This window comes from Typopeltis vanoorti, chromosome 2 (genome assembly GCF_054136105.1).
Source record: "Typopeltis vanoorti isolate ZY-2024b chromosome 2, IOZ_Tvanoo_1.0, whole genome shotgun sequence".
In the NCBI taxonomy this organism is placed as follows: Eukaryota; Metazoa; Arthropoda; class Arachnida; order Uropygi; family Thelyphonidae; genus Typopeltis; species Typopeltis vanoorti.
In genome coordinates, this window is record NC_143550.1 from 153,951,187 (window position 1) to 154,095,365 (window position 144,179).

The following is a 144,179-nucleotide window of genomic DNA, read 5'->3' on the forward strand; positions in this document are numbered from 1 at the left end:
ACCTCAGTTTTGAAGCTTCCTTTTTGTAATGGAACTATTTTGTCATCTTTCTCTGCTCCTTTGGCATTTACTACTGCTGAGACTTAAAATTCATTTAATTTAAATTAAATTAGTGAAATGAGACAGGTGAAATGAGATTTATGAGAAGAACTGCAAAATACACATTATTAGATCAAAAAAGGAATGAAGACATTTTAAAAGAACTAAAAACAAAATCATTAGAAGAAAAACTAAATAATTATAAACAAAAATGGATTGAACATGTAAACCAAATGGCCAACACCTGACATCCTAAACAAATACTAAAATATAAGCCAGTTGGAAAGAGAAGGCAGGGTAGACCTCAAAAAAGGATATTGGATGGATAATGAGACCGGAATAGACCAATATAGTCTATACCCGTAATTAGTGTTATGTTGATGATAAATTAAATCACATGCGATATAGCTGCAGTTTTAGTTACAGTATTGGAATGATTGGTTAGGACTAGAATGCATGATTGGATTGATTGATGGCACATTCTCTAAAATGGTCACCGCAAGTTTATCACGTGTAGGTCTTACTTTAGCAATCTACTTTCAATTCATGGCAAAATGATGAATATGAATATAAGGGAGAGAACCTCACATATGGCAATAATCTTGGACTTTGCAAAGGCATTTGACAGAGTTCTAAATGGTAAGTTGGTATACAAGCTAAGAGAGGAGATGGTAATGGATAAGAAATTAATTAAATTTCTTAATTAATTAAGAAATCAAATAATTGGTCAGGTGAATATGAGATTAGTTTTTTGAATACCAGTGAGTTATACTGATGGAGGAGGTAATGATCTCCCATATCTCCCTCCAAAAAAAAGTAACCAGTGGCATACTGCAGCGTTCTGTTTTTGGGATATAACTGTTCAACTTAATGGTATTTCATGTGCACTTAAATGGAGACAGTGTCAGTTGTTTGCTGATAATATGTTGTTAATATGTTGCTGGTTGAGTGACACTTTTTACAGTGAATCTGTTGACTTTATAGAGGTTCTTATTTATGATTACAAATCAATTCTGGATTGTGATTTGTTATTATAATAATGAAAATAATAACCATAACAAATGAGTAAGTAGCTTCTTATAATGAGAACTTGAACTGAAAATAAACATTTAAATTATCCCACAATGAGTCCTTCGACTCCATGGATGTGTCACGTAATAATAATAATAGTAAATTATTGGACTGTTTTATAATATATTTCCAATTAACACTATTTCTTTATAGTAATTATGATTCATGTAGCTTTTAGATTGTAATTCATTCATTCAAATGAAAAGGTTTGTTAATGCAAAAACATAAAACTAGTTGAGTAATTTTTTTTAATTTTTTATTGTTAATATAACATTTTTATGCATCTCTCCATTCCATAATCTATCTAGCAAGGATTGGATGTTTAGATTGATTTTTTATATCCTTATTCTAAAAGGTAATTCCTAATAGTAATGTGATTCATAATATCCAATAATTTACAAGCATGCTTTTAAGATTACAGTTGAAGTGAATTCAGATAAAAAGGTTTGTACACACAGAAACAATAAACTGGTCAAGTAATTAAAATTTTTTTATTATTATTGTGGTAAAATTTTATGCATCTCTTCTATTCCATTATCTAACATGGCGACATTACAAGGTTTCTGAAATATACAAAACAGCAACGATATAAAAATTTGTTTCAATAACAAAATTATGAACTAGTGGACATTAAAAACGTGTGTCATTATGTATAAAGTAGAGATGGCCAGCCTGCAGGAGAATTATGGCTCTGAGTGCACCACTAAGCTAATTTAGTGAACACAAACTTTAAAAGTTAAAGATTCTAATATTTCCAAAGGATTCAAATAAATTTATTTATGAAATAAAAATTACATATATATGTATAAAGTTGAAACAATATACTTATTAATAATTTTTCTTCCTTTTATTATTATAATCTTAATGTTTTTGTTACTTTAAAAAAGAAAAATAAATTTACTCATTAAAATGAAACTGTGCAGTTATAAATTGGTCCTCTTGAAACAAAAGATTGTCTGAAGTGCAATTTTTGATAGCCATAAAGCCTTCTGGGTAGATTTCTAGGACAAAAGAGGTTGCTCACTGATTTAAAGAGTAGCATTATTCATACTTGAATGGCACTTACGAACATGTAGCTTAAAGCTGTTTTTCCAAAAAAGCACTTTGCCACATGTTTCACATCTAAATCCTGTATTTACATGCATCCAGTTGTAGTGGTCTTGCAAAAGATGTTTGGCCTTGAATCCTTTACCACAGACAGCACAGTAATGATGATTGAACTGTTCATGTACTGAGAAATGCCTTTTAAGGTCCCCACGTAACCGGAAACGACGTCCACAGATATGACAGCCATGTCTTTTAGAATTATCTATAAATAATAAGAATCAGCAATAACATGAACAAATAAATATAGTGCCTATGTATACTTCAACTAAGGTTTGTATAATATGTCAGAAGGATTTTCACAGTAATAACATTACAAAGCAAACTTTCATATTCTAAAATTACAGGTTTTATATATATATATATTATCGATTGTTTGTTATAACTGAAAATCTATTCTAGCTGCCCATGCTTCTTAAATTCTTTTAAAAACTAAATATCATCCTCTCTAGCACTGAGTTTCATTAACTCACTATCACAGAAACCCTACTCTACGATGAGCTCCTTTTCTTCTTCTCTTCTCTCTTCTTTGGCATGGCATGTTACAAAAAGTCTATTCCACTTCCTCTTATATCTGACCAATGTTTATCCTCAATTATATTTTTATTTCTCCAGGTTCTGTGCTTTCTATTTACTGATCTCTGTAATTTTTCAGTCCAGTCACATACTCAATATTCCATGATCTTTATATTTGTCTTGATTTTCATCCTAGTTTTCACTATTTTTTTCACCTTCATGAATCAAGGTGACCAAACTTGTGCAGTAATTCAGATGTGTCTTGTTTCTGTGAAATCACAGAAACTCACTGTTGAATGTCCAATCAAATACGAGTTACCTGACATCAAATCTCCTAAAAACTCGGTCAACCAGGCCGGCCTGGTTGGCTGAGTTGTTAACGTATCTGCTCTCCAGCCAAAAGGCTGTGGGTTCGAATTCTGCCGTGGGAATGGATGTTTGTGATTGCCTGTGAAAATACTAGTGGTGATAGTGACCAGTAGATGGCATTGGTGTAGATGAAGCGGTTCGTTGTAGTTGGTCGATTGGGTGGTGGAGACAGAGAGTTGTAGCATAGGTGCCCTCCCTCGATGAATCCTTGGACTCCTTAGAGGTGTCATATAATAATAATATATAACCTACATGTTATTTGATTTTGATGTATCCATTATAATCAGTTTGCTGATTATTTGAACAATAAGTTTCTATTTAACACAGGAAAAGTATGAAAACTGATATTGTTCTGATGGCCAATATTGCAATTTTATTACTTATTTGATCTTTCCATCCTGATTATTCCAAACAATCAACCACCTCTTCTCAGGACTGAGGGGGTTAGATGTTATGTAATTCACTGTATTGCTGTCTGAACTGTGATTTACTCAGGATTACATACTTCCTACTATTTTTTCTTTTCCTTACTTTTCAAAAATTATTATTCCTAATGCTTTTTTTTTTTTTTACAGTGCTAAACAATTTGTAGAAGTACAAAAAAAAAAGGTATAAAATAGTTCATGGCATTATTATTGTTACCAAATTAGCATATATTCTATACTTAAATTTTATTGTTCTTAAAAGTTTTTTATCTTTCGCAAGTAAACATGTGAATACTGATTATATTTGAAAAATAAATGCTAACAGGATAATAAATTTTTAATTTAATCTTAAATTATGTGGTTTTTCTCATTGTAAGATAATGTAAGTAATCTTTTTACCACATATCATATCACAATTATGTGTTATTTCTGTTTGATTTCATTTCATTACTTCATGATTAAATATGATGTAAGTACATACAGTGGCTGTATAGTATACTTGGAAAAAAAGCAGCGCATTGTGTCCAACTGAAAAAGAGCAACCCAAATTTGATTATCATTGTGAAATGAAATGAAATCTTCATGTGTACTTTTCAGTTAAAGGTAAGTTAGCCAATCTCATACAGAGGTAGCAGGGATTTTTTCCAGGAAAACTGAGGTTTTTCATCTAACATACAGGAAAATCGGCCAGAGAATGCATCATTTATTGACAAAATATATCACTGGATGGGGAAGTAGACAACTGTGTGTAGATGGAGGATGAATGGTGCAGAAAAATGGACTGTGTGGCATTCCTTGATGAGTCCTAAGATTCCTTAGAGTTGCTACGTAATAATATTAATATTGCTAATAATGATAATAACAATATGATGTACTCACATTTAGATGATTAAGTTTGCTGGAAAATTATTTCAGTGCTTGCAGTTGTATTGAGCTAAAGAGGTATACTGTTTTGTTACATTAAGTATATTCAGTAAATTAAAAAAAAAAAAAGAGATCACTGTTACATTAAATGTAACATTTAGAATTGAAGCACATTACATATAACTTGTCTTTCTAGCTAATGTCTGCAGTATCTAGAGGTATACTGCAATAACTTACTTTTCAAAATTTCTTTGACTTGCATTTATTTGACTCTCATGAGTGCTGATCATGTAGTATGTGTGGGTAAGGTAGATGATGTGTTTGTGGAGAGACTGAATACGAGAAGGGAGAAGTACAGATCTGTAAAAATGCAATATTTTGTTTGACTGCAAGTTATCAATAAAAGCAAAAGACACTGATGGAATGAAAATGAGCATAATTGTGGGTGATAAAAAATTGAATAAAAAAAGCAAACGTGATCGTGGGAGAGAGAGAAAATGTGAATGACGGAACAAAAGTGAACAGCGAGACTGTACGAGCAAAAGAAAGCATAATTGCCAGCATAGAAGATTTGAAGAACAGATTGATCAGAAGAGAAAAAAGATGAAGAATGTGTGTAATGGAGTTAAGTAGAGAAAAAGAGTTGATGAATAAACACTGGAAATATAAGATTCCATTATTAAAGGTGTAGTGAATGAAAGATTCCACAAAGGTCTGTTTTTTCAGGAGAGAGAGAGATGAAGATGATTGATACTTTAAATATATGAGAAGGAAATGAACAAAAGAGCTAGTAGTGATTGGGAGAACAAATAATTTGATAGGACAGAAGGAGGATGTGAAGATGGATATCTGGAGATTATTGAGGAGAATGGAAAGATAAAAGCATGGTAAGAAAGGTCATTGTGCTGCCAAGGTATGACAATGAAGAACTGAGATGGCAAGCACAAAACATAATAAATAATATACATATTTAATAAATAATATAATAAATAATATACTTATCGGAAGTGATTATTGTATTGAAACCTTGCAGTCTGTTGACGAATCCTTAGGTGTTAGAACATAGGAGTCAATTATCTGTTGGATTTGATGAGGATTGTAACCATTTAATTCCATTAAAGTTTTGATAATGAGAAGTTCTTGTTTTAAGCTTAAGAGAAAGGAGCACACATTGTGTGCTCTATTAATTAATGACTTGACAACACCAATTTTTTGGGAAGTGTGATGAGCAAACTTTTGATGAATGCATCTGCCAGTAAAGGTATGTGTCCAGTAAACACTGGTTGAAAAAGTACTGGAGGCTGTGTGAGTAAGAAGGATGTCCAAGAATGGTAAACTACCAGCATTTTCTTTTTCCATGGTGAATTGAATGCATGGGTGAGGCTATTGATCTGATGTAAGAAGGTGGTAAGTTCATTTTCAGAATGAGGTCAAACAGCAAAAACATTATTGATGTGACCAAACCAAACAGAGGGTTTGGGACAATGGATGAGAACATGGTATCTTCCAGATGATTAAAAAAATAGTTTGCCGAAGGTGGAGACAGAGGGAAACCCATGGCTGTGCCTTCAATCTGTTTATAGATTTTGTTTCCACAGACATTTTGACATCAGTAGGGAAATCATATAGTAAATTAATAGTATCAGATAACAGAATATTGGTAAATAGAGAAACAACATCAAAACTGACTAATACATCTGACTCTTGTATTTGAATATTCTCAAGAAAATGTGTGGAATTCTTGATGAATGATTTAGATTGTGCAATATGGGCAGTTAATAAATGTGAAAGGAACTTAGCAGTTCTATATGTGAGAGAATCAATATAGTTCAAAATGAATCTTAATGGACAAAACCTTGTTTATAAATTTTTGGTAGACCATATTAATAAAGAGTACTTCCAAAATGAGTGCGTAACTTATATAGAATATTTTGATCCCAGCCAACAATTTCATCAAGCAATCAAGTAGCTTATTTAATTGTTTAATCTATGTTTTTGTAGGGTTATAACTAATTTATTGATAGGTGGAGGTATCCTGTAAAAGGCAGTCTGTCATCCTCTCATTTTTGACCTTATCCATTACCAGTACAGCTTTTCCTTTATCCACTTTTGAAATAGATATATGGTTTCTTTGTTTTATCGAAAGCAATGCAGAGAATTCACAGATAAAAATTACAGAGGTAATTTGTTTTAAAAAGTTCAGCAGCAACTTCAAAGCATAGTTTGTTAGCATCTTCGCTTGAAAGACCAGACAGATTGTATTTGATATTTATGCAAAAAAAATCAAGAATACAGATTGATTTTAGGTATAACAGAAAAATCATGACCTTTAGCTAACACACTAGTCTCATTGTCAGACAACAGATATCCAGAAGTGTTAATAACCCATTTATTAGTAGGAGCGTTGCCAATAAAATTTTGCTTATGATAAAATGATTTAGATTTCCGCATCAGTCTGTATGAATGTCTTTCATAAGAGCAGGTTAATGATTGTTTGAAATACACAGAACGATATCCACACAGAATTCATCATCCAAAGTAGCTGAAATCCTTTTAAAATCTGAAATAGATTGAATATTAGATACTAAATATATATATATATATTTTTTAACTGTTCAAAGTTGGTTCTGTATCCAAAAAAAAAAAAAAAAAAAAACCTGATATAAGTATAAATTGCATGAGCTTCATGTGATCGAATAGTCTCTCTAAATCTAGCAAATGTAGGAATAACTTTCGTATCATGACATTTTTTGAGAAAGGCAATCTGAGCACGAAGCTTAACTTATAAAACTGATAATTTTTTAAATTTGCCTGTTAATTTAATGAATTCTTCCCTGTGAAGGATAATAAGTCTAATCTTTAAAGGAACTTGTGACATAACAGCCTGGTCGAGTGGTTAGCGTATCTGCTCTCCAGCCAAAAGGCTGCGGGTATGGATGTTTGTGATTGTCTGTGAAAATACTAGTGGCAGGCTGGGCAGTAGATGGCGTTGGTGTGAATGATGTGGTTTGCTGCAGTTGGTGAATTGAGTGGAGATGGAGAGTTATAGAGTAGGTGTCCTCCCTCGATGAATCTTTACACTCTTTGGAGATGTGATAGTAATAATAACTATAAAACAACAACAAAAAAAATAAATAAAAATTACACAATAACCACAGTAATAAACTAATGAAAATACAAATATTTCATACCAAAAATAACAGTACATTATCAGTGTGTGGAAACAACAAGCAACAAGCAAATCAAAGAACAGGAATACAAAAATTAAAATTTTTTTTTAAAAAATTTAATATCTGATCACAATACCTATAGCAGATTAGTGCTATTTGTGGGCAAGAGGATAAGAAGAAAGAAGAAATCTGTTCACATTTCGTTTGAAGAGTTGGAGGTTGTATTCTTTGGGGAAAGTAGAATGGGAGAGGCTGTTCCAAAGAACAGAAGTTAATGAAATGAAAGAGAAGTTGGTTAAGTGCGTTTCAAGATAGATTGTAAAAGAGTGTTGTTTAGCAGTGGCTCTTATTCTAATGATTTTGGAAGAAAGTGTAATAGTAGCCATTTCAGCATAGCACTGTCCCTGAAATATCATTAAAAGATATGGGAGCAATATTCCTTGGTTTGGTGGATTTGTATAGAGTTAGCAGCTTCTTGCGTGTGCTAGAAATTAATATTAAAAATACATAATGTTAAAACTATTTTTGATATTTACATAAGAAAAGAATCTCCCAAACTTTTTGGAGAGAGAGACAATCATTCTTATCCAGGTTAAGCAATATAAAAGGGCTTCACACCTTTCTCTGAAAAGGCATTCCTATTTAAAACTGCATCTATGGAGAAGACAAGCTTCATTCTGCAGGATACTATGTTTAGTATCAATACTGTGCTGTGCCAAACCAGACTTTTGAAGTTTCACTTATTCAATGTAGTACTGATGTTCATTAATTCTTTTTTTTTTTTTCCCCACAGAACAGCCTGCCTGCCCAAAGAATGTCAAATTACATTTACAAGGGATCATAAACACCAACAAGGCAAGAGTTTGTATTTTTGTTATTTTATAGTTATGTCACATGTACCTTTAAAGATTAGATTTAATATTTATTATTATGTCATCCACTTACAACTCTATATTTCGTTCAAAACAAAATAGGTGTCAAATACATGAATGAAGAAATTAAGTGAAATAATAAGAAATAAGAGTATGAAAAGAATCTCCAAAATAGACAAAACTGCAAAAGGTTTTTCTGTTTATATGGTTAGCAAGAGAAAGATGTGGATGGAGTTGATGAAGAAGTGACTAAAATTTACTGCAACTATTTAACGATTATTTTGTTAAGATATTTCATACTGAATGAAAATGATTTTGTTCTGAGAGAGCACAGGGTTTCACATGCCCTTGACTTTATTTTATTGACAGTCTGGGAAGGTCCAGATGAAAATAGGGCAAGACTGTAACATCACAGAAGGGAGGAAGGAGAAGGGGAAAGCAAAACAGAGATATTAAATTACTAGTTTGCACCTCTGGAGTAGTAGTTAAGATTTTGGAGAAATTACATGCGAGCAGGGTATAGGTGCATCTGCTACACTGATAGAACTGTGCTCCTAAAGATGGAGGAGCTATGGGAGTGATGGTGAATAGATAGAGGCCTGAAGTTTAGAGGGCATACTGAAAATGTTGAGAATTATACAGTGCATTACTATTCTGATAAAGAGCACACTGACAATTAGAGATGAATTGGGTTATCCCACTTTGCAATCATTAATCAGTGGATTACTGATTACTGTGCACAAATTTGGTGACCTGGTTTGCATTGCCAAATCGAAACTTTAGAACAGGTCTACAGACGACTAAACCCAGCCAATATTGAGACTGTGGAATGTTGGTTATGGTGCAAGGTGGAGGAAACATAAACTGCAGATTTTTACAATTTTATTTATTAATTAATTTTTAATGTCTGACTCACGGGTGCTTAAGGATCAAGCTGTATAACTGAGAGGAGACCTCCACATAGCCTTTAAAGGAATGTGGAGAACTGACCAGGGCTTCTGACCTAATGTCCAATCCTCACCTTCTCGTTCCCTGTGCACCCTGTTGGGTATCTACATGGATACTGAACGAACGAGAATGGGCTGGCAATTTTGGATTTAGCCAACCAAATTGTATTCTTATTGGTTAAACCAAAATACAAAATGATGGTACAACATGACAAAATTTCATACCGGCTGGGGTGTTGCTCGGTTAAACAAGGCCCCATTGTTTTCGCCAGGGAACCAGGGTGAACAGTGAAAAGTCAGCCATTGGAACAAATCTGAAAACACACCCTAACTCAACATCACCAGAGTTAAAGATCGGTACTATCAACATAAGATGCCTGAATGGCAAAGAAATGGAGCTAGCTGAGGAATTAGATAAGTACCAGATTGATACAATAGGGGGTGACTGAAACAAAAAAGACAAAAACTGGTGAGACCTTTCTGAGCAATAAATACAAAATGTTATATTCAGGCAATGACAATCAAGAAAATGGAGTAGCCATAGTATTCAATACTAAATATGAGCAAATATCAGAATGGGGAACAAGACAATGAGACTTATTTGTGCCTATGGTCCCACAGAAGGCTCTATTAAGGTAGAAGTGGAAGAATTTTTTGAGGCTCTCAAAAAAGCTACTGACACAATGAAAAAAGAAAAGTTGGTCCTTGTTGGGGATCTAAACAGCAGCGTAGGAAGTGATTATGAGACATACAAAAATATTTTGGGAAAATCTGGAGAAAAGAGCAAAGCTAATCATAATGGCAAATACCTGTTGGATTTCTGCTCAGGACATGGACTGGTTATTACTAACACCATGTTCCAACATAAAAATGTGCACAAATTCACATGGAGAGAAGAGGCAAGGAATAAGAAAAGTCTCATTGACTATGTTATTGTTAATAGTAATGTTTTCTCCCTGGTGCAGGACACTAGAGTGTACAAAGGATTTGAAATTGGAAGTGATCACTATTTAGTCTTGAGCAATGTAAAATTGAATTTCGTATTGAAAAGAATAACATGTAAGAAAGTTTTAAAGCGAATAAAAGTTGAGCAGTTCTCAAATGTGAGCTGTAGACTAAAATACACTTGTCTGCAAGGATAGAAAAATCTGAACTCCATGGTGGACACAGGAAGTTAAAGAGGCAGTGAAGGAAAAGAAGAAAGCATATCAAAACTTCCTCGCAAATAAGTCAGCTTGTGCTTTTAGAGAATACAGAGAGAAATGTAAGAAAGCTAAACACTGTGTAAAACTAGCTAAACAAAAGTCATGGGAGGACTTTGGCAAGAGCATAGAAAATAAATATCAAGAAGGTGGTAAGATATTCTGGAGGTTGTTGAAGAAGCTTAGAAATGGAGGAAAGAGTGCTGTAAAAGGAGTTAGAGATGATAAAGGTGAACATGAAAACAGGAGAAAAAGATATCCTTGGAGTATGAAGTAATTACTTCGAAAAACTGCTAAATGAAAGTAGTGATAGCACAGTGGTAAAAAACACTCAACAGGCATACAGTCAGGAATACATATCCATACTTGAAGTAGCAAATGCCATCAAAGGGTTGGAATGTGGAAAGGCAGCAGGAGTAGATGATATTTGACCAGAAATGCTTAAGTATGGTGGTATAAAAGTCTTACAGTGGCTGCACTGCATAGTTCAGAAGGCATGGACGGAGGGATGAATTCCTGATGATTGGAGTAGAGCTCTCATGGTACCCATATATAAAAAGGGAAATAAAACTGAATGTGAGAATTATAGAGGTACTTCTCTACTGAGTGTTCCTGGTAAGATTTATGCAAGTATACTTGAGAAACGGTTGAGAAGAATTGTGGAAGAAAAGCTTGGTGAAGAACAAGCTGGATGCAGGTGAAATAGAGGCTGTCAGGATCAGACTTGACGAAAAATAGTCGAGAAATCATGGGAATATAACAAAGATCTGTATTTAAGTTTTGTCGATCTGGAAAAGGCATATGACAAGGTGACAAGAGAGAAGCTATTCAATACGCTACAGTTATATGGTGTCAATGGGACATTATATCAAGCAATACTTAGTCTTTATTTGAGTTGGAAATCAGCAGTTAGGATTGAAGGAAGTACAGGAAGATGGTTTAATATTAAATCTGGTGTGAGACAAGGATGTACATTATCTGCTCTTTTATTCATTATCTATATGGATCATATTATGAAAGGAAGTGGTATTGGACCTGATTTATCAGATTTTATCAAATCTGATAAAATCTCCTCACTAACATAAACATCGTCATCATCATCATCAAATTCCTGCCATGTACCCTCAAGGGGTGTACAGGATATGACAGTACTACATGAAAAATTTACATCATTACTAACTTCCTATCTACAATTTTCCTCCAAATCAGTCTGTTACTGGTCAAGACTCCAACATTATCAGATCTTATATTTCTATCGTCTAAGGCACTTTGTACCGCATCAATCCACCTATATCTTGTTCTTCCTCTGGGTCGTTTTCCTGCCAACCTGGCAGAGAACACTTGTTTTGCTAATCTTTCCTCTCCCATTCTATTTAAGTGACCATACCACCTGAGATTAGCTCTGCTAACGCATTCCTGGATGCTGACACTGTCAAGTTCTTTCCTAATATCCTCATTTTTAATATGATATTGCCATTGATGCCACCTGTTCACGCCTCTAATCTTTCTCAGGACTCTCATATCTGCGGTCTCTAGTCTTTGGTCAAGTGTTTTACTTCTGACCCAGCTCTCAGATCCATAAGTTAAAACTGGTTTGAACACTGTCTTGTATAGCTAATTTAGTGTTCCGACTAATTTCTCTCTTATTCCATATGAATTTATTCAATTGACTTCCCACCATACCAGCTTTGCTGATTCTGTTGTCTATTTCTATATTTAATTTACTATCTTCAGTAAAAATCGTGCCTAAGTAGCTGAAATGTTTTACTTGTTCCACAGGTTCTCCATTCACAACACAGTTGACATTTTCAATGATTCTGCCTATTTTCATTGTCTTTGTCTTTTTATTGCTGACCTTCATACCATATCTATTACAACAGCTATTCAATTTAGTCAGAGAATCTTGCAGACTTGTAGCGGATTTATTTAGAAGTATATCATCATCCACATAAAGCAAAGAGCTGACATTAACATCTCCAATTTTGATATCACGTTTAATACCACTTTCCTTCATAATGTGATCCATATAGATAATGAATAACAGAGGGGAAAATGTACATCCTTGTCTCACACCAGATTTAACATTAAACCATCTTCCTGTACATGCCTAAGTAAATGAAATGTTTTACTTGTTCCACAGGTTCTCCATTCACAACACAGTTGACATTTTCAATGATTCTGCCTATTTTCATTGTCTTTGTCTTTTTATTGCTGATCTTCATACCATATCTATTACAACAGCTATTCAATTTAGTCAGAGAATCTTGCAGACTTGTAGCAGATTTATTTAGAAGTATAACATCATCCACATAAAGCAAAGAGCTGACATTAACATCTCCAATTTTGATATCACGTTTAATACCACTTTCCTTCATAATGTGATCCATATAGATAATGAATAACAGAGGGGATAATGTACATCCTTGTCTCACACCAGATTTAACATTAAACCATCTTCCTGTACTTCCTTCAATTCTAACTGCTGACTTACAACTCAAATAAAGACTAAGTATTGCTTGATATAATGCCCCACTGACACCATATAACTGTAGCGTATTGAATAGCTTCTCTCTTGGCACCTTGTCATATGCCTTTTCCAAATCGACAAAACTTAAATACAGATCTTTGTTATATTCCCATGCTTTCTCGACTATTTGTCGTAAAGTGAAGATCTGATCCTGACAGCCTCTATTTGGCTTGAATCCAGCTTGTTCTTCACCAAGCTTTTCTTCCACAATTCTTCTCAACCGTTTCTCAAGTATACTTGCATAGATTTTGCCAGGAACACTCAGTAGGGAAATACCTCTGTAATTCTCACATTCAGTTTTATTTCCCTTTTTATATATGGGTACTATGAGAGCTCTACTCCAATCATCAAGAATTCGTCCCTCAGTCCAGGCTTTCTGAACTATGCAGTGCAGCCACTGTAAGACTTTTATACCACCATACTTCAGCATTTCTGGTCGAATATCATCTACTCCTGCTGCCTTTCCACATTTCAAGCCTTTGATGGCTTTTTCTACTTCAAGTATGGATATGTATTCCTGACTGCATGCCTGGTCAGTGTTTTTTATCACTGTGCTGTCATCACTGCTTGTTTCATTTAGCAGTTTTTCAAAGTAATTACTCCATACTTCAAGGATATCTTTTTCTCCTGTTTTCATGTCACCTTTATCATCCCTAACTCCTTTTACAGCACTCTTTCCTCCATTCCTTCTTCAACAACCTCCAGAATATTTTGCCACCTTCTTGATATTTATTTTCTATATTCTTGCCAAAGTCCTCCCATGACTTTTGTTTAGCTAGTTTTACACACTGTCTCTGTATAAAAGTTTTACATTTGTCTCTGTATTCTGTAAGAGTAAAAGCTGACTTATTTGCCAGTAACTTTTGATATGCTTTCTTCTTTTTCTTCAATGCCTCTTTAACTTCCTGTGTCCACCAGGGAGTTCTGATTTTTTTATCCTTGCATACAACCTCACCACATGCCTCTCTGGCAGAATCAATCAATGTTTTCTTGAGAGTTTGCCACTGAATCTCCAAGGTTTGATTCCTGTTCTCAAACTCTTTCATTTTCTTTTCAATAATCTTTCTGTATTTTAGTCTACAGTTCACATCTGAGAGCTGCTCAACTTTCATTCGCTTTAAAACTTTCTTACATGTTATTCTTTTCAATATGAAATTCAATTTTATCCTGCTCAAGACTAAATAGTGATCACTTCCAATTTCAAATCCTCTGTACACTCTGGTGTCCTGCACCAGGGAGAAAACATCACTATCAACAATAACATAGTCAATGAGACTTTTCTTATTCCTAGCCTCTTCTCTCCATGTGAATTTGTGCACATTTTTATGTTGGAACATGGTGTTAGTAATAACCAGTCCATGTCCTGAGCAGAAATCCAACAGATATTTGCCATTATTATTAGCTTTGCTCTTTTCTCCAAATTTTCCCAAAATATTTTTGTATGTCTCACAATCATTTCCTACTCTGCTATTTAGATCCCCAACAAGGACCAACTTTTCCTTTTTCATTGTGTCAGTTGCTTTTTCTAAAGTGTCAAAAAATTCCTCCACTTCTACCTTAGTAGAACCTTCTGTGGGACCATAGGCACAAATAAGTCTCATTGTCCAGTTCCCCATTCTCATATTTGCCCACATTTTTCTACTTGAGACTGACTGCCATTCAAGAAGATTAGCCTCATATTTTGTGTTGAATACTATGGCTACTCCTTCTTTTCCTTGATTGTCATTGCCTGAATATAACATTTTGTATTTATTGCTCAGAAAGATCTCACCAGTTTTTGTCTTTTTTGTTTCAGTCACCCCTATTATGTCGATCTGGTACTTATCTAATTCCTCAGCTAGCTCCATTTCTTTGCCATTCAGGCTTCTTACGTTGATAGTACCGATCTTTAACTCTGGTGATGTTGAGTTAGGGTGTGTTTTCAGATTTGTTCCAATGGCTGACTTTTCACTGTTCACCCTGGTTCCCTGGCGAAAACAACGGGGGCCTTGTTTAACCGGGCGACGCCCCAGCCGGCATGAAATTTTGTCATGTTGTGCCATCATTTTTTATTTTGGTTTAACCAATAAGAATACAATTTGGTCGGCTAAATCCCAAATTGCCAGCCCATCCTCGTTCATTCAGTATCAAAGTAGATACCCAACAGGGTGCACTACGAGAAGGTGAGGATTGGACATTAGGTCAGAAGCCCTGGTCGGTTCTCCACATTCCTTTAAAGGCTATGTGGATGTCTCTTCTCAGTTATACAGCTTTGACCCTTAAGCACCCCTACTAACATAAACATCTCTATTATATCACCTCTTTCCTTCCTATCCACCAAACTCTGCAATCCACATTTCTTCATCCTTTCTCCATAGCCAGCATTCCAGTGTCCTGATATTGTTTTAGTCATCTCTGTTACCCTCTCCAATGTTTCTACACCACATTGAAAATCAGATGACCAAATCTGAGCACAATAGTCCAAGTGTGGTTGAGCTTTAAACTTATTCACAGCACATATTGGCAATGCATTCTACTCACTCTCCAGGTAAAAAAATCTAACCCTTGCTCCCCTCATCTTCATATGTTTTAAAGAACTTCCCCCTTGCCTTTGACTTTATATATAATCTCATTTGTAAAATCAGCTCACTAACTTTATCTATCATATCACTTCTTTTCTGCCTATCCACTAAACTCTGTAATTTATATTCACTCAACTTTTCCCCATAATCAACATACTGACATGCTGATATTGCCTTGGTTATATCTTCTCTAGAGTATTCATCACAATGGAAATAAAGTAACGAAATCTGAAGACAATAATCTCGTGTGGTTTGAACTAATGGTTTATACAGGGCAGAACCCGGCCTGGTTGGCCAGGTGGTTAGCATATCCTCTCTCCAGCCAAAAGGCTGCGGGTTCGAATCCCGCCGTGGGCATGGATGTTTGTTTGTGAAAATACTAGTGGTGGTGGCGTTGGTGTAGATGATGAAGGTAGTTGTGGCTGGTGGAGACGGAGAGTTGTAGAGTAGGTGTCCTCCCTTGATGAGTCTTTGGACTCCCTGGAGGTGTTATGTAATTAATAATAATAATAACAAACCCCTCTTCCTCATCCCTACTTGTCAGTATACTCTTTGCTCATGAGCAATGTGCCCTGTAATCTTTGTAGTGCTTGTAATGCGTCCTCTGAACTTAAGGCTCCTACAGATTATTGTTACCAAATCTTGAATCTTATCTACCTCTTGAAGCTCCACCACCAATGTAGTACACAGTCTCAAAAGTATAACACTTTGCACTTATTAACATTAAAGTGTATTCTCACTCATTCACCCAGGCTAAAAATCTACTTACATTTTTCTGAAGGGGGTGTGTGTGTTTTTTTTTTTTTTTTTTTTTTTTTTTTTATGTGACTCCTACTCATTGCAGGTCTATTGTAAAGTAGTTTGGTGGGTTAAGGATTTCTTCCACTTATTTTTATTAAGTTTATATATTTTTTGTATTTTTCTTTCTTTTCTTCCTATACCCACATTAGTGGGGGGAGAAGGTTGTATAGGAAGAAAGGAAAGTAAAATATCACAGACACTGTTACATGTTACATTCCTAAATGATTTCAATAAAATTTATTTTTTGAATGCTTTTACCTATTTCATCTTAAAAAATAAGTGATGTCTTATATCGCTTGTAAAAAAAGTGAGACAGATACCGAGGATGTAGTTAAGCAAATACAGTATATACCAAAGTAACAATTTTAAAAGTTAGTTATTTGGCTGGCTTTATTATTGAGAAAGTAAGCTGAAATTCAGGCAGTACCATAACAGCACTAACATCATAAGAATGAAAACAGCTACTTTACTGATATTATTTTAATAATGTCAGTAAAGTTACTTTATAGTGATCAGGTACTTTTAACATGATAGTGCTGATTCACAAGAGTCTGTGTAAATATAACAATTTTTTGTTGCAGTATTTTGATTCTTAACTGTGATACAGTCCTTTTCCATTTCGTCACTTACCTTCCTCCTTTACTCCTGGCAATGCTTAAACTGAGTTGTGTGGGATCATTTACTCATATATACTTGTGCAGGTACACACCTACATCCACACATAAATACCTCTAGTGAAATAATAAGATTTTTTACAATATTAAGAAGTCAACAAAGTGAACTACAGATGATGAATTATTTGGTTCTGATAATAATGTCTGTCTTATAGTTAAGAAAGAAAGCTGTTATGATATGTAAATTATACTTGTGAAGAAATTACATTCTTGTTTCATCCTTTATCAAATGTGTAAGAAAAACAAAGTTTGTCCATGAAGTATCTTCACAACTAGGCTACTTGTATACAAAGGCTGATGACTTCACATCAATTGCTTTAGTATCCCATAAGGCAGAGCATACTTCCTTTCATTAAGAGAGGGTTACTACTCTCCCTTAATGAAAAGTAACCCTCCCTTAATGCATAATGCTATGTTCTAAGAGTAGGTTACTGCCAGACTTTGATCTTTATTTAGTACAGTTGTGCAAGGGTATCTCTCCAAAAACTCTGAGTGATCTACCAAATCACCACAAAACTTATCAATCCTGACCTTGAATCACTCTAAGGACAGGAAATTCAGCAGTGGTTCTACTCAGTAACAGGTAAAAACCTGCCAAGGAGCAGAACTGCTCCACTCCCTGGATAGAAAGCAAGCTCAAAGACGAACATCAGTGGGAGCCAGACCCCAGGAAGATACGAAGGGTGAATTAATGCAGAAGTCATATATTTCTCATATACAAGTAACAAAAACATGTATCATCATATTATTAAAATACTCTTTACTAATTTTAATTAGTATTTTAATAATAAGGTGATATACATTTTTGCTACTTATGAGAAATATATAATTTCTGGTTAATATGGAAATAGACAACAGAATCAACAAAGCTGGTATGGTAGGAAGTCAACTGAATAAATTTATATGGAATAAGAGAGAAATTAGTCAAAGCACTAAATTAGCTGTATACAAGACAGTGTTCAAGCCAATTTTAACTTATCGATCTGAGAGCTGGGTCAAAAGTAAAACACTTCACCAAAAACTAGAGACTGCAGATATGAGAAAGATTAGGGGAATGAACAGATGGCATCAATGGCAATATCATATTAAAAATGAGGATATTAGGAAAGAACATTATTAGCATCCAGGAATGTGTTAGCAGAACTAATCTCAGGTAGTATGGTCACTTAAACAGAATGGGAGAGGAAAGATTAGCAAAACAAGTGTTTTGCATTATGGGATACTAAGGCAGTTGATGTGGTTTGCTATAAAGCTTTTTAATAATGTACTGTGTCCTTGCTTGGCAACAACCTTTTGATAATTCACTATATGTATATATTTTTATACAAACACTCAAATAATTGTATGTGTTTTTATTATTTTTTTAATCCATCCATAAAGGCTGTTAGTCTCTAGCATATTAATATGAATGCAATGGATGGGCTGAGGATTAAGTAATTGGGAAATCCTGCTCTAGAGACCTAACATGGAAAATTTTCAGCTATTAGAGCCTCCAACAGGTAGTTGTTTCACATTGAAAGATGAAATTCTTTTTCTACCCAAAGACATACAAAGCATGATGGAATTTGAACCCACAGTCTACTGGTTGGAGAGTGGATATTATTAAATGCTCAGTCAACCTGGCTGACAGTTTATCATTAAATAACTGAAATGAATAATTGTTGACACCTAAGCCTTTCTACACAGTAGTATGTTGGATTTTTGTAAATTAAAAATCTCTTGTCTGATTTAAATTTAATATGTATGCTAAAAGTACAGAAATCATTATTGATCATTCAGCGTAATCAGCAGACTGATTCCAGCATAATTGGAATTTCATTTTGGTTAACAGGAAGCACAACAAAACTTGTTTATGCTACTAGTCCTACAATAAAGAATTTTAAGATTTCCAAGAATTTAACACAACAGCACATAGCTGTACTTCTTCATACAATCTACTAAGATTGTATCAAACTAAATCTTCTCTATACAGTAACAAGTTGGATAAAAGTTTCACCATGTTTATAATTATAGAATTATATAATTCTATAATTACAGACAAACCACATGATTTATGGACAAAAATACTATTAATAAGTAGCACATGGCACTGCATGCATATAATGTCTAGTAGTGTTGTGTATTTAAAGGAGTATTAAGTAGTGTGGAGTGGAGTGCCCTCTTTCGATGAGTCCTTCGAGGTATCACATTATAACAATATTAATAATAATTAGTTTCTCAGACTAATAAACACTACTTTTATGATTTCAAACACTAATATCATTAAACAATTTTTGTAAATAGTATCTTTTACTAAGACTATATACAGAGCAGAGAATTATTTGCATTCTATCCTGTGATGTTCAGGGTATACAAAATTACTTTATCCAATGAAAGAAACAAATATATTAAATTGAATAGCATAATAAACATTTTCAAAATTTACTTAGCTTAACAATTTAAAAGATTACATTATTTATGTTTTCCACTGATATACAATGATAAGGTTTGAAATTAATCCATATTATTATGAGAATTTTACCATTTTCATTCCATTAATAATAAACAAACATAAGACTTGTAAACAATTTACTTGCTTTCATATTTAATTTCAATACAGTAATTGCCTTCAATTACATTTATATCTATTTCTAGCAAAGCATTATTCCAATGCTGAACTTTTCAGCTGATGGCGAATTAGCCAGCCTCAAATGCAGATGGAAAATGTTTTCTAAAAACAGACAAACTGAGCTGGAGAACACACATAACTATCTGACAGAATATATTTGCCTCGTAGCATCAGCAGAAGGTGCATTGCTCAAAGATGGCTCTACAGAGCTTCTGAAAAAAAAATTAGATTAATTTTATATTTAATATTATTATATATATTTATGTTAATTTTCAGTTTTACAATAGTTTAACTGGATACACTATGGTTAAAACTATGCTGTCGATTTCATTCTGTTCATTATAACTTATAATATAGTGGTTGCCATGTCATTGTCCAGTTCATTTCATTATCTTTCAATATGCTGCTATCCAAGAATTGCATTTTAGACAATAAAGGATTTGTAGCATACTGTGCTTCATGTCTGTTAAAAATAAAATACAGGAGATAAGGAAGAGAAGTACTGGGGGAGAGGGGAAGTGTTATCTTTCTTTCTGTCTTTAGTGAGAATGAGGGCAATATATTGGAAATTAATAAAACCAGAATTTTATTGAGAGCATAGATGCAAATGGGTTTCATAGAAAGAGAGAGAATGACATAATAATAAAAGAGAGACATATGATTGAGGCTGAGGAGAATGCAGCAAAGGTGTAGATTTGTTGATGGATGGTGTGATACAAGATCAGAATGTAACAACTATGAGATTAATGACAGACAGTTTTGATTGTGTTGATAAATGATGGATGAGAGCAAAGCACTTGGAGAGACAAATGGAAAAAAGAATGGAGGTAGAAGGCATGAGGAGCAAACTGTGTTGGATGAATAGAGAGAGAGAGAGAGATTAGGAGGATTGACAGGAGTTTAGCTGTGAGGAGAACATGAGGGATAGACATGAGAGAAAGAGAGAGAAGAAGCAAAAGCAAGGGAAGGAGTGGAAGTGAATAAGGTTGTGATTTATAGTATTCAAAGATTTGAGGTGTTCAGAACAGAATATCAGAGGAGTGATTACTGCCTGGTGCAATGACAGAGAATATAATTATGGAAACAAAGAAAGATCAAAATGCAGATGAGATAGTAGTGTGAATAGAATAGTGAAAGATGTAGCATCGTGGGATGCAACTGTGACATCATCTTTGTTCTCACTTGATGAGAGTGATCATGAAACCTCAATAAAGGCCAAAATCAGTCTAGGAAGTGACTTGGAGCATAATATGTAGTGTAAAGTATGTATGCTCTGCATATGGCAACTTGATTTGAAATCAAATGCTTCCTATATATATATAAATGTATAATAAATATATTGAACTTTTGACTCCACTGAAAAACTTACTAGAACTATCATATATCTAGAGTAAATAATAATATGGTGATAGACCATTTTTCTACTCCATCATCATTAGGAAATAAGTTGCATATTGAAGAGAACAGTTCAATGTTAGCTGCAGTTTTGATGAGCAGTCCTGGGTCAGTTTTTAGGTGTGGTTCTCTGAATTCCATTCTTGATAATGTGAAAACCGTTGTTCTAATTACAAATATCCCAGAATTTCTTTCTTTACATCCACTGGCTAAGTCAGCAGATGGAAAATAAGACAACCTTCATTAAAACTTCCTCAAGGAAGATCAAGAAGATTGGCACTCTTGACTCTTTTGCCACTATTACAAATCCAACTGGAACCTGAGGTTCCGTTACAAAAGGGAATGAAATTCATCATAGTGTCCAACTGACCATGAGAAGACATTATTGAAGAAGGTAAAAAAATGTATATTAATTCTTCTAATAATGCTGTGTGGTTTCACATGATTGGAGAGAGATTATACAGAACAATAACAATATAATTTTATTTAATGCCATATTTTTAACCAAGATTTTTAGTTATCCTCAGTACTACATTTAAAAATGCAATGACTATAATCTAGTAGACCAAAATAACAATTAAAAACAGGGATGTGTATGTTACAAAAATATGAGGAGAGTAAAATCTATAATATTGTTGGTAGAGTCCAAAAGAAAAAAATCAGTAGAGCAATTCACATACAGAAAAATTAATACCAGTTGCAACTGTGAGGAATATTAATTAGATTAATTCTAAAAAAAAAGGAATAGCTTGCATTCATTGTTATTTAGGTTTTCTTGTTGACTCAGAGCCTCATGGCTTTCTCTATACAATCTTTCTGATAGAAAATGGCTTTATATAAGATTTTAGTCTTTTACAGTGAACATGTATGGGAGAACTGCATAATGAGCAAGACCAGATTGGTCCAACTCCTGATATCTTACATAATTCTGACATTCTTCTAAGTAAATGTTTGTTGGGCATCTCATTAGTCCATAATATGAAAGACCATAAGAGTAAGGAAACTAATAGACTTCTGTGTGGGACAAAGAAAAAAGATGGTCTTTCAGAGATGGCAGATGCTAGCCTGCATATTGGACGAAAGGAGACTTGAAGATTTGCATTATTCAGAAGCCTGAATAGTTTTTTTGATAAACCTTTGACTTAAGAAATGAAAACTCTTAACAGTGTTGTCCTCTTGTGGAAAGCAAGGATGAAGGCTTTGTTTTGTATCTTATTTATGAATTAGAAGTTATAACTATCAGAAAGAAATGTGGATTTAATATGCTGAAGTTCTCTTGTAAATGTGTTTCCATGGAGCATGTATGTATTGATGAACCAGAGTTTTAATAGTACCTCACTTTTTAGGAGGATGGTGATGTAGCAATATATCTTTTTTTTTTGTGTGTTTGATTTTCTTCTTGTAGAATGAAAATGCTGCCATCTGTCTGTCTTTGAATAAATCAAGTCTATTTCTTCTACAGAATTTCACACAAAAATAAAAGACATCCAACTGTTTTAGTTTTAGACATGCTAATAAGCTTTGATATTGTCGCTCTCTTCACTAATATTCCTCACAAGGAGACAATAGAATTGTTAACTCAAAAATTTCCATCTGATATTGTGGAACTATTCAAATTTGCTATCGCATTCGGATACTGCACATGGAAAGACAATTATAAACAAGAGGAAGGAACAGCAATGGACTCTTTCTTATCACTAAACTTAGCCAACCTTTTTCTGGAACACTTAGATGATAGAATTTCTGCCCTTGAACCAAAACCAAAAATATGGTTTCGATATGTTGATGACATCTTTACAATCTGGAGTCACTCTGAACAAGAACTATACTCATTTCTAGATAAGACAACAACCTTTATCCTTGCATCAAATTCACACTAGAAAAAGAATCATTACAAGGTATCTCCTTTCTTGATATGCACATCCAACGAAAACAAGATAGTTCCATCTCCACAAAATCAACTTTTTCAGGTCTTTACATCTACAATTCATCAGCTCATCATAAAATCTCTGTTATCCAGAGCACACACATTTTATTTCTCTGAAGAGTCTTTAATACTTTCCAATTCTTGTTTTAAAGATATAGTCTTATTAAATGGATACAACCCAAAAACCATTAAAAAAAAAAATCATCAGCCACTTCCCTATACATCAAACCAGACTAGCAGAAGCCAGTAGAACTCCTATACTATATATCAAAGGCATTCTGAACGTCTGCCAAAAATTATGAAGAAATACAAACTCACTGCTACCTATAAACCAATCAACCTTCTCCAAAAGACAAACTCTCACCTATGATGTTACCTAGCATATAGGAAGTTCCATGTTCTTGTAAATGCATCACTGAACACAAGACCATCTGATCAAACCGCACAAATCTAGCCTTGTTCAACATGGAGTTGAAAAACCTAACCATAGGATCCAATGGAAAAACACCAAGCTACTACATAGATCCTTATATAAACATAAGTGTTTATATAAAGAAAGTGCTGGAGCCTTACATCACAGACCCAATCTTAACCATAATGACGGTCTCACTATCCCAAAGGTCTGGGTAATTATTATCCTCAACTGTATAAAATAAATTTATGATATATATTTTAATTAATTTCAATTTACAGTTGAATATTTTTGTCGTCAAACATGGTACTGTATGCATAGAGGGATTCCAATGTAAGCATGCCCACTAACTGTCCATTTGAATGTAATTCCTAGCATTATTTGTAATAACTGTACCGATGATGTCTTAAGATACTTAGACGAAATACTTACATTAACATTTAATTTTAATTTTAATGTAATTTCATTAAAATTTAATTACTGTATAAGTGTGAATTTTTAGCTAAGGATTATGGTGTCTCTCTTTTAATTCCAATACTTTGGCCAGGTTTTTCAATATGCAACAGACAATCTGGTCTATAGAATTGGAAGTCTGATAGCAGAATCACCTGTTTTCTTATTGTTTTATGTTCCCAATATTACTCAGTAATGTGATAGTTTTCCTAATTCTTGGAACCTTTCTTTCTTTCTTTTTTTTTTGGGTGTGTAGGGGGGGGAATCCAGTAATTGGAACTGCATACAAGATAATCATTATTATTACCACCCCAAGACCTTATGGAGTCAAAGACTCATCTGGGAGGTCCTTTTATCACATGTTTTAAACACGTGATAAAAGGACTCCCAGATGAGTCTCATCATACTGTGTTTTAAACACATTCAAACTCTTTGCAGAAACCACATTCTCAGGCAAGGCATTCCAATCATTCACAACTCTGCAGGAAAAAAACCTGCCTCTCACTCCTCTACTCGCACCCTCTTTATACAGTTTCCAGGGATGAACTCTGGTTCTCCCCTGATCTACCACTATTATCTGTAAAACTTCTCCACCATTGATCCTATAACAACCCCCTACCAACTTGTAGGTCTCTATCATATCTCCCCTCTTCCTCCTGTCCACCAGACTCTGCAAATTACATCTTCTCAATCTTTCCTCATACTTTACATTCCAGAGGTCAGAAACTACCTTAGTCAGTCTCCTTTGGACCCTTTCCAACATCTCTTCATCCTTCTGAAAACCCAGTGACCAAATCTGGGCACAACAGTCCATGTGTGGCCTAATCAAAGCCTTATACAACGGAACAAGAATCTCCCTACTTCTACATATCAGTGTCCTCCGCATTATTCCCAGAAGCCTTTGTGTTGTCTTCACGATTTTAGATATGTGTCCTCTAAATTTTAGATCCTTATCCACTATTACCCCCAGATCTCTTATTTCCTCCACCTCCAACAATATATCCTCACCAAGCATAAATTCTGCATCCCATCTTTGTTTTCCAAATTTTAAAACCTTACATTTTGCAACATCGAACTGACATCCCCATTTCCATGCCCAATCACTCAATTTATTCAAGTCTTCTTGCAAGGCCACAACATTTTCACTACTCTTTATGGTTCGTCCCAACTTTGCATCATCTGCAACCAACTGAATATCTCCATCCAAATCTTTGCCAATATCATTAATATACAAGTTAAATAGTAATGGCCCTAAAACAGACCCCTGAAGCACTCCACTAGTGACTTTTCTTTTCCTGGATATCGCACCCCCCATACACAACTTGTTGATACTTATCAGATAGCCAGTCTCCAATCCAATGCATTAATCTAATATCCAACCCCATCTGCTCTAGTTTGACTGTGAACTTATCATGAGGTATTCTATCAAAAGCCTTTGCGAAATCCAAGTATATTACTGTGTATAATTTTCCTCTGTCCAAGGAAGCAGTCACTTTATTGTAATAAGTAAGTAGATTACTAAAACATGACCTCCTGTTAGCAAATCCATGCTGTCCATCAAAGATAATACCATTGTTATCAACCCAACTCTGGATCCTAGTTCTCACAAGCTTCTCCAACAACTTAACCACAACACCTGACACACAGATAGGCCTATAGTTTGATGCTCGAGTTCGATCACCTCCTTTATGAAGTGGCACAATCTTGCTCTCCTTCCACTCCTTAGGAACTTGACTGAGTGCAAGACTCATATTAAAAAAATATGTCAAGGCAGGTGTCAACTCCCTGGCACATTCCTTCAGAATACGCGGTGATATATTATCAAGTCCCACAGCCTTATTAACATCTAGTTGTTTACTCAACTCCCCATACACATCTTGCTCACCTACAGTCAGTCTCTCCTCCCCATCATCTACTGCTCTCAATCCCCCCATGAAGTCACATTCTCAAGATTGAAAGATCTTTATGAACTGTTCATTAAGTATCTCCACCACACATTCTGCATCAGCTGTCTTTATACCATAATCATTCTTTCTTTTGCTGGCTACATATCGAAAGAACTCCCTAGGATTCTTTTCGGCTTCATTAACCAACTGCTGTTCATACCTCTCTTTAGCTACCCTCACCAACCAAGTCACCCTCATTGCTTGGTCTTTGTAGACCTCATGGAATTGGTTATTTCCACTTCTCTTATGCTTCCTCCACAATGCCCTTTTCCTCTGTATCGCATGCTTAATCTCTTTATTCATCCATCTCACACCCACCTTATTTAACCTTCTTACCCTTGGAATACATTTAGACATTGCATCTACTAAACAGTTTTTGAAAATCCCCCAAGCTGCATTGATCTCTTTTCCAGCTAACTCCTCATTCCATGCTACACCCGCAAGCTGTCTCCTGAGCTCTTCATAATCACCCCCCCCCTTGTAGTTCCACATATACCCTTTTCTCACAGAGGTCCTCACACTGCTGGCAACCACCCAGGTAATCACCTCATGGTCACTATCACCAATCGGAGGATGGTTTGACACCTCATTTATAATTACATCCTCTGATGAGATGACCAAATCCAAGAACCTCAATCCTCGTGTGTTCTGTTACATACTGTCTGAGGTAGTTATCCCTGAAAAACTCAAGAAACTCATTTTCTTTACTTCCAGTTGCCATCTCATCATTCCAGTCTATATTGCCATAATTAAAATCACCCATAATGATCACCCTTTTCTTATTTACTTGGCTAATTTGATTGTACATTTCATTATCACCACCATCCACATTACCTGGTCTATAACAACATCCCACTTAGTATTTGATTCCATTCACCTCTATCTCGCACCATACTGCTTTAAAACCATGAGGTTTTAAACTGGCACTGTTTCCCTCTTGCGTCTCTACTTTATATGGACATTAACTCTTTCTCTATCATCAATAGCACTCCCCCTCCCTTTTTACCCCCTCTGTCCTCATGAAACACATCATACCCTTCCATCTCTATTCCTGTCACGATGTCATCCTCTTCCAACCATGCCTCATTTATTCCGACAATTTTTGGTTGAACAGACACAATTAGTGGAACCATTTCATCTGCCTTGTTTCTTATACGTCTAACATTTGTATACAAACACAACAGCTCATTTCTGGATCTACAGCTAGTTTCACTGATACCACTCACTCGATGTGATCTCTCCATGCTCAACTTGGGCCATTTCCCTTTCTGCTTCTTCATTTTAAAACCCTTTTCAATTCCAACTGTTTCCTCTTGATCCCTGGTCATCCCATTCCTTTCCTGCCTACACATGCTCACCTCCTCTTGGAGCATCCACCTTTCTCATGCTGTGTACCCCTGTCCACCATGAGCCTCCCCTTTTCCCTGCTCCTCTTGCACACCAATTCTCTCATTTTCTATACTCATACCACTCACTTCCCCATTCATAACCACATCTTCAATCTCTCGTTTTATTCTCCCGCTCTTCCACATCACTTCTCACTTGATCTGATTCATTCTCTCTATTCACTTCTCTACCTTCCAGCAGCAGTCTCTCCAAGCGACTCACACCATAACCACTCAAATGCAGTCCATCACTCCCATACAGCTCACTTCATCCCTCAAACTCATTCCACACATTAACAAACTGTACTCCCATCTCCTCACACATTTCAGCCAGCATATCATTCATAATCCTTGCTCTCCGCCTCATTTCACCACAGTCATACCAAGGCAACGCACTAACTACCCTTCCTGTCACACTATTCTCTTTTATCCTTCTAAGCAGCCTTCTGATATCCATTCTGACACACTCTTTGTCCTCTCTCAAATCATTCGTACCTATTAATACTATTAACTCTTTTGCTTGCTCCAGCCTCATATTCAATGCCTCAATCACTCTACTCATTATACTGCTTGGAAAATATACCTTGTGCATCCTCTCATCCAACACACCTTTAATAATGAAGTCACCATACAATGCCACTCGCTCATCTTTCATTAACTCTTTCATACCATCATTATTTATTTTAATAGTTTTTACCCGAATTTTCTTAATTTCATTCTGCATCCATTTCATTTCTTGCCTCATCCAATCCATTTCAACTTCCGAATCTCACAACACATTCTCTCTATCATTCAATCTTTCTAACTCTCGACCCCCCCCTTCTCACTTCCACTCATTCATTCTTCTTTGTTTCCGTACTTTCGGTCGAACCTGCGTCCAACTTTCGCTATCATTCTTCCCATTTTCACACTCATCCATCTTTCTTTGTTTCTGTACTTTCCGTCCATCATGCGTCGAACTTTCGCTATCATTCATTCATTTTTCGCTATCATTGATTCTTTCGATTTCTGCATCACGCCATTTCTAGTTTCATTCGTTCTCTCAATTTCGTTTCCTTCCGCCACTCTCACCTCACTTTTATTATTATTATTATTATTATTATTGTTCCAGGCAACTCCAAGGAGTCGACATTCTCATCGAGGGAGGTCCTAACATCATGTCAAGAACAACTATTCGACATTCACACAGTATCTATCATACCTTGCCTTGAACTCATTCACGGTCGTAGCACCCACAATAAACTATGGAAGCTTATTCCACTCATTCACTACTCTCCAAGTAAAAAACCTAGCTCTAACACCCTTGTCAACCACGCGCTTGCCCAGCTTCCATTATGGCCCCTAGTCCTCCCACCACCAGTCATATTTTCAAAAATATCTTCTGGATCAATCTTATAGAAACCCTTCAGTAATTTGAATGTCTCAATCATATCACCCCTCCTTCGCCTATCCTCCAATTTCTGCAACCCACAAATCTTCAACCTATTCTCATAAGGTTCATTCCACAGACCTGCTATCATTTTGGTCACTCGTCTCTGGATCCTCTCCACTTCCTCCCCATCACGAAGAAACTCTGGTGCCCATAACTGGGCACAGTAGTCCAGATGGGGTCTTATCAAGGCTCAATGCAGAGGAACAACAACTTGTTTGTCTCTGCATGTTAAAGTATTTTTCAGAAGCCAAGTGATTTGGTGAGCTGTTTTAGTCACTTTTGCAATGTGCCCCCTAAACTTCAATTCTCTATCCACCAACACTCCCAAATCCCTGGCCCCATCAATCTCCTGGAGTATGGTTCCACCAATGCGATATACTGCTGCTATTCTTTTCACCCCAAAGTGCATAACCTTACACTTTGGCACATTAAATTGACATCCATTTTTCCTAGCCCAGTCCTCCAAACTATCCAAATCATCCTGTAAAATTTTGACATCCTGTGCACTCATAATTGCTCTACCCAACTTTGCATCATCAGCAAACAAGTGAACACTTCCTCTCAAATCCTTTCCTATATCATTGATGAACAAATTGAAAAGCAGTGGTCCAAGAACAGAGCCCTGTGGCACTCCACTAGTCACAAGCCGTCTTTTAGACTCCACTCCTGAATAAACCACTCTCTGATATCTCTCCTTCAACCACCCTCATATCCATCTCATAACCCTATATCTATCCCCATCTGCTCCAGTTTACTGATTAGGGTTCTATGTGGTATCATATCAAAAACCTTGGCAAGGTCCAGTAGTATTACTGTAAACCCATTACCCCTATCCAGTTCAGCCGTCACTGTGTTATAAAACTTGAGCAAGTTACTGAGGCATGATCTACTCTTCACAAAACCATGTTGTTCCCCATACAATATCCCATTTTCATCTATCCAATCCTGTATTCTTTTCTTGACTAATTTCTCTAAGACCTTGACAATGATTCCTGATATGCTAATCGGTCGGTAATTTACAACAGTAGTCTTGGAACCACCTTTATGCAGTGGAACTATTTTCCCCTCTTTCCACCCCCTCGGGACTAACCCAGACCAAAGACTCAAATTAAACAAAAATGGTCAAGGGTACTGACAATTCTTTAGCTGCTTCTCGTACAACACGAGCTGGTATACCATCCAATCCCACAGATGTATTGACATTGAGGTTATGCAATAGACTACTCACCTCCACTTCATTCACCACAATTCCCGTATAATCTACTGGTACATTCGTTTCTGCAATGTCACCACCTGGATGATATATTCTTGCAAAGTGCTCACTCAGTAACTCAACTATATCAACTGATTCAGTTACCTCCCTACCATCGGCATTCTTTAAAATCATTCTGCCATGTACATTTTTCCTTTTACTTGCTACATATCTAAAAAACTGTTTAGGATTCTCTTTAGCCTGCATGGCCAATGTTCTTTCGTAATCTTTTTTGCTTTTCTTACCACACTCGTTACCCTTCTGGCCTGCGCTTTATACCGTTCTTGTGCCTGCCGGTCACCTTTCTCCTTAAATTCTCTCCATAGTTGTTTCTTTTTTAGCAGCTCAAGCTTAATGGTGTTATTCATCCATTTAACCCCTAGTTGATTTATTATTCAGACTCTAGGTATACAGTCAGCCATTGCTTCATGCAAACACTTCTTAACTACCTCCCATGCACTATCGACTTCTAGTCCTTGCAGTTGTACATGCCATGGCACTGAACCAATCAAACTCCTAAGCTTGTCATACTTTCCAGCCCGATAATTCCACATGTACCCTGTCTTAATTGAAAATTCTACACCTTTAGCCACCTGCCAAGTCAAGACCCTATGATCACTCTCACTGATCGGTGGCAATGTGGTCATATTTGTTACAGCCAAATCCTCAGATGTAATTACTAGGTCAAGCACTCTCTGCCCCTAGTATTTTCCATTACATGCTGTCGCAGATAGTTATCCCTTAATAACCGCATAAAATCCAATTCCTTCCTCCCACGTGTCCTCTCCTCACTCCAATCAATGCAACCATAGTTGAAATCTCCCATAATAATTACCCTCCTTCCACTCATTTCTTCTATTTGCTTGTGCATACTGTCACCACCATCTTTTCCATCACCTGGTCTATAGAAGCACCCAATTGTATGTTTAGTTCTGCTAGCCATGATCTCACACCAAATGGCCTCAAATGTGCTCTTTTCTCTATCCTGCAATTCAACTTCTATTCTCCTTGGCTGCAGCTCATAGCTATCATCAACAATACTCCTCTCCCCCATTTTATTCTCCCTGTCATTCCTGAACCCACTATACCCATCACATTCAATCCCACTAGCTATATCATCTACAGTCAGCCATGTTTCACTAATACCAATAACCTGTGGTCTGGAAGTGCCAACCATGGCCAAAAACTCTTCCTTCTTGTTCCTAATACTCCTAGCATTAGTGTACATGAATTTAAGACCCCCATTAGCCCCAACCCTACCTTGATGTCTTATATTAACTATCCTACTCTGATTTGTTGTCCTTATTTGCTCGGGCATATTATATTCATTCTTACATTAAACTGCCTCCCTAAGGACTGTATATCTACTCCCCCCCCCTTAATAAATCTAGTTTCCCTGAATTTGCACATCCACCACATTCAGCAACACTTTCTCAAGTCTTCTTACACCGTAACCATTCGAATGCAAGCCATCCATCTTATATAGATCCTTTCGCCCATCGAACTCGCTCCACATGTCCACAAATTCCACACCACTCGTCATACATAACCCATGCATAAAGTTATTCGCAATTATGGCCCTCCTTTTAAACATTTCACTGTCATACCGTGCCAAAAGACTAATCATTCTAACTCTCTCGCTCTTTTCTTTTGCTACCTCAAACAATTCATTCAGGTCTTCTATCATTTCCATTTTGTCTCCTTTCAAATCATTCGTACCTGCCACAACAATCATTTCTTTCACCTTTTCCTTTTGCTCTCTAATAGACTCAGTTTCATCCTTTATGGTCGCACCAGGTTGGTACGATTTTGTCAAATCCTCTACTATCACACCTCGTACTAACGAGTCTCCATACAGCACTCTATCCTTCATTTTGTTCATGTTCACACTCATACGTCTATTTTTCCTGTCATACTTTTTATTATTGGCTGGTTCATTCAGTCGACTTTTGCTCATACGCTCTAGCTGCTGTTTTGCCCTTTGTATCGCACCATTCAACAACGTGATCTCACTCTCACTTTCGTCCCTTTTAACATCCGTTACGGTTTTCAAATCGCTCTTTTTCTTTTTTACTGATTTTTTAACATTTTTTCACCTCTCTTTCTCACCATCCTTTTCTTTCAAACATGTACTTATTTTCCCCGCGATAATTTCGCTACTAACACTTTTTGTCATCAATTTCATATTTGCATTCATCAATTCCTCGTTCAGGTCACACCCTCCTTCCATCCTCACCAAATATCCACAAATCATTTATGTAATCGAAAGAATACATATAACAGACCTCACACTTAACGAAACAACTGAAATCTAAATTAAAGTCATGGAATGACAATGCTGCCGCCATTTTTTGCAGGTTACTAAGTCTAATAATAACGATTTCGTAATTAAGTTTTCGCAAATAAAAAAATCCCCCACACTAATAAAACCGGTCGCTCTCAACATTTACAGCCTCTCTTACTCAAACAATTACGCATATATATTTAATTATTTTCCTAGAAAACTTATCCCAATCAGGAGCTCTTCTTATACATGTCACTCACGAGCACCCTATCATTATAAAGCAAGATCTGGTAGATAACTGGAAGATTCAGCATCCTTGTTTTGATATATCTTTTAACAACCACATAGCACAACTAGTGCTGCATGGACATGGTTGTGGTGAGGCATATCAAAGCAACACAACTGTTTCTATATTTCAAGCCATCTAGAGCCATACATGGAAGCTGACCAAAAAACAGAAAGCTAAATTAAAAAGTTTTCAAACCAAATGCCTGTATAAAATATTAAAAATATTTTCGCCCTATGTGTAACAAATGATGACTTATATAAACTGACTGTGCCAAAAAAAAGCATCACTGATGAAATAAAAAAAATGGAGTGGAAATGGACTGGACACATACTTGGAATGGACAGCAGAGTAATTCCTAAAGTGACTCTGACATGGATCCTAGAAGGAAAACAGAAAGGCCTAAACTGACTTTGCAGAGAATGACAGAAAAGGAAAGAATGGTTATTAATGGATATAATGGTTAGTTCCATTATTATTGGGTTGAGTATATTGATATATTGAGTTGTAAGTCAGCAGTTAAAATTGAAGTACAGGAAGATGGTTTAATGTTAAATCTGGTATGAGACAAGGATGTACATTATCCCCTCTGTTATTCATTATCTATATGGATCAGATTATGAAGGAAAGTGGTATTAAACATGATATCAAAATTGGAGATGTTAATGTCAGCTCTTTGCTTTATACGGATGAAGTAAATCATTTGATCAAAGACTAGAGACCGCAGATATGAGAGTCCTGAGAAAGATTAGAGGCATGAACAGATGGCATCGATGGCAATATCATATTAAAAACGTGTATATTAGGAAACAACTTGACATTGTCAGCATCCAGTAATGTGTTAGCAGAGCTAATCTCAGGTGGTATGGTCACTTAAACAGAATGGGCAAAGAAATATTAGATTAGCAAAACAAGTGTTCTCTGCCAGGTTGGCAACAAAACGACCCAGAGGAAGACCAAGATATAGGTGGATTGATACGGTACAAAGTGCCGTAGACGATAAAAATATAAGATCTGATAATGTTGGAGTCTTGACAAGTAACAGACTGATTTGGAGGAAAATTGTAGATAGGAAGTTAGTAATGGTGTAATTTTTTTTTTCTCATGTAGTACTATCATATCCTGTACACCCCTTGAGGGTACATGGCAGGAATTTGATGATGATGGTTATTTCCAGAAAATTCATAACAGAACCTAAGTTGGTAATTAGGAAAATAAAGTAATAACATAAAGTAAGGTAGGTTTAGCTACTGTATTGTAGATTCTTATTCAGTTACTTGAAGATATAGAGACTCCTACATAACTTTCAGTCTTTTCAGTGATGAGATACAGCTGGTATGCGATAAGTGGAGAAGTACTAGTTATTATTGGACTCCACATGCCACTTTTATGAACTACACCAAGGTTCCAAACCTATGGATAAGACCATACAGATAACAACAGAAAATTATGGATCTATCAAAAGCTGGAGTAGTATTACTAATCAATGAAATAGCATTTCAAATGCTATTCTATCTATCCTCTTCGTGCGCTATGGCACATGATCTCTTCCAATTACCCCTCTCTCTTTTGCAATTAATTCTGCCTCTCTCCAGCTATTGCATCCAACCATTTTTCTATCTTTTTTTCCCTCATTTTCTTTGCTAAGTTAGTTTGGACCTTTTTCTTTTCCTCCCATTATCCATGTCAAAGCTACTCTTGGAATTTCTCCTCTGTCCATTCTCAGTACATGTGTCAATCTACATCTAAATCTTTTTATTTCATTGGTAATACGTTTCTTTTTGCTTTGTCTATTTATATAGCTTATCATTTGTTACATGTCATATTTTTAATTTAAAATACATGTCACATTTAAATTATTTTTAATATTTTATTCAAATACTATTATTGAAAATTATTAAATTTGTCATCCTACTTCTTGAATATCCATAGTATCAGTATCACTATTACTGAACATCAATATTTTAGTTTCATTATGATATTTGGATGATTTCCACATGTTATTTATCTTCCAAAAAGCAATATTTGCTTTTGTCAATTTCTGGATTTTATCTTTGTCAGTTTTTCCACTTTTCAGTTCCCAGGTATATAAAATTCTTAATTTCTTCTTAATTGAACAACAAATCTTAATATTTGTTCTTCAATTTAAGAGGAGCTTTTGTTTTATTTAAGTTCAACTTTCTTAGGTGACTTTTTTTTTATTATGAAACATCTCCATAGAGCAAGGAATTATGGAGATGTCATGTAATAATAATACTCACTCATCATTGGAGGTAATCTACACTACACAACCCACCATCTATACTACTTAATTTCTTCTTCTTCTTCTTCCTTTCCAGGCTTATAGGCCAAGTGGCTTGTTCTGGACTCAGCTCCTTTTTAAGGGTATTCCTCTGCATCGGGTATCTTTTGGGTGGTAATTTAGAATAAGTTTAGGTCTTCTGCTTCTATTCATTCTTGTATGTTTCTTTCCATTTTTCTCTATAGCAAATAACTTTTCATTTAGGGAGTTTGTAATTCCAAGTTTATTTCTGATTTTGCTGCTTTTCATTTTATCCATTATTGTGACTCCTTCAGTTTTATGCAAAAATTTCATTTCAAATGATTCAATTCTTCTTTCATCTGATTTTTTTTTATTGTCCATATCTCACTGCTGTAAAGTAAGGTAGGTTTAGCTATTGTATTGTAGATTCTTATTCATGCGTGTTTTTTGTACATGATTGGGTTTAAAAATTTTATTTATAATGCCTATTACTTTTAAAAAGTTTGTTGCTTCATTTTCATATGACATTGCACATCCTAAATATTTGAATGTATTTACTTGCTCTATTATTTTGTTATTTAATACTATTTTGCTTCTTATTGGATTAGTATCTTTGAAGACCATGGCTTTTGTTTTGTCTGTTGATATTTCCATGCCATATGTTTTTATCAGATTATTTAGACTGCATAATGATTTTTGTACTTCATCTTCATTGTTTCCAAGGATTATTTGGTCATCAGCAAAAAGTAGAGTAGCTAATCTATTGTTAAGGTTTATCTTTAATCCGCCTTCATTAGTTACCTTCCATTCTTTTATCTATGTATATATTAAATAAAACCAGTGAGTGAGTGAGAGAGAGAGAGGGCAATCCTGATGTACTCCTCTATTTATTGGTTTCCTGCTTGATGTTAAATTATTGTACTTCACAGATATTTTATTATCTTGATATATATTAAAAAAGCTCTAAAGAGTTGGTTTGGTATTTCACATATTCTTCCAGGGTTTCCCATAGTTTTTCTCTAATAATTTTATCAAATGCTTTGGTGTAATCTATAAAAGATATACTGTACGTGTTTCTATGTTCATTTCTCTGTGTTTTTTGATTAGTGATTTTAACATAAATGCAGAGTCTTGAAATGTAGCAATTCACAAAGGATTTGAAACAGGAAAAATTGTTCCACTTCACAGAAGTGGGACAGAGATATGACTGTAGCTGCAGATTATAGGCCAATCTGTGTGTGTGTGTGTGTTAAGGTGTTAGAGAGGCTGGTGAGGACTAGGATTCAAAATTAGGTTGATAATAGCAGTATTCTCTATGGTGCTCAGCATGGGTTTGTTAGGGGAGATCATGTTTCAGCAAGTTACTTATGTATTACAAAAGGCAATGAATTCACTGTATAAGGGAAATGCATATAATGTGGTTTACTTGGAATTTTTCAAAGGCCTGCCTTTTCTGAATCCCTTTTGTTCTTCTATTAATTTTGGGTCTACTATACTTTTAAGTTTACAACAGGTACCAAGTAAGTTGATGTCAAGATTGCTTATTGCTTTTGTCCAATCTTATTTCCACTTAATTTTATCATGCTTATACAATGCTTGTAAATCAGTGTTTAGATGATATTAAAGCTGTGTCATCTGCATAGTCAGTATTTTCAACTGTGATGTGAAATTCCATTTTATTCTTTCTTTATACAACCTTTTGTAAAAAGAGAGAATAAAATCACAATCCAGTCCATGACTACGTTAAATGGTCAAATATTACATAACCCTGTCACACTGTTCATTATCTGAAACTATTCTAATGATTGCTATGTAACAGAGCTTTTACTTTTTTTTTTTTCATTTCTTTCATGTTTCATTTATTATTTTCACATATCTGTAAGGAATATCATAGTTTCTAATAATTATTCATGTCTATTGATGATGTCAAAAGCTCTTGCAACAGGGCAAGTCCAAGGATTTGAAAGTGAAAAAAATTATTTCAATTCACAAAGGCATGGGGGGGGGGAATAAGACTGAGGCTACAAATTATAAGCTGCTTCTCAACTTTGTTCTCTTCTTCTTTAAAGTAAAAATGTGATCTACAGTACTTAGATGAACTTGCTTTAGTCTTAATATCTTTTTTGTTTCATTTTTAATTATATTTTTCAAAATTAAAAATAAAATTTCAGTGACTGACAGGAGGAAAATCCTCCTCCAATTTTTGCATTTAATAAGATTGGGTTTCTTTAGAATTATGGTTATCTCTGCTTCCTTCTTCCACAGTTTGGGTATTTTTTGCTCTTCAGCACTGTATTCAAGATTGCTTGCAATTTATCAGCAACAATTTCCGTAATTCTTTTAAGCATTTCTCTTACTATCCTACCACAATCATATCCTATTCAGTTGGCAGCAAGCTCTTTTTTTTACTCTCTTATTGTATTTTCTTTTTTTTATTCCTTTTCACTTCATGCAATCTTCCAGAAAAAGGGCATCTCTTCTGCCATACTGTTCTCACATAATATCTCTTAACATCTTTTGCTGACTGTTTAACTAACTTATCTCTAATTTTTCTAACAAATTTCTTTAATCTTTTGAGACTTAGTATTGTTAAATTTAAATGCTGTTTTAATTTTATGGTTTTGATCTGTGAGTTTTTAGGTCTTGTTTCATACCATTACTTGTTCTTCTTTCCTTTTTAGTATACCTAAATAGTCTTGCCAAACTGTTGGCACATGTATTTACCACGAGTCTTGAAATGTAGCAATTCACAAAGGATTTGAAACGGGAAAAATTGTTCCACTTCACAGAAGTGGGACAGAGATATGACTGTAGCTGCAGATTATAGGCCAATCTGTGTGTGTGTTAAGGTGTTAGAGAGGCTGGTGAGGACTAGGATTCAAAATTAGGTTGATAATAGCAGTATTCTCTATGGTGCTCAGCATGGGTTTGTTAGGGGAGATCATGTTTCAGCAAGTTACTTATGTATTACAAAAGGCAATGAATTCACTGTATAAGGGAAATGCATATAATGTGGTTTACTTGGAATTTTTCAAAGGCCTTTGATAGACTGCCACACATCAAGCTGAATTGAAATGGTTAGCATTGGCTGTTCAGATAAGTACCACTCTCCCTACACAACCTGCAGGTTGTGTAGGGAGAGTGGTATCCCAAAAGAGGAAAGTCACTAGTGTTGCACAGGTCTATTTTGGGAACGTTATTATTTAACTTTTATGTTAATGATATTGGAGATAGTTTTAACTGGAGACATGAAGCTGTGACCTTGTGGGAAGCTCTCAATAGACTATGTGAGTGGAGCTTGCAGTTTGATGTTGCAAGGTTAAAAATCTTGAAATTTAGTAGGCATGGTTTTGATACACAGTATACAATTAATGAGGTGGAAGAGATGAAATCTGGGAGTGCTGGTAGACAGAGACCTAAAGTTGAGGAGTCACACTGCTAAATGGCAATAGTTAGGATCTTAACATGCAGAAGCAAAGAGGTTATGGTTCCCCTCTATAAGGTGATCAGGCTGCATATGAACTACTCCGTGGAGATTTGGTTGCCCTTTTTTCAAGGGAATGAGGTTATATTAGAGAGAGAATCTAAAGAAGGTTCACTAAGTCAGTCAGGTTTATGGAATGTGGGATATTAACATTAACAACACCAAACTATTTTATAAAAAGATGTTTTATTAATTTGTTTATATTTTGCTGAATTTCAAATCAGTATCAGACAAAAGATCTAAAGTCCTATTTTGGTGTTCTCTTATGTTTTAAATGCTGATTTGAAATCCAGCGAAATATAAGCAAGTTAATAAAACATGGTTTTATGAAATAGTTTGTTTGGTGTTGTTAATAGCGTTAAAAATAAGTCATGAATAACTGTCAGCACCTAAGTTTATCTGTTAGACTCATGTCAGTTACATCTTCAGAAGCTAAATGAAAAACTGTGAGAGTTCACTACTTAGAACATAAAATGGTAAACTGAAGATACATTTCTCAGCCTTTAAAATCTGAATATTGATCTTTTTAATGGAAAATTTCAGTAAGTATTAATCTGGAAATGAAACAGTAAGGATAAATGTTATAAACAGATTACATAAAAAGTACAACTCCAGTAATGAAAATTCTGATGCAGTTGCAAGAAAAAAAATAATCACAAAAAGTCCCATAAAAATTAATATTTTATGGGGCTTTTTGCGATTATATATTTTAGGCATATATTATTTGGTATAGGAAAGTTAAGAGTTCTAAGAGTGGATGCTGTGATGGGGAGAATGAGAAGCCATCTCTGAAAGTTGTATAAAGATGTAGTGAAGAAGGGTGTGAGGAATAGAATTTTTATGTGGAGAGTTGTTGGTGAGTGGGATGCACTGTGAATGCAGGGAGCATAAAGAACAACTTTCCCCTGCTTGTATTCTATTTATGTCTCTGTTGCATAAGTCGAAATGGGCAGAAAGTAACTTTTATTAATCAAAAGTTTGAACTTAGATATCCAAAAATGAGTTACTCTAAATTAAAGATGCCAAAAAATTATATTCTGGGTTTCATCCTTTATACAAGTGTAAGCAAACAAGTTTGCACATGAAATAACTTCACAATGAGTCCTGGAATAACTTCACGACTGGAGACATGGCAGTTTGTGAAGTTATTTCACATGCAAACTTTGTTAGTTTACTCTTGTATAAAGGATGAAACCAAGAATATAATTTCTTGTCATCTGTAATTTATAGCAAAAACAAGTGGAACAACTTTCAACATCTATCTCTAATCCAGAGTATTTTAGTAATAAGGCATGACACCTTTTGCCTACTTGCATATGGAAATATGACTTCTGCATATCACTTGATATCACTGTTGAGTTCTGGCTCCCACCGATGACATCTAAATAAAGGTTGAAACCAGTCCAGGCCTACCTACTCACTGATGAAACCCCAATGAGGGTTGAAACCAGTGCGGGGTTGGCCTTGAGAGGCCCTGCTTGGGGGTAGGTTTTTGCCTGTCTCTGAGTGGGGCCACCGCTGAGATTATGGCTCTGCTTAGTGGTGGGGTGAGCCTGTCATTGAGTGGAACAATGCTGAGTTGGGCGATCTTTCGGAATCGTTTTATTTTTAGAGCCCACTTCACCTATACAAAAGTTGAAACCAGTCTGGGTAGTGAACCTTCCTATAATGCATAGTATTATACATGTCGGTATAATACTATGCATTATAGGACACGTGCTTTGCATTATGGAATACTACAGCAAGTGATGTGAAGTCATTATCTCTATATATGAGTTGCCCAGTCATGAAGTTATTCCACATGTAAACTTTGTTTGCTTAGACTTGGATAAAGGACTAAACCAAGAATATAATTTCTTGGCATCTTTAATTTATAATATAACCAAGTTGAAAAACTTTCAACGAGTTACTCTGTTTACAAATGCCAGGAATATCAGAAATAAGAGATAGGAATCTGCTGCACTGATCAAATTGAATGGCCTAAAAATCATTGCTATAAATGAAACTTGTGGGATGAGGATGATGCACTATTTTCTGTCTCCATCTGCTATCATCAAGCAGATGGAGATGCAGAAAATAGTGTTTGATGCTATGTAAAGCAGTGTTTTTAAAACTTTTCTGATGACACTTCATCACAAGGAATATATTTTATACCATAACTCAAATTTTGCTTTATAACATATATATAAAAATATAACAGAAGTTTAACATTATTCATGAATTTATTAATAATTAAATACAGAGAGAAAACAATGCCAAAGAGAGTGAGTAAAAATTAGCATTTTGTCCCCCCCCCTTTCACAATTCATGCCAGTTCTGTCACAGAGAGTTGTAGTGAGTGAGAGTTTGTAGATTGGTTCAAAAACTTATTTTTACCAAACGATTGCAATACCACATTTAATTAATTAAACCAAGAAAATGTTCTTTCTAATTTTCCAAGTTAAGAAACAGAAAAAAAAAGTATTATTAGTCCTTCCAATTAATCACTTATAGAGCATGTAAAAATTCATTTTTGATAATCATCATAAGCTGAAACTTTGAAAAACATTGAGGTAGAGGATAGATATTGTGAGATACAGTTACACCGCGAGTTAAGTAACAGGCGACTTACGTAAATTTGCAGTTACGTAATAAATCTACTAGTGCATATGAACACGTTTGCAGTTTTGACAGCCTTATTGCAGTACAGTAGTAGATGCCTCGTGCGGTTAGCTCAGTCACTTGTTATCACTGCTAGTTTCGTTGTTTTTTTACCCTTAAAATGGAATGCAAATGCAAAATTGAATATGCTGGTAATAAATAAATCTAAAAAACAAAGGTCTGCAATTACTTTAGAAGAAAAGTTCGAAATAATTTGTATGTATGAAGGCAGGAAAATTCTATTAACAATAGCTTGGGAAATAAATCAATCTATTTCAACAGTGAATACAATAGTGAAGGATAAAGTTTGCATTGTTGAAAGCACGAAAGGTGTGGTAGCATTGAAGGGCACAATTATTACCAAGAAGAAGCTGGGCCCAATATCAGAAATGGAGAAATTGTTGTCTCACTGGATCGATGATCTGACACAGAAATGAATACCGTTAAGTTTACTGATTATCCAGGAGAAAGCTATGTCCTTATATAAGGATTTAAAAGAGCAGGCCGGCATCACAGACACAGAGAGTACATTTAAAGCTAGTGCTGGATGGTCGAATGATTCAAGAAACGTACAAGTCTGCACAGCATCAAAATCACAGGTGAGAACATTGACCTTTAAGAACATTGACGCAAGTATGCTGCCCGTAATCTGGAAATCCAACACCAACACTTTTTGGAGACTGGTTCAATAACCATTTCATTCACCAGGTAAAGGAATATTGTGCCGAGAAAGGCATCTTGTTTAAAGTGCTTCTCCTCCTGGACAAAGTCCCCAGTCACCCAGAAGAGTTGGATGACTTTCATCCTGATGTAAAAGTTGTTTGCCTTCTTCCTAGAACTACCTCATTATTGTAACCTATGGATCAGTGTGTTATTGCGACCTTTAAAGTCTACTATCTGCAGTGAGGAGGAGGAGTTTTCCCAAGCAATCAAGGCCATTGATAGTGGTAAGGGCATTGCTCTATGTGATTTCTTCCAGAAATCACATAGAGTAATGGGTGGCTTGGGATGAAATCAAGCAGACAACAATGAATGCTATGTGGAAGAAACTCTGACCAGAAATAGTCCATAATTTTAAGCGTTTCATGGAAGGAGAGCAAACAATGACTGATATGGGTGCTGAGTTGAGACAAGAATTACAGCAGGTGACGGAGACGTGTGCAACTGGCAGAGCAATTAGAGCTGGAAGTGGATAACGGTGACATTAACGAGCTTCTTTTGAGTCATGAAGAGCTAATTACCGATGACCTTATTCAGTTGGAGGCATTCCGAAATTCTGAAGAAAATACTAGGCTGATTGAACCGCCAGGCATAAAGAAATTTACAACAAAGAGACTAGCTGAGGTTTTTAACTTGATAGACATGCCGTTAGCAAAATTAGAATCAATGGATCCAAACAGTGAACGGTACGAAAATGTTAGCCGCCGTATATATTCCGATATGTCTAGCTACAAGGTTGTGAGACGCAGTTCACAACAAAGTCAAGATGACAACTCAGACAATCCTGACTACCCTCAACCTTCAACATTGAAAGGGTTAAAACTTCCCACAGAACAGCATTCCTTAGACCAGCCAACTTAGCCATCACAAGACATTTTTTTATTTGAAAAGTGAATATTTCAGTTTTTTTTATATTCTTTTATATTATATATTTTTCATATTTACAGTATGTATATTATTCAAATACAATTGATAAATTTTTTTATAATTGAATTTTTTTTTAATCACCCCCAAAATAAAAAAATATTAAAAATGGAAAATATCTGATCAATGGCAAAAAAATTAATGTAAGACAGCGGTATTAGTAGCCATTGAACATTTTATTGTATGTATGTAATTTACAAATTCGAGTTATGTAAAGGTTTATGGAACGCATTACTTACGTAACTTTTGGTGTAACTGTATTTAGTAGAATGCTGCTGCTGTGGGGTTGGAAATGTGGGGATAGAATGATAAGGAAATGCATAGGCAACTTTCTTTATGTGATTGTTATTGATTATTTTAATTATGGAAAGATGAGTTGAAGTGAGGAAAATGAATGTCTTAAGTTTCTGAGGGGAAAATACCTCTGTCAGGTGGGCACATAGCAATCAAGAGTCTTAGATTTGATTATTGCATCAGCGAATGTTATTGTGAATAAAGTGTTAGATCCACAATCATCTTGTGAAAGTAACTATGAAGCATTCACTTAAGGGTAGTCAACCATATAAAGGCTTCTATAAGGCAAGAACATATGCGGAACCAGAAAACATGTGATTACGAAAGCTCCGAGAGACAACTTAGAACCACAGTATGCTTGAGGAATTAGGTGGCAAGGAGATCAATGTTGCTAGGGTACTAGTCAAGTAATTAACTATATGGATGATCCAATTAGGTAGGACAGGTTACATGCTGAAATACCGGAGAATACTATCTTTGGTCCAGGGTATCAGTTACTGAATGGGAAAGATAGCAGCAATGCATGAGAATCTTTGAAAAAGTCCTTAATTAAGGCAGTATCTGAATGTATCCCTAGATTTCAAAGAACAAGTAAGATGGTAGTGAAACAGATGCACACCTTGTTAAGCAAGCAGTCCATAAGAACAAGATGATACGGAAGGAATATCATGAGAATAAGAGTGAGAGTAGCTATGAAATATATAAAGTGTGGGCAAAAAAGTTACAAGTGTATTGTGGAGAGAGCTAAATTAGACCGCAGAAAGAAATTGGCTGCACAGGCTAAAGGCAATCAAAAAGAATTTTATCATTATGCTGCAAGTAAAGGAAAGAAAGAATAAATCTGGAAGAATAATTTTACTGAATACACATGGTATGCTTGTATCAGAAACTGATAAGATTGTTCGATGCTCAGGAAAGATACCACAGAAATGGAGAGAATGTATGATGGTTCTGTTGTATGAGGTTGGTGTAAAACCAATGTGTCTACCTACTGTCTATTAGCCGTGTAGTGGTGGTGGTGAAGATTTTAGAGAAGTTGATAAGAACTCACATACAGAAATGGATTGTGACATATGAGCTCTACTCAGCAATGAGCAGCCTGGATTTACTAAAGGGAGGTCATATTTTATAACATTGTTACAGCTGAGATGGATAAAGGAAAAGGATACACTATGATACTTCTGGCAACAGTCTTTCATGTGGTATTCCATCAGAATACCACATGAAAGACTGTTGCATTAACTAGAGAATATGGAATTTTAACATAAACTCTCTACTTGGATAAGTGGATGATTGAAGGCCAGGTATCAGAAAGCAGTATATGGTAGGTGTGAATCTGCCATATTTAGGGTGACCAGTAGGGATTAGTGCACCCTAGGGATTAGTCCTTTAACCATTGTTGTTCAATGTTCCTAATTAATGATATTAGGAAGGATCTGGCAGAGATGTTCAACTGCTTGCTGATGATGCATAGATAGGTAGGACAATCAGTGATGCTATTGATATCCAGCATTTACAGAATGATTTGAATAGGCTGGAAATGTGGGCAAATGATAATGGCTATCAGTTCAATGTTGTCCTGTCCTGTCAGATGTCTTCTCCCTCCAGGATATTGACTATCCTGTGTCTCCACCATGTCCTATTCTGCACCTATCTGCTGCATTCCTCATATGAGAGATAGGTCTAGTCTTCTATATTTTTCATCCACTCCAGTATTTGTCTTCCTTTCCTTCTTTTTCCCTCAACCAGTTCCTTTGAGAAGTGTTCTTTTCTCTTGAAATTATCATGATTTTTGACTTTTTAAAGTTGAAACTGAGGCCATACTGTTCGCTGCACTTGAGGGTTTAATCTATAAGAATCTTGAGGTCACATTTGTTTTCAGCTAGAAGAATTGTGTCATCTGCATATTTTAGGTTATTAATATTTCTTCCCCCTACAGCGATTCCTTTGAGGTTACTAATTTTATTAAATAATTCTTCTGTGTGTAGGTTAAAGAGACAAGACACAGCCTTGTCTCATACCGTCCTGAACTGGGAATTCTTTGGGGTCTCTCCATTTATTCTCAAAAATACAGTCTGTTTCCTTTAAAGATTAGTTGTTAGCTTAATGTCTTTTCCACCCATGCCTATTTTTGAAAGGATTTCAATTAACTGCTATGTTGAACATTTTAATTCAAATTTAATTCAAATGCCTTTTTGTAGTCTATGAAGCAAAGGTGCACATCTTTTTGTTTTTCTAGATATCTTTCTATGATGGTTCTGACGTTGAAAATACCGTCTCTTGTACCTACATTTTCCTTGAAGCCACTTTGTGTATCATTTATTTCTATGTTTATTTTTCTTTTATTTCTTTCAAGAATAATGTATAAGAGGACTTTTGATACTTGATGATGAGGCTAATTGTCCTGAACTCTTCACATCTTGTAGCTTTTGTTTTTTTTGGGAATTGGAATGAAAATTGGCAAATTGGCTTTCAGAACACATGCAATTTACAGACAAAAAAATACTGTTGATGGTGATGGCGGGCAGTACCATCGTGGCACTACTACTACCATCATGGCATTGATGGTAGTAGTAGTGTCGTAGTAGGAGAATTAAGTAGTAGTGGGAGGGCGAGATGTATTGAGTGAGGCAGAGTAGAGAGTGCCCTCTCGTGATGAGTCCTTGGACTCCCTGGAGGTGTCATGTAATAATAATAATAATAATAATAATAATAAATTGAGAGATTAATATCTTTGGGTAGAAATCCAGTCTCATATATCTCATAGCATAATCTTTTATCTAGAGCCCTCAATCATTCTGCCAAGATATTATCTATTCCTGCGGCTTTATGTGGTTTTAGTTTTCTTATGACGTTTTCAACTTCACAAAGTAAAATTGATGGTCCTTCTAAATCTATCTGTTCGAGAGTATTATTTCTTTGTTGCTCGTATAATTTCCTTGTGTATTCAATCCATCTTTCGATGATTTCTTTTTTATCCATTAGAATATGGTCTCCAATGCATGATTTACTGTATTTGTCCTGCTTGTCATTTTCTCTGATCTTTTCATGCATTTCTCTGCTTCTGTGCTTTCTATCAAGGTTTTCTATGTCTGTATATTTATTCCTAATCCATTCCTCTTTGGCTTTCCTGCATGCTTTTTTTATTTCTTTATTCATGTTTTTATATTCGAGTTTGTTTTTTAATTTTTTTCTTTGTTCCATCAACTTCAATATTTTTTCACTTATCCAAGGTTTATTCCTTTTCCTTTTTAATTGTGGGAGTGTATTTTTAGCTGCTTTGGTGATGCTATTTTGGAATGTTTGCCAATTCACGTTAATTTCACCAATTTTTCTTCTATTTTTTGTGTGAGTTGTGGTGTCAGACTTGTTAAGGGATTTTGTAAATTCTTTTATAAAGCAGTCTTGGTTGTTAAGTGAGTCTGAATTATAGGTTTCTCTTATGAATGGTTGGCTTGGTATCTTAAGTTTTATTTTGATTTTTTGCAATAACTGGGTGTGGTCTGATCCTATGTCTGCTCCAGGATATTTTTGTTTGTCTTATTGCATTTCGGAATCTTTTGCTTATTATATAGTCAATTTGGTTTCTATAGATGTCCCATGTATAGGGACATCTATAGAGGGATTTTCCATGTATATAGCTTTCTGGGAGGATGTTTAAATAATGTGTTGGCAATTATTAGGTTATTGGTTTCACAGAATTGATCAATCTTTCATTTCTAATTCCAAGCCCTTGATTTCCCATGTAAAATGAGATTTTTTCTGAACCCACTTTTGCATTTAGGTCGCCCATTATTATAATAATATCATCTGACTTAGCACTAGAGATTGTAGTTCAGACGTCTTCATAAAACTGTTACAACTCTTCGTCTGGAGGGGGGGGGGGGGTCTTGAGTTGGTGCATATGTTTGGATAATATACAAATTAAATGGTTGTGCAGCTATTTTGGGTGTTATGATTCTATCATTTATGGGCCAATATCAATGTAGAGATTTTGCGATTCTATTATTTAGGCCAAGTGCTACTCGGTTAAGGTGGAAATCACTGCCAGAGTAGATTATAGTAAGATTTTTATATATTTTTATAATTTTTATATATATCCACACAACCAGTCTGTTCTTCTCCTGACTGTATGGGTATACGAGTTCTTCCCAACTTTGAATCAATTATACATTCCCACTTAAACCTCTCTCTGTATCATGAACATATAAGTTAAATAATAATTGCCAGACAACCAACAACTTAATCAAAAATGATTAAGTTGTCTAATTTGCCAGCCTCATAGAGTGTCCTGACATTTCACGTTACTATTTTCAAGAGATTGCTCCTGGTTTTCAGACAAGGGATATCTGAGAATATCCTCCCCAGAGGGTTTAGGATATCATTTTCATACACTACCTTAGAATTACACTTGAATAATATACAAGTTAAATGGTTGTGAGCTAGTTTGAATGTTATGATTCGGTCATTTATGGGCCAATATCCATGTAGAAATTTTGTGATTCTATTACTTAGTACAAGCAAGTGCTACTTGGTTAAGGTGTAAATCACTGCCAGAGTAGATTACAGTATGATTTTTTTATTCTTATTAAGCCCATATCTGTCCACCTCACTTCACTGATATCTGCAATATCTGCCTCCATAACTAATTCCTGGATTAAGTCGTCTAATTTGCCAGTCTCATAGAGTGTCCTGATGTTCCATGTTACTATTTTCAAGAGATTGCTCCTGGTTTTTAGACAAGCATATCTGAGAATATCCTCCCTGGAGGTTTGGGATATCATCTTCATATTTCTTGTCTTACAATTCTTGGTTTCAAGCTCTTCTTCCCTATAAATATAAGAGCTTATGGTTGCAGGGGCTCAACCATATCTCTAACTTCATATTATGACATGGTGTGTTTCATGGATAAATATATGGTGAGGCTCCAATTTCTTCCATGATGGCTGGCAATAAGCCCCTTAGATGTCAGGAGCATGGCCTCGATGTGCCACACATCTTGCTGCCATACACTTTGTGCCATTGATCAGTCTATGTTGATTCTTCTGCCATCTTGCCATTCCAGACTTCGTGCACATAAAGGTTGACATTCCTTATTTACAGCATTCTATATTGCTGATACCCTCACTTAGTTTAGCCCACCAGACAAGGCAGTTTATTGGGGTGTGGCCGTTGGTGTGCACTACCAACTTCTTGGACAACAAGTGAGAGTCGAGTGTGTATGTGAGGACCAGAGCCCGACATCCTGATCCTGAGATCAGCAGCTAACATCGATACTAAGGTGCTACTTCTCCATACACCCCATAACACCAATGTTAATAAGTGTAAAATTACTTTGGAGTGATGAGATTTCCAGTGGTGTATTATATTGGTGAGATTATGCTTGGAGAAACTGATGAGGATAGATTTTGGGGTTATGATGGATAGAAATTTGAAGTTCAACAGTCACAGAGCAAAAATTGCAAGTACAACTCAGATGATAATTGCAATGTTGAAATGAACATTGACATGTAAAGATAAGGAAGTCATTTTGTTTCCTTACAAGGCCTTGATAAGACAAACCTGTGTACAGATTTAGTCTCCTGGGTTAGGAGGGAATAAAGAAGCTGCGGAAAGGGTACAAAGAAGAGTTACAGAGATTATATCAGGATTATGGAATGTAAATTATGAAGACAGATTGAGAGTATGTGGACTGTAAACTAATAAACAGAAGAAAGAGGAGTGATATGATAGAGGTCAATAATCTTCTAAATGAGTATTATAGGATATCATCTGATGACATTTTTTGTTATATAGAAGGTGGGGGAGACAACATGGGGGATTCATGGAAGTTAACTTTGTGTGCAGGTAAGAAAGAGATAAGAGCTAGATTTTACTCTGATATAACAATAAGTGAATGAAACAGTTTGCCTGTTGAAGTGGTGAGTGCATCTAGTGTGAATGAGTTTAAGAGAAGATATGACAGCTGGTGTGAGTGCATGGCCTCCCTCAATGAGTCCTTGACTCCCTGGAGGTCTCAGATAATAATAATAAGTAATCAGTTCCATGAACAGTATAAACTGCAAGTTATCAAGACTGACTTGATTGGCAAAAACAAACAAACAAAAAACTACAGTATGACCAAAATCTAACAATTGGTGAAGAAAAATCCTAGCAAGTTATTTTAGTACATCAGTAAAAGAATATTTATGGACAGATGATATTATGTGATGATAATGATAAGTAGGTAACCAATGCAGAGGATATAATTGAAGTATTCAGTGAGTAATCCAAAGCATTTCATCCTTGTAAGGTATGGTACAAAGCTTCGCTTCTCTTTACAAAGCTTCAGTCTCAACATCCCCTCTACTTCACAAAGGGTGTCAAGATCGAGGCTAGAATCCAGAACTGGGGTGATAGCAGGATTCTTTATGACAGATGATAGATCAGCAAGGATTTCATCATGTTTAAGAATGCACAGAATGATAGCTGTACTGGATATGAAAGATGCATGTACAGTAGTATATTTTGATTTTGCAAATGTTTTTGATAGATTTCCACATAACATATTGATGTTTAAATTGGCACCAATGCAGTTAGATAACAGATTATTTAGTGTACTGGATAGAAGACTGACTGTCTAATAGGTATCAGCAAGTTGTACTTGGGGAGCAATTCTCAGAAGAGGAAAGTCACTAGTGGTGTGCTACAGAGGTCTGATTTAGGGCAATCATTGTTTAACTTATATATTATTATTATTATTCGTGACACCTCCAAGGAGCCTGAAGACTCATCGCAGGAGGACACCTACTGTAAAACTCTCCATCACTACTACACAGAACCTCTACTACCAATCACCTACATCAACGCCATTTACTGCCCACAACCACTACCATGATAGCTAGTATTTTTTTGTCTGTAAATTGCGTGTGTTATGAACGGCCGATTTGTCTGTATGCGGGATGAAAAACCAGAGTTTCCAGGAAAAAAACCCTTCTACCTCCATATGAGATCGGCTAACTCACCTTCGATTGAAAAAGTCCATATAAAGATTCCTCCCTTCATGACGAGAATCGAACTTAGGCTTTTTCTAATTGAAGGGCGCAATGTACCGTCGTTCTTCCAATTGCACTACAGAGGCACTTAATGTTCATGGTATAGAGAGAGGTTTAAGTGGGAGTGTGCAATTGATTCAAAGTTGGAAGGAATACATATACTCACACAGTCAAGAGAAGAACAAACTGGTTGCATGGATATATGAGTGGATTTACCAATTCAGTGTTTGAAATGAAGATATGAAACTAAAGGAGATCACAATGCACAATAACAATATGTTGAAATAGAAAAGTTAATATTTCCACTGTACAAGAACTTGAACAGGCTATATATGGACTGTTATGTACACTTTGATCAATTGTTTTTGGAGAGATGAAATTTTGAAAATGGTTCTGAGAAAATTAACTAAGGTAGTAGTGTAAAGTTCTCCTGAATTGGATATGAAGCCAGATCGAGAGAATACTATCTGGAGTCTGGTAGACAGGAAAAGCAGTGATATGATCAAGTGCTTTAGAAGCACAAAATGTTAGATATGACAATATTCGAGTGCCGATAAGTAACAGACTAACTTGGAGGAGAATTGCGGATAGGAGATTAATAATAATGTAAACTTTATCATGCAGCGCAGTCATAGTAGCCTGAACATATCACGAAATTGTTGATGATGATTGATATAAAAATTGGTGAATAGTTTGTACTGGCTTAATGCAAAAGCAATTTTTCATAGAGTAAATGATGACGGGTATATCAAGAGCAATGTTCCCTCTAATTTTTGCTGGTCCATTATGAATGAAAAACATTTTGTTTTGTGCACAAATTTCTAGTCTTAGACTCAGTTTGTGTGCTAATATAATATTTCTCATATTAATGTTGCCTTTTTACCATCTGGCTAACTTGTAAAATTGTGAGCACTAAATTAATTTGCCTAAATACAACACTATTTCCACAAGTTCAAGTGACTGTACTATCTGGACCATAAGACTAAACAAATATGCTTCTGCAACTTATTGATGTCATTTGTCAGTTTGACCACACAGTACAGGCTAAAGTACTGTGTGGTCAAACTTAATTAGAGTGTATTAAGTTGGAATGGATTAGAATATTGCAGTGGAGACACTGGAGAAATTACTAAATAAAATAAGTGCCAAGTATGATTTATCATATACAGTAGTGAACCAATAAATCCAAACAAGCTGAATTTTCATCATTTTTAGTTTGGTTTTTGTTTCAGTTCACAATAATTTAGGTTTTGGTTTCGGTTTAGGTTTTAGTTCACTATTTTGGTCAAGTGCTGCATGTTTTAACTACCCCAACAATGCTTATTAATAAGTATTGTGCATTTTTAATAGTGTAAACAAGTTGATATTAGTAGTGTTTTATTCATTTTGTGTAGCTATAAAATGGATACATCTCCAAGTTTGCCCACACAGAACAGGCTAAAATTAACTAATAAGAGTGTATTAAGTTGGAATGGATTAGAATATCACAGTGGAGACACTGGAGAAATTACAACGAAACAAATTAATCCAAACAAGCTGAATTTTCATTAAGTTTTTGGTTTACTGTACGGTGTTGGTTTGGACTATGGAGTAGTGGAAGAAGGTCATATTCTCAGATGAGAGTCATTTCTTTGTCCAAGGAGAGCAAGCACCCCATGTTTGCAAATCAGCAGCTGAGAAGACCTCTCCTACCCACTTTCAACAAGCTCCTAAACACCCAGCTAAAAAAATGTTCTAGGGTTGTTTTATACGAGGGTCTGGGATCACTTGTGTTGATGGTATGACTAAAAATGACCAATATATAAAAATATGGGAGAAAAGAGTGGTCTCACAGATCCAGAAAGACAAAGAACTCATTTTCCAACAGGATCTTGCTCCATTTCACACTTCAAAAAAGTGAAAGATTTCCTCAACAATCACAACATCCAATTGCTTCAGTGGCCAGATGACTGCCCTGAAATTAACCCAATAGAAAATTTGTAGGCCATAATGAAAAAGAGACTTGGAAAATTAAATTGTGATCCAAAGGATAACTTAATACAATTATTTAAATTAAGGGAATATTTAATCCCACATTATTTCAAAGCTGAATAAGAAACTCTAAGATAGAAATCAAAGAGTTTCATGCCGAATATAACAAACTATAAAAATTCGGCGAGTCCAAACGTAAGCAAACACCTGGTAGTACAATATTGGGCAACTCGCAGTAAAGATGGATAAAGCTATGATCACTGTTGTTAAACTGTGAATGAAATTATTTTGTATGTTTTTGTTCTTCATTCACATTTAACATAATCTACCATATACTAAGCAAGACTTGTTTATATATTATTTGTTAGTCCCTTGCTTAAGATTTATTATTCATGTAATTTTCCTTGAAGTTCTAATAATAATTACAAAAATTAATCAAAGATATAATAATAGTATTAGACTCAGTAATAATTAAAATAGCTTAATAATATTTAAATACAATGTTAATATTATAAGAATTTGTATTTGATAATTTAACTGCGCATTAATTGAAATGTAAATATTCTCTATTTATTCCTACTTGTAGAAGTTTAACGTTATGCAATAGTTCAATTTTATTATATTTTGTTTGGTTGTCATGGAGATGTGTGTAAGTAAGCGAGAGCGAGTTTGGAACAGTACGTGAGGAGAAGGTTTATTGAAAAGAGTTTTAGTTAAAGAGATCACGAGAACAATTTAGGCGGGAAGAATGGATATAAAAAGGAGGAACGCTGAAAATATAGATTAGAGAGAGGAAAAAAAGAGAGATTGGCATTCGGTTGGAATCGGAGCATTCAGCATTCGGGGAAATCAGAGTGCGATATTAGAGAGTCGGCAAGTCACTCAAGCAGCTAATTTAAGTCTACTAGTCGAGAAGCAGTTAGCTAATAAGTTGTAGAATAACGATTATAGCTACAGAAAACAGCTGAGAGACTATTAAATAGACTAGCGATACTTGAGTTGAGATTTAATTTCAGCGCCGACCTTTCAAGGACATACGGAACCTTGAAGCAAAGCACGAAGTTACTAGAGAATAGTAGAGGCTGTAAAGTTGAAGTTTACTGTTAGCTGTGTTTAGAATTATAGTGCCTAAAGAATTAATTGAATGCCGGAGGAATGAACAACTGTGCATATAAAACCTAAAGTTAAGGAATTATTGTGTTACCTTAATTCATGAGTGATCAGTAGTGCTTCATGCAAGAACGTCTGATTATGTGTATTGTGACCGTGAATTAATTCAATTAATGCTTAGAAGATTTACTTTAATGAGTGCCGTTTATTGTTAAAAGTGTTTAAGGTTATAAAAAGTGTTTGTGTATAAGTTGATGAAGATAGATTATCGGTAAGATTATTCCAACCATTAATATTCCTATGCAGAGATGTGTGTTCATCCTAGAATTTCCTTATGTTAACAGTAACTATTGCGAAAATTAGCTGAAGTGTAAAATTAAAAGTGTTTGTTTGTAAAGAGGTGTTACTGAAATTTTTATTGTAATTGGAACTTAAGGAACTGTGAGAAGACTGTATTATAGAGATAACAGATTTACCATTGTCTGAGTTTGTATGATTGTACTTATCAGATTAATCAAAATGTTTGTGATATCTTAATTACTGATTTGAAGTTAAGTGTAAAATTTGTGATTTTAAAATTAAATGTTTGTTTTTGTTAATCAAAAGTTGTATTTTGCCTGAATCTCTTTTACTGCACCATTCATAAAATATTCGAACCAAAGCGGGTAAATTAAGTAAGTTAAATATTCTCGGCCAGTATATATAATAACAACATATAAGGGAAAGGTGGTTAAGAGTTGGTTTATCTTCAATTCTTGAACTAATTCAGACATAAAGTGGCGCAGTCTTTAAATATAAATTTTCTTTATATTTGAATTAGAAATCAACTTGCAACCTATCAACTAGTTAAGAACATCGTAATTGTAATCTTGTCGGATTCAAAGCATAGATTGAGAAGAAGTAGGATCCAACACTGTTCTTAGTATTAGCCCTAATGTAAAACACATCCCCTAGGAGATGTATGTTGTTTTACATTAAGGGAGACAGGTCAATACCCAGACCAGTTTCAACCTTTATTGAGGTCTCATCAGTGAATAGGTAGACCAAATGGACTCGCTGAACTTTTATAGTTTGCTATATTTGGCATGAAACTCTTTGATTTCTATCTTAGAGTTTCTTATTCGGCTTTGAAATAATGTGGCATTAAATATCCCCTTAATTTAAATAATTTTTACATTGCCGAAGTGAAGCCTTTTGGCTCTTTATTTCATTAACTTGATACAATTTATTATAAAAGTATGGTTTTGAGATGCAGAAATAAGAAAGATGTGTTCTACGTTGGTAGAGTCCATGCCTAAGAAATTAATTTGTTTAGGCATTTTGTAATTTGTCCTATATAGGTGAATATATATACATATATATATTCAGTGAGTAGGTAGACCAAATGGACTCGCCGAACTTTTATAGTTTGCTATATTCGGTATGAAACTCTTTGATTTCTATCTTAGAGTTTTTTATTCGGCTTTGAAATAATGTGGGATTAAATATTCCTTTAATTTAAATAATTTTTACATCGCCGAAGTGAAGCCTTTTGGCTCTTTATTTCATTAAGAACACACACACACATATATGTGTGTGTGTGTGTGTGTGTGTGTGTAAAAAAAATTTATTACATACATATATATATGTGTATATATATATACATACATATATACAATTCTATCTGAAAAAAGGATTATAAATGGCATACTAAATTTAATAACTATGGTAAATCTAGCCTTTCTGATCATGCCCTGAATATTCTACATAGAATTGACTGGAAAGGCACCCATTGTTTATATCACCTCAAAATGTAGTACGAGTGTAAATTTAAGGAGGCCTGTGAAATTCTTATCAACCAAATCTTGGAGATTCAGTGGCAAGCCCTGAAGGAAACATTGATTGATTCAGCCAGAGAGGCATGTGGTGAGGTTGTCTGCAAGGATAGAAAAATCAGAATTCCACGGTGGACACAGGAAGTTAAAGAGACAGTGAAAGAAAAGAAGAAAGCATATCAAAAGATCCTGAAAAATAAGTCAGCATGTGCTCTTAGAGAATATAGAGGCAAATGTAAGAAAGCTAAACACTGTGTAAAACTAGCTAAACAAAAGTCATGGGAAGACTTTGATAAGAACAAGAAAATAAATATCAAGAAGGTGGCAAGATATTCTGGAGGTTCTTACCAAATGAGGTTCTTGAAGAAGCTCAGAAATGGAGGAAAGAACACTCTTTCCTCCTTTATCATATCTGATAATCTTTATCATCTCTAATTCCTTTAAAAGGAATTAGCGATGATAAAGGTGACATGAAACTGGAGGAAAAGATATCCTTGAAGTATGGAATAATTGCTTCAAAAATTGCTAAATGAAACAAGATTTATGCAAGTACTCTGGAAAAATGGTTGAGAAGGATAGAGGCTGTTGGGATCAGATTTTCACTTCATTTCATGAAAAATAGTTGAGAAATCATGGGAATATACATCCCTGTACACTCCTTCAGGGTACATGTCAGGAATTTTTGTAGATAGGCTTATAAGTTGGTAACAATGACTATTAAATTATTTCAGGAATTTACAACGTATACTGGAATATTAATTAAAAGAAACTTTAATAAATACTTTCTATATTTTGGCAATGTCACATCACCATCTTCATGGGAACATACAACCATGACATGTGCACGCAGGTGTACAGAAAGCAAATGAGGCAGAAGAGAGAAAGCTAACGTTGTTCCTAGCATCCTAAAGGTGCCTACTTGCAGGCTATATTGGGTTGTCTTGGCTGTTGGGCTGAAGTTCGCAAGATGCAAGTTTCCCAAATTTGGGGCAGTCTCATGCACCGAAATTTGTTGAGATTTGGAAAGTTTTTTTAGAGCTGAGGCTGATTCGATGAACAATCTTTCGTATTTAAATTTGCTGTGGTGTAATAACGTGACAAATTTACACTAAATCAAAGGTTTCTCATAAGAAGAGGATGATATGGAAGGAATATTGTGATAATAAGGGTAAGAGGAGTTATGAAATATGTGAAAGTGCAGGCTAAAGAAAATCCAAAAGAAATTTATGCTGTAATCAAAACTAAGAAAAAATGTGAAAAAATACCTTTACTGAATGCAAATTGTACCCTCAACATTCAGTAATGTGATTGCATAATGATCAAACAATATTTTTCTTTTTTAAAATATTATTTGTGTAGCATGCTGCAACTGTTTTTAATTGGCATAATGATTGCTATGTTTACCTTGTATTCTTGTCTTTGAATTGCTTGCTGTTTCCACATACTGATGATGTACTGTTAATTTCACTATGAAATATCTGTTCTTTTCATTGAATTTTATTACTGTGGTAATCGTGTTATTTTCATTGTTTGATAAATTAAAGATACCAAGAAATTATATACTTGGTTTAATCCTTTATCCAAGTGTAAGCAAACAAGTTTGCACCTGAACTATTTTCAGGACTGGGGCAACTCGTATAAAGAAGCTAATGGACCTCACATCACTTGCCTTAGTATCCCATAATGCAAAACACAACTCCTAGTGGACATATATAATGCTATACATTATGGGAATGGTCACTACTAAAATTTCGACTTTTATTGAGGTCTCATTAGTGGGAGCCAGACCCAGAGCCAGGTGTGGCACCTTTTGGCTACTCGTAAAGGAAAATATGACTTCTGCATTACTTCAACCTATCACTTCTGGGTCTGTCTCCCACTGATGAGACCTCAGTAAAGGTCGAAACTGCTCTGGGTAATGGCCCTTCCCATAATGCAAAGCACATCTACATATCTGTAGATGTGCTTTGCATTATGGGATACTAAGGCAAGTGATGTGAAGTCATCAGCTTCTTTATACGAGTTGCCCCAGTCCTGAAAATTGTTCAGGTGCAAACTGTTTGCTTACATTTGGATAAAGGATTAAACCAAGTATATAATTTCTTGGTATCTTTAATTTATCGTATAACCAAGTGGAAATACCTCCAACAACTTTCATTGTTTGAAATGTTAATTGCTGTGAACTGAATGTTAGTAAGTGTAAAGTTGTGCACTTTGACTTGATAAGATTTCCAAGATTTCAATTATGCTTGTAGAAACTGATGAGGCTAGGAATCTTGGAGTTATGGTGGATAGGAAAGATCACATAGCAAAAGTTGCAAATACAACTGCAAAGAAGCTGTGGAAGCTGAGGATAATTGTGAGATTGAAATGAATAATGACATGTAAGGAAAGGGAAGGCATTTTGCCTCTTTACAAAGCCTTGATATGACTGCACCAGGACTGTCCACAGATCTGGTGTTTTGAGGGTATATAAAGAAGCTGTAGAAAGGCTGCAAAGAAGAGTTTCAAAGATGATATATGTGGACTGCAGACACTGGTGGATAGGAGAAAGAGAGGGCAATGTGATAGAAGTCCATAAATTTCTGAAAGGCTGTTATATGATATTAGTTGATGAAATTTTTTGTTATATGGAAGGTGGTGGGAGGACTCCTGGGAACATCTGTGGACATTCATTTTATGGAGTTAGAAAGGATTGAGAGCTAGATTTTTCTTTCACAGAGCAGTGAGTGAGTGAGTGTAACAGTTCACTCGTTGAAGTGGTGAGTGCATCTAGTGCATATTAGTTTAAGAGAAGGTAGATAATTGGTGTGGGTGATGTATGGCCTCCCTAGTGTTATGACAATATGCAAGCCTTAAAAGTAGTAATCTTTAACCAAGAAGTAAGGCTGTTACTTTTTTCCACTAAATTATGAATCTCCTTCTCTTAATATATAACAGAATACTTACAGATGAAAAGTTTTCATATTCTTGGCATAAGTCATTGCTGTCCCAAAATCAAGAAAGGATTCAACACAAGCAAACAATTATTGACCTACTGCTCTGGCCATCTGCCTTTGTAAGATATTAGAGAAAATGGTAAATGTCAGACTTCTCTGGTATTTAGAAAACAACAATTTTCTCTCCAATACACAATGTGGCTTTCATAGACATTGTTTGACTTTGGTCCATTCAGAAACTTGTATAAAAGATACATCCTTGAAACAAGATCTGGTTTCAGTATTCTTTGACATGGAAAAAGCTTATGACACAGCCTGGAGATATGCCATTTCAAAAAACCTGTATATAAACTAGGTCTCAGACACCTTTCTGTATTTATTAAAAACTTTCTATCTAGTCAAATTTTCCAAGTCAGAGTGGGAATTATGCTATCTCGGCCATATAATCAAGAACAGGATATTCTCCAATGCTCTATTTCAATTATGACACTTTTTGCTATCAAAGTTAACTCAATCACTAAATAGCTTCCTTCCACTGTAGGCAATGCTTTATATGTTGATGACTTCACAGTTTACTATCACTCTCGTAACATGAGAGTAAATGAAAGACAACTTCAGGTTTTCAGCAGAAAAAACTGTCTGTGTTGAAAATGCACTCTTCCCAAATCCTGCATTAAAAATGAGACAAACTGTTATTCCAGTAGCAACAGAAGCCAAGTTCTTGGGGCTCATCTTTGACAGATGAGTCAAAGATGACCCATCTTTTGACTCATCAAAGATGGCTCGTCTTTGACAGAAAACTTACATTCCTTGCACATATTCATAAACTAAGGAAAAAGTGCAAGAGGGCACTGAATCTTCTTCGTGCTCTATCCTCTACTGAATGGAATGCTGATTGTTCTTCATTTCTTTGTCTTCATCATGCACTTCCATGTTCAGAGCTAGATTATGAGTCTATGGTTTGGCAAGGCAGAATAACCTGTGATTGTTGGATCCCATTCATCATCAAGGTATACAGATAGCTACTGGACTCAATATCACACGCGCGTTAGACTGCCATACCTCTTTTTGGTATGCGCGTTAAAGAGATTATGGAAATTATTGCATTAATGTTGACAACATTACCTCCACCAAGCATAACAGCATTCCAAAAAAGTGTACAGTCCACATATGATCATATTTGGACTGATTAAATGAAACAACTACTTGTTGTTACTATACAAAGTAGATTAAATCTCAATTCTGTAAAATAATAGAGACACCTCTGAAAAAGAGATTGTCAATATAAATTCTATTGGTATCATTCTCAGGATGTTCTTTGAAACCCACCTTTGAACAAATGCAAAAAGTTTGGAGAAACACAAATGATTAATCTTGATATTTCTGAAGAGATATTAAGGTTTTAAGAGATTAAAAGGTTTGGCACAAGGATGGTTTTTGAAAAGTTCTTGGCCTAACAATGAAAAAATGCATTTATAATTTCAAAATTATTTTTATTTTTCAACATAATATGCCTTAAGACTAATACATTTGTTCTGGCAATGCTCCAGCGCCATTATCCCATCCCTGTAGTGGTTCTCAGTAAAATATCCTTCTACAGTTGCAGTCACCTCTTGATTCGAAGAAAAACGCTGATCAGTGAGGAAAAGTTTTAGTTTTGGGAAGAGATAGAAGTCAGAGGGAGCCAAATCTGGGGAACAGGGTGGATGTTCCAACAATTCATAGTGCAGATCCCTTAATTTTCCCATTGCCACATCTTTGTGGGCAGGTGCATTGTCCTGATGAAAGATGATTTTTTTTTCTTCTGCAAACTGGGTCTTTTCTCACGAATATTTTTTTGTGAATCTGGTGTTAAAAAATTAGAATAATATTTCTCGATTATTGTTTTATCCTTTTCAAGATAATTAATAAACAAAATGCCTTTAGCATCCTAAAACACCGACGCCATGACCTTTCCTGCTGATGGAACCGACTTTGTCTTTGGTGCCGAACAACCGGCTTCTGTCCACTGTTTTGACTGTTGTTTGGATTCTGGTGTGTAATAGCGAATACAAGTCTCATTCATAGTAATAAGTCAACATACAAAATCAGTTTTATTCTTGTTAAAATGCTCGAAGCACTGTTCAGAGATTTTCATGCGAGTGCGTTTTTGATCTGTTGTGAGCAAGCACGGCACCCATCTTGTGCAAAGCTTTTTCATTTGCAATTCTTCATGCAAAATATATCCTACATGTTCTTTTGAAATGCCTATAGTCTCAGCAATTTCACATATTTTGACTCGCCGGTCATCCAATACCGTATCGTGCACTTGATCAATGATTTCTGTTGTTGTTACACTTTTTGGACGTCCTTCACGTGGATCATCTTCAAGGCTGGTATGGCCATGTTTAAACTCGGCAGCCCATTTCGTAATTGTCGAAAACGAAGGAGAAGAGTGCCCATAAACTTTTATGAACTTCGAATGAATTTCTTTTGCCGTTAAACCTTCTTTTACAAAGAAATTTATAACCGCACGATACTCAATTTTATCCATTTCAAGGGATGCAGACAACACTTTTGCTTCAGACAGCTATATAAACAAACTATTTGTCAAGGCTGAGAACTTTTCAGACCACCCTCATATAAAGGCCTCTGTCTGACTTAGGCTGTACCTTGAAGCTTTTTAAAATCTTTATATCTTGAAACTTTTGATTAATCACGTATATTATAGGACTCTATTGATTCCATTCTTTTGCCTATTTTCTTCTTTCTATATATGTCAACAACGCTTTATATTTAGATTTCTAATTTTTTTAAAATTTGACTTTTATTCTACTTATACAATCATAAACACTTCAATGGGAGGAGGGGGGGATATTGTTATACACACACACACCCCCTCAGTCAAAAAGCTCACCATAGAAGGCACGCCAAAATGCCAATACTACAGTACCTATTACTACCATATTTTAAATTCATTCATAGAATGGACTGCTACCTCTCTGACAATGCATTTCAATCATACTACACTCTTTATGCAAAATACTCCTATCATAATCTCATTAATCAGCCTAATTTCTCTTCTGGAGTTATTGAAATGTTTTTAAGAGAGCTCTTAGTGGAACCATTTCAAATGTGAGAGTGGTATTCAATAGTTAGATGAATTTATCATTTGTTATTCTTCTTTTTCACAGAGGTCAAGTAACGTCTTGAGCAAAAGATTTTTCCTAATATTTTAATCTCATATTACTAACAAATCGTCGTCTTTAAACTGATTAATCATTTAGTTTGAATATTAAATCTACATATTAAACTATACACAAAATTTATTATACAAGTTCTACTTTTTAATAAATTTTGTGTATAGTTTAATATGTAGATTTAATATTCAAACTTAAATGATTAATCAGTTTAAAGACTTGATGATTTGTTAGTAATATGAAATTAAAATATTAGGAAAAATCTTTTGCTCAAGACGTTACTTGACCTCTGTGAAGAAGAAGAATAACAAATGATAAATTCATCTAACTATTGAATACCACTCTCACATTTGGAATGGTTCCACTAAGAGCTCTCTTAAAAATATTTCAATAAGTACAGAAGAGGAATTAGGCTGATTAATGGCCCATCTCTTATCAGTTCACTTCATTTTCTTTCACATTGACATTTGCTTTCTGCTACTTGTATTTTTCTACAAATATTCCATGGCCACTTGTTCAGCAGAATTCACACTGATAATTCCACACTCTCTTCTAAATCTGTTAATGTATGTACAGCAGTTATTTAATATGCCTTCACAGTTCAACCAAAAATTTTCAGAATCGAGTTTCAGAGCTTAGTCAGCTTAGTCAGAAATAAGATAATCCACAAGAGCACGGAATCATCCAGGTGTCTACCAGATTCCGTGCTCTTGTGGATTATCTTATTTCGGACAAATGGGAAGATCTGCCTCTATTCGGCTAGAAGAACACCAATCTTATATTGAATACTTTAAACCTGAAAAGTCTGGACTTTCTGAACATGCCATCTTCACTAGACACAGAGTTCATTGGAGAAAGACAAGAGTTCTTCACAAAAGTCAGTTTCTCATGGAACGCCTTTATAAAGAAACATGTGAAACTCTACTTCATTCTCCTAACTTAAACAGATCCGACGGCTTACGTCTATCCCCTTTATGGGAGATAGTACTTTACAAATCAGCTAATCTTTCCTAACTTTTTATTGTATTAATTTTTTTATTTTATTTATTTTTTTATTTTTTAGGAAAGTTATTGACCTTTTTAGTTATCTTACACCAGCTACTTAGGTGGCGCTTTTTGGAATTGTCAGTTAGTGTTTAATTTTGAGCTTAATGTACTGAAGATGCCTGTGACACACAGGCGAAAATTATACTAATAAATAATCTTTCTACATGAGTTTTTTCCGTTATTTATTGTGTACCGATATGTCTACTCACGGTTTACCTCTTTTAAAACTTATCATATCTCTCGCTGCCCAATTTACATTACCTCTCAAATCAGTTGTTTCTACCATCACAATCATTTCATCCACCCCTGTTAATTGCCATAGTCACACTTTCTATCGTTCATCCAGGCAAACACTCACGCATCCTATCTTGCACACCACGGATCATCGAGTTCACATACATTTCACATTCCCCATACTGTTCCTCGTGCATCGCTCACGCTCTCTCTCCCCTGGTTCCAGTGCTCCCTTGCATTCTTCTCATTCTCTCTCTCCTACTGTTTCCATCCTCTCCTCTTCTAGCATTCCCATATCTCTCTCTCATTCCCTCTCTTTCATTTATCCTATTCTCTCCTCTTCTATCATTCCCATAACTCTCTCACTCCTACTCTGATTTGCCTTGCATTCGTCTCTTCCATTTGCCTAATCTCATCTTTCACACTTCTCATCACATTACTTAGACATTTCACCTGATCTTTCAGCTGATCTCTCTCTCTCTCTCTCTTCAAGTCAGCCACTCTTATTTGCCATTCATCCTCCCAATTGAGACCATGTCCAAAAACTTCACAATCCTTCAACCTTTCCATACTCCCCACTCTCATTATTTTATTCATATTTCTCTCGCCATTCTTGCCCTCTATCATAACACTCATCTCTCTACGCAGAGAATCTCCAGCCTCTGACTCAACAAGGTCAGTTATAGTCATCTCTAACTCACCAAGTTCCTCCCATTGCCTGCATTTTGCGCATATACGTATTTCCCCTTCTCTCACCTTTTTGTAACCAAGGAAAAAATTTTCCACGACTATCTGCTATCTAGCATATTTTAATAATATGACATATCACCATTTTATTACTTGTATGTAGAAAGGATATGATTTCTGCATGAATATAATTTTAGTATTATTGTAAGTCTAGCACTTGCCTTCCAAAACATCGATAAAGGTCAAAACCTTTCCACTGCAATATACACGTCCAAAAGAAAATGTGCAAAGCACACTTCTTTCATAAGAGATAATGTGCAAAGCACACTTCTTTCATAAGAGATAATGAAGCAATTCATGCAAATTCAACAGTCTCTCTATATAAGTAGCCTAGTAGTCAAGATACTTCATGAAAACATTGTTTGCTTATGCTTGGGTAAAGAATTAAAACAAGAATATAATTTCTTGTTGAGTAAAGTATATGTTGCAACCAAACAAAAACAAATTTCTTACAACCATTTCTGATCTAGAGTATTTTAATAATATCATGATATACCATTTTACTACTTATATATGGAATGAAGATTAAATTGCCAGTCAACAGTAGTAAAACTAAACGTACGTCTTTACCGAGAAGCCAATATTATTATTATTACATGACACCTACAGGGAGTCCAAGGACTCATTGAGGGAGGGCACCTACTCCACAACTCTCTCTCTCCACCAGTCCACCAACTACAATGAACTGCAACTACACCAATGCCATCTGCCACCCAACAGCACCACTGGTATTTTTACAGATCACAAACATCCATGCCCACAGTGGGATTCGAACCTGCAGCCTTTTGGCTGGAGAGCAGATATGCCAACCAGGCCAGCAATATCCCTGAGATCAAAATTTTCCTATGCAAAAAGGCTGCAAAATTCTTTGCAAATGCTGCTATCCATCCTAACCCACTAATATGCAAAGTGGTAGACTACAGTCATCATGATCCTATAAAACACAAACAACCAAAAACCATACTGAACAGGTAAGTTTTTTAAAACCCACTGCCAGAAGTTCAAAATGGATGAGTCAAATGCCCAATAATATTTCTAGCTTTACAGTCTTCCACCTAGCAGTAGACTAACACAAATATCTCAGGATAAACATCCAAAAAACTATACTAAACAAGCAGTTTTTAAGAAGAAAAAAGAGAAACCGCTGGTAGTCAATAACCCATAATGAGTGAGCCAAGTACTCAATAATATTATAATAAAGGGATAACACAGGTCCAAATCAATCCATCTTGCCAGAACAGTTAACAGGAGTAAAACTAAAGTCGTAAAAAACAGAATAGAAGGAAATATTATGCTAAATTACCACACTGTTGAACAAGTAAAAGTTTTCAGTACCTTGGCTCTTACACATTGATACTCTAAGCTGACATAGTGAAAAGAAAGCACAAAACTCTTCATCTCCATAAAAGCATAACTAATATCTGGAAATCCAATGTCATGTTATCCTATCTCATTTTGGTATGCACTAACCACCAGTCAAACCATAATTACATATGGATCCCAGACATGGAACATCTCCAATCTCATTTTGATATGCGTAAACCACCACCAGTTAAGATAAAGATCTGATGTGAACAAGCAGGAATGTGGAACAGATGAGACCAGAATGTTTGTGAATGGGGAGTAGTGCGAGAAATGAGAATGTGAGAACAGGAATACATGCTGGACAGGGAAATAATAGGCTGATGAGTAGGCAGATGGGGATGATCAGAGAGACAGACAATGTAAGAATAGTGTATTCTGTAAACAGTAATGAGTGTATGTATAGAGATGGTCAGTATAAGAATGAGATGGCCTGAGATACATGGAGTGTATGTGTGTATATATATATATATATATTCTCCATGTATCCCAAGACATCTAGTTCCTATACAGATCATCTCCATACATACATATAGTAAAGGTTTATTAAATTAAATATTATAAAATTGTTGAAATAAGTGAAACATGGTTGGATGAAAATTATATCCTAATGTGAGCAGAAATGGAAGGGCATGATGTTTTTAATGAGGATAGAAAGGGCAAGAAAGAAGGCAGAGTGCTGCTGATGGTAGCAGGGGATTTATGTCTACATGATGACATATTTAGTTGGCTGTTGCTATGTCTGAGCAGAAATTAGCCAGTGAAGCCAAGAAAAATCCTAGAGAGTTATTCTGATATATTGCCGGCCTGGTTGGCTGAGTGGTTAGCGTATCCGCTCTCCAGCCAAAAGGCTGTGGATTTGAATCCTGCCGTGGACATGGATGTTTGTGATTGTCTGTGAAAATACTAGTGGTAGGCAGAGATGGTGTTGGTGTAGATGATAATGTGGTTTGCTGTAGTTAGTAGATTGAATGGTGAAGATGGAGGGTTGTAGAGTAGATGCCCTTCCTCGACGAGTCTGGGACTCCCTGGAGGTGTCAAGTAGTAGTAATAATAATATTCCAGATGTAAAAAGCTAAATAAAGTAGGAGTAAAATTGATGGATTAAGCAAGAAATCTGCAAGAAGAAGGCACAGTGTAGGCCTGGGTAGTGGACCTTCCCTTAATGCATAGCGGTATACATGTCTGCAAGGAGATGTGCTCTTTGCATTATGGGAGATACTGAGACAAGGAGTGATGAGAGCTTGTCCACCTTTGCTGTGAGTTGCCAAGGGATGTACCACCTTACCTCAGTCCTGAAGATATTTTCAGGCGCAAATTTTGTTTACTTACACTTGGATAAAGGATTAAACTAAATTTATTATAGTCTAACCAAGTGAAAAATAAACTTCCAACATCTTTCTCTAAATCCAGAATAATTTAATAATAAGGTGGTACATCAGTTGGCAACTCATATAGGTAAATATGACCTCTCCATTGCTTCTGCCTTAGTATCAACCACTCTGGGTCTGCCTCCCACTGACGAGACCTCAATAAAGGTCAAAACTGGTCTGGGTAATGGCCCTTCCCTTAATGCATAGCAGTATACATGTCTGCAAGGAGATGTGTTGCATTATGGGAGATACTGAGACAAGGAGTGATGAGAGCTTGATCCACCTTTGCTGCGAGTTGCCAAGGGATGTACCATCTTACCTCAGTCCTGAAGATATTTTCAGGTGCAAACTTTGTTTGCTTACACTTGGATAAAGGATTAAACTAAATTTATTATAGGTGAGGAAGATGATAACTTGGTGGTAAGAACAGCAAAAGTACAGTATGCACAGAAATTAGCTAGTGAAGCCAAGAAAAATTCTAGAGAGTTATTCTGATATGTTGCAAGCAGAAGAAAGAACGATTATGAGATTCTGACGGTTCTGGATGAAAATGGTCATTGGTAATTGCTGCAGAGGATATATTTGAGGTATTCAATGATCAGTTTATCAGGATATTTCATCCATATGAATGCAACATTGTAAAGAATTTGCACATAGAGAAGAGATTAATAATGAATGAACAGAGGTACATGAGGAATTAAATAAACTTGATGTTAATAAGACAGTAGGACTGGACAGCATATTACTGTATGTCTTGAAGAAATAACCCAGGGAGTTAACCACACCCTTGATGCACTAATTTAACATAAATCTTGCAACAGGATAAATCCCAAAGGAGTGGTAAGATGGTAAAATTGTTCCACTTTGCAAATTGGGAGGAAAGGGGGGAGAGAATAAAGGCAACACATTCACTGGATAATGGAGAAGATGCATATATAGTATTATACTTAGATTTTTCAAAGGCCTTTGATAGACTGCCACCTGACAACTAGTAACTGGAATGGATAAAAGACTAGTGAGTTCATTAGGTGATTGGTTGTCAGATATCAGTGATTGTGTATGGGAGAGTAGTATTCAAAAAAAGAGGAAGGTCATTAGCAGTGTGCTGTGTTTTGGGACCAATATAGTTTGACTAGAATGCTAATGATATTGGGACATAAAGGCTTACTGGAGATACGGAGCAATTTGCAAATGATGCAAAGTTGGGAAGAACCGTGAGGAACAGAGCAGATACTATGGCCTTACAGATAGATCTGAGGAGACTGTGTAAGTGAGAGGCACTACTAGTTTAATATTTCATAATGTAAGGTCATCTTATAATTTGGTAGGCAAGGATGGGATGAAGAGTATATTATTAATGGGAAAATTTTGAAGGAGGCAGAAGAGATGAAGATCTAAGAGTAGTGTTGAACAGACTTAAAGTTTAGGGATTGCATTGCTGAAAACATCACAATGTTCTCATCATTATGAGCAGGATCTTTACACGCAAAAACAAAGAGGTTATGGTTCCCTTGTACAAGGCCTTGATCAGACTGCATGTGAACTAGTTTATGATGAGCTGGTTGTCTGGTTTTCAATTAGATGAAGATATCGTAGAAGTCCAGAAAAGATTCACGAAGTTGGTCAGCTCTCTGGAAGCTGTATATGGAGACATTCAGAAATGTAAACTGAAAAACCTTGTGAATAGAAGTAGAGGAGATGGTTGAGATGTACGAGTTGATGAGCAGTTGTTACCAGTTAATGTAGAGAAGATATTTCATATAGAACAAGAGATTATTCCTGGAAGCTGTATAAAGAGGATGTGAGGAGAATTGCATCAAGAATAGTTAGTGAGTTAGTAGATTTTTCATATAGAACAAGAGACTATCCCTGGAAGCTGTATAAAGGGGATGTGAGGAGAAGGTTCTTTGCATTAAGAATAGTTAGTGAGTGAAAGGACATCACAGAATGCAATGAGTGCAGAAACAGTGAACGAGTTTAAGGCACAATTTGATATTTTAGCATGAGTGTGATCCTCTCTCAGTGAGCTATTTGATTCCATGGATATCTAATGATGATAATAACAGTCATTTTTCTAGCTAAATAATAAACTGGGCTTCGTATACTATCTAGGACCACATATGAATTGTTTCCTTTTCTGAATACCATAAATATTAGTGGAGAAACAATCTGAATTAGTTTTTTTAATAATGTTGTTAATTCAATGATTTCAAAATGAACCTTTTTTAATCATTTTTCATGCTAACTTTTTTCCCCCATTAAAAATTCAAACATGCAGGAGTTCATATTTTGTTAAGACAAAGAGCATATAAGATGTTAATCAGGCAATTCTTGAATGGCAAGCAATATCAACTAGAGTGATAAGGATAAACATCAGAATGGGGAATTGGATAATGAGACTTATTTATGCCTATGGTCTGATATATAGAATGTTCTTCTAAGGAAGAAGTGGAGGTATTTTTTGAGACATTGGAGAACGTAGCTGACACAAGGAAAAAGGATAAGTTGGTTCTTGTTGGCGATCTAATCAGCAGAGTAGGACACGATTACCAGTCATATAGAAATGTTTGGAGAAAACCTGGAGAAAAGATCTAAGCTAATCATAATAATTATTATTATACAGGATCTCCATGGAGTCCAGAGACTCATCGTGGGAGACCCCACACTAACTTTTATACAAGCAAATCCTATCATACCTCACCTTAAACTCATTAACTGTCAGGGCACTCACAACTAATTCACCACTCTCCATGCAGAAAATCTAGTCTGCACTTCCTTACTAACCATACTCTTACACAACATCTAAGTTTTCAACATCTAAGTAATCAAGAATTTTTACCAACTTTTACAACATAATGATAATACAATGTACTGGCAATAATGGTAAGTACCTGCTAGCTTTCTGTTCAGGACATGGGCTAGTTATTAACACCATGTTCTAGCATAAAGATGTGCTCGAATTCATATAGAGAAAAGATAACAATATCTTCACACTGGTTCAGTATACAAACATACACAGAAGATTTGAAATAGGAAGTAACCACCATTCAGTTTTGAGAAGGATAAAATTAAATACCATATTGGAAAGAAAAGTGTGTAAGAAAGCTTTAAAAAAATTCAAAGTTAAGCTGCTTTCAAAAATGACTGTAGATTCAAATATGGAAATATTATTCATGAAAAAATAAGAATTTGAAAACAAGAACCAAACCATGAAGATTCAGTGGCAGATCCTGAAGAAAACATTGACTGATTAAGCCAATGAGTTTGTCTACAAGGAAAATAGAAAAATCAGAAATCCACGATAAACTTTGGAAGTTAAAGAGGCAGTCAAGGAAAAGACAAAAGCATATTGAAAGTTTCTGACAAATAAGTCAGCATGTGCCTCAAGAAAATTCAGAGAAAAATATAAGAAAGTGAAGCAAAAAAAGTAGAAAAAAGTCATGCAAAGACTGGTAAGAACACAGATGACAAATATTAGGAAAGTAGCAAAATGTTGTAGAGGCTATTGAAAAAGTTTAGAAATAGAGGACAGAGTACTGTAAAAGGAATCAGAAATGATAAAGGTGACATGAAAACTGAAGATGATTAGAGTAGAGCTCGTAGTATCCATTTATCAAAGGGAAATAAAGCTGAATACAAAAATTTTCCTATTGAGTGTTCCAGGTAAGATTTATAAAGCATACTAGACAAAACATTAAGACAAACTGGAAAAGAAACTTGGGGAAGAATAAGCTGGATTCAGGCCAAATAGACATTTGTTACAATCAAATTTGCATCTTAAGACAAATAAATGAGAAATCATGGGAGTATAAAACGGATCAGTATTTAGGCTTTGTAGATCTGGAAAAGATTTATAACAAGGCACCAAGAGAAAAAGTTGATCAAAATATTATAATGATATGGTGTAAACGGGATATTATACTGAACAATAAATAGTCTATATTTGAATTGCAGTCAGCAGTTAAAATTGAAGTGGGTATAGTCATCATCATCATTAAATTTCTGAAATGTACACTCAGGAGGAGATGTACAGGCTATTATGATAGTACTGCATGAAAAAGTTACACCATTACTAACTTGAGATCAATGGTTTTCTTCCAAATTCATCTCTTATCTGTCAAGACTCCAACATTATCAAATCTTATATTTCTGTCTTCTAAGGAATTTTTTACTGCACCAATCCACCTCCATCTTGATTTTCCTCTCGGTCTTTTTCCTGCCAACCTGGCAAAGAACACTTGTTTTGCTAATCTTTCCTCTCCCATTCTGTTTAAGTGACTATACCACTAGAGATCTACTAACACATCTCTGAATGCTAACAATGGCAAGTCCTTTCCATATATATTCTCATTTTTAATAGAACTTTACCACTCATGCCATCTACTCACTCCCTTAATTTTTCTCAGAACTCTCATATATGTGGTCTCCAGTCTTTGATCAAATCTTTTATTTCTAATCCAGCTCTCAGATCCCTAAGTTAAAACTGGTTTGAACACTGTTTTGTATACAGCTAATTTAGTGTTTTGACTAATCTATTCAATTTAGTCAGGGAATCTTGCAGACTTGTCTTGGATTTATTCAGGAGTATACCATCATCTGCATAAAGTAAAGTGCTAAGATTAACATTGCCAATTTTGATATCTGTATGGATTACATTGTGAAGGAAAGCAGTATTAAATCTGATATCAAAATTGACAATTCCCAGGAGAGATGATGTGCACCCTTATTGCGCACAAGAATTTACATCAAACCATCTTCCTGTACCTCCTTCAATTTTAACTGCAAATATAATGTGTCGTTTACACCAGTGCTTCCCAAACTGTGGGCTGTGGCCCCCTTGGGGGCCATAGGTTTTGTTGAGGGGGGGGGCTGTGAAATAATGAAAACAAATTTAAAATCTTTAAGACTAAGTAGATTTTTGTTTATCTTAAAAGAAACGTATTTAATTTTTATTATTTATTATTTCTTTTTTGTTATTTTTTATATTTTAATGGAAAAAAATCACACATTGGTATGTGTTCACAAATTTTGCTTCCTGCATATTTTGACGCTTAACGAATATTAGTAAATATATGCTTATTCATGTAAGTTTCATTTCAAAGCAGAAATCTAAGAATTGCAGTTTCAAATATTTCACCTGATATTGACTTTTTTGTGTAGCAGTATTGAAACACATCCATCACATTAAATTGTTATTAAACTTCTTTTATGTTTTAAATTCTTTCTTTATTATTAATCGTTTAACGTTTCATGTGCTTGTACTGCACATGAAATTAAATGCAAATGTACAATTAACAATATATCTATCTATCTATATAAAAATACGAGATAATGTGCCATGTCAAATGTGTATGTAAGATGCTAAAAATGTAATATTTGCATTTGATTTTTGCAATATTCGTTGTGTATGTTTCATATTGAATATAAATACAATAAATATTATAATAATATATGTCTATATTACCATTTTTTTTTTCAAGGGAGGCTGTGAAATATTAAAATTTTTCAAAAGGGGGCCCTGACATCCAGAAGTTTGGGAAGCACTGATTTACACCATATAACCATAACAATTTGAAGAGCTTACTTCTTGGAACCTTGTTATATGTCTTTTGGAGATCTACAAAACTTAAATACAAATCCTTGTTATATTCTCAATTATTTGTCTTAAATTGTAGTAGCAAGGCTTATACGTTGGTCATACATAACTGGTAATTAGCTTATGGAATTAACAACACATAAAGTTATCATAATTAAAGGTAACTTTAATGAATAACTTCAATATTTCGGCAACGTCACGTTGCCATCTTCAGGAACATAAAAATATGGTATGTGCACACAGGCACTAACAAAAGCAAATGAGGAAGAAGGCAAGAAACTAATATTGTTCCTAAAGTCCTAATGGTGCCCTCTGGTGCGCTAATTTGGTTGTCTTGGCTGTGGGCTGAAGTTCTCATAATGTAAGTCTCCCAAATTTGGGATAGTTTCATACATCCAAATTTGTTGACGTTTGGAATGTTTTTTAGAGCTGCTGATGATTCCTTGAATAATCTTTCGTACTTAAACTTGCTGCAGTGTATTATTTTAGTTTACTTCCAACGAATTCTATGGTGGGTATCTAAGGCATGGTCTGCCAGCCTAGAGTGGCTGTACTGGTGAAACCGGATGTAGTATTTGTGTTCTGAAATCCTGATATTTGCTGTCCTGCCTGTTTGGCCAAAGTAGAACAATTTGCAGCTGCAAGGGACCTGGTATACACCAGGTAGGTCTAGGGGTAGTGGTTGGTCTTTGGTAGAGCGGATAAGGGATGCAAACTGTTTATATGGTCTATAACAAGAAGTCAGGTCATATTTTTTGAGGATATTGGTTATTTTCTCAGAGGTGCCCTGGATGTAGGGGATGGTGATAAATTTGGTGTAATCTTTATTGTGGAGGGGGTGGGAGGGGGTTGTGGTTTACTGGTTTCACCAGTACAGCCACTCTAGGCTGGCAGACCATGCCTTAGATACCCACCATAGAATTCGTTGGAAGAAAACTAAAATAATACACCGCAGCAAGTTTAAGTACGAAAGATTATTCAAGGAATCATCAGCAGCTCTAAAAAACGTTCCAAACCTCAACAAATTTGGGTGCATGAAACTACCCCAAATTTGGGAGACTTACATTATGAGAACTTCAGCCCAATGTCCAAGACAATAAAATTAGCCCGCCAGAGGGCACCATTAGGACTTTAGGAACAATATTAGTTTCTTGCCTTCTTCCTCATTTGCTTTTGTTAGTGCCTGCGTGCACATACCATATTTTTATGTTCCTGAAGATGGCAACGTGATGTTGCCGAAATATTGAAGTTATTCATTAAAGTTGCCTTTAATTAATACCCTTCATATGCGTTGTTAATTCCGTAAGCTAATTACCAGTTATTTGTCTTAAAGTCAAATTGCTCTTCACCAAGCTTCCCCTCCACAATTTTTCTTAGCCATTTCTCAAGTATACTTGCATAAATCTTACCAGGAACACTCAGTAGGGAAATATCTCTGTAATTCTGACATTCAGTTTTATTTCTTTTTTATAGATGGATACTATGAGAGCTCTATTCCAATCATCTGAAATTCGACCAAAAAAAATTGTGGCTAAGAAAAATTCTGACCAAGCCTTTTGAACTATGCAGTGCAGCCAGTGTAAAACTTTTATACCTCCATGTTTGAGCATTTCTGGCCGAATTTCAACTACTCCAATCTGCCTTTCCACATTTCACTTTTTTTTTTATTTTTCTACTTGAGTGTGTGTGTGTGTGTATATATTCCTGACTGCATTCCTGTCGGGAGTTTTCTACCATCATGCTGACACTGTTTTAGCAATCTTTCAGAGTAATTACTCCAGACATTTAAAATATCTTTTTTAATCAGTCTTCATGTTCCCTTTATCATCTGTGATTCCTCTTACAGTACTCTTTTCTTAATTTCTAAGCTTTTTTCAAATTGCCTCCAGAATATTTTGCCACCTTCCTGATATTTATTTTCTGTGTTCTTATTAAATTTTCTTATTAAATGTTTAGCCAGTTTTACACCACACTGCTTTGCTTTCTTACATTTTTCTCTGTATTCTTTAAGAGCACAAGCTGAATTACTTGCTAGGAACTTTCAATATGCTTTCTTCTTTTCCTTGACTGACTCTTTTAATTACCTGAGTCCACCATGAACTTCTGATTTCATCATCATCATCATCAAATTCCTGCCATGTACCCTCAAGGGATGTACAGGATATGATAGTACTACATGAAAAAAAATCACATCACTACTAACTTCCTATCTACAATTTTCCTCCAAATCAGTCTGTTACTTGTCAAGACTCCAACATTATCACATCTTATATTTCTCTCGTCTAAGGCACTTTGTACTGTATCAATCCACCTATATCTAGGTCTTCCTCTGGGTCGTTTTCCTGCCAACCTGGCAGAGAACACTTGTTTTGCTAATCTTTCCTCGCCCATTTTGTTTAAGTGACCATACCACCTGAGATTAGCTCTGCTAATGCATTCCCGGATGCTGACAATGTCAAGTTCTTTCCTAATATCCTCGTTTTTAATATATTGCCATTGATGCCATCTGTTCACGCCTCTAATCTTTCTCAGGACTCTCATATCTGCGGTCTCTAGTCTTTGGTCAAGTGTTTTACTTCTGACCCAGCTCTCAGATCCATAAGTTAAAACTGGTTTGAACACCGTCTTGTATACAGCTAATAATACAAAAATGTCCAGACCACAGGTTATAGGTATTAGTGAAACATGGCTGACTGTAGATGATATAACTAGTGGGATTGAATGTGATGGGTATAGTGTGTTCAGGAATGACAGAGTGAATAAAATGGGGGGAGGAGTATTGTTGATGATAGCTGATGAGCTCCAGCCAAGGAGAATAGAAGTTGAATTGCAGGATAGAGAAAAGAGCACATTTGAGGCCATTTGGTGTGAGATTGTGGCTAGCAGAACTAAATATACAATTGGGTGCTGCTATAGACCAGGTGATGGAAAAGATGGTGGTGACGGTATGAACAAGCAAATAGAAGAAATGGGTGGAAGGAGGGTGATTATTATGGGAGATTTCAACTATGGTCGCATTGATTGGAGTGAGGAGAGGACACACGGAAGGAAGGAACTGGATTTTATGCGGTTATTAAGGGATAACTATCTGCGACAGCATGTAATGGAAAATACTAGGGGTAAGAGAGTGCTTGACCTAGTAATTACATCTGAGGATTTGGCTGTAACAAATATGACCACATTGCCACCAATCGGTGAGAGTGATCATAGGGTCTTAACTTGGGAGGTGGCTAAAGGTGTAGAATTTTCAATTAAGACAGGGTACATGTGGAATTATCGGGCTGGAAAGTATGACAAGCTTAGGAGTTTGATTGGTTCAGTGCCATGGCATGTACAACTGCAAGGACTAGAAGTTGATAATGCATGGGAGGTAGTTAAGAAGTGCTTGCATGAAGCAATGGCTGACTGTATACCTAGAGTCCGAATAATAAATCAAGTAGTGGTTAAATGGATGAATAACACCATTAAGCTTGAGTTGCAAAAAAAGAAACAACTATGGAGGGAATTTAAGGAGAAGGGTGACCGGCAGGCACATGAATGGTATAAAGCACAGGCCAGAAGGGTGACGAGTGTGGTAAGAAAAGCAAAAAAGGATTACGAAAGAACATTGGCCATGCAGGCTAAAGAGAATCCTAAACAGTTTTTTAGATATGTAGCAAGTAAAAGGAAAAATGTACATGGCAGATTGATTTTAAAGAATGCCGATGGTAGGGAGGTAACTGAATCAGTTGAGATAGTTGAGTTACTGAGTGAGCACTTTGCAAAAGTATATCATCCAGGTGGTGACATTGCAGAAATGAATAAACCAGTAGATTATACGGGAATTGTGGTTAATGAAGTGGAGGTGAGTAGTCTATTGCATAACCTCAATGTCAATACATCTGTGGGATTGGATGGTATACCAGCTCGTGTTGTACGAGAAGCAGCTAAATAATTGTCAGTACCCTTGACCATTTTGTTTAATTTGAGTCTCGGGTCTGGGTTAGTCCCGAGCGGGTGGAAAGAGGGGAAAATAGTTCCACTGCATAAAGGTGGTTCCAAGACTACTGTTGTAAATTACCGACCGATTAGCATATCAGGAATCATTGTCAAGGTCTTAGAGAAAATAGTCAAGAGGAAAATACAAGATTGGATAGAAGAAAATGGGATACTGTATCGGGGACAGCATGGTTTTGTGAAGGGTAGGTCATGCCCCAGTAACTTGCTCACGTATTATAACACAGTGACGGCTGAACTGGATAAGGGTAATGGGTTTACGGTGATTCTACTGGACCTTGCCAAGGCCTTTGACAGGATTCCACATGGAATTCTAATCAGTAAATTGCAGCATATGGGAATGGACATAGGGTTGGTGAGATGGATAGGAGGATGGTTGACGGAGAGATATCAGAGAGTGGTTTACTCGGGAGTAGAGTCCACAAGACGGCCTGTGACTAGTGGTGTGCCACAAGGATCTGTTCTTGGACCACTGCTGTTTAATTTGTTCATAAATGATATAGGAAATGATCTGAGAGGAACGGTTCATTTGTTTGCGGATGATGCGAAGTTGGGTAGGGCAATAGTGAATGCAGATGACGTCAAAATTTTGCAGGATGATTTGGATAGATTGGAGGTCTGGGCTAAGGAGAATGGATGTCAGTTTAATGTGGCAAAATGTAAGGTTATGCATTTTGGGGTGAAAAGATTGGCGGCAGTTTACTGCATTGGTGGAACCGTGCTCCAGGAAATTGATGAGGCACGAGATTTAGGAGTGTTGGTAGATAAGGAATTGAAATTTAGGGGACACATTGCAAAAGTGACCAAAACAGCTCATCAAATCACTTGGTTGCTGAAGAATACGATGACAAGCAGAGACAAGCAGGTTATTGTTCCTCTGTATCGAGCCTTGATAAGACCCCATCTAGACTACTGTGCTCAGATTTGGTCACCTAGGTTTCTTCTTGATGGGGAGGAGGTGGAGAGGATCCAGAGGCGAGTGACCAAGATGATAGCAGGTCTGTGGAATGAACCGTATGAGAACAGGTTGAGGATTTGTGGGTTGCAAAAATTGGTTGATAGGCGGAGGAGGGGAGATATGATTGAGACATTCAAATTACTGAAGGGTTTCTATAAAATTAATTCAGAAGATATTTTTGAGAACAGGGCTGGTTGTGGGAGGACTAGGGGACATCCATGGAAACTGGGCAAAAGTGTGGTTAGTAAAGGTGTTAGAGCTGGGTTCTTTACTTTTAGAGTAGTGAATGAGTGGAATGCGCTCCCTGAGTCTGTGGTGGATGCTGTGACAGTGAATGAGTTTAAGGCGAGGTATGGTAGATACTGTATGAATGTCAAATAGTTGTGATGAATATGATTTGGGGCCTCCCTCGATGAGTCCAATGACTCCCTGGAGTTGCCCGTCATAATAATAGTAATAATAGTAATTTAGTGTTCCGACTAATTTCTCTCTTATTCCATATGAATTTATTCAATTGACTTCCCACCATACCAGCTTTGCTGATTCTGTTGTCTATTTCTATATTTAATTTACTATCTTCAGTAAAAATCGTGCCTAAGTAGCTGAAATGTTTTACTTGTTCCACAGGTTCTCCATTCACAACACAGTTGACATTTTCAATGATTCTGCCTATTTTCATGGTCTTTGTCTTTTTATTGCTGACCTTCATACCATATCTATTACAACAGCTATTCAATTTAGTCAGAGAATCTTGCAAACTTGTAGCGGATTTATTTAGAAGTATAATATCATCTGCATAAAGCAAAGAGCTGACATTAACATCTCCAAGTTTGATATCATGTTTAATACCACTTTCCTTCATAACTTCTGATTTTTCTATGCTTATAGACAACCTCACCGCATGTCTCCCTGGCTGAATCAATCAGTGTTTTCCTCAGGGTGTTTGCCACTGAATTTCCAAGGTTTGATTCTGATTTTCAAACTTTCATTTTTTCTTGAATGATGTTTGTGTATTTGAGTCTACAGTTCACCTCTGAAAGCTGCTCAACTTTGATTTGTTTTAAAACTTTCTTATACACTCTTCTTCTTCTGCAGCCTATCCCACTTAAGTAGGGTCGCTGTTTCTGAGTCTCCTCCACATCCTCCTGTATTGGGCTGTATCCAAGTTTTTCATTCTCAGGTCCTCTTACACGCTTCTCCCCCCCCATCTCTTCTTTGACCACCCTGCTTTCTCCTCCCTTACACATACATCTGCATGATCTTTCTTCCCGCATCCTCCCTCCTCGTAACATGACCAAACCATCTCAATCTTGCCTCCTGTATCTTTGCTCCTAAGTTCATGATTTTCACTGTTCCCCTTACATAGCCATTTCTCAGATGATCCTTTCTGGTCACACCACACATCCACTTAAGAATTCTCATCTCTGCTACTTCCATCCTGCTGATGATATTTTTCCTCAGGGCCACAGTTTTCATAGTATACATCATAGCTGGTCTCACCACTGTCCTGTAGATTTTTCCCTTTAGATTGATCAGTTCCCTCTTATCACATAGTACTCCAGCCATCTCTCTCTCTCTCTCCTGTTCCTCCATACAGCTTGTATCCTACATCCCATTTCCTTTTCAGCCTCTCCATCCTCTTTCACTGTTGAACCTAAGTACCTAAAGTCACTAACCTTCCTGATGTCATTTCCTTCTAGCTCCAGATCTGTCTCTTGACTGCCATCCCCTTTGCAACACATGCATTCTGTCTTACTTCTGCTCAGCCTCATATCTCTCTCTCTTACAGCAATCTCCTCCATCTTTCGAGTTTATAGTTTACCTGCCACTTCTTCTCTTGATTCTGCACACAGCACAATGCCATCTGCATACAACATTGTCCAAGGCACATCTTCTCTCACATCTTCTGTCACCACCTCCATCACAATATTAAACAGGAACAGGCTTAATGCTGACCCTTGATGCAAACTGTCACTCCCAAGCAGGTCTGAACTCTCTTGTCTTCACATTTCTGTACTACATCTGCACCAACTTGACATATTTCTCCAATGCTTTCTCCCTCAGACACCTCCAGACTTCTTGTCTTGGCATTCTATCACATGCTTTCTTCAGATCAAAAAACGGCAGATGTAGTGCTGTTGTTTCTCTCGAAAATTTTCCATCATCTGCCATAACTCAAAGATAACATCCGTCGTCGATCGATCAGGCATGAAGCCAAACTGCTCCTTTACAATTTCCACCTCCTCTCTCAGTCTTCCATCAAGAACCCTATCTAGGATTTTCATTGTGTGGGACATCAACTTTATTCCTCTGTAATTCTTACAGTCTTGTGCATTCCCTTTACCTTTGTAGATAGGAACAAGAGTACTTTCTCTCTGCTCCTCATTTATATTTTCCTGTTGGCAAACTTTTATGAACATATCCCACAGTAGGTCAATGCTCTCTTCCCCCATTGCCTTCCATGCTTCCACTGGAATCCTTTCAGGACCCATCGATTTTCCATTCTTCATCCTCTTTACAGCCTCCTCATCTTCCACTCTGCTGATGTTGTGCACCATCCCCTCATAAAGCTGCCCATCTTCTCTGTGAGTCCTCACATTTTCCTCATTCAAAAGCCCTTCAAAATATATTCTCCATCTGTTTCTTACATCCACATCCTTCCTTAATATTCTTCCTTCAGAGTCTTTCATCTGCCTCACATAAGATGTCCTTTGTTGCCTTCTTTCTACATTTTGCCAGTCGATAAATTTTTCTCTGTCCTTCCTTTGTTTCTAATTGATCATAAAGATCTTGATATGTCATTTCTTTTGCCTGTACAACAATTCTCTTGGCTTCTTACTTTCTGTCTCTGTACTCCTCCACTCTTGACTCGTCCCAATTCTTCTTTGCCTTTACTGCTTCTTGTACATTATTATTCCACCACTAACCTTCCTTCTGCTCTCTAATCCTTCTTTTCAATATGAAATTCAATTTTATCCTGCCCAAAACTATTTGAATCACTATAGGAAGTGATCACTATTTCAAATCACTATTTGAAATAGTAATCACTTCCTGTTTCAAATCCTCTGTATACTCTTGTATCATGAACCAGTGGGGAAAATATCTCTATCAACTATAACATAGTCAATGAGACTTTTCTTATTTCTTGCATCTTCTCTCCATGTGAATTTGTGCACATTTTTATGTTGGAATGTGGTGTTAGTAATAACTAATCCATGTTCTATGCAGAAATCCAGCAGATTTCTTACCATTATCATTAGTTTTGCTCTTTTCTCTAAATTTTCCCCAAACCAGTTCTATATGTGTCTAGCAATCATATCCCATTCTGTTGTTTTGATCTCTAACAAGGACCAACTTTTCCTTTTTTATTGTGTCAGCTGTCTCCTCTAATTTCTTCCTTAGTAGAACCTTCTATGGGACCATAGGCACAAATAAGTCTCATTTTCCAATTTCCCATTTATATTTGTTCAAAATGATGTGCCCAGATCACTCTACTTGATATTGCCTGACATTCAAGATTATCCTCATATTTAGTATTGACTATTATAGCTACTCCTTCTTTTCCCTGATTGTTAATGCCTGAATATAACATTTTATATTTGTATTTATATTTGTTCAAAATGATGTGCCCAGATCACTCTGCTTGATATTGCCTGACATTCAAGATTATCCTCATATTTAGTATTGACTATTATAGCTACTCCTTCTTTTCCCTGATTGTTAATGCCTGAATATAACATTTTATATTTGTTGGTTGGAAAGATCTCGCCTATTTTTGTCTTCTTTGTTTCAGTCATGCCTATTATGTCGATCTGGTACTTATCCAGTTCTTCTGCTAGTTCCATTCCAATGATGCTTCCTACATTGATAGTACCAATCTTGAACTCTGCTGATGTTGAGTTGGGATGTATTCCAGGATTTGTTCCAGTAGCTGACTTTTCACTGTTCAAGATTGGTACTATCAATGTGGTACCAATCTTCCTTAGTAGAAGATTGGTACTACGTTGTAAATAACTCCCTGACAAAACAATGGGGCTTTATTTAACCAGGGAGACACCTCAGCCAGCACGAAATTCTGTCTTGTTATAACATCATTTTTACATTGTGGTTTAAGTCAATAAGAATACAATTTGTTTGGCTAAATCCCAAATTGGCAGTCCATCCGTGTTCGTTCAGTATCCACAAAGATACCTAACAGGCTGCACTGTGAGAAGGTGAGGATTGGAAATTAAGTCAGAAGTCCAGTCCATTCTCTGCATCCCTTAAAAGACTATGTGGAGGTCGCCTACCAGTTATACAGCTTTGACCCTTAAGCACCCCAGGAGGTATAGTAAGATGGTTTAACGTTAAGTCAGGTGTGAGACAAGGGTACACGTTATCTCCACTGTTAATTGTCAGTTATATGAATCACATTATGGAAGAAAGTGCCATACATGTGAATTTTTAGTCATGAATACTCTACAGGTTTCACTATATAAGAAATAATGTTAAATAAATCCAAATGTTAACAGAATACCTAACTACAATGAATAACTGCTGTAAGAAATTTAATATGAAAAATCAGCAATAAAAAGACTATGAAAACAAGCAGGAGCATTGAAAACACAAACTGCATCCTGAATGGAAAAACTATTGAACAAGTAACACATTTCAGCTTTTTAGGCAGAATTTTCAGTGAAGAACGCAATTTAAACATGGAACAGGCAACATATTTGCAAAGCTAGTATGGAATAAAAGAGAAATTAGTCAAAACACTTAACAACAGCTATAAAAAAACAGTGTTCAAACCAGTTTAAATTTGTGGATCTGAGAACTGAGTTAGAAATAAAGACCAGATCAAAGACTGGATTCCCCAGGTCTGAGAGTTTGGAGAAAGATTATGGGAATGAAAACAGAGCGCATGAGTGGCAGAATTCTATTAAAAATGAGGATATTAGGAAGGAACTTAACATTGTTAATATTCAGGAATGTGTGAATACAGCTAATCTCAGATAATGTGATCACTTACATAGAAAAGGAAAGATTAGCAAAACAAGTGTTCTTTGTCAGGTCAGGAAAAAGACACAGAGGAAGATCAAATATAGGTGGATTGATGCATATATATATATATATATATATATATATATATAGAGGCTAATGACTTCACATCAATTGCCATAGTATTCCATAATGCAACACACAATTGCATTATGTTGCAATGCACATGAAATGACTTTATGCACAAACTCTGTTTGCTTATACTTGGATAAAGGATGAAACCAAGAATAAAATTTCTTGGCATCTTTAATTTATAGTATAACCAAGTGAAAAAACTTTCAACATCTATCTCTAATCAAGAGTATTTCGTAATAAGACGTGACACCATTTTTTACCACTTGTATATGGAAATATGACTTCTACATTACTTAAACATTGATATCACTGTTGAGTCTGGCTCCCACTGATGAGACCTAAATAAAGGTTTAAACCAGTCTGGGTAGTGAGCCTTCCCATAATGCATAGTATTATACATGTCTGTAAGGACATGTGCTTTGCATTATGGGATACTAAGGCAAGTGATGTGAAGTTGTTATCCTCTATATACGAGTTGCCCAGTCATGAAGTTATTCCACATGCAAACTTTGCTTGCTTAGACTTGGATAAAGGATTAAACCAAGAATATAATTTCTTGGCATCTTTAATTTATAGTATAACCAAATGAAAAAAACCTTTCAACAATGCCGGCCTGGTTGGCCGAGTGGTTAGCGTATCCGCTCTCAGCCAAAAGGCTGCAGGTTCAAATCCTGCCATGGGCATGGTTGTTTGTTATTGTCTGTGAAAATATTAGTGGTGGTAGTGGACAGTAGATGCTGTTGGTGTAGATGATGAGGTTGAGTGGTGGAGACAGAGAGTTGTAGAGGAGGTGTCCTTCCTCGATAAGTCATGGACTCCTTGGAGGTGTCAAATAATAATAATAATAAACATTAGCTCTCCTGCCAATTGTATATATACTATTTTCATGTTATTTGCTCTCTTCATGGAGAAGAGTGGATAGAGAAAGCTAATTTGAACACTTCCAAGATCAAAATGGGTAAAAGCAGTAATATTCTTTATTCTCTTTATGGCAAGACTCTTTGGCTAGTAATAAAAATATGATATACTTGGGTCTTTCTAATTAAAAAGTGTCATGAATATGTGTGTGTGTGCGCGTAAGTCAAAAGTTTTTTACCAGATCTGAGGCCTGAACATAGTTCAGGCACAAACTTGACTTACTTGTCTGTTTGCTTACTTGGGAAAAGGATTAAAACCAAGTTTATAAATTTGCTTGGTATTTTTAACATATATATATATATATATATATATACACACACACACACACACACACACACACTTAGTCTAGCCATAAATACTGTTACAACTTGAACAGCACATAAACCGTGACTCTATCAGTAAATCATTTACAGCTTTCAGCACATACAAACCACATGTATAACATACATGTAGTGCACTAAAGATATTCCTCTTTTGCCTTCACGTATGCCCAGGCTACATATCGATGGCAGCACAATATCCAATGGAAACGTTGCCACTGCTCGCAGGCTACTCACTCAAGCTCTGAGCACAATTTGAAGTCCAGTGGATTCAGATCGGAACTTTCAGATGGCCAATCAGATGGTGATATGTGGACGGGCTCATTCACTTCCAACCACTGTTGTGTGGTCCTTGCCTTGTATGGAGGGGCTGAGTTGTGTTGGAAGGTCTACTGTAAAACAAGGAATTGTTCAGGGGCTGTACCACAGGTTCCAGAGTTCCAAAACCTCCACCAAAGTGAATCAAGCCACTTTGGCTTGATTTACTCTGTAAATATGATATCAGAATTGGAGATGATATCAACTCTGTAAATATGATATCAGAATTGGAGATGTTAATGTCAGCTCTTTGCTTTATGCAGACAATGTTATACTTCTAAATAAATCTGCTACAAGTTTGCAAGATTCCCTGACTAAATTGAATAACTGTTGTAATAGATATGGGTATGAAGGTCAGCAATAAAAAGACAAAGACAAATGAAAATAGTTAGAATCATTGAAAATATCAACTGTGTTTTGAATGAGGAACCTGTGGAACAAGTAAAACATTTCAGCTACTTAGGCACAATTTTTAGTGACGGTGGAAAATTAAACATGGAAATAGACAACAGAATCAACAAAGCTAGTATGGTAGGAAGTCAATTGAATAAATTCATATGGAATAAGACAGAAATTACTCGGAACACTAAATTGGCTGTATACAAGACAGTGTTCAAACCAGTTTTAACTTATGGATCTGAGAGCTGGGTCAGAAGTAAAACACTTGACCAAAGACTAGAGACCGCAGATATGAGAGTCCTGAGAAAGATTAGAGGCATGAACAGATGGCATCAATGGCAATATCATATTAAAAACAAGGATATTAGGAAAGAACTTGACATTGTCAGCATCCAGGAATGCATTAGCAGAGCTAATCTCAGGTGGTATTGGTCACTTGAACAGAATGGGTGAAGAAAGATTAGCAAAACAAGTGTTCTCTGCCAGGTTGGCAGGAAAACGACCCAGAGGAAGAACAAGATATAGATGGATTGATACGGTACAAAGTGCCTTAGACCATAGAAATATAAGATCTGATAATGTTAAAGTCTTGACAAGTAACAGACTGATTTGGAGGAAAATTGTAGATAGGAAGTTAGTAATGATGTAAATTTTTATGTAGTAATATCAGATCCTGTACACCCCTTGAGGGCACATGTCAGGAATTTGATGATGATGATGATGATATATCACCCTCCCCCCCGCCAAACCATCACTGACACATGGTGATGAAGTCTGAATCCTGGGTGCTATGGCACATGCTGTACGACCATCTGGGGCATATATCTGATCATTTTGGCAATCAAACAATTCTTAAAAGGATGAAAATCAAAGTGTGCCTTTGATTTTATCACCCTCTTCCGCATAAGTCGTAGTGTTAGGAAGTGTCCGGTAAAATGACAATAGACTTTCGCCCCCATCAGTTAGTACATGAGACATCATTCTTTGCAAAATGTTCATTTTTTGCGACATCATTTTCTGCATTCGCACAGGATTATGGCAAAGGCATGCCTTCACAGCCCTCACAAGCTGTTGCATCCTAATGCAGCATTGGCGACCTGTTCTTTGGCATTAGATCCATCTTTTATATTGTTTTAAGAGTTTATTATTATTTATTATTATTATTATTATGGGTATCTCCATGGAGTCACTAGACTCATCGCAGGAGACGCAAACTATCAAAACAACATCTATCATATCTCTTCTTGAATTCATTTACAGATGAAGCATTCACAACCTAGTCAGACAATGTATTCCACTCATTCACTACCCTGCAGGCAAAAAACCTCGTTCTCACACCCTTGTTAACCACACTTTTCCTTAATTTTCAGGGATGACCTTTTGTTCTTCCATCACTATCACAGAGCTGAAACATTTCGCATACATCAATCTTATAAAAACCTTTTAGTAATTTAAATGTTTCTATCATATCCCCATCAACCAACCTCTGCAATCCACAAGCTCTCAATTTATCAATATAGGGAGCATTTTTTACATCACTCACCAACTTAGTCACTCTCCTCTGAACCCTCTCAACCTCTTCATCTCCAAGGAATCCAGGTGACCAGACCTGAGCACAGTAATCCAAATGTGGAAGTATCAAAGCTTTATAAAGGGGAATAATAACCTCTTTATTTCTGGATGTTAGTGTGTTCCTCAATAACCAAGTAATCCTATGTGCAATCTTGGACACCTTAGCAATATGTCCCCTGAACTTCATCTCCCTATCCACCAACACCCCTAAGTCCCTAGCCTCATCAATCTCTTGAAGTATCGTTCCATCAACGTAGTACACAGCTGGTAATCTTTTAATCCCAAAATGCATGACTTTACACTTTTCCCATATTGAACTGACATCCATTACCTTTTGCCCATTTTGCCAGCTTATTTAAATCATCCTGCAAACTCAAAATCAGCTATAATAGTCCGATACACAAACATCCTAATGATCCCGAGTGTTTTAGCATGTTGAAAATAACAGGTGGTTGCATTCCAACCTTGTGAAGTGCTATTACAGCTACACATTTCTCATAATCTCCCCACTGCATGTTAAACCATACAGCAAGACAATTCTTCACCAAATTGCATTCTTATTGGTTTAAACAAAAATTTCAAATGATGGTAAAACATGACAGAATTTCATGCTGGCTGGGGCGTCACCCTGTTAAACAAGGCCCCTGTTGTTTTCACCAGGGAACCAGGGCAAACAGCGAAAAGTTAGCTACTGGGACCACTAACCTCTACATCATCAGAGTTCAAGATTGGTACTATCAACATAAGAAGCCTGAATGGCAAAGAAATGGAGCTATCTGAGGAATTGGATAAGTACAAGATCGACATAATAGGGGTGGCTGAAACAAAAAAGACAAAAACTGGTGAGATCTTTCTGAGCAATAAATACAAAATGTTATATTCAGGCAATGACAATCAAGGAAGAGAAGGAGTAGACATAGTATTCAACACTAAATACAAGGCTAATCTTCTTGAATGGCAGGCAGTCTCAAATAGAGTGATGTGGGCAAATATCAGAATGGGGAACTGGACAATGAGACTTATTTGTGCCAATGGTTCCACAGAAGGTTCTACTAAGGTAGAAGTGGAGGAATTTTTTGAGGCTTTAGAGAAAGCAACTGACAAGTGAAAAGTTGGTCCTTGTTGGGGATCAAAATAGCAGAGTAGGAAATGATTGTCAGACATACAAAAATATTTTGGGAAAATTTGGAGAAAAGAGCAAAGCTAATAATAATGGCAAATACCTGTTGGATTTCTGCTCAGGACATGGATTGGTTATTACTAATACCATGTTCCAACATAAAAATGTGCACAAATGCACATGAAAAGAAGATGCAAATAAGAAAAGTCTCATTGACTATGTTATTGTTGGCAGTGATGTTTTCCCACTGTGCAGGACACCAGAGTGTACAGAGGATTTGAAATTGGAAGTGATCACCAATATTCTGGAGGTTGTTGAAGAAGCTTAGAAATGGAGGAAAGAGTGCTGTAAAAGGAGTTAGAGATGATAAAGGCAACATGAAAAACAGGAGAAAAAGATATCCTTGAAGTATGGAGTAATTACTTCGAAAAATTGCTGAATGAAACAAGCAGTGATGACAGCACAGTGGTAAAAAACACTGACTAGGCATGCAGCCAGGAATACATATCCATACTTGAAGTAGAAAAAGCCATCAGAAGCCTGATAGGGAATGAACAGATGGCATCAATGGCAATATCATATTAAAAACGAGTATATTAGGAAAGAACTTGATATTGTCAGCATCCAGGAATGCATTAGCAGAGATAATCTCAGGTGGTATGGTTACTAAGCAGAATGGGAGAAAAAAGATTAGCAAAACAAGTGTTTTCTGCCAGGTTGGCAGGAAAAAGACCTAGAGGAAGACCAAAATATAGGTGGATTAATACAGTAAAAAGTGCCTTAGAAATATAAGACACCTGGTAATATTGGAGTCTTTACAGGTAACAGACTGATTTGGAGGAAAATTGTAGATAGGTAGTTAGTAATGGTATAAATATTTCATGTAGTACTATCATATCCTGTACACCCCTTGAGGGTATATATCAGGAAGTTGATGAACTAATATTAACAATTGAACAATTTGACAGGAACACTGACATACAATTCCTTTCTTCTATCTGAAACCTCTTTTCAGCATGTTCTGGCTAGAATCTGATTTATCATCAGTGCTCTTTTTACCTCAGCTCACTTCTCCAGTGATGATTCTATGCATTTTTACTTTTCAACATAAACTTCACTCATGAATGTTACATGGAAGTGTTTTTCACTTGGCTGTGTTACTAATTATATATTTGGCTTAATCCTTTATCCAAGTGTAAGAAACATAGTTTGTGCCTGAAGTATTTTCAGGACTGGGGCAACCCGTGGCAAAGGTGGGATAAATTCTCATCACTTGGCTTAGTATCTCCCATAATACAAAGCACATCTTCTTATGGGAGATGTGCTTAGCATTATGCTTTCCCTTCTGGGAAGGGTCACTACCCAGACCGCTTTCGACCTTTATTGAGGTCTCATCAGTGAGAGCTAGACACAGAGGGGGGGGGTGATACTAAGGTGGAAGTGATTGAGAAGACATATTTCTATATGCCATTTGCCAAAAGGTGTCACACATTATTATTAACATTCTCTGGATTAGAGATAGTTGATGGAGGTATTTTTCAGTTGGCTGTGTTACCAATTATATATTTGGCTTAATCCTTTATCCAAGTGTAAGCAAACAAAGTTTGCACCTGAAGTATTTTCAGGACTGGCAACTCTTGGCAAAGGAGGGATAAGTTCTCATCACTTGCCTTAGTATCTCCCATAATACAAAGCACATATCCTTATGGGTATGTATAATGCTATGTATTTTGGGAAGGGTCACTACCCAGACCACTTTCAACCTTTACTGAGGTCTCGTCAGCGGGAGCTAGACCCAGAACTTATCCCACCTTTACCATGAGTTGCTCCAGTCCTGAAAATACTTCAGGCCCAAAATACTTTACACTTGGATAAAGGATTAAGCCAAATATATAATTGGTAACACAGCCAAGTGAAAAACACTTCCATCAGCTATCTCTAATCCAGAGAATGTTAATAATAAGATGTGACACTTTTTGGCAACTGGAAATATTTTCTCAATCACTTCCACCTTAGTATTACCACCTCTGAGTCTGGCTCCCACTAATGAGACCTTTTGGTCGAAGCCATTTAGAAGCTTGGGTGGTGGATAGCAATGCTGTAGCCAATGAAGTTTCTGAGGCATAGTTGTTGCTGCTACCCCTCAGGTGAAATCCGAGTGGCTCTGCTCAGTGGTGGGGTGAGCCTGCCTCACCTCTGAGCAGAGAAGGATCATCATCGCAAGTTTTTCTTGTTATTGGCATATATTTTGTTTTTTCTTGGTTAATCTGCAGATGCATCTTCTTTGCTGCCTTTTCTGAACTGATAAAAGTTTTTCATTGCTTTTTGTGTCCTTCCAATAATATCAAAATCATCTGCATATGCCAGAACTTGTACTGACTTGTAGATGATAGTTCCTCTTGTATTAAAACCAGCATCTCTGAAAACCTTTTCATTTATTAAATTCAATAAGCAAGCTAAGGCATCCCCTTGTCAAACACCATTTTTTATATGTACTGGATCAGACAACATGCTATGAATTTTAATCTGACATTAAGTGTTTCTCATTGTAGCTTTGACTAAGGCAATAAGTTTCTGAGGTATCTGTAGTTCCTTCATTACAATAAATAAATTAGATAATATAGATATAGATAGATAATATAATAAATTAGTCTATGCTATACGTGCTATTTTATTTTTTACACTCTCCAAACAGGTATTATATGTTTATTATTGAAGCTCAGTGTTTATTGCTTGTATGGTGTTTTTCCTGCTGAAATAGTAATTTAGTGTGAACTGGGCATATGTTACCATATGCATCTCTAAAATCTATGAAGAGATGGTGTGTTTCAATTCCAAATTCATTGCATTTTTCAAGTAGCCACAACATTTAGACCTCTCAGTATCATCAACACAAACAGCAGCAGTGCCAAAACAGACCCCTGGGGCACCACCATTAGTGACTTTCTTTTCCTTCATTGATAACTTGCTGTTATGCCTGTCTGTCAGCCAATCTCCAATCCACTGCATTATTCTATTATCCAACCTCATCTATTCCAGATTAATTTCAGTTTGTCATGTGAATATCTATCAAAAGACATTACAAAATCTAAATATATCACTATGTATGCATTACCCTTATCCAATGCATTTGTCACATTGCTACAAACACATGATCAATAAAGAGAATGCAGCTGTTGTCAATCCAATTCTAAATCTAGGTCTTGATTAACTTCTATAGCTATTTGATCACAACTTTAGACATAGACCGGCCTACAATTCGAAGTCATAGCCTTATCACCTCCCTTAAGAAGCGGAAGAATTGTTTTCTTTTCGCTTCTTTGGAACTTGGTCCAATGCAATATTGTTGTTAAAAAATGGAGCACCCTATTTTAAAAAAATGAAAGATTCTACGGCGTCTTCATCTCTGTGAATAGAAATATATACCTTATTATAATCTAATAAAGTAACTAAATATAAGTAACATTTTGCTCAGATCACACTAAATTACTATTTCAGAGGGACCATACGAGCAATAAACAACGAGTTTCAATAACAAACTTATAATACCTGTTCGGAGAGTGCAAAAAATAAAATAGCACGTATAATTGTTATTTAAATTTTGTAATGGTTGATTTGATTGAAATTTCTGTTACTTAATGCAACACGGCAACATTTATGTTGTTTCATTTAAAATGACTCTTCATCTTGCCGAGTTGCAAAATAAATCATACCATGTGATATAAATCACGTGGTTTTATTGATAATAGGATCACCGAGGAGTAGTTAAACTTTACAATTGAATAAGTCGATACCGATAAATATATTGCTTATAAATAAATAAATATATATATGTATATTTGTTGTTCTGATTGCATTTAAGCAAAATTAAAAAAAAAAAAAACTTTTAGTAACATAATTTAAGATAATTCTTACTTAATTTTACAGTTAAACCAAATTTGCAACTAGCTTAATTACATGCTTTGAAGAAAGATTTAAAGATGAAAATCTCGGACAATGCAGCACATGTCACAACTATTTCACTAATATTCTTTGCTAAGTACTCGACAATGACATTAGTTACAATGAACACAATGATACACCACAGGACAGCGAAAGAAATACGAAAATAACGTGTATTATGTACCTTATTCGGTTGGAGAATTCATTCCCTTTCGCCCACGCTTATTTCTTCAGTTTTTGTGAAATGAATTAAATTGTAAATGTAGTTACTTGGGTATCATCTTCTATCTTTATTTGGCCTACTATCGTAGTTTTATATCATTGATTCGTCGGTGCGTGTGACGTCATGCCAAAGAGGCGTGAAGTAAGGGTTTAGATAGAAACAGCTGAAATGTTTTGGAAGAGAGAGCTCACTTTGAATAGGAAAGGAGGATTTTTGTAATATGAATAATGAATGGCAAATAGTCATCTTAAAGAAATTAAATTTTGTTGGCATTATATTTTTTGAAACAGAGAAGTTTATTGTTTATGAAATTCAGATATTTTAGATGGGATGGGATCCAATAAGAGACTAGTGAGTTGGATAGGTGATTGCCAGATAGGTACCAGCAGGTTGTGTATGTGGGTATTATATACCAAAAGAGAAAGGGCACTAGCATTGTGCTGCCAGAGTCTGTTTTGAAACCAGTACTGTTTATCTTATATGTTAGCATGTTCATGAAAATTTGTGTATCCTGCCTTATGTTGCACCAATCACGTGAATATATTAATGATATTGGGACAAGCTTAACCGGAGATATGCAGATGTTTGAAGATGATGCAAAATTGTGAAGAACTATAATGAATAGAGTAAATACAGGAGGATCTGAATACTGTGATGAGTGGAAAAGCAAATGGAGCTGCTAGTTCAGGTTGCAAAGTGTAAGTCTTGAAATTTGGTAGGTAAGAATGGGATGCACAATAAATTCATGGGGAAATTCTGAAGGAGAAGGTGGAAGAGATGAAAGATCTGGGAGTGGTGGTAGACAGAAGCATGAAATGTAGGAATCACAATGGATTATGGCAATAATGAGGAGGACTTGATATACAAAGAGGTTATGGTTTCTTTTCATAACACCATGATCATGCCACATATCGACTACTGTGCACAGGTCTGGTAACCTGGTTTGAGGATATCCCAGAGAGTGCCCAGATAAGATTCACTGTCAGTGTTGGATCTCTGGAATTTGGGATATTATTATTATCGGTGCTGCCCTTAGACCCAAATAAGAGAGAAACCGTACTTTAGAGGTTCATATCACAAACAGAAAAATATAAATTTATTAAATATGAGGAAAAAATGAAATATTCAGAATCAATCTTATGGAAAGAAAAAAAAATTATGTAATAAATATATCATAATTTATGAATTATGTGTCTTTATTTTATTACTCATCCAAATATTGCCTGCCCATCAGCAGAACACCCAGACATGTGTGATAATAATTAAATTCAGTCATCCTTGATATTTGCTCACTTTTAAACATATGTGTAACCATAGTGTTACACATATTTTTTGATATTTGTGATCATGAAGATATATTTGTCAAGATGGAGGATAGAACTGATTTGATGTGAACAGTTTGTTAGCTTGATTATAACTTTTAAATATTTACACTAGAATGAATATTATAAATATTCATTCTAGTGTAAATATTCATAATAATGAATATTATGAATATACACTATGAGAAGAAGAGACCGTGGATATCCAGGCCTCCATGGAGTCAAAAGACTCATCGTGGGAGGTCCTTTCTAAGAAACACAAGTCTATTAAGACTAATCGAGGGAGGTCCCTCCTAGGAAACACAAAGTCCATCATACCACTCTTTAAATGCATTGACCGTTCTCGCTCTCACATGGAGGGTGGTTGATGGTTCAACCACCCTCCATGCAAAGAAACCACTCCTCAAACTCTTGCAAATAGTTTCCTTTCGTAACTTCCAGGGGTAGCCTCTTGTCATCACTCCTTTCTGCCGTTCAACCAAGCGAAAGAACTCCCCAGTGTCAACCCTGTAACCACCTCTCAACAGTTTAAAAGTCTCGATCTTATCACCTCTCCTTCTGTCCACCAAACTCTGCAGTCCACACTCCCTCAGCTGGTCCTCATAACTAGCATTGTACAGTCCTGAAACCATCTTTGTTATCTGCCTCTGTACCCTTTCCACAGTTAATTTATCTCCTTCAAATCCTGGGGACCAAATCTGAGAACAATAGTCCAAGTGTGGTCTGATCAGAGTCTTATACAAGTCTTATACACAGATAATTAAGAAGGAAAGATCAACCTTATACCTAAATATACAATATACCTAAATTGTTTAGATGATGACGAAATATTTACACATATGGTATGTGGGCCTCTATTTGTACTCTTCCCTCAGTCCCACAAATGCTAGGGGAGGGCCTAATTATTGGGATCACAAGCTTCATTGTGGGAAGTCAACACAGTCTGTTGTACCACTCCTTAAACTCATCCACCATTTGCACTTTCACCATCCTCTCAGACAATGCTCATTCTATGTCCCTATCACTCTCCATGCAAAAAAAGCTTACTACTTACCTTTTTAAATCACTATTTCATTTTATAACTTCCACAGATGGTCACTTGTCCTTGTCTCTTCCCCTCATTCTACCATATGAAAAATCTCCTTGGTGTTAATCCGATAATAATCCTTCAACAGCTTAACGGTCTCAGACGTATCCCACTTTGTCTTTTATCCACCAGTATGAAGACATTGAGGAAATACAATTTGCAGAGCTTTGTGAATAGGAGGAGGAGAGGGAATATGATTGAGACATAAAAGCTGGTGACCGATTGTTACCAGATTAGTGCAGAGGAGATATTTCATAGATTGGTGGGAGACAAAGGTAAAACACGAAGCTATCACTGGAAAGTGTGAGGAGAAAGTTCTTTGCATGGAGAGTGGTTGGTGAGTCGAATGCATTACCTGAGAGTGTGGTGAGTGCAGAAACTGTGAACAGGTTTAAGGCACTTGGAGACCCACCAACTAATCAGTGACCAGCAATATGGATTCTGCCACTCTCTACCACAGCTGATCTAGCCTTCACCTCCCACCTCTGAACAGAAGCAATGAAAAAATCCAGAGATACTTGTGTAGTTACTCTTGACATCCAGTTGCCTTACACCACAACCATTTAAGTGCAGTGCCTCACTTTTATATAATTCCATCTATCCCTTAAACTCATCCATATGTTCACAAACTGCACTCCTTTCTTGTCATACAGCCTGCTAACATTCCATTCTATTCATGATAATATTATATATGCACGTGCACACACACACACTTTCAGATTAAACATTCAATATAGATTTTTAATTAAAAAAAATCTCTCTTTCTCTACTATAAAAATATTATTGCTACCCGTGAGATAAACTTGAGAGAGAGATGCATATTCTGATTTATCCATCCAGACTAATGCATTGCTATGGTGATACAGTGTAATGAGGTTTATCATTCTTCATCAGATCATAATCAAATGTAATATTAGACCACATTATTATTATTATTATTATAAATATTATGTAATACCTGTCATTCCATAAAGTATCATATTTATAAATATTCAGTTTCTTCTTCAACCTTCTGGTTCTGTCCACTGCTGGATGAAGGTCTCACCCATGATTTTCCAGATCACTCAGTTTTCTGCCTCTCCCATCCATCTCACTCCTGCAATTTGTTCCAGTTCATCTCTCCACCTTCTTCTCGGTCTTCCTCTTTGTCTTGCTCCATCCATTGGTCTCCACTCTGTTGTTTTTTCTAGTCCATCTCCCGTCACTGCATCTGGCAATATGGCCAGCCCATCTCACTTAGCCTGTTTAATGTATTTTACAATATCCATGACACCTGTTTGAGATCTTATCCAGATATTTGTCTTCCTATCTCTTAATGTTATTTTTAACACACTTCTTTTCATGCGATGTTGTGTTGTTCTCAGCTTTTTGTTTAGGGCTTCTGTTAAATTCCATGTTTCTCCTCCATATGTTAGGACAGGAAGTATGCACTGGTCGAAAGCTTTCCTTTTTAGACTCATAGGGATGTCACTTCTGAATATGTCTCTCATTTTCCCATAAGCCATCCATCTAAGGTGAATTCTTCGTTCAATCTCTTTTCTTTGGCACTCCTCAAAGGATAACAATTGGCCCAAATATACATATGAAGTAACTTGTTCTATTTCATGGTTTTCAACTTTGATAGTTCTATGGTTTATGTATTTATTCATCATTATTTTTGTTTTTTCTCTATTTATTTTTAATCCAATTTCTCTGGAGGCTTCATTTAGCTGATTTAGCCTTTCAGTTTACAAGAATGAAATTGAAAGACTTCACAAGAAAATCACAATATGCATACTTAAGAATATCCAGATAATAAAATCGATAAGCAATTAAAAAAAAAGAAGCTGTCTGCTGCTGCTTTCTATTTATTATTATTATTTTATTTTATTTATTACTGTTTGTAGGTTGTCCTTTTTGTGGAGACACTTGGAAATGAATTTGAAATCTGATATATGACAGTTATGTTTCAGCAGGGAGTACAGATTTTGGGGTACTATGCAAACAACAGTTTGTTTAGTGTGAATAAATTATAATTATTTGGTAGATTCCATTGAAGTACACTTGCGGATTCAGATTGAAAAAGGTTATTCTAGCATTTGTAAAATCTTTTTTTATTATCTTGTTACCAGAGCATACATATTTAATCACACTGCTATCAATATAACAGTTGCATTATAAATAATTTATTACTGATATTAAAAGAATAATTCAATTGCACACAAAAAGGAAAAACAACCAGTTTGTTATTGATGAAAATATTTATTGAAAATGTTATTTACAGATTAATTACAGTACAAAATATTTTAAAGCTCTGTGGTCAGCTTTAAGTCACACAAGAGATGAGTGAAAGTTAAAGGATAATACTCTCTTTTCTGGAATTTTAATTAGAAACCTGATAGCCTCATTGAGTTGCACATGTGATCACTATTATTATTATTATGGGTATCTCCATGGAGTTAGTAGACTCATCGTGGGAGATCCAAACTATCAAAACATCTATCATACCTCTTCTTGAATTTATTTACAGACGAAGAACTCACAACTGAGTCAGGCAATGCATTCCACATTCCCCACCCTCCAAACAAAAAATTTAATTCTCACACCCTTGTTAACCACACCTTTCCTTAATTTCCAGGGATGACTTCTTGTTCTTCCATCACTATCACACAGCTGAAATATTTCCCCTGCATCAATCTTATAAAAACCTTTTAGTAATTTAAATGTTTCTATCATATTCCCTCTTCTCCACCTATCAACCAGTCTCTGCAATCCACCTTTCAATCCTCTGATCTTTTAAACTAGTCTTAGTTCTATCTTTGATGGAACTAAGTGCTCCCAAACAGGTTTGATAACAAAAAGGAAAATACTCTACCTTTAATGTTGCAGTTACAATCAGTCCTCACAAGTATTTAGTTTCTGTTTAACACATTCACGCAGGGCTGTGCCATGTGCTTCACATAGGACAGCATAAGACATACAGACATTACAACACAAATGTGTTGTCTACATTTATTCACTTCATAATGATTCATTTTAATGCCAGACCTCCATGGAGTCAAATATTTATTGCAATTAGTATACCCTGTCACACACAGCATTCATCAAGCTGTGTTTTAAACTCATTCATTACACTTGTAGGCAGTGCAATCCTCATTCCTCTGCTCACACCCTACTCACATAGTTTTCAGAAATGGCCTCTTGTTCTGCTCCCCTCTCCCATTCTGTGAAATATTTCTTCCACATAACAACCCCTGACCAACTTATAGTTCTTGATCATATACCTTCTCACACTCTTACTAACAAGGCTTTGCATTCTCTCAATCCATCTTCATACCTTACATTAAAAAGGCCAGTTACCACCATGATCTTCTCTGGATCCTCTTCTGTATCTCCTGATAACCATGACAACTAAGGGGGCCAAATCTGTACAAAATAATCCATAAAGTGTTATATAATGGAACTGTAACTTCTTTATCTTTGCATGTCAAGGGTCCTCTGCATCATTGCTGTAATCCAGTTTGACAACTTTACAACTTCTGCAGTGTTATTCCTGAACTTAAGGTCCCAGACCACCACTACCACCAAAAAAAAAAAAAAAAAAAAATCTCATCTCTTCTACCTCCTTCAAAATTTCCCCACCAAGTGTATACTTTGCATTCCATCATTGCTTACTAAATTTTAAAACTTTACACTTTGCAATATTGAACTGACAGTTCCACACTGTTCCTTACTCATACTCATATATCTATTCCTGTAAGGCCACAACATCTGCTTGATACTTGATACCCCAATTTTGCATTACCTGCAAACAGCTGTGTATCTCCAGTATATCACACTCTCATATACACCCATCCCAATATCATTAATGTACCAGTTGAACAAACAGTTGCTTCAAAATGATACCTGCATCACACTAATAGTGACTTTCCTCTTTTGGGACACCACACTCTCATATACAACTTGCTGATACCTATCAGAGAGCCAGTCATCTATCCATCTCACTAGTCTGTTATCCAGTCCTATCCACTTCAGCTTAGTTACCATTTACCAGTTTTTTGTGTGGCAAGTTATCAAACACCTTTACAAAATCAAAGTATACCACTGTATGTATACATCTCTTGTCAAATGCATTCTTCACCTTCTTATAGTAAATAAGCAAATTGTAAAATATGCCTTCCCTTTAATAAACCCATTCTGACAATCACAGAAAATATTGCTGTTATCAACCCATTTCTGTATTCCTAGCTCTCACTAAACTATCCAATATTTTAACCACAACTCCTGATATACAGATTGGACTATATAATTTATAGCCACAGCTTTCTCACCACCTTTGTGAAGTGGAACAATTTTACCTTCTTTCAACTTCTTTGGGACTTATGCTGTTGCAGGACTCTTATTAATAGGTAAGCTAAAGCCACTGACAACTCACTAGAACATTCCCTTAAGATATGTAGTGATATGACATGAAGTCCTGTTGTCTTATTGATATCAAACTTACAAGTGAGTCATCCTCTTCTATTTTCTCTGCACTTAAGCCTTTCATGATTTTGCACTGATGAGGATGAAATACTCTGATTAAGTGTTCACTGAATACCTCAACTATGTCCTGCAATAGTTACAAATCTGACACTCCATTTTTCATCCATTAACATCATCTTGCCACATATCTAAAAAACTCCTTGAATTTTCCTTTGTTTGATTTGCTAATTTCTGCTCATACCACATTTTGCTATCCTTATCAAATGAGTTATTTTCCTGGCCTGCACTTTATGCAACTGATTATTACCATCATTTATCTTGTGCAGCTTTCACAGTACCATCTTCCAGATTTTGTTCTTCATACCTTAATCCACCCATTCGATACCTACCTTATTCAGCCTTTTGACTTTCAGAATATGTTACAGATTGATGTTAAATATTTCTTTGTCAGTACCCAATCAACAATTATCCCTTTCCTGCTTAACTCCTCATTCCACATTACAGCTCCATGCTGTCTCTTAAGCTTTTCATAATCAGCCTTGTAGATCCACATATATTGTTTTCTCACAGAAGTCTTTGTATGGCTGGCCACCATTGGGTGTCACATTTCCAGTGAAATGATTATATCTAAGGCTCTTGATCCTTGCATGTCTTCCTTTACATACTGTCTAAGACAGTTATCTCTCTCAAGAAATTCATTTTCCATATACCCACATTGTTATCTCTTCATTCCAGTCTATATTACCATAATTAAAATCATCCAGTAATGATCACCTTTTACTTGTTAACCAACCAAAGTTTCTTATACATTTCTTCATCACTACCCTCCACATACCCTGGCCTATAATAACATTCTACTAAATATCTCTTACTCTCAATTTCCACCTCACTGCCTCAGAATCATTGCCACTATTTTCTTCTTGTATTTCCACATTTTGCAGACATAATTCCGCTGTTATTAACAGCAGCACTCCCTCTCCAGTCTTGTATTATGGTCTCTTCATACCAGAGTGCATGGTATGAAGAGACCATAAGACAAGACCAGAGAGGAAGTGCTGCTGTTGATACCAGAGTGCATAAAGAGTGCACTTTTCCATGTTAAACTGGCAGCCATTTACCTCTGCCCATATTGCCAGTCTATTTAAGTCATCCTATAGGATATCTATATCATCTTCATTGACTATTACTCTTCCTAGGTTTACATCATCATCAGCAAATGACTGAATATTTCCTATATAATGAATGTATTAATTAAACAGCAGAGGACCAAGTACTAAGTCTTGTGGTATACCACTCGTCACTCACTTTCTCCCATACTTAATTTTCCCATACACTGCTCTTTGATATCTATCTATCCAAATCACCAGCTTCATATTCACTTCATATCTGCAAAATCTCTCATTTCATCCTGTTCCTGTTGTTCTTTCTGAAAATACTATATCCCTTACATTCTATCCTTATGACTACATCATCCTCAGTTGACAAAGTCTCACTAATGCTAATAGTTATAGGGATTAGTGAGTTGAGCTAACCAAAACTCCTCTCCCTTATTCCAGATACTTCTTGCATTAGTATACATAATGCAATACCCACTTCATCTCACGATCTCCCTTACACCTTGTGTTGATTATCACACAAAAGTTAAGACCCCAGGAAGTTACATTTAGCATCATTTGATTATTCTTCCACTTACTTGCTTCTAAGTTGCCTGGACTCATACTTACCTGCATTCCCCAACGTTCTAGTTTGCCTGACTCTGCACTTCTGAATTCTCACTGAGCAGTACTTTCTCACGACACTAACTCTAAATCCATTCAAATGCAAACCATCTGCCTCATATAATTCCTTCCTTCCATCAAACTCACTCCACACAATTTATCCTGCACACTACACAGTGACTTATTCATAATTATAGCTCTTTATCTCAGTTTACCTCTAGTATCTTATTAATGACTCAGCTTGGCATTAATATCATAGTTTTCTTGGTGATGAGGATATATTAGAATGGGTCTGGAGAAAACTGACTGTAATAATTGCTCTTTGGAATATGGGATATGAAGGCAGATTAGAGAATGCAATTTGCAAAGCCTCATGAATAGGAAGAATTTCTAATTGTAACATAGATAATTAAAAAAAAAAAAAAAAACCTTCCACCTACTTTGGAATAGTTCCACAAGAGATTGATCATAATCCCACTAAAAGACAGATCATGCAACTAAATTCTCAACTAGATGATACTGTGAATTGAGATTGTTAGATCCTAAATAGAGAACTTTACAAACAAATTCTTTATTCAGGATTTAACATGCTAAATATTACTAATTAAGGAGATACCTGCACATTAGCACATAATTATGAAAATTTCCTTGTGTCATGTGATAATATGTATTCTATATGTGCTATATACTGAAATTTATTCCTGTATAACTGAGTTCAAAAGCAGAGTCTTTTGTGTTAGAATAGTGAGAATTGTGTAAGGTAATTGTTAAATTATTTGTAAATCCCATTAAGCTGTCTAGTACATTATGAAATTTCCAAATGGATAATAAGTAGTAATCCAAAATAATCGTATGTAATCTGTATGAGTCGAGCATAGTGCCAGAGCTGTACCTACGCGGAAAGTGACGTCAGAACGACTACCTGGTATACGGTAACCTAACAGATTAGGGAGAGTGTGGGATCACCCAAGGGGCATGAACTGTGAGGTTCGTGCGGTAAAAGACACATCGAATAGAGGGCACACGAAAGGGTGAATAAAGGATGATGTGTGCCATATTACAGGGCTTTTTATTTCTTTGGTTCCTGGATTCCAGTTTTGGAAGGTTTGTAGGATGATTCATGAGAGAGAGCGGTGGATCGACTACAACGATGTCGAACGACGAGGCCTATTCCTAAGAATGCTTGAAGATTTCCAAGTGAAGCTGACTGTGATATGACGGCTTATGCAGAATCGAGCCGTCGTAAAAAGTCCCATCGTAGAGAATGGAGGAAGTTTCCTGAGGAGCGGTAGAAAACACGCCAAAGTCTGGAAGTGATTCAGGGTCAGCATAGTGCATCGCCAGGCGCAGAGACAGCCAATAACTATACAGGAAGGTAACCCAGATCTACATGTGATAGCGTCATGAAACTCAGAAAGGATCCGGTAATGTAAAGAATTTCATTCTATGTTAAAATCGCTTAGAAGAAAGAGAATTTTATGTATACTGTAAGCTAAGGACACTTTCTAGAGAACTTTTAAGTGAGAATTTGATTGAATTAGTTAAATCCCGTGGAACAAAGAAGAATTGTTAATAGGCAGTATTTTGATTGAGAATGACTAGGCTTGACTAATGAGACTTAGAATTAAGATGGCTATTGATAGAGTATTAATAAAAGTATTTAAAGTGTGTTCAATGAGTAACTTGTGAAAAGAATTATAACCTAGTAGTGTTATGCTTACACTTAATCTTATCTTTTCGTAATTGAAAGATTTAGATTACTTAACTTCATAGTTGTGATTTAGTATGAACCTTAACTTAGTGTGAGTTTTGTTCTATTGAATAATTGAATTTTCTTAACTGTAAATGTTTTGTGCTTTTCCGATAAATATGTTTTGTACCTTATACCTGAGTTTATGCCTGATTACGAATTCAAACCACCACTTATGAAATAGAACCTTTTTGGCAGGAAGGAATTTAGATATTGTAGTTTAAGTGAGATTCAGGTCACGACTGCTAACTGAATCTGCTCGGTACTAGTGTAAGATTAATTATTGTGTGTGTCCCTTTTGAATTTAGAATTCTTTCCCTGAACAAAAGTCTCTTCTGTTATAGGGTATTGGCTGGTGCAGCGTAAAAATAACTTTTGCCAGTATCCAAAAAGGAAATAGTACTGAATTAATATTTAAGAGGCACAACAGTAGATTAAATAGCGGGATAATTAGAGATAGAATAAAGTAAAATATAGAGAAAGCTATGACATAACAAGATAATAATGCTATAAAGATACTATACTTATTCTGAGAGGATTCCATTTATGCATCTTTAAAGATCCACAAGAAGGATTACCTTTTGATACCTGTTGTGAACTTATTGATATACCACCTTATAATTCCATATATATCTGTTTTTGGCAGTAACCTTTTCTTGTTTTACCACCTCCCAAACAAGTACCTCACAATCACTCCCACCAACTGGCAGCAGTGTTAATATCTCATTAACTACCACATCTTGTGAAATTATCACCAAATCAATACTCTAAAATCTCTAGATTTTAGAGTATTAAATTTGGTGTAGATATTAGAAAGGCGGATGGTAAATCCCTTTATGTTTTTAATAGCCGGTTACAAAACTTGGATCGAAATCCATAGAGTTTCATGCCAAAAAAACTATCGGCAGGCCCAAGTATAAATGATCACTTGGATAGTACAACACTAGGGCAACTCCATGCAAAGGTGGAGCAAGCCCCCTCACTAACTTTAATATTCTTTCATAATGTAAAACCCAGCTCCTAAGAGATGTACATATATTATTATTATTATTATTATTATTATTCAGGCCTCCAAGGAGTCAAAAGACTCATCGAAGGAGGTCCTTCCTAAGACATAAAGTCTGTCAAGACTCACTGAGGGGAGGTCCCCCCCCTGAGAAACACAAAGTCTATCATACCACTCTTTAAACTCACTGACCGTTCTCGCTCCCACCACTCCATCAGGCAATGCATTCCACGGCTCAACCACCCTCCACACAAAGAAACCACTCCTTACCCTCTTGCTCACAGTTTCCTTTCGTAATTTCCAGGGATGGCCTCTTGTCATCACTCCTTCCCGCTGATCAACCAAGCGAAAGAACTCCCCAGTGTCAACCCTGTAACCACCTCTCAACAGTTTAAAAGTCTCAATCATATCACCTCTCCTTCTTCTATCCACCAAACTCTGCAGTCCACATTCTCTCAGCCGATCCTCATAACTATCCTTGTACAGTCCTGAAACCATCTTTGTCATCTGTCTTTGTATCCTTTCCATAGTTAATTTATCCCCTTCAAATCCTGGGGACCAAATCTGAGAACAATAGTCCAAGTGTGGTCTGATCAGAGACTTATACAACGGAATGATAACCCTCTTATCTCTGCAGGTCAGTGTCCTTCTCATAATAGCAGCAATCCTCTGTGTTACCTTCACCACCTTTGCAATATGTCCCCTAAACTTCAGGTTTCTATCAATCATCAACCCCAGATCTCTTGTATCCCCTACTTCCTCCAGTATAACTCCTCCCACAGAGTATGCAGCATCCCATCGATGTTTCCCAAACCTCAAGACCTTACATTTTGCTGCATTAAACTGACCCCCATTCATTTGCCCATCTATCTAGCTTATTTAAATCCTCTTGCAGGGCTACCACATCTGCACTATTACTAATAATCCTTCCCAGCTTCGCATCATCTGCAAACAACTGAATATCCCCCTGCAATCCACTGGCTATGTCATTGATATAAAGGTTAAACAATATAGGTCCTAGTACTGAGCCCTGTGGAACCCCACTTGTAACCCTCTGCCTCCTGGAAACTGCTCCACCATACACAACTCTCTGATACCTATCAGACAGCCAATCCTGAATCCAGTTGACCAATCTGACATCCAGACCCATGTGCTGCAACTTAAATATCAGCTTATCATGTGGCACCCTGTCAAATGCCTTCGCCAAGTATAAGAAAATTGCAGTATATGCCTTTCCCTCATCTAATGTTCTTGTAACTTTATTATAAAAGGTTAGCATATTGCTAAAACAAGAGCGTCCTTTCATAAATCCATGTTGAGTCTCACAGATAACATTACCCTCATCTGCCCAATGCTGTACACGGTCCCTCACTACTTTCTCCAAGATCTTAACAACTACTGATGACACACAGACTGGCCTATAATTAGACACTTCCAGTCTGTTACCACCCTTATGCAATGGCACTGTCTTACCTTCCTTCCATTCCCTGGGCACCTTTGCCAAAGCCAGACTTTCATTGAAAAGCCACGTTAAAGGTACTGTCAATTCCCTAGCACATTCTCTCAAAACTCGTGGCGAAATACCATCCAGTCCCACAGCTTTACTGACATCCAGAGTACTCGGTATCTGAAACACACTCTCCTCCTGTACCTCCAGACCTCGTACCAGTCCTATCCCTCTAGCATTAAAACTGACTCCTCTAGGATGAAATACTCCAATAAAGTGTTCATTGAACAATTCCACTATGTCCTCTGCATCAGTCACTCTATTCCCATTTTTATCCCACAATATCATTCTTCCACAGTCATTTCTCCTCCTACTGGATACATAGCTAAAAAATTCCCTAGGATTTTCTTTGGATCTTAGGGCCAATCTCCTCTCATATTCCAGTTTCGCTTTCCTTACCACACTAGTCACTCTTCTGGCCTGTGTCTTATATTCCTCATGCATCTCTTCACCTATCTCCTTATATCTCTTCCATAGCTTCTTTTTCGCATGCAATTCCTGTTTAATATTGTTTGTCATCCACTTTACTCCAAATTGCGTCCTCTTCTTCACTCGTGGTATACAACTTACCATTGCTGATAACAAATATTCTTTCACAATTTCCCACGCACTGGTGATATCCCGGCCTTCCAATTCCTCCCTCCATGAAACTTCCCGAAGTTGACGTCTAAGACTATTATAATCACCTGCCTTATAATTCCACATAAGTTCCCGTCTCTTTGATACTCCTGCATGTCTATTCATTTTCCAAGTCAACACCATATGGTCACTCTCTCCAACTGGTGGGAGAGATGTCAACTCAGTTATTATCAACTCTTCTGATGCTATAACCAAATCCAAAATTTTTGAACCTCTTGTTCCCTCTGTTACATGTTGCCTAAGACATTTGTCCCTCAAGAATTCTAGAAATTCCATTCCCCTATTGCTACATGCATCTTCCTCTCTCCAATTTATACTACTGAAGTTAAAATCTCCCATAACAATCATTCTTCTTGCACTTGCCAAACTTAGCTGTCTAAACATCTCCTGGTCCCCATCCTCTGTGCTCCTGGGTCTGTAGCAACACCCCACTAAATATCCTGTCTTGCCTACCTCTACCTCACACCATACGCTCTCAAAATCATTTGTCTCACTTCCTTCCAAATTCTCCACTCTTAGAGGACATAGGTCATCACTTATCATAAGCAGTACCCCACCACCACGCTTTCCCCTCCTATCCTGACGAAAAATGCTATACCCAGCGACTTCTATTCCTGTTGTTATATCCCCTTCTGTCAACCACGTCTCAGTGATCGCAATAATTTTTGGCCAGGCTGATGCTATCTGCGCCACCAATCCTCTCCCTAATATTGTTTTACATTATGAGAAGAGGTCACTATCCAGACTGGTTTCAACCTTTTTTGAGGTCTCATCAGTGAATAGGTAGACCTGGAATATCAAGGTTTTAAGTGAACACGAACTTACATACCTCTACTATTGAATTGCTGAAGTGGTGTACTCCTATATTTAATGTTAATTACTAATTTAATACGCCGAAAGGCTATTTTACCGGCGAACATGTTAATAGAAAGGGGGATGGTGAATCCTTTTATGTTTTAATAGCCAGGTATGAAACTCGGACCTCAAAAAAGGTTGAAACTGGTCTGGGTGGTGACCTCTTCTCATAATGTAAAACAATATATATACATCTCTTAGGAGTTGGGTTTTACATTATGAAAGAATATTAAAGTTAGTGAGGGAGCTTGCTCCACCTTTGCATGGAGTTTCCCTGGTGTTGTGCTATCCAAGTGATCATTTATACTTGGGCCTGCCAATAGTTTTTTTTGGCATGAAACTCTATGGATTTCGATCCGAGTTTCGTACCCGGCTATTAAAACATAACGGGATTTACCATCCCCCTTTCTATTAACTTGTTCGCCGGTAAAATAGCCTTTCGGCTTATTAAATTGGTATAGATATCTTAACCAATATATTAGACATATGTTGGTTAAGATTTTAACCAACATTCATCCCTCAGAAATTCAACAAACTCACTCCTTGTTCCCATCTACTCTTTTACTATTCTATATTCTTATAATTAAAGTCTCCCATCAGGATTATCTTCTTTTTACATATTCAGTCAATGAATACTTCACAAACAGTATTCTCTACATTCCCCAGCCTATAACAGTATCCTCTGATGTACTAGTCTGTTAATTTCAACTTCACCTCTCACACATTCAAAATTCATGTGTACTATCAATTTCCACTCTTCTATATTTGGAGGAAAATCTTGTGTAAGTGAATTAATAGTATCTGTCAAAGGAATGTTCATGAAAATAGATACTATATCAAGATTAATCATAATATCTAAGGGTTCTAAATGAGGATTACAAGCTTTTATTTAAAATCTAAGGAGTTCTTGATGTGAGAAGCAGATTTTCCAGTAAATGAAGATAATGTAGACAAGTATTTAGAATCTTTATATGTATGACAGTTGAGGCAATCTACTACTGATCTTAATGGAATACTTAGCTTATGCATCTTGGGAAGACATATAATCTGGGTGGATGAGCATAAAAAATTAAGCGGATAAAAATCCTATGTTGTTATATAGCCAGTAAGTGAAACTCAAGATCAAGAACTACGATCTATATGAGTTTCAATGCCGAAAAACTATCGGCGAAGGCAATTCAAAGCAAAGGTGGAGCAAGCTCCCTCACTATTCTTGATATTCTCTCATAATGTAAAACACAGCTCCTAGGAGAATTATGAGAGAATATCAAGAATAGTGAGGGATCTTGCTCCACCTTTGCTTCGAATTGCCTTCGCCGATAGTTTTTCGGCATTGAAACTCATATAGATTGTAGTTCTTGATCTTGAGTTTCACTTACTGGCTATATAACAACATAGGATTTTTATCCGCTTAATTTCTATTAAGTTGCCAGAAAACTAGCCGTTTGGCTTTTCATTTTAATTAGAGCATAAAAAATGTTAAGTTTTTTCTTGAGTTATTCACCCCAGCTGGAGATGTTATCAATCAATTTATTGACTTTGCTAATTTGGCTGGAGGTTGGTCTTATCAAGATATAAGCCTGGTGTTCCACTAAGACCAGTAGTAGATTGCATTGATTGTCCAGAATATATGAGGCTTCTAAATACGTGTCTATGTTATTATTATTATTATTATTATTATCCACTCCACTATACCATCTCCCCTACTACTTAATTCTCCCATCACACACACAACTACAATCAATGCCATCTATCACCCATCACCACGAACAACAGTATTTTTTTGTCTGTAAATTGCATATGTTCTGATGGCTGACTTGCCTATATACAGAATGAAAAACCTGAGTTTCCAGGAGAAAAAACCCTGCTGCTTCTATATGAAAATGGCTAACTCACCTTCAACTGAAAAAGCCCATATAAAGATTCCTCTCATAACAATGAGAATTGAAATCAGGCCTTATTATCTTCATTTACTCAAAAATCTGCTTTTCATCAAGTACTCCTTAGATTTAAAAAAAAAAGTTTGTTGTCTTCATTTAGAACTTTCAGATATTATGATTAGTCTAATGTATTATCCTCTTTTCATGGTTGAGATGGTTTGGTCATGTGACGAGGAGGGAGGATGAACATGTGGGAAGAAAGGTCATGCAGATGGATGTGCAGGGGAGGAGGAAGTGCAGGCGACCAAAGAAGAGATGGAGGGAGCTGGTGGAGGAAGACCTGAGGATGAAGAACTCAGATGTGGTTAGAGCCCAAGACAGGAGGATGTGGATGAGTGGAGGAGACTTATTAAAAACAGCGACCCTACTTAAGTGGGATAAGCTGAGGAAGAAGATTATCCTCTTTTAATGGCCATTCCTTTGACAGATACTATTAATTTACATAAACAAGATATTAACAAACTTGTTGATTGTGCAATCCACTCTGGTTATTTCAGTGTACAAGACAAATTATACTAACAGATTGAAAGCACAGCTATGGATATCCCTCTGTATCCTAGTCTTGCTACTTACTATACGGAACATTTTGAAGATAATTTCTTTAAAGAAATTTCTCCTAAACCTGTAATAAATATGTGGATGATATTTTTGCAATATGGACAAATTCACCATTAGATTTGAAACTGTTCATTTCAAAAATAAATGTGCTTCACCTGAGAATTCAACTCCTTCCAGAAGATCCTGTGAGTGTCCAATACATGGTCCTCAAGGCCAGATTGGCCATAGTTGTGATTGCAGATGTAAGATTTGTGTTCATCCAAACAGATAGTAGCTGATCTACCTGTCTGTCTGAAGTAAGCCAGCTTGCAGGAACAGAGAGTACTTTATACTCCAGTCACTGAGAGAGGAGGGAGCTGATCTTTGGTAGAATGGATAAGAGTAGCAAGTTTCTGGTGGGACTTAAAAGCTGTGTAGATTTTTAAGACCTGGCTTTTTTTTTTTTAATGTTCTGTGGATGGTGATGGAATTTTTGAAATCCTGAAGAGGGTGGCCAAGAAATGGCGGAGGAACTGACAATTTTTTTTGATTAATGCATCACCATCCCCTACATCCATAGTAAATTGAAAAAAATAGCCAGGTCTTTAAAAAAGTACAACCTCTGTACAACTTTTAAACCCCACCGGAAACTTGCTACCCTTATCCATTCCACCAGAAATAAGCTCCCTCTTCTCTTAGTGCCTGGAGTATATTAATCCATTGAAAAGTCATTGTTAAATAAATTGTATTTTCTGAGGGAAAAAAAAAAAGGAAGCAATACTGCTCATACTGCCCCTTGCAGTAAATAATTGATTATTCTTTATGTTGACATTATAAAAACATACTATACAGTATTTACAAGAAAAAAAAGGTATAATAACAGCCTCAAAATAATATTATATTACTATTACTGTGCCAATTCAAAAAGCATTGTTACTTTTTAATTTTAAGTTATAGTAACTATAGATAATTATCAATTAATGTGAAATTAACAAATCTGTAACAATTGTTAATTATGCTATAATTGCTACTGTTTAAAGTGAGTAGCAAGTACTGGTAGCAGTTTCACCTCTTTTTTTTTTTTTTTGTTCTTATCCGAAGACTCATCACGGGTGTCCTCCCGCGATGAATCTTTGGACTCCTTGGAGGTGTCATGAATAATAATAATAATAATCTGACCTAGCTTTAGCCTGCATTGCAGGGTGCCAGTCCAATAACAACATTTGAGGCTTATAAAAATACAATTTTATACTTTAGTCATTATTTTATATTAAATGAGGTACTGTTGCAAATTAAATGATTATCTGTATACATTAACATGCTTTAATACATAGTAGGACTTCCACAGAGTCCTGAGACTAATTGTGGGCGATCTGTTTTTGACACCACTTCATATCAGACCTATGCATGAGGTTGAAAACCTATTGGATGTCAGTGCCATATGTGAGTTGTGCATTCCATGTGCCAACAACTTTCCATGCAGAAAAAAACTCCCACTCTTACTCTCCACTTCTTTGTTCATCTTCCAGGAATGCCTCCCCCCACACCATTTTTCTCTTATTCTGTTATTTGAAAAGTCTCTCCAGTATCCATCTGGTAAACTTCTGGCCAGTTTAAATTCCACAGTCACATTGTCCTTTCATCTTCTGTCTACCAGATTGTTTGGATTATCTACCCACAATTTGCCCTCAGACCTAATATACCATAGTACTGACATCATTTTTAATCCACTTTTGTACTCTCTGTAATATTCTTCATCCCAACAAATCCAAGTAACCAGTTCCGAGCACATTAATGCAGATGTAGTGTGATCAAGGTATTATACAATGGAATAATCCTCACTGTTTCTCCTAAACTTCACTTTATATCCACTATTGCTCAAGATCAATTCCTTATTTTCCCCACTTTCTCCAATACAGTATAGTTAAACCAATGGAGTATGCACTCTTCCATCTGTTATTTCAAAATGCAAAAACCTTCATTTGCTGTAACTGATATTTCCAGTCATTTTTCTAACTTTTCACTTTGTTCAAATCTTCCTAAAAAGCATTGGCACCATTACATTGGCACCATTGCAAATAATATCATCCATAGTTTTGAGTCATCCACAATAGCAATAATGAAATATCTCCCTGTAATCTAGTGACAATACAACATATAAGTTGAAGAGTAAAGGCCCTAATATTGAGTCTTGTAGAAGTCTATTCACAACTTTTGCCAGGAAAGGTTGGTCGATTGGTAGAGCCTCTGCTACTAATGGCTCACGCAAAAAAGTTAAGCAAGTTTGAGCACGGTTAGTAGTTAGAAGGGTTGAAATATATCATCCATGGTTTTGAGTCATCCACAATAGCAATGATGAAATATCTCCCTGTAATCTAGTGACAATACAACATATAGGTTGAAGAGTAAAGGTCCTAATATTGAATTTTGCAGAATGGTACTGCTATGGGTTCCCCCCTCTCCCCCCCGTTAGCAAATTTTTACATGGAACACTTTGAAAACAAAGTACTTACCACAGCTACATACAAGCCACAAGTTTGGTTGCGCTATGTAGATGATGTGTTTGCCATCTGGCCCCATGGACAAGACACTTTGGACGCTTTTGTCACCTACCTAAACAGCCAACACCCCAAAATTCACTTCACAGTAGAAAAAGAATCAAATAACTGTCTACCATTTCTTGACACATTAGTCACCCGCCTTTCAGATGGATCACTATCTTTTTCTATTTACAGGAAGCCTACACACACAGGAAGATACCTACATAAACAATCACATCATCATCCAGTCCAACAGTACGGCATTTTTAAAAACACTTACACACAGAGCCAGAGCCATTTGTTCTAACGATACAGCTCTGACCACTGAACTCCAGTACCTGCGCCATACGTTCTTAGCCAACGGCTGCAATCCCTACAAAATAGAAAAAATGCTACATAGGCCCATTACTCTGCCCTCCCCCCCTAATACACAAGAATACAACATGACCATTTCCATTCCCTATATCAGAGGTACATCGGAAAAGATAGCCAAAGTATTGTTGAAACATGGCCTTCGCACCACCTTCAAGCCTCATGTCAAGCTGGCAACTCTGATCTGCTCGCCAAAGGATAAACTTCACCCTATAGCACACCCAGGAGTGTATGAAGTTCCATGTGACTGTGACTTGGCCTATTATGGGCAAACAGGAAGATCAGTGAACATCCGCCTGGAAGAACATGAAAGATACATTCGCTACTATTACTATGGCAAGTCAGGACTGGCAGACCACGCTTTGGACACTCCTTCACACAGGATTAGATGGAGAAAAACGAATGTGCTATTTAGGAGTCGTTATAGATCTGAAAGATTATTTTTTGAGTCAGCAATGGCTTTGAAGAATTCTCCCAACCTTAACAAATATGGTTGCATTAATTTGCCAAAAATTTGGGAGACCGTTATCCTAAGAAAAACTCCTGGATAACTGCTGCCTTTTTTTTTTTTTTTTTCGTTAGAGGGCGCCAAAAATAGGACTTTAGATCTTTTGTCTTTTGCAATTATATTGTTTCACTCACTCACTGTCGCGTTTACATGTGTGTTGTGCTCTGATGATGCTGAGTTGAAAATCAGCGAAATATTAGCGTTAATAAAACATCCTTGTGGATAAAAGTGTTTGTGGTGTTGTTAATACCGTGAAAAAATAAGTCATGAATAACCATCAACGCCTAAGCTTATCAGTTAGATTTACAGAAGTCTATTCACAACTTTTGCCAGGAAAGGTTGGTCGATTGGTAGAGCCTCTGCTACTAATGGTTCACGCAAAAAAGTTAAGCAAGTTTGAGCACGGTTAGTAGTTGGAAGGACTCAATCGTTCGATGCTGTTGGCACAGTCTCCCTCGATGAGTCTTTGGACTCCCTGGAGGTGTCACATATAATAATAATAATAATAACCTTCCTTCTTATTGATACTGCTTCTCTATTATTACTTAAACAGATATCAATCTGTCATAAGTTCTCTCATGAGATATTACTTATGCATGTATATTTCCACAAATTATATTAAAAAAACATTCATATCAATTATTACAGTAGGATTCTAATGTTCAATAAGTCAGGCAAGAAAATTAATTTAGCAAATGATTTAATATCAACATTGAGATAGCTTACTCTGCACTATCTGTTTAAGATGTTCTTAATATAGTTAGAAAAAATAAAATACTGTATCCATTATATCAAACATATACATAGTATTCAAAGAGTGTTAAGAAATTGATTGAATTCCTTACTGTTTTCAATTACAAAAAAAAAAAAAAGTCACATTAAGTTCCATACTCATCATGTAATTTCACTGCATGTTGTAATTTTAAGATTTTTTTCCCTCACTGTTGTCTATAAAATAAAAGCTGGAATAAATGTAGAAAAAGATAATAATCAGTAAGTTTTCAAAGCTTATGGAGAACTTGCATAATAACAGCACCGTTGATTTTTTTATCATAATTATAAAAAGTACTGCAATGACAATAAAAAAAAGAAAAATAACAAAACATATGTTACATTACTTAGTCTAAATGGCTCACTTTTGACTATTACACAAAGTTTAATCACTCTGATAAAGAAGTCACCATAAACAAAAATTGTTCTCTTGAACAGCCAATTTATGATTTGATTGCTAAGTCAAGAATATTTGTTTTGTTGCAGAAGTTCCGAAAAATATCTGGTGACACCTAGAGATAACAGATGCTATTTGCCACACTTACGCATATGTAGTTTGAAGCTATTTTTCCAAAAGATAATCTTGCCACACATTTCACACCGAAATCCTTTTCTTGTATGCATCCAGTTGTAATGATCTCGAAGGAGCCGCTTAGCTTTGAATCCTTTACCACAAGCTGTGCACTGATAATGTCCAGTTTTTTCATATTTGAAATGCTTCTTAGATTCCTTCATTAATTGAAAGTATTCACTATGGATATTATGATCTAATAAAAAGTAAGAGGGAAAATTAATTAAAGTAAGAAAAGAAAGAAGCATTCATGCATTTTTAAACTTATAAATTAGTGTTCAAGATGAGTAAACTTGCTGGTGATTTCCCAGTTAAAACATTTAACAAATTACACGTCCTTTAAAATTAATATATCAAATCTGTAATAATGAAGAATATAGCAATTAATGAATGTTAAATGTGCAGTTTACAATGTGATTACAATTATGATGTGAAAATATACAAAATTTGTAATGAAAGCTAAGCAAAAAACAAAAATTATAAAGTATCTAAACTAACTAAACCATTTGTTTATATGCTGCTTTGAATTCATTAGCCAGAAAGAGATAGATAGATAGAAAGAGAGAGAGAGATCATATTTCAATTTAATTAGCAGCAATTGACAAATATTAAAAATTACGATTTTAGGGGAGGGAATAATGGACAAATCTTGCTTGGATTATTTTAACCGTTCTTGGTTTACTAATATAATTTACTTCAATATGTCACTAATAACATTTATTGCAAAATTTTAATTTATATTATTAATTATAGTATATTTCATTTTTGTAACTAAAAATTCATTATATGTTTTGGAGTTATTTTGTGTGGGAGTTAGAAAATCATTCCTCTTATTCTCTCTCTCTGCCTTTTGGATTCACCACTGGTTAGTGTGGAATATTAGCATGGCTTGTCATCTATCTAATTAGTTATGCAAGCATATGTACCAAAATATTTGGTTTGTTTGATATCCATCTCAAGTATCACTTTGTATATTCCACTAACTTTATATTCGAAACTTCAATTGTTATTATTATTATTGTATTGGCTCCTCCAATGAGTCCAAAGACTCATCGCAGGAGACTCAAACTATCCACACAATCTATCATACCTTTCCTTGAACCCATTAACGCACAAAGCATTCACAACTGGCTCTATCAACCCATTTCACACATTCAGCACTCTTCAAGCAAAAAACATTAGTAATCTAACACCTCACACCGAAATGCTTTGGTATCTTAGGGAATCTTAGGGAATGCACTTGCCCTTTTGATGACTTCAGAAACAATGAAGTAATGAAGGTTTGTATAAATTACCTCAGCACTTTTATACACAAAGGAATATAAAAATAAATGCAGATGTCTAATGGTTAAATTATCTGTCCATGGTATTCTTCTTCCTTTATGTATTAGAATACATTATGAAAATTATGGAAACAACTACTGTGTTAGAGTAAAACTTTAGTTTAATATAAACCAAAATAAACACTCAATGTTTCAACATTCACATTAAGGTTATCTGGAGTATACACATTCACATTAAGGTTATCTGGAGTATACACATATGTACAAAGAAACAGGCTACACTACAATCTACATGGCATGCTAAAGTTACTGACCAACCATTATAACTATTGGCCTGACCTCTGGTGAAAAAAAAAAAAAACTTACTACATCAAAACTGAAGTCCTATTATTATTATTGTTATCAATTAGGTTACAAAATTAAATTAAGCTGGAGACCAACATGTTTACAAAAAGGAAAAAAATTAATAAATAAAAATAAAATATTACTTATATAAGTATCTATATAAATTACAACCAACTGGTATGGATAGTAGCCAATAAAAGCTGAAAAATTGCTTAGAGTTCTAAAGTCAGGATTTGCTGGAAACCAAGTCGGCTGAATGTGTTTCATCCAAATTTTTGGGATTTTTATTCCACCATTATTCTTAAGATTAGGGTGGTTTATCAAAATTTCACAGGCTTCTTTAAATTTCCATTCATACCAGGTTTTTGTATAATTTTTGTATGATTCAATTTGGTGTAGGGTGTTAAGAGTGTGATCTGAGAGGGCTGCTTTACTAAAATTGTTGAATTTAATGTGTCATTTGTGCTCTTTTTTATGGATAGGGATTGTATGTCCAGTTTCCCCAATATAAGGTAAGTTACAGGTGCAATAGATGCAATAAACTCCAGGATGTGCCAGTGGGGGGGGAGGGGATCCTCTTTCCACTCTAAGGGTGGTTTAAAAGTGGCATTAAGATTGTAATGGTGCAGGATTCTATTTATTTTTTCTGATAATCCTTTAATCTGATAACCCTTTAATGGGATAGCTATGGTTTTACTGTAACCTATATTATTTTTTGATGAAGTTTTATGAAGAACTTTATCAATAATACTAGGGAGGGCTGCCCCCCCCCTATGTTCCGGACTGGTAGGCCAGTTCTCCTTGAATTCCGATGACTCAAATTTTGAAGACTCGACACTCAGGGTAGCCCCTGAGTTTCAAAATGTTTCAAATAGCTTGATAAAAAATGTGAGATAAAAACGTTACATTAAAAAGGCTTATTATTTTATATATATAGGGTAGATTTTTGCAATATCCATTATTTATAAATGTATTGCTGATTATTTTTAATTATTATTTAAGAGCTTGTTCCTTAGAGCAAATTGTTATAGCTCTGTTTTTGAGGGTGTTAATGGCTCTAAATTTTGTGAAGGGTGGTGATATGAGTTAGCATGTATATATTGGCCAGTATGTGTAGGTTTGTGGTAAACAGTGAAGGATAGATAGCCTGAGGGAAGATTTGTGACTAGTATATCCAGAAAAGGGAGCAAGTTCTGATTTTCAATTTCAATAGTAAATTGTATGTGGTCATGTTGTTTGTTCAGGTGGCTAAGGAATGTGTTTAATGTTTGGCAACCGTATGGCCAGATAACAAAAACATCATCCATGTATCTAAGCCAAACTGCTGTTGGTTTTAGAGTAAAGGAATCAAGAGCACATTGCTCAAAAGCTTCCATATAAAAGTTAGCAATTGGGGGGGGGTAGAGGTGAGCCCATGGCCATATCTTCTTTTTGTAGGTAAAATTTATTTTGCCACATGAAGTAACCGGAACGTAGGACGTGGACAAAGAGAGCTGCAATGTTGGGCGGAAATTTGTTCTGTAGGAAAAGAATTGTGTCACTGATTGGGACATTTGTCAAAAGGGCAGAAACGTCAAAACTGACTAATAAATCATCTTTGCCAAGTGTTATGTTTTGTTTATAAAGTGTTGTGTGTTCTTTATGTGGGAGAGGGAGTGACTGACCAACTCCTTGAGTGTCGATGCTAGTTTCTTGGCTAGGTGATAATTAGGGCTGTCTATTCCCTCAGCTATCAGTCGAAGTGGAATGTTATGTTTGTGTACCTTGGGAACACCATATATTCTGGGAGAACGGGCATAATGGGGTATAAGTTTTTTAACAGTGTCTGATGGCCAAGAAGTGACAGACTTAAATAATTTTAGTTTGTTTCTTTATCTTGTTCATCGGATTATAGTTTACAAGCTGATAGGCTGTTATTTGAGACTAGTTGATTCATCTGATGGATGTAAGTTGGTCTGTCAAGGATGACCTAATCTGTTAAGGCCAAATTTCATACTTTAAAACAATGTTGAAATATGAATGCCAATCATACAAATCTAACCAATCAGGATATCTCTTCCCTGGCAAACAACTCCAACAGTGAACAACAAACAAGTTACAGGAGAGCGACCAACCACAGTTCTTCATAAAACTTCATCATAAAATAATATAGATTGCAGTAAAACATAACTATCTCATATATACATTAAAGGGTTATCAGAAAAAATAAATAGAATCCTACATCATTACAATCTTAATGTCACTTTTAACCCACCCTTAAAATTAAGAAACATATTCAACTCCTCTGAGGATCCTCTTTCCCCCATTGGCACATCCTGGAGTTTGTTGCATCTATTGCACCTGTAACTTACCTTATATTGGGGAAACTGGACATACAATCCCTATCCATAAAAAAGAGCACAAATGACACATTAAATTCAACAATTTTGGTAAAGCAGGCCTCTCAGATCATGCTCTTAACACCCTACACCAAATTGAATAATGCAAAAATTATACAAAAACCTGGTATGAATGGAAATTTAAAGAAGCCTGTGAAATTTTTATAAACCTCCCTAATCTTAAGAATAATGGTGGAATAAAAATCTCAAAAATTTGGATGGCACACATTCAGCCGACTTGGTTTCCAGCAAACCCTGACTTTAGGACTCGAAGCAATTTTTCAGCTTTTATTGGCCACTATCCATACCAATTGGGTTGTAATTTATATAGATACTTTAATATTTTATTTTTATTTATTAATTTTTTCCTTTTTGTAAACATATTGGTCTCCAGCTTAATTTAATTTTGTAACCTAATAGATAACAATAATAATAATAGGACTCTAGCTTTGATGTAGTAAGTTTTTTTTTTTTTTCACCAGAGGTCATGCCAATAGTTGAAAGGATTGATCAGTAACTCCAGCTTAATTTAATTTTTTAACCTAATAGATAACAATAATAATAATAGGACTCTAGCTTTGATGTAGTAAGTTTTTTTTTTTTTCACCAGAGGTCATGCCAATAGTTGAAAGGATTGATCAGTAACTTTAGCATGCTATGTAGATTGTAGTGCAGCTTGTTTCTTTGTATATATATATATATGTGTGTGTGTGTGTGTGTGCATACTCCATATGATGACTTTAATGTGAAGGTCAAAACGTCGAGTGTTTATTTTGACTTATATTAAACTAAAGGTTTACTCTAATACAGTAGTTGTTTCCATAATTTTCATAATGTATTCTGATCACTGTAAGGATGAAGCAAAGGATTTATGTATTAGGCCTAGTGGTCTGTTACAGTTACTTATTAGACTTTGTGCCTATTATGATTCGAAACCAGAAATCACACTGAATTGGTGGCTCAATCCTATTCCAGGAATGTCCTATGTCTGTAGATGTGTGTTCATGGGGGCCAGTTTGCCTGTTCTAGGTGACAAAAAAACCCGAATTTCTGGGTGAAAAAACCCCCTACCTCCATATGATACCAGCTAACTCGCATTTTGTCGAAAGAGACCAGATAAAGGTTCCTTACATCACTGACAGGAATCCAACTCAAGTCTTTCCAACTAAAGGGCTTTGTCTATACTGACTGAGCTACGAAGGCTCTGCCCATGGTATAGCAAGCTAATTAGGATGATTTGATAGTAACTGGGAAATTTAGTGTTTACTCATGCCATTCGGAATATGTCAGAACTTGCTAGCTTCTTGTCAATGAGATAATGTTTATGCAGGAAATATTAGATAGATCAGTTTGTTGAGTGTGAAGTGAGTGAGTGATCGTTATCAGAGATGTTAACTGTAGCAGTATAAATTGACAGGGAAAGCAGCATACAGTGGTAAGGGAATAACAGAATTGGATTTCGGAATTCTTGAGGGATGTAGAAGAGGGGAACATGAGGATCAAGAGTTTTAGATTTGATCCTTGCATCAGAGGAAGTGATTGTAACTAAGATATCAAACTTGTCCCCCCCCCCCCCCAACTGGTGACAGCGACTATGCAGTCCTAACTTGAGACTAGATAGACATGCAGAAGAAAGAGCAAATCTGTGCACAATATTCCATATGAGGCCTGATCAAAACCTTATACAATGGCATCATAACCTCTCTATTTCTGCATGTCGGGGTCCTCTGCATCATTGTCACATCTTCACAACTTGTGCAATGTGGTCTCTGAATTTCAGGTCCTTGTCCACTATCACTCCTAGATTGCTCATCTCCTCTACTTCCTTTAAAGTTTCCCCACCAAGTGTATACTTGGCATCCCATTGTTGCTTACCAAATCTCAAAATCTTACACTTTGCAACATTGAACTGATAGTTCCACTTACCTGCCCATTCATGCAATCCATCCAAGTCCTCTTGCATGGCCATCACATCTGCTTTACTCTGCATTGCTCTCCCCAGTTTTGCATAATCTGCAAACAGTTGCACGTCACTAGTTAAACCCATCCCAATATTATTAACATACAAATTGAACAACAATGGTCCCAAACTGACCTCTGCAGTACACCACTAGTGACCTTTCTCTTTTGGAATACTGCACCCCCATATACAACTTTCTGATACCTATCTGCCAGCCAGTCACTGATCCAACTCAGAAGTCTGTTATCCAATCCCATCTGTTTCAATTTATTTATCAGCTTGCTGTGTGGCAGACTATCAAAAGCTTTTGCAAAATCCAAGTGCAATACTGTATCCCCTGTCTGAGGTATTTGTCATCTTGTTATAATACAAAAGTACACAAGCGCCTCTCTAGTGCAATTGGAAGAGTGATGGTACGTTGTGCCCTTCGATTGGAAAAAGCCTGAGTTCAATTCTTGTTGTGATGGGAGGAATCTTTATATGCATTTTTTCTATTGAAGGTGAGTTAGCCAATCTCATATGGAGGTAACAGGGTTTTTCTCCCAGAAACTTGGGTATTTCATCCCTCATACAGACAAATCGGCCCTTCAGAACACATGCAATTTACAGACAAAAAGTACTAATGGTGGTCTGTAGTAGATGGCGTTGATGGTAGTAGAGGTTCGATGTAGTTGGTGGATGGAGTGGTGGAGATGGATAGTTGTAATGTCCTCCCTCGATGAGTCTTCAGACTCCTTAGAAGTGTCAGGAAATAATAATAATAATAATAATAATAATAATAATAAGTAAGTAGTGAAACATGATCTTCCTTTAACAAACCCATGTTGATAACCATAGAGAATACTGCTATTATCAACCATTTCTGTATCCTACTTCTCATCAATCTCTCCAGTACCTTCACCACAACTCCAGATATATAGATTGCTTTATAATTTGAAGTTACAGCCTTATCACCACCTTTATACAATAGGTGTCTTCCCGCGATGAGTCTTCAGACTCCTTGGAGGTGTCACGAATAATAATAATAATAACAATAATTTATGCAGTGGTGATAAGGCTGTAGCCTTCCACTTCCTTCGAACCTTTGCTGTTGTTAGACTCTTATTAAACAGGCATGGCAATGATACTGCCTAGAATTCCCTAGAACATTCTCTTAAGATGTGTGGTGATATGTCATCAAATCTTATCCCCTTATTGACATAAATAAGGGGATTCCGCAAATACCTCCTGCTCACTCACAATTAAGCCATCCTCTCCTATATCCTCTACACTTAAGTTCCTCATCATTCCATCTTGATCATGATAAAACATACTTATGAATTGATCACTGAATACCTGAACAATGTCTTCTGCAGCAGTCCATTCTACCACTTTCATCCATTAACATCATCTTACCATGATCATTCTTCCTTCTACTTGCTGCATATCTAAAATCTCTCTAGGATTTTTCTTAACATGATTTGCCAAATTCTGCTCATACTGCACTTTTGTTTTCCTTACTAATACCATTATTCATCTTGAACTTCCTCCTTCTTTTTCCAGATTTCATGTGTTTGGCCTTCAAAATAGATTCACACATTGATACTGTTATGTATTTCTTTGTCAATTCCTATGCATCATTTATTTCCTTACCACTCAACTCCTTGTTCCATGTTATTATTATTATTATTATTATTATTATTACAGGTATCTCATGGAGTCAGTAGACTCATTGCATGAGACCCAAACTATCAAAACAATATCTATCATATCTCTTCTTGAATTCATTTACAGATGAAGCATTCACAACCTAGTCAGACAATGCATTCCACTCATTCACCACCCTCCAGGCAAAAAACCTTGTCCTCGCACCCTTGTTAACCACAAGGGTGCGAGAACAAGGTGTGGAAATTCCTTAATTTCCAGAGATTACTTCTTGTTCTTCCATCACTATCACAGCTGAAACATTTCCCCTGCATCAATCTTATAAAGCCTTTTAGTAACTTAAATGTTTCTATCATATCCCCCTCTTCTCTGCCTATCAACCAACCTCTGCAATCCACAAGCTCTCAATCTATCAATGTAGGGAACATTTTTTACATCACTCACCAACTTAGTCACTCTCCTCTGAAACCCCCCCCCCCTCCACAACCTCCTCATCTCCAAGGAATCCAGGTGACCAGACCTGAGCACAGTAATCCAATTGTGGAAGTATCAAACGTTTTATAAAGGGGAATAATAACCTCTTGATCTCTGGATGTTAGTGTGTTCCTCAATAACTAAGTAATCCTATGTGCAATCTTGGACACCTTAGCAATATGTCCCCTGAACTTCATCTCCCTATCCACCAACACCCCTAAGTCCCTAGCCTCATCAATCTCTTGAAGTATCGTTCCATCAACGTAGTACACAGCTGGTAATCTTTTAATCCCAAAATGCATGACTTTACACTTTTCCCATATTGAACTGACATCCATTACCTTTTGCCCATTTTGCCAGCTTATTTAAATCATCCTGCAAACTGTCAACATCAGCTTGATTTTTATTGCGCTACCCAACTTTGCATTATAGCTCTAAGCTGTCTCCTAAGCTTGTCACAATCACCAGCCTTATAATTCTACATATATCCTTTCCTCATAAAAGTCTGCATATGGCTAGCCACAACCCAGGTGATCACTTTCACCAACTGGAGGAAAGTGTGAAAACCCCCTCTCACAATTACATCCTCTTTTGAAATGATCAGATTATAAACTCTCGATCCTCGTGTACTCTCCTTTACATGCTGCCTGAGATAGTTATTTCTCAAGAACTCTAGAAATTCATTTTCCTTATTCCCAAATGCTATCTCTTCATTCCAATCTATACTGCCATAATTAAAATAGCCCATAATAATTATCTTTCTTTTGTTCACTAATCCAGGTTGTCTATATATTTCTTTGTCACCACCCTCCACATTCCTGGGCCTATAGCCACATCCAAGTAAATATGTCTTCTTGTCCACCTCCACATTACACCACACTACCTCATAACCATTGCTGCTATTTCCCCTCTTTCATGTCTACCTTATGTGGACATTATTCCTCTGCTATCATCTGCAGCACTCCTCCTCATACCTTTTTGTCCTTTCTATCCTTGAAAAAGAAATGACCTCAAAATACTGTATCCTTCCATTTCTATTCCTGTTAGAATATCATCTTCATTCAGCCATGTCTCACTTATTCCAATAATTTTGGGGTGAATAAACTCAATCAGTGAAACCCTTTCATCTCCCTTCTTTCTGATACTTCTGGCATTTGTAAACAAACACAGTAATTTATTTTTAGGTCTATAACCAGTCCTATCCAAGCCACTTGTTGGTCGTGATTTCCCAACCACGCCTGCCCATTTTCACACTACTACTGGTTCCACTGACAAGCACTTTTGTCTTTTCAATACCATTCTCTTGATTTTTCCCTTCATCGCTTTCTTCTAATTTGTTGCACGCATCACACACTGTACTTCAATCCAGCAACACTTTCTCCACTGCACTCACCCAAACCCACTGAAATGCAACCCATCATGCCTGTATTGAAAGTTTATTTCTCACTAGGTTAGACTATAATAAATTTAGTTTAATCTTTTATCCAAGTGTGAGCAAACAAAGTTTGCACCTGAAAGTATCTTGAGGACTGGGGTAATGTAGTACAACACCAGGCAACTCGTTGCAAAGGTGGAGCAAGCTAACATCACTCCTATCTCAGTATCTCCCATAATGCAAAACACATCTCCTTGCAGATATGTATAATGTTATGCATTAAGGGGAGGGCCACTACCCAGACTAGTTTCGACCTTTATTGAGGTCTCTTCAGTGGGTGCCAGGCCGAGACGTGGAGATACCAGGCAGAAGCAATAGCAAGGTCATCTCTACCTATAGGAGTTGCCAAAAGGTGTGCCACCTTTTTATTAAATTACTCTGGATTTAGAGAAAGATGTTGAGAGTTTATTTTTCACTTGGTTAGACTATAATAAATTTAGTTTAATCCTTTATCCAAGTGTGAGCAAACAAAGTTTGTGCCTGAAGGTATCTTCAGGATGGGTAAGGTAGCACAACACCGGGCAACTCGTTGCAAAGGTGGAGCAAGCTAACATCACTCCTATCTCAGTATCTCCGATTCAAATTGTATGGTTACCAGTTACCAGTCTTGTGGAATTAGCAGGGTTTTTCATCTCACAAAATCAGATAAACTGGCCAGAAGTACAAGCAGGTTACAGAAAACACACTAGTCTTATAGCATTAGTTGCTTCAGCCATAATCCCAAAGCAACAGCAATACATGAGAATTCAAATTATAAGCCAATATGGGTGTCCTAAGTTGTGGTTAAGGATTTTGAGAGGTTAATAAGGGTTAGAATCCAGAATGAGGTAAGTAACAGCAACATTCTCTGTGATAGCTTGAGTTTGTTAAAGGGAGATTGTATTTTGCAATATGATGTATTGGAACATAGTGATGACAAATGCAGTAGACAAAGGAGTGCATATTATTATTATTATTATTACACCCTCCATGGAGTCGGCAGACTCATCGTGGGAGGTTCATTCAACTGACAACATATTTATTATATAGAATCTTAAAATCTCAAACACTCCTTGCATTAGCAATACATTCTGGTAATGTGTTCCATTCACTGACAATTCTCCATGTAAAAAATCTACTCTTCGCACCCTTCTTCACCACACTTTTACATAACTTCTAGGGATGACTTCTGGTTCTCCCACTCTCACTTTCTACTCTTTTTATAATCCCATTTAGATTAATCTGATAAAATCCTCTCAGTAACTTAAATGTCTCTATCATAATCATCTCTTTTCCTCCTATTCACCAAACTCTGTAATCCAGTGCTTTTTATCATGAGGTAAGTTAACCCAGTTCCATATGGAGATGGCAGAGTTTTCCTTCCAGCAACTCGAGTTTTGCATTCCAAAAAATCCAAAAGGCAAACTACTCAGAAGAACATACTAAATTAATAGACACAGCCTCAAAGCTGTAGTTGTTTTGGTCATAATAATTAAAATCACCCGTAATAATCGCCCTTTCCTTGTTCACTAACCTAAGTTGCTTATACATTTCTTCATCTCCACTCTTCTCTGAGCTACAGCAACATCCAACTAAATATCTTTTCCTCACACGACACTGCCTCAAAGAGAGTGCAGTTTGAAAATGTGTAGCATGTATTTGAGGGAAATGAAAAGTGTCTTTTGCATTTGAATGGCTTTGAGGTGAGTGAACTGGAGAAAAAGGAAAACTGGCGGAGGAATTGGGGGGGGGGGGCAGCGAGACACAACATAGGGAGAGTGGGTTTTAAGTAGTAGTGAATGGATGCATGGGAATGATCAGCATGGAAATAGAATGGATTGGGATATGGGGGAGGGGGAGGGTAGTTGAGACTGAGAAAATATGTGAGTTAAGCAGTTAAGCAAGGGCAGGTGTGGTGGAAAAATCACAGCCAACATGTGGTTTCAGAAGACTAGTTATAGACCAAAAAGCAAACTGCTGTGTTTATTTACAAATGCCAGCAGAATTCTGTAAGGGAGAAGAAATTGTTTCATTGTTTCACTGATTGTATTTATTTGCCCAAAAATTGTTGGAATAAGTGAAACATGAATGAATGAGGATGATATCCTGACTGAAATAGAAATGGAAGTGTTCAATGCTTTTAGCAAGCATAGATAGGATAAGAGGAAAGGAAGAGTGCTGCTAATGATAACAGGTGAATTATGTCCACATAAGGTAAACATGAAAGAGGGAAGTGTGGTGTGAGATGGAGGATGACAGTTATTTAGTTAGATGTTGCTATTTGCCAGGGAATGTGGAAGGTGGTGATGGAGAAAAATGTATAAGCAACTTCAGTTAGTGTACCAGGAAGGGGTGATTTTAATAGACTGGAATGAAGAGATAGCATCTGGGAATAAGGAAAAGGAAATTCATTTGACCTATTTCTTGAGTTCATTTAATTTCTCAAGTATATTTTCATTATATAAGTTCATTTAATTTCTCAGGCAGTATATAAAAAGAAGGGCACACGAGGATTGAGAGTTTTAGATCTGATCATTCCGTCAGATGATGTAATTGTGAGTTGGGTTTTGCACTTCTCTCCTGTTGATGAGAGTGATCATGAAGTGATCACATAGATTGTAACTAGCTATATGAAGACTTCTGCTGTGAGGAAAGGATATATGATAGCAGAGGATATTTGAATAAAGAGATTAAGCATGCGATACAAAGAAAAAGGACATTATCGAGGCAGCATGAGAGAAGTGGAAATAGCCAATTCCATCAGGTCTACAAAGACCAGGCAAGGAGGGTGACTTGGTTGGTGAGGGTAGCTGATTAGAGGTATAAACAGTAGTTAGCTAATGAAGCCAAAAAAAGAATCTTAAGTAGTTCTTTTGATATGTAGCCAGAAAAAGAGAGAATGATTATGGAAGGATGACATTGATTGGAGAAATGGTATAAAGATAGCTGTTGCAGAAGGTGTGGTGGAGATACTTAATGAGCAGTTCATAAAGGTCTTTCAATCTTGTGAATGTAACTTCATGGAGAGATTGAGAGCAGTTGATGATGGGGGAAGAGAGACTGACTGTAAGTGAACAAGAGGTGTATGGAGAGTTGAGCAAACTAGATGTAAATAAGGCTGTGAGACTTGATAATATATCACCACGTATTCTGAAGGAATATTTTTTTAATACCAGTCTTGCACTGGGTCAAGTTCCTAAGGAGTGGAAGGAGGGCAAGGTTGTGCCACTTCATAAAGAAGGTGGTAGAACTCAAGTATCAAACTATAGGCTTATCTGTGTGTCAGGTGTGGTAGTTAAGTTGTTGGAGAAGCTTGTGAGAACTAGGATCCAGAATTGGATTGACAACAATGGTATTATCTTTAATGGAGAGCATGGATTTACTAAAGGCAGGTCATGTTTTAGTAATCTACTTACTTATTACAATAAGGTGACTACTTCCATGGACAGAGAAGAAGGATACACAGTAATATACTCAGATTTTGCAAAGGCTTTTGATAGATTACCGCATGATAAGTTGATAGTCAAACTGGAGTGGATGGGGTTAGATATTAGATTAGTGCATTGGATTGGAGACTGGCTATCTGATAGGTATCAGCAAGTTGTGTATGGGGAAGCGATATCCAGGAAAAGGAAAGTTATTAGTGGTGTGCCTCAGGGATCTGTTTTAGGGCCATTGCTGTTTAACTTGTGTATTAATGATATTAGTGAAAATTTGGATGGAGATATTCAGTTGTTTGCAGACGATGCAAAGTTGAGATGAATCATGAACAGTAGAGAAGATGTTGTGGCCTTACAAGAAGACTTGAATAAATTGAGTGATTGGGCACGGGAATGGGGATATGAGTTCAATGTTGCAAAATGTAAGGTTTTTGAAATTTGGAAAACAAAAATGGGATGCAGAATTTTTGCTTGGTGAGGATATATTGTCAGAGGTGGAGGAAATAAGAGATCTGAGGATGACAATGATAAAGAATTTAGGACACATAGCCAAAATTGTGAACACAACACAAAGGCTTCTGGGGAATGATGCAGAGGACACTGACTTGCAGAAGTAGGGAGATTCTTGTTCCATTGTATAGGGCTTTAATTAGGCCTCACATGAACTGTTGTGCCCAGATTTGGTCACCTGGTTTTTCAGAAGGATGAAGAGATGTTGGAAAGGATCCAGAAGCGACTCACTAAGGTAGTTTTTAACTTCTGGAATGTCGAGTATGAGGAAAGATTGAGAAGATGCAACTTGCAGAGTCTGGTGGACAGGAGGAAGAGGGGAGATATGATAGAGACCTCCAAGTTATTAAGGGGTTGTTATAGGATCAATGCTGGAGAGGTTCTACAGAAAATAGTGGGAGATCAGGGAAGAACCAGAGGTCATCCCTGGAAGCTGTATAAGGAGAGTGTGAGTAGGGAGTGAGAGGCAGGTTTTTTTCATGCAGAGTTGTGAATGATTGGAATGCCTTGCTTGAGAGTGTGGTGTCTGCAGAGAATTTGAGTGTATTTAAGGCACGGTATGATGAGCTGAGTGTTTGATAAAAGGACCTCCTAGATGAGTCCTTGACTCCATGGGGGCTTGGGTAATAATAATAATAATAATAATAATATGTGGGATTACATGGCTGATGATTATGATAATATTAGGAGATAGTTTTTTTGCTATAGCATGGAATGAAAAGTTGAGCAGTAGGGAAATAAATGCTGCTTGGGAACTGACATTCATAACAGAATCAATGTGTGAATGTATTATGAAGATCAAAAGGCTGAATATTGTAGGAGTAAAATGAATGAATGAGGATATTAAGCATGAAATCTGAAAGAAGAAGACACTTTGGAGGCAGCACAATATGAATAATGGTAATAATCAGTTGCATAAAGATTATAAAGCAGGCCAGGAAGGTAATCAGTTGGTAAAGTGTGATATAAGCAGAAATTAGCAAATGAGGCCAAGAAAAAACACTAGGGAGTTTTCTCGATATGTAACAAGTGGAAAGAAGAACGATTATGGCATTGATGTTAATGGATGAAAGTGGTAAATTTTTAACTGCTGCAGAGGACATAATCAAGATATTCAGTGAGCAATTTATCAGGATGTTTCATGCTGAGTGTGAAATCAGAAGCTTGAGTGTAGAGAATGAAATGAGGGAAGACTTACTAGTGGGCAAGCAAGAGGTATATGACAAGTTAAGTAAGCTAGATGTCAATAAGACTATAGGACTAGATGATATATATCCATGCATCTTAAGGGAATGTTCCAGAAATTTAGCATCAGCCTTGGCATACCTGTTTAACAAAAGTCTTGCAACAGCTCATGTCCCAAAAGAGTGTAAGGAAAGTAAAAATTGTTCCACTTCAAAAATAAGGAGATGCAGAGGAAGAATAAAAGGACACTCCCAGATGCTGTGTAAAAGGGTACAGAGAACTGAGGAGCAAATTTTGTACATGGAGAACTGATAGTGAGCAGAATTCATTGTCTGAAAGTGTACAAATGGTGAATGAGTTTAAGGCATGGTTTGATGAACTATGTGTATATTTGACTGTAGGACCTCCAGTGAGGGGTACTTGATTTCATGGAAGTGTGATGACAATAATAGTAATAATAATAATATGGATTTCAAAGTTGGGTTACAAATAGTTGATCACAGATTGGAGACTACAGATAAGAGAATTCTGAGGAATATTAGGGAAGTAAGCCGATGGCATCTTTTATTTATTATTATTATTATTATAATGTGACACCTCCAAGGAGTCCAAAGACTCATCGAGGGAGGGCACCTACTCTACAACTCTCCTTCTTCACCACTCAATCTATCAGCTGCAGCGAGCCCATCATCTACACCATAAATGCCGAACCTATGGCACGTCCGGAAATTTTGCTGGCACGTCAATGATTTACAGGTGATATCATTTTATACGCTTATAAATTATTCAACCTTTTTTTTATTGTTACAATACGTACGAGTTAAATTTTGTTTTACATGAGAGAGCAGCTATGAAGATGTGGATATGATTCGTGCAGTATTGACAAAAGAGCGCACGACAATCTACAATTGTTGAGTTGAAATGCTAAATCTCTTCAACCGAATTCCATAACATCTGAAATTGTCATAACAATATTCATCATATATTTCTTAGTTTTAACAGATTCACAACGGGGTGTCATTTATCGTTCCAACGGAACTTCTCATTACCGGCAGGCTCAACTCACACAAAGTTTCAATCCTTGGTTGAATTTTATTCCTGCTTGTTTGCGTTTGAGCTGGCAGGCGAACTCACACACACATTATATGTACAGTGAGCATATGTTTTTGGAGAAAAAAACAAATCAGAAATTGTTTCGTTATAAATAAAAAAAAAAACAGGTTGCATTTATTTGTTTCACTAAAACTAAAAAAGCTTCATAATGTTTATTATAAAATATAAGCATATACGTAGCATTTTAAACAATGATATTATTACTTAAAAAAATTTAATTTTGATACTTTTCACAAGAATGAACTTTTTTGTAATAAATCAGGTTTGTGTTTTAAAAATTCATAAAACTGTATACAATTCATGTCAAAGTTGCATTTGGTATAAACGAATGCGTTCAATGTTTCGATTTTTAATTGGGTTTCTCACAGGTCCACATATTGTTCACTAATGAAAATACTCGTTGAGTGGGGGCATTAGATCCAGGGAGACATAAGCAAAATTCAACGATTTTTAAAATGTTTTTAAAAGATACATGTTTATCTGCGAAATATTTAAAAATTTCAACCCATCTATGTTGGCAGGACTCATCATTTTGTTCGCCATTCTTCGATCTTTTCACTCGGGACATGACTTTTAATACACGAAACTTCATCAAATAGTTCGCCGTCATTTATATTTATGTTCCAGTGACCGGAAATGAACAAAATCTTCGCCTGCAGAGGGATTTCTCGTAGTAGGACCCATTTAAATACTTCCATTTCAACGAAACAGCTGTTCCAGTTACAGTGGTACCTCGACATACGAACGTTTCGAGATACGAACTTTTTTTCATATCCCATTTTGACCTCTAGATACGAATCTAGACGCAAGATACAAACCGTAATGCTTTTCTTTTCAAATGAACTAAAGCCTGTTTTATATATACTTTTTTTTAACTTTTTATGCAGGTTTAGCTGAGTGCGCGCTGAACTGTCTAGTGTAATGATTGTTGTTACTATGTTGTATTTATCTGAAATACGACAAACGCGCTGCACACTTTTTGCTTTTTTTGTGTATCTATTTCGGTATTTGTGTAAACAAACAATACACTTTGTGAAGTTTTTTTAGGTTTGTATTTATGATATATACTGTATGTATTTGTTTTTATAAGTGACGTATTTTATTGTAGATTCACATTTATTTTCTGAATAATCTATCAGATAATCATCATTCACTGATCAGCATATTATTTTCAACATAGGGCCAAAGAAAACTAAGAAAGAAGAGAAGAAGAAAATCACAATAGAAATTAAGAAAGAGATTGTGGAAAAATATGAGAAAGGAGTCAGGTAAAGTGATCTGTGCAAGCAGTATGACTTGTTTAAATCCACCATAGCTACTATTGCGAAGAAAGCAGATTTTTATAAGGAACTGGATGTGGCCAAAGGAGTATCTATTGTTTCATCTCGAAAAAATAAAGTTATGGAGGAAATGGAAACTTTACTACTCGTCTGGATTAATGATATGCAACTGAAAGGAGATAGTGCATCTCAAAACATGATCTGTTTACAAGCTCAAACTATTTACAAAGATCTTTCGCAGAACTTGCCATCCACTAGCAGTAGCAAAGACATCAGCAAAGAGTTCAAAACTAGCAAGGGATGGTTTGAGAAATTCAAGAATAAAACCGGTATCCGTAGTGTTGTTAGACATGGAGAAGGTGTTAGTGTTGACAAAGAAAGGTTCGTGAAGGAATTTCAGAAACTGATGGAGTCAGAAGGTTACAGACCAGAACAAGTTTTCAACTGCGATGAAATTGGGCTTTTCTGGAAGAAAATGCCTAAGAGAACGTTCATCACTAAGGAGGAAATGGCATTGCCAAAACAGAAGCCAATGAAAGACAGACTAACTTTGCTTTTTTCTGCCCAATGCCAGTGGTGACCTGAAGATAAAACCTCTGTTGGTTTAACACTCTGAAAATCCTAGAGTCTTTAAAAAATAGAAACTTAACAGGCACAAACTCAGCGTTATGCGGAGAGGTAACAGCAGAGCCTGGTTAACCAGGGAATTCTTCTGTGAGTGGATGACAGAGGTCTTTGCTCCCACAGTGAAACGGTATCTACAAGAAAAGGTTCTGCTGAGAAAGTTCTTGTAGATACCGTTTTGATATAAAGCTTTTTGAAGTTGGAAATAACATATTGATCCATTGGTTGTAGGAGTGGTGTGGTATTAAGAGGCAAGAACTTAATTTTTATGAAATTAAACTCTTCATCCAAATCTTCTTTTAACTGTAGTGGATGTGTTGGAACATTGTCCATTATAATATTTCCAACTTCAAAAAGCTTTATATCAAAGCTCTTTTCCAAAGATGTTTCGAAGTTATCACTGACACAGAATTAACCATCAGGGCTGGAAGAATCACTTCAATATTCTTCATTGTTTGCGTCTTATTAGTCAGACATGGGAAGATGTTTCTGTGAGAACTCTAAATTCAGCCTGGAAAAAGTTATGGCCCGTCTGTGTCCAAGAAACTGCATTGGAAGGACCTCAAAGCGAAATTGACATTGCAGATATAGTTGTCTCCCTGGGCAAAATCATGCATTTGGAAGTTGATGAAGCAGACGAGAAGCTGGTAGAGGAACACAACGTTGAGCTGACCACTGAAGAGCCTACAGGAGTTAAGAAGAGAGCAGGAAAAAGAAAGGGATGAGGAGGAAGCAAATGTCTTCAGAGGACAAAGAAGACAGCAACAAAAAGTTAGCAATTGACGTAAAAAAATCTTGCAGCACTGGGGCGAATTGCAAGAATTGGTTATTGGTTAACAAGTGGCATCCAAATCAAGGTATTTCTAGAGCAACCAATATCTTGAATGGCATATCATTAATCACTTTTGAAGGGTGTTAAGGAAACGATAGATTCAGTCAATGTTGGATAGGTTTTTTTAAAACTCCCTCACCTAAGAGACAAAAAAGAAGCAACTGATGACAACAAATCGAAAACTCCTGAACCACAAAACAGGCCACAAGAAAATTGATTTTTTTTTTACAATTTAATGGAAGATGATTTTCATACTAATCATGTAAAACCAAAGATTTCATAAACAAAAATTAATATGGTATACAAAATGCATATTTATAGTGTAAAAATGCTCCTTCTCACTCCTCCATTTCTTTGCATTTTCTTCATTTAGTTGAGAATAGTTTTTTTATTTTTTGAATTTTTTTTGTTTAATTTTTGAATCTGGGAACGGATTAATTGATTTCCCATAAGATATAATGGAAAATTGGGTTTCGAGATACGAACTGCGGTCAGGAACGAATTCAGTTCTTAAGTCGAGGTACCACTGTATTTAAATGATCAATACAGGTTTGGTAAAATTTATGAATTGCATCTTTAAATATGTTGGCGTCAATATTCAATTTACTATTTCAATTCACAAAATAAAGAACATAATGGCCATTTTAGAAAAAAAAAAAAAAAATCTAAACGACAGAGCAGTGAAATAAAGGACTGTCCTCTTAAATAAAGGATGTATGGTCACCGTAATTATATGGCATGTTTCAATTCGTGGTAGAATTTTATTTGAAGTTAGCCTTTGTGATCTGTCATAATGACATCGAGAATTTCAAATGCAATAAAACAAACACTTATTTCATGTAATTGAAAAATTGGACAGTTGTTTTTAGTTAGATAGTGTGTTTCCAGTGCAACATATGGCTTTGCTTGAGTCTATATAGTATAGTTTCTGTGGGAGGGACAGTAATAATACAATTAGAGACAGCTGGAATGAAAAAGGTGCTAAATAATGTGCTAAATCACATTATTTGTTGAGAAATATATTACACAGACTGCAAAAGCCATTGTACCTTATTCAGGGATACAATAAAACTACTTGTTTTTCTTGCATCTGCAGTATAATGGCTGTTGGGGAGGATGTGTTGTTACCGCGGGAAGCGAGTTACTATTGCCTCGACATAAACATGTTTAAACATTTTTTGTATGCGAGGTATATGCAAAACTTTTTAATGTCTTTTTTTTGTAAAGTAAAATCAGGGGTGTGAGTTATACGCGAGGGCAAGTTATATTCGAGTAAATACTGTAAGCATTTTGCTGACAAGTTGATATCCTTCTGCTGCTTGCCCTGCTCAGCTGACTTGTATGGTGAGTTAAAATGCATAAATATTTTTCTCACCACCATTTTTTTTTTCAATACAACATCATTAAAATCAATTTAATAATACAATAATCAATTTTACACTGAATATTATAAATTTATATATAAATTTATATATAAATAAATATTATAAATAAAATATTATTTATAAAATTATAAATAATTATTTATAAAATATTATATAATATTATAAATAAATAAATTAATTTTCTATTAATTTTTCCCCTGCTAAAAACTACCCGGTATGTCAGCAACTTGATTTGTAAATTTTTGGCATGCGCTGGCACATCAGCAACTCAATTTGTAAACTTTTGGCACGCACACATAAAAAGGTTCGCCACTACTGATCTACACCAATGTCATCTACTGCTCACCACTACCACTAGTATTTTCACAAACAATCACAAATGTTGGCCAACCAGGTTGGCTCTGGTAGTACTATGGTAGAACCATATTAAAAATGAAGGTATCATAAAAGAACTGGATACTGTTAATTTTCAGTAATGTGTAAATAGAAATAATCAAAGGTGGTATGGTCACTCTTTTGTTTTTTATGTTAATTTCACAATGAAAGGCTGTTAGCTTGTATGCATTTGTGTTAGTATCATGTTGGGATAAGGATTTGATAATCCAGAAATCCTGCTCTAGAGATCAAAGATTTTTTTTTTCTTCAAGCAGTTAGATTTGAAATATGTAGAGTGGTAATCTCTCACTGAGTAATGAAATTCATTTACCACCTAAATACATTTACAAAACATCCATACCAATGTTTCTATTTGAACCCAAGTCTATGTTAACCAGTGAGCTAACCAAGCTGCTGTTTGTAAAATAGGTGTGGCTTGTATGTCTGAACAGAAGAGAAGAAAAACAACTTTTTGGGTGTTTTCAGCTATTTCAAAATTCTGTTTCTTTCGTTAATTGGAATTAACATGTACATCAATTGGAAGTACAGTAGGTTGAATTTTTTAATAATTCTCTAATAATGCCTTAATAATTCATATAATAAAGAGTAGTCAGTGGCTCTTTTCTTTTCTTAATAGTTACAGGACTGCAGTGACTTTTAAGCTAATATTATTGATTCAACTGATTCACAAATTGGGAGTCTTAATTAAAACCACAGATTTTTAGAAGATTTTGCTTTTTTTGTTTGCTTCTATCTATCTGTTTATCAAATCAAATAAATCTAAGTGCACCAAACCAGATTCTGATATATGGTGGAGGCTATGGCACAACATCTTGCCAACTCCTACTAAGCTCTACAAATTTTAACTTAGAGAATCAGATCTGTGTCTCTTCTGCAAAGTTTCACGTATCTTGGAACACACATATCTAATCTGCTCTGCAAACATTGATGATCACCTGTGCCCTGAATACTGTCTCTAGCACCTGAAACTACACAAACAGCCAAGAAGACTACTGGAATTTAGTCCACACAGAAGAGAATAGACACAGAATATGCAACTTCCTCTTCATCTGCATTAAGGCAGAAGGTAGAAGCTTCTACCATCACCTACAGCTTCTACCTCAAGCTCACAAGGAATAAAAATAACCAGCACTCATCAGTCACCAAATTAGAATGAACCCTCATGTGGAACCTATTTGGGAAGCTACACAGCAGGCTTTCACTGAAATATGATTATCACAAAGAAACAAAAACTGTAGCCAAATTCATTGAGGAGTGGAATCCAACTAATACCTGATCTGGATTACCGACAATGATACACTTCAACTGAAAGACAGCTAAGAGTGATATGATACTGAACTGTAATGTTGACTCTTACTAAAAAAAAAAATCCTCTCTACCACTCATGTACTATTTGCCTCCTTTCTATTGTATATCCAAAAAGGAAATCCTTTTTCTCTGTAAAATATTCTTATAATATGTAAATAAGCTTATTGTTGCCTATCTTTCAATGTATATTTTATTAGGTTAAATAAAATAAAGAGCCTCCATAGCTCAGTCAGTATAGATGAAGCCCTTTGGTCTGAAAAACCTGGGTTCGATTCTCGTCGGTGATACAAGGAACCTTTATCTCTTTTGACGAAAGGTGAGTTAGCTGGTCTCATATGGAGGTAGGTGGTTTTTTTCACCCGGAAACTTGGGATTTTTGCCCCCAGAATAGGCAAACTGACCCCATGAACACACATGGATTACAGTCTTGAATACGTCCCAGCCATATGCCAGTCCCGAGCCCAGATAAAATTGGGGGAGTTGGGGAAAGCAATGGTGAACTACCCTGTAAAAAATCTCACCAGGAACACTTTATGGGCAATGCCTACAAAGTCACCTAGGGTTTGAAATGATTAAAGGTTAAAACCACCACCAAATTAAAAAAAAAAAAATCCATCTATCTATCTATATAATATATATATATATTTTTTTTTCATGAGCTTAATTTAATAAATGTTTAGCAGGATATACTAATTACCTATTAATTTTATCACTATTCACATGACTGTGAAAAGTGTTTTTCAAATTGAGATTGACATGTTCACCAAATATATGTGTCATGATTTTCACTTGTGCAGTGCATTGTGTAATTTGTAAAATGTTGTGGTGATTTTTTTTAATGTGCATTTTTTATTTTATTAAAGGGTGCATTGATTTAAAGTAGTGTTTTACAAAACTGGGTGAAATATTGGAGTACATAAAATTATATGCCATTTATATTAAGCAATATATTTTAGTCAATGAATTAGTTTTAGTAGTTGAATTTTAACTATATATAATCTCATCAATAATACATTATTATTAAATAGCTATATATTCTACTGCAGTTTTTTTTTGAGAAATTTGAGAAAGTTTTTTAGTGGTATACAGCACTATTGCATTTCAAGGTAATAGAGGAAATACAATTATGACAACAATTTTAGTATTTTTAAAAATTAAATGGTATTATTTTCAGGCCTCCACATAGTTACCAGATTCATCAAGTAGCCTTAAATGTCATAATTACACATAATTGTGTAGAAATTTCAATGTGTCTTTTATTAGTAAAGAACACAGTGAAATTTCTATAGATACTTTTACACATAAAAATTTCATCGTGTCCATTATTGATATTATTAAGTATGAAAAAATTATCAAAACTAGCTTTATGTACACATTGTAGTCTTAAAATTATCTGAACACCAATAATACTGAAAATAAATGATAAAATTAAATTAAAATAAAATTAAAATTTTAATAAGAAAATTAAAAAAAATGTAAACCCACCTTTTTTTTTACCTGAACAACAGAAGCAGTCCTTTGTGGAATAGGACATTTTTTTTTTTTTTACTAGTTTACAGTTGCAGATGGCAGGAATTTGACATCATGCATCTTCAATCTAGTTGCCATCACAGTAGCCAGTGCAGCAAATTTGTTGTTCTTAAGCTATTCAGGCATATTACAGCTAATCTCAAATGTTTTTCATAGACGCTGTGTTGGTTAGGTCAGTTGAGAACTTTGCTTTCGTAATAAAGCCTGGCCTTATGAGACTACTATTATTATGTTACAACATGATAATACTAGGTCTCACAAATTTGCATGCAACTGTCTGAGTAGTCTCAAAGCCATTACATGCATAGCCACCTTTTACTTCTGCCTTGAATGGGTATATTCCTCTGAGGCTCTATGGTGATAAAACTACCACCTTATCCTTACTTGTCAGTGAATTCCTCATAATTAGCAACAATATGAAGTGTATTCTTCACAGCTCTTTAATGTACTTCTTGAATGCTTGGTCTCTGTTGACCATTGCTTTCATTATCCAAAATCTTATTCCCTCTTGGAGCGTGCCACACCGCCTTACACATCTGCATTCTGAAGTGCAAAACCTTGTACTTATTGACATAAAAAAAGATCCACTTATCTCTCCAAGCTAAGAGTCTATTTAAAACTCTTTAAATTCCTGGATTTGATATCAGTATTGTATTTATTTGTATTGTACTGTATTGTATTGTATTTGTATTTATTTATTTAGTGTATGGGGGGAAAATACAAGAAATTTATAATGGTTATTTATAATTTATAATTAACATCAAATGGTTAACTGACAGTTCAGTTAACCATTTGATGGCACTATTTGAGAATAAAGTAAATGCAAGTTCCCGAGGCCTCCAGGGAAAGGAGTGTGTGGTGGCAGTCATCAGTGATATGATGCATAGTTGCACGGTGCTACACACCCAAAAGGGTGAATGTGAAATTCCCCACAGATGAAATAAGTGGGAATAGCAGACTTGTATGGTCCTAAATCTATTTAGCTAGCTCCAAAGGTGTCAATATAGATTGAATCCTATAGGCCTGATAGGTTGATCAATAATCAGGTACTTGTTTGTAGTTCATTCCAGTTTTCTCCACTAGCCCTGGAAACCATCATATGGTATTTCCACAAGCCATATGAGCAGAGGCGTAGCTAAGTAGGGGTAGAGGGGCGGCACTTTGAACTTTTTTGAACTTTTGCAGTTAATTCTAAAATACAGTCTCGAGATCTCATTCCCAAATATTGTAATACTACTGCGAATTTTCCTCACAATTGCTGTAAGTGTTGTTAGTTTTCTAAATAAGAATTCTCCTCTAAATTAGAGGAGTTTTTCTAAATAAAATTGATTAAGAATTACATACATTACTATGAAGTAGACCTCGCCAATGTCATCGACGATTTTGCTAACAGAAAAGCAAGAAAAATAACATTTTAGAATGTTGAAATTAAAGTTTTACTTCAAAAATAAACATAGTGTTTTAATGTTTTCAATTCAAAAAGTCAAAACGATGTATAGGGAAATTTTATTTCCCTATACATCGTTTTGACTTTTTGTAGTATTTTTGGTGTATATTGAGAGGGGAGGCAAACTCAGGGACCACCCCGGGTGGCAAAAGCTCTAGCTACACCACTGCATATGAGAGAGCTGGAGATAAGGCAGTAAGCTGGAGGTAGAAAGATATCTTGATGTATAGGAAGGCACATTTTTTTTTTTTTTAATTTCTTTGATGGTAGCTTCTTCTTTTCTAAGTATAGAGGAGTGATGTGGGAGAAAACAGGTAACCATGGGTGAGGAGTAGATCTTAAGGTACCAGAGATAGTTCTTATTGTTATGTTAAGCCGTGTGTGTGTGTGTGTGTGTGTGACTTCAGACTCCAAACCGGCAAGTAATACTCTGCAACAGAGAAGACCAGAGCCAAGGCTGCTGTTCTAAGAGTCAAGGCATTACAACTCTAAGTTGTTCCACTTTTCTTGTTTATGATGTTGTTCCTGGCAGATATTTCTAACTTAGTTTTTTCCATATGTTTTTGGTAAGCTATGCTATGGTCAAGGGTGACATTAAGGTAACAAGTGTTACTTTCATGGAGTAGAGTCCAGTTGCAGAAGTATATTTTTAGTTTTTCACAAGCCTCGTGGTTATTTAGGTGGAAAGCAGAAACAACAGTTTTGCTGGAATTAGGAGATAGTCCCCAGCTTTCAAAGTAATTTTGTAGTGAGTCAGATCTTTGCTGAATGTTTCCTCAAGGCTTTGGAAGGTACTGTCTTCTTATTATTATTATTATTATTATTACATGACATCTCCAAGGAGGCCAAAGACTCATCGAGGGAGGGCACCTACTCTACAACTGCCCATCTCCACCTCAATCCACCAACTACAGTGAACTGCATCATTTACACCAATGCCATCTACTGCCTAGAATCATCACTAATATTTTCACAGACAATCACAAACATCTATGCCCACAATGGATTTGAACCACAGCCTTTTGGCTGGAGAGCAGATACACTAACCACTCGGCTAACCAGGCATTTCAACTAGCTGCTGGAGGGATATTACTTATGTACAGATTGAATAAAGATAGGGAAAGGATAGATCCTTGTGACAATCTTGCAGAAAAAAAGCAGAACATTTATCCTGTAGGACAAATGTTCTGCTTTTTTCTGAATTCAGATGAATATTTATTTTTCCTATTGGAGGCATTTGTTCTATTGCTTTTATAGTTTTTTGGCAGTTGATTATTTTGGCTGCTTTATACATTAAGCTTTTCTTCCATATAGTGTCATATGCTGATGTTAGGTCTATGAAAGCAGTAGTATTTTCAAACCAGCTTCTATGTGGGTTGTGAGAGTTAAGAACTGCTCACAGCAGCTTTGATTCATGTCAAAGTTTTAGAAGCCATTCATCATTTATTATTGAGGAGAAGAAATTTTATAGCCAGGATTTGGCTCTTGGCCCAAGGTGAGTAAGAAAGTCTCGAAGAATGTCACCAATGCCAAGAGCTTTACCCTGTTTTAGTTAGTTTGAAGGCTGCACTAATTTCATTGTAGATGTAAGACATGAGGAGAAACTTTTTTTGTAAAGATGATGGATGTCTTTTTTTGGCATTTGTGGGAATTTTAGGCTTAGCTTTTTTGTGCTAAGATTTTTGTAATTGTTATTATTATTATTATTATTATTATTATTATTATTATTATTATTATTACACAAGACTCCATGGAGTCAAAGACTCATCTAGGAGGTCCTTTTATCATCATACCGTGCCTTAAATACACTCAAATTCTCTGCAGACACCACACTCTCAGGCAAGGCATTCCAATCATTCACAACTCTGCATGAAAAAAACCTGCCTCTCACTCCCCTACTCACACCCTCCTTATACATCTTCCAGGTATGACCTCTGGTTCTCTCCTGATCTCCCACTATTTTCTGTAGAACCTCTGCAGCATCGATCCTATAACAACCCCTTAATAACTTGGAGGTCTCTATCATATCTCCCCTCTTCCTCCTGTCCACCAGACTCTGCAAGTTGCATCTTCTCAATCTTTCCTCATACTCGACATTCCAGAAGTTAAAAACTACCTTAGTGAGTCGCTTCTGGATCCTTTCCAACATCTCTTCATCCTTCTGAAAAACCAGGTGACCATATCTGGGCACAACAGTTCATGTGAGGCCTAATTAAAGCCCTATACAATGGAACAAGAATCTCCCTACTTCTGCAAGTCAGTGTCCTCTGCATCATTCCCCAGAAGCCTTTGTGTTGTGTTCACAATTTTGGCTATGTGTCCTAAATTCTTTATCATTGTCATCCTCAGATCTCTTATTTCCTCCACCTCTGACAATATATCCTCACCAAGCAAAAATTCTGCATCCCATTTTTGTTTTCCAAATTTCAAAAACCTTACATTTTGCAACATTGAACTCATATCCCCATTCCCGTGCCCAATCACTCAATTTATTCAAGTCTTCTTGTAAGGCCACAACAGCTTCTCTACTCTTCATGGTTTGTCCCAACTTTGCATCGTCTGCAAACAACTGAATATCTCCATCCAAATTGTCGCTAATATCATTAATATACACGTTAAACAGCAATGGCTTTAAAACAGACCCCTGAGGCACACCACTAGTAACTTTCCTTTTCCTGGATATCGCTCCCCCATACATAACTTGCTGATACCTATTTAGATAGCCAGTCTCCAGTCCAATGCACCAGTCTAATATCTAACCTCATCCACTCCAGTTTGACTATTAACTTATCATGCGGTAATCTATCAAAAGCATTTGCAAAATATAAGTATATTACTGTGTATCCTTCTCCTCTGTCCATGGAAGCAGTCACCTTATTGTAATAAGTAAGTAGATTACTAAATCATGACCTTCCTTTAGCAAATCCATGCTGTCCATTAAAGATAATACCATTGTTGTCATCCAAATTCTGGATCCTAGTTCTCACAAGCTTCTCCAACAATTTAACCACAACACCTGACACACAGATAGGCCTATAGTTTGATGCTTGAGTTCTATCACCTCCTTTATGAAGTGGCACAATCTTGCCCTCCTTTCACTCCTTTGGAACTTGACCGAGTACAAGACTCATATTAAAAAAATATGTCAAGGCCGGCGTTAACTTCCTGGCACATTCCTTCAGAATACATGGTAATATATTATCAAGTCCCACAGCCTTATTTACATGTAGTTTGCACAACTATCCATACACCTCTTGCTCACTTAGAGTCAGTCTCTCTTAATTTTACTGTTAGGGTTTACTGTTACGTAATACTCTTAGGGTTTCCTTTTCCTTTAGTGTGCAGAAATATAAGGCTGTGTAATATATTGAGTGCTGTACTGCAGGAAGTGGATGTGATTCGAAATTTGGGAGTGATGATTGACAGTAGAATGAAGTTTAGAGGGCATATTGAAAGTGTTGCAAAGGCTGCACATCATAGTGCTGCTATGATAAGAAATATTCTAACATGTAAGGAGTTGTGCCACTGTATAAAACACTGTTTTTATGCTCAAATTATGTTTTTATGCTGAAATTAATTATGTTCAAATTTGGTCACCTGGTTTTCAGTGTGATGTGGATACATTGGAGAGAATACAGAGATGAGTGAGTAAGACAATATCAGAACTTTGGAATGCTGGCTATGGAGAGAGGTTGAAGAAATGTGGATTTAAGAGTTTGGTGGATAGGAGGAAAAGATGTGATATGATAGAAACATTTAAGAAAGAGAAAGGATCAGATTAATCGAGATCGGATTATAAAAAGATTAGAAAGAGAAAAACCAAAGGCCATCCTTGGAAGTTATGTAAGAGTATGGTGAAGAGGGGTGTGAGGAGTAGATTTTTTTAAATGAAGGATTGTCAGATATCAACTATCAGAATCTGTTGATAATGCATGGAGTGTTAAGGATTTTAAGATTTGGTATGATAAATATGTTGTCAGTTGAATGAACTTCCCACGATCAGTCTACAAACTCCATGGAGGGTGCAATAATAATAATAATAATAATAACAATAAACATAAATGTCTATATCATACACTTTTTTCTGTGTATCCACTAAATTCTACAATTTATATTATTATTGTTATACGGGCACCTCCTTGTAGTCCGAAGCCTCATTACAGGCGACCCAATCTATCCACACACACTATCTAACCTCTCCTTGAATTCATTAACAGACAAAGTATGCACAACTGACCAGTGGCGCACCCAGAGGGGGGGGGGGAAAGGGGCCCAGGCACCCCCAAAGAAAAGGAAATAACACTAGAACATTTTCCAAAAATCTTTTCCTAATTAAAATTCTTTTTTTTTTTTAAATTTATGTTGTGTCATGTCTTCTATGTCTATACTACTTATGAATTAGCAATCACTGCAGATGCTCAGTCATAGGTCGTATGTGATGCGTAGTGTGTATTCGCAAATCGACTATTCAACTCGGACCCCCCCCCCCCCAAGGTTAAATCCTGAGCGCCCGGTCCCCTCCAAGATTAAATCCTGAGTGCGCCACTGCAACTGACTCTACAACCCATTCCACCCATTCCATTTATTCACAACTCTCCAAGTAAAAAATCTAGTCCTCACATCCCTACTAACCACACCTTTATTCATCTTCTGTGGATGACCCCTTGTTCTGGTCCCTCCCTTCAGTCAAGTGCTGAAACATTTACCCTGCATCAATCCTATAAAACCCTTTAAGCAATGTAGTTTTTATCATTCATAACTTCTCCTATCAACCGATTTCTGCAATTCACACACCCTCAGTCTGTCCTCATAGGGAATATTCCACAGGCAACTCACCATCTTTGTCACTCGCCTCTTAATCCTCTCCACTGCTTCCTCATCCCCAAGAAACCCAGGGGACCAGACTTTAGCACAGTAATCCAGATGTGGATGTATCAAGTTCTTATAAAGAGGAATAACAATTTCCTTATCTATACATGTTAATGTGTTCTTCAATAGCCAAGTAATCTTTTGGGGTACCTTAGCAGTCTTAACAATGTCCTCTAAACTTTAACTCTCTTCTACCACCACACCTAAACCTCTAGCTTCATCTATTTCCTGGAGTACAGTGCCATCAGTGTGATATATGGCTTGTAATCTATTTTTCCCCAAATGCATAACTTTTCATTTCTCCACATTAAACTGATACCCATTATCTTTTGCCGATACTGACAGCCTATTTAAATCGTCCTGCAAGCTCTCCACATCGTCTTGATTAACTATTACTCTACCTAATTTCGTATCATTGGCAAACAACTGAATAAGGTCCCAACGCCGAACCTTGCAGTACACCACTAGTCACCTGTTTTCGCCTTGATTCTGATCCTCCATATACCACTTTTTGATATCTGTCCAGCAGCCACCCTCTTATCCACCTAACTACATTAACTTGCATAACAGAGTTCTATGTGGTATTCTGTCAGATGCCTTTGCAAAATCCAGCAAAATCATTGTGTACTAGCCACTTTCTTTATCCAACTCAGCTGTTACTCTATTATAAAAAGTTAGTAAATTACTAAGTCAACAAAGCCATGTTGACCCTCATACAGTATCATATTTTTATCTAACCATTATTGAATTCTCTTTTTGACCAATTTTTCTAGTACTTTTATCACCATGCCTGCAATACTGATTAGTCTATAATTTGCTACTGCAGTCTTAGAACCTCTCTTATGCAAGGGAATTATTTTTCTCTCTTTCCAGTCCCTTAGAACTCTACCAGAGCTGAGACTTAAATTATAGAGCCTAGTTAAAGGCATTGCCAGTTCCCTTGCACATTCTTGCAAAACCCTAGCTGATATCACATCTAATCACACAGCTGTATTTACATTGAGATTCTGCAATATTTGATTTACATCAAGTTTTTCTCATAACCAGCATTCCTAAACCCTGATATTGCTTTACTCATTTCTGGAGCTTCTCCAGTTTCCACATTCCAGTTAATCTAGATGACTAAACTTGTGCACAACAGTCCATGTGTAGTCAGATTAATGCTTTTATATAGTGGTGCAGCCCCTTATCTATTTGTGTGTGTGTTGTCTTTGCGACACTTGCAACGTATCCTCTGAACCTCAGACCACTGTTGACCATCATTCCTCATATCTCAAATATTGTCTGCCTCCTGAAGCCCAGTTCAGCCAATGCTGTACAGAACTTTATACCTCTTCACTTATGAAAAGAAACTGAGGGAATATAAATTGTGGATCTTTAAACCTCTCCATAAGGATAGGCAGAGGAGCAATATATTAGAGACATTTTAGTTGTTGAGGAGATTTTACCAAATTGATATGCAATCATACATGTTAGGAAAGGATTGTTTGTGGAGAGAGAAAGAGAGAGAGAGAGAGAGAGACAAGACAAAGAATGAGAGGCCATCCTGGCAAGTTGTATCCATGCTCAGAATCCATGTGGTTAGTATCCATATACAGTTCATCTCCAAGCATATAGACCCGACTTCTCATCCTTTTCTTTCATTCCCTCTACCAGTGTTCGATGGAACAGCATTTTTCATATCCAGTAGTGTAGATGATAGGTTGTATAGTGTGGAATGACCACCTACAGTGAGCCCTAGGACTCCTTGGAGATGTCAAGGGTTGTGATCTCCAGCTACAAGATTCTTTTGTTCTTCCTGACTACTTTCCTAGACATGGAGAATTACTATTATTATTATTATTATTATTTCCCAAGACCTCATGGAGTCAAAGACTCATCTGGGAGGTCCTTTTATCACACACACATCTCATCATACCATGTCTTAAACACACTCAAACTCCATGCAGACACCACACTCTCAGGTAAGGCATTCCAATCATTCATAACTCTGCACGAAAAAAACCTGCCTCTCACTCCCCTACTCATGCCCTCTTTATACAGTTTCCAGGGATTACCTCTGGTTCTCCCCTGATCTCCCACTATTCTCTGTAGACCTTCTCCACCATTGATCTTATAACAACCCCTTACCAACTTGTAGGTATCTATCATATCTCCCCTCTTCCTTCTCTCCACCAGACTCTGCAAATTACATCTTCTTAATCTTTCCTCATACTGAACATTCCAGAGGTCAGAAATTACCTTAGTCAGTCGCCTTTGGACCCTTTCCAACATCTCTTCATCCTTCTGAAAACCCGGTGACCAAATCTGGGCACAATAGTCCATGTGTGGCCTAATCAAAGCCTTATACAATGCAACAAGAATCTCCCTATTTCTACACGTCAGTGTCCTCCGCATCATTCCCAGAAGTCTTTGTGTTGGCTTCACAATTTTGGCTATGTGTCCCCTAAATTTTTGATCCTTATCCACTATCACCCCCAGATCTCTTATTTCCTCTACCTCCAACAATATATTCTCACCAAGCATAAATTCTGCATCCCATCTTTGTTTTCCAAATTTTAAAACCTTACATTTTGCAACATTGAACTCGCATTCCCATTTCCGTGCCCAATCACTCAATTTATTCAAGTCTTCTTGCAAGGCCACAACATCTTCACTACTCTTTATGGTTCGTCCCAACTTTGCATCATCTGCAAACAACTGAATATCTCCATCCAAATCTTTGCCAATATCATTAATATACAAGTTAAATAGTAATGGCCCTAAAACAGACCCCTGAGGCACTCCACTAGTGACTTTCCTTTTTCTGGATGTCGCACCCCCATACACAACTTGTTGATACCTATCAGATAGCCAGTCTCCAATCCAATGCACTAATCTAATATCCAACCCCATCTGCTCTAGTTTGACTGTGAACTTATCATGAGGTACTCTATCAAAAGCCTTTGCGAAATCCAAGTATATTACTGTGTATCCTTCTCCTCTGTCCATGGAAGCAGTCACCTTATTGTAATAAGTAAGTAGATTACTAAATCATGACCTTC

At 36.1% G+C, this 144,179-nt stretch overlaps 1 long non-coding RNA gene across 2 annotated transcripts; it reads right to left on the minus strand.

Moving 5' to 3' along the window:
• Positions 1-1,582: 1,582 nt before the first annotated feature.
• Positions 1,583-90,046, minus strand: LOC150109544 (uncharacterized). Of its 2 annotated transcripts, none has more exons than XR_016549917.1 (3): positions 89,924-90,046; positions 19,759-19,962; positions 1,583-2,419 (listed from the first exon to the last, which is right to left on the minus strand). It is a non-coding gene; the product is annotated as an uncharacterized LOC150109544 (long non-coding RNA). The 2 variants fall into 2 exon arrangements; XR_016549916.1 differs by having other exon boundaries at positions 89,882-90,040.
• Between the last annotated feature and the right edge of the window lie 54,133 nt (positions 90,047-144,179).